Raw genomic sequence first — 117,514 nt, 5'->3', positions numbered from 1 at the left:
AAAGATGTTCCTACCCAGTTGCTGAACACTCTCCTTTAGACCCAGCTTAGTTCAAAATGCAGTGTAATTCAAGCCAAGCTAAGTGACTTAAGGCTGAGTTGAGTAGGAGCACTTATGCTGTCAGTTGTTAACACACAGCTAGGACAATATTCATCCCTTGGTGAAGAACAGCCTATCTCTTAAACCACTCCAGCTAGACCTAGAGGAGCTCAGCTGTTTACAGTATTCATTACCTCAAGTCAGCAACAAGAACTGGAACTGAACCCAGGTCTTGTAAGGCACCAGCAAATTAATTTCCCCCTGAATCTTTTTTTATAGTAAGGTTCCCCTTTAATGACAAAATGTAAATCATCCATTGACAGCATCAGGAGACAGATCCAATACTTCATTCCACTAACCCTCTTCCTCTCTCTGGTAGGAAAAGCAACAGGATGCATAGGAACAGGTATTATGAGGGTCTAATAATGATTCAGGTCATTGCTAAATAGCAGTGGATGTTTAACTATACTGAGGTTAGAGTGAACCAGCAAAAGAAACAATCCCAAGGCAAGGAAATTAGAAATCTCTTTTGTGTTCTTTTTGTCCTTTTTTTTTTTTTTTTTTTTTGGGGGGGGGTGGGGGGTGGGAATACCTACAGTGCTCAATAAAGTAAATGCAGGGTAGAGATGAAAATCATAAACCCAGTTCAATCTAAGTATTATCAGTTATTCAGTTATATGTGTGGTTTCATTTGAGATTCTGCTTTCTTCTTTGTTTGGAGTATGAACACAAGAAATGGGTACATTAGAGTTTAAAACATCTGGCACCATTTAATAAAGTAAACTTACATCCTAAATTGTCACTGGGAAACATACACTTCTTTTTGCTGTTGTTTTGATTTAGCTGTCAAAAGAACCATGTTCAAACACAGTCTTTTCTGCCTCATGGCCGAGTTTCTTTGTGTGCATTTCCCCAATGTTACTTATTTTACTTTGAAGGTGGGCTGAGCATAGAAATCTGACGAATGAGTGGGTTGTGCCCTTGATTGGAGGGAGTGCTTACATTCTTCTGAATGACTACATTTGCTAGTGCAGTACACAGCAGCAGCAACAGTGTGGTGCTCTGGGGCTCCATCTCTGCCTGGCAGACAAATCTCCAGCTCGTTGAACATCTGCAAGACAAATTTTTCATGTTCTGTAAATGAATGCTGCCTAACTGCACCAGGAAAATGGGCACAGGGGATTACCTCTGCATTGCTATGAGCGGAGGGGCACCTTGGGGCTTTAGATTGCAAGGTGGCAAGGAGCAACAGCAGCCTTTGCAAATCGCCAAGGTAGGATCATGAGAGAAAGATGTTATCGTGTTTTGAGAATGGTTTGTTTAAATATATACTGCTTTCAGTGAAATAGTTGGTGTGGGTCTTATTGTGATGCTTGTTTAATGTGCTAACATGTTTTCCAGAGATTCTACCAGTGCTGATTATGTTTGTGTCAATAAAAGACTACTTTTTTAGTAGTTTGCTAGTATTGCAAATATCTTAAATGTTAAAAGTTTGAAAGAGTGAAATGATGTGTATCTTTCAGCTTCAGTTTGATTCGCTGTATGGTTTTGAATGCACTCGGCAAGCACAAAACTGAATCTCATATTAGGAAATGCTGTTACAGTCATCTATGATACTTAGGCATAGAATAGATACACAGATACATTCTAGGCATAGAATAAATACAGTTTTATAATGAGAAAATGTTCTTACTATTTTGGGAATCCTGCAAAGCATTACACTGTGTTATCTCTGGTTTTGGAAAATTATTCAGTCTTGGAAGCAGCTTTTATTGATGCCAAACACCCCCTCTTCTATTTTGTGAGGAACACTAATTACTAATTATTGACCACTTCATAATTATTTTCATGTATAAAATGAGAGCAAAACAGACAGTAGAAATTCAGAATAAATAAAAAAATAGGAACTGGTAACCCCAAGTTGCAAAAATCATAGTTAAAAAATAGTTTTGATAAAAATCAATGCTCACTCCATTGCAACAGCTTCTCCACTGGTGCAACAATGAAGATTTGTCATGGTTATTAAGGTTTATGTAACTCTAAGGAGCTGTATTCTCTTCTAATATACAAGAAAGACAAATCTTGTCCAGAGCTCAGAGGTCAGCAAAATACCACTGGATGAAATGATACTGGGACTGCTCATCCTACAGTGCATTCTGCCTTGTTAAACTGAGCAATAGAGATTAAAATGTATCTTATCACCTTTTAGTGTTTTGGTAGTCCAGTACATTGAGTGTTAAGCTTTTTGTACTTTGATGTAGTATTTTAGAGCAGTAGGTTAGCTATTTTAAGTTCCAATTCTCTTAAGCTCTCAATGCATTTATTATTTAGTTAAATTTAATTTGCTGTGTCAGTTAACCTTTTCACAAATAGCAGTAAGTTACAGTAAGAAACAGTATATTACCTTCTTTTATAAAAGAAGAACATTTTAGTTCCTGTGTCAAGACAAGAACATCTTTCGTTATTATTTTCGATTATTGCCAGGCCATAATATTACTCATATTCAGTAATAGAGCTAGGATTTATTGAGTGCTCCTTTTTTCTCATTACTGTTAGGTTTTTCATTTGTTTTGATACTTTGCAAGACTTGGGACTTATTTTCCTACTATGGGCAACTGTTGCTTTGTAAGTAAAGCCACCCATAACGGTAACAGTTGAATCCTGCCATCTAGTGAAAAATTGTAGCTAGAACTTAAAACATTGTAATTAATGGTAAAAGGCAAGTGACCCTGATTACATAAAACCAAAAGTAAAAAGAACAGTAGCTTGAACACAGAATTCTGATTAAGCTTTAAAATGGAATATTAACATCCTAGACTGGCACTTAAGTCTGGGTTTTTGTTTTACCACTTATATTTGGGATTTGAGAACTCGATACATGGTAACAGTTGTGCCTTACTTCTAATGGGAAAATGCACCAGTGAAATCTATCTAAATGTAGAAAAAGAATAATACGTATTTTTAGAAAAAATATCTCAAAGAAGCATGAGTTCATTTTCTTGCAAATGATCCCAATCAAAAGGCCATGCAACACAGTACTTCAGAACACTCTTTGTAAGAGTACGTGCGCATCAGCATATACAAGTGTTACAAGCATGGTGAATTGGGTGCTTTATGAGATCCAGATCCCTCATTTCTCCATGCGTAAGAGTTGGTCACAACCAGTAGGATTTGAAAACTGACACCAGTATCTGGCTGAAAACCTGAAACTCAGACTTGACAGGCTACAGCTTTCTCTGGGACTCACTCCATCAGCAACCTTTGCCGTCCCTTCCAGGGCACTCAGAGGCACACAGACATGGGCCTCCAGGTCAGGCACCACTGTCAGGTTAAGGCATCACAAGTGCAGCTACACTGTGTGTGACATCTTCTGTGGAGACACAAGGTTTTCAGCTCTTACTCTATTACCCATAAAAACAGAACTTAGCAACTCACAAAAGAATAAGGAATTGCTCAACTAGTGTATAACAATTATCCTACTGGCTCAAAAATCCAAAGCTTGTGTCCTAAACACAGTAAAAAATTGGTTTGGTTTTCTGGGCCTTTGGAGGGGGTTTTTGCAGTTCAAGGTTCAGCTTCTCCACTGATGTATACTAATGTAACTCCATGGATTCAGGGGGTTGTTGCCAATTTATACCAACCAAGTTTTTGTCAGAAGGGTGCATTTCTGGTCTTGGTGTCTCAGCTTGCAGGAGCTGTGAAGGCTGCAGAGGCGTTGTTCTTCCTGTTGCTGTCACAGCCTGAGCAGGGTATATCCCTGGACTGCTGCAGAAGGAAGCACACTCAGGCCCCAGTCACAAGCAAAGCAGTCACAATACAGATCTAAAAGGGAGAGGGATGTAAAACAGGGGGAAATGAGATAATCCATGAAAACATGGCAAGATACAAAAATCCTAAAGTCACACTTGCCTATTCTTTTGTTACTGGAAATATACTGGTTTTTAAAGCTAATGAAATAAGTTACTGAAGTTTGGCTTATGCCTTTTAAAATACTGTTTTATTACATTTAGAGAAAAAAAAAAATTGTAAGCTGTCTCCCCACTGCTTTTTGCCCAGCTCTTGCAGCATATTGTCATGGTTTAACCCCAGCCAGACAGCTTGTTCACTCACCCCACCCCCCCTTCTTTGCCTCCCCTATTCTCGGAGGGACAGAGAGGAGAATCAAAAAGAATGCAACTCCCACGGGTTGAGATAAGAACAGTTTAGTAACTAAGGTATAATACAAATCACTACTGCTACCACCAATAATAGTAATGATAAAGGAAATAACAAGGGAAGAGAATTGTAGTCTATGGGGCCGAGTCTAGTTGGAGGCCTGTATCTAGTGGAGTGACTCAAGGGTCGGTACTGGGACCAGTATTATTTAATATATTCATCAACGATTTAGATGAGGGAATTGAGTGTACTATCAGCAAGTTTGCTGATGACACTAAGCTGGGAGGGGTGGCCGACACGCCAGAAGGCTGTGCTGCCATCCAGAGAGACCTGGACAGGCTGGAGGGTTGGGCGGGGAATAACTTGATGAAATATAACAAGGGAAAGTGTAGAGTCCTGCATCTGGGCAGGAACAACCCCAGGTTCCAGTATAGATTGGGGAACGACCTGTTAGAGAGCAGTGTAGGGGAGAGGGACCTGGGGGTCCTAGTGGACGACAGGATGACCATGAGCTGACACTGTGCCCTTGTGGCCAAGAAGGCCAATGGCATCCTGGGGTGTATTAGAAGGGGGGTGGTTAGTAGGTCGAGAGAGGTTCTCCTTCCCCTCTACTCAGCCCTGGTGAGACCTCATCTGGAATATTGTGTCCAGTTCTGGGCCCCTCAGTTTAAGAAGGACAGGGACCTGCTGGAGAGAGTCCAGCGCAGGGCAACTAAGATGATTAAGGGAGTGGAGCATCTCCCTTATGAGGAGAGGCTGAGGGAGCTGGGTCTCTATAGTTTGGAGAAGAGGAGATTGAGGGGTGACCTTATTAGTGTATATAAATATATAAAGGGGGAGTGTCACGAGGATGGAACCAGGCTCTTCTCAGTGGCAAACAATGAAAGGACAAGGGGAAATGGGTATAAATTGGAACACAAGAGGTTCCACTTAAACCTGAGAAGAAACTTCTTCTCAGTGAGGGTGACGGAACACTGGAACAGGCTGCCCAGGGAGGTTGTGGAATCTCCTTCTTTGGAGACATTCAAGGCCCACCTGGACACGTTCCTGTGTAACCTTATCTAGGTGTTCCTGCTCCAGCAGGGGGATTGGACTAGATGATCTTTTGAGGTCCCTTCCAACCTCTAACATACCGTGATACTGTGATACTGTGAAGAGAATACACCACCTCATCACCAGGTGACCGATAACTCGCCCCCCCCCTGCCCCAGCCTGACCAAGCAGCGACCGATACCTCCTCCAACCCTGCAGTCCCCTTAGCCCTTACGGGTAACTCCCAGTTACCTCCTGGGCATGACGTGCTGTGGTATGGAATACCTCTTTGGTCAGTTTGTGTCAGGTGTCCTGTCTCTGCTTCCTCCCGGCTTCCCCTCTTCCCTGGCAGAGCATGAGGCTCACAAAGTCCTTGGCCAAACCAAAACATCATTTTTATCAGCTCTATTCCCAGCCCAAAAGTCAAAACACAGCACTGCACCAGCTACCAAGGAGAAAAATGACTGCTACTGCTGAACCCAGGACACATTTCCACTAAAATAAATGAGAGTTTTGCCTGTAGTATGAAGTGTTGTCTTTCATTATCGTGGGAAGTGTTAACAGAGAGCTAGACAAACCTTTTGCCTTCACAAAAAACATCTCGGTATTTTTTTTCTCAACACCACAGAAACCAGGAAATTTTCATCAGCAAATAGTTTTGCATCCATTAAATTAGATTCAAGATATTTCAGTAATTCATTAGATGTGAGATTGCAACAAATGGAATTTCTTTAAAGTACTACAAAGAATCCTTCCCCCCCCTTTTTTTTAATTTTTAACTCTTATTCAGAAACATAAATTTTGCAAACATTTGACATATTTTCGATAGAGGCATACAAACTGTTTAACACACTTCCTCCTCCCAACCCTGGCTCCGTACATTAGCTTACTTTGGTATGTCCACTAATGTTTTACATACTTCATAAAAAACTTATTTTCAGTTAATAAGATTATAGATATTCTATATGCTGTCCACATATACCATAAAATCTATTTCAAATACTGACATATTGTGCTAAGAATAATATCCAATAAATGAATGTTATAAAAAAAAATATATAATCAGAAGTGTAAAGCTGAGGAAACTGCTTGTATCAGTTGTGCTGTGTATGCACCAAGGCACTAAACCATGTCAGTATTGCACTGTAGGACAACTTTCCTGAAGCAGGAAACAGCTGGGAAATCTCAGTACAACACTGACCCTAGATGGCTAAGAATTCAAGGTATATAACAGCCAAGTGACATGCTGTTCTTTCTGTTTCCACTGTGAGATATATGAAAGAAAGCTTTTTTCATGAATGTAATAGATTTTTTCTTGTAAATTTCTTTGCAGTTTTCAATTAAAAAAGATATAAAAACTGTAAGCACAAAATGTGGGTGATTTTCTGGACTAGCATTTGGAAGAAAGTCCTGTGAGGCTTTCTACTAATACTTAACAATACCAGCTATTTCATATAAAATGAAGCTGTATTCTTTTAGAAGCACCTCTTTTGCAGCAGGTAATTTAATGGAGTTGTCCTATAGATGATTTAGATTTACAATTCAGCTGTGATGTAACTCTATTAAGTTATCTGGTTGTATTATTCTCATTTTGGTGTAAGGTTACTTACACCAAACACCAATTTGATGAACTCATTGTAAAGTCAAAGTATTGCTAATTTAAGTTCCCAAAGTTACCCAAATAGTTCTAGTATTCAAGGGCTCTAAGTCCCATGACTCGAACCTCCAGACACTTCAAAGGAAATTCAGTTCTCTTTTCCAGTCAGTAGCCTAAAAGTAAAAATCAACAGATGTTTAAAAATCCGTATGATCAATCTTTAGAAAAATAAAATAGTAACATTTCCCTTCCTTTAATTTCTACCATGTCAGTTTGCTAGTGTAGAACTACAATTACAATGCCTATCCTCTAAAATATCAAGTTATTTGAAAGAAATTCATGAATGTTTTGAAACTTACAAATGTGATCTTGGCCATTGAAAATTTTAGCTCTACAATGGACATTTTCTTGTGACCAGTCATGCCAAATATAATGTAATTTTCAATTTTCTCCTAAATGTTAAAGGTAGTACTAATTAATCCTGTGAAATACTTTGGTAACTGAGAGTTAAGATCCAACGGCTTTAACTAGGCTGCATGCAAAATTTACACTTTGTGACTATTCTGCCAATTAACAGACTTCTGCTCCTGCTGTAGCAGTAGTAGCTTCAGCTTTGACTCAGTAATTACTCAGATGTGAGAACTGGCTGCCTGGTCATTTTAGACTTGTGCACTTGTCCATCAAAATGCTCAGATTTCAATTCAAGTCTCAGTTTCATCATTTTGGATTCATTGGAACCTGAAACAGAAAGACTTGGGAACAACCCAGACCAATGGTGTAAAAAGTTGATGTCTGAATAAGATTACTTAATGTTGGATGTACACAGAGGTGGGCTTTGTTGTGATAGTTTGACTTCCTCCCCGCACCTACCCAAAATAGTTGACACATGCAGAACAACCTCAAGTGACTTTCATCAAATTCACCTTTACATTTAGTCCAGTAGAAAAAAAAAAAGGAAGAATAAGACATGGTAGTGCAGTTATGCTTTTGATCCTGAAGTAAGGCAAAGCCTGACACTGTCATATATATGAGAGGTATGTTAGCACACAGTTGGTCCATTCACAAAGTACATCAAGGCTTCTGGGTTTTAGGAAACTTTTTCAAGCTCCTGTCATTCTCATACACTGTCACCATTAGCAAATGCTTACACTTCCAGGCAGAAAAAATAGGTTAATAAAAGCAGAGATTCTGATCACTACATTCGAGTTGAGACACAATAAATATAGCTGTGTTATTCCTGTGCTCCTACTTAATTTCAGTGCTAAATCACACAGATGAGTATAAACCATCAGTTGCTGAAGCAGGGGTTTTTAGCTCCCCTGCTTGCATCTGCAGTGATAGCCTAGGAGCACCATGCTCCTAGTAAGATGAAGGTAACAGATTGTTCTGTGTTTCAGATCACATCCATCTTGGACTTGAAGCTTTGGTGCCATCTGCTTCAGAAAATATATTCATTAATGCATAGTCAAGTAGGATCTTACTGTATGCTACTGTGTTTAAAATGAGGATGCTCAGCACGCTGTGTAAAGCGTGACCCTCCTGATAACTTCCTTATTTGTATCAATTGACATGTTAAACGGAATTTGAATCAACTTCATGCATTAGCAGTAGACAGAACAAGCCATGTTTAAAATATGCTACTTGAACTCTGGCAGAAAAGGGAGGAAGTTTAGAGTTAACCAACATGATTTTAAATACAACTTGCCTTACTTGGACTGTACTTAAAACTGGTTGTTTAAGTTTGCTAGCCAATACGTTTCCAAACATAGTTTGTTTTTGCAGCCTGGACAAACTCTTATTTTCAAATTCACTCTTCAGATGATCTGACACAGCTGGTATTTGCTGATATTCAGAAAATCCTGTATGGCATATTTACATGTTCTTTTACATAAAGAGTTAGTTGGAAAACTGTATTTCCATCTGACTTTTCTGGAGAGGATTTTGACTCCGCTTTGATAAGCCTTGACCCAATTTAATAGCCATTTTGCACATGTTTAGATGACATACTTCTACTTAAGTAAATGACAAAACTTTCATTGACAAACTGGGAAGAGGGTATATTCACTTATTCTGCAAAACAAAATAACAATTAAAGTTCCCAAAATCTAACTAAAATAGACCACTGCTAAATAACTGTTCCCGGAAATCTGCCATTGCTAGTTATAAAAATAATGAGCAAACAAAGATCGTACAGCTTTACCAGCAAAGGTTTATATATACTTCCAAAGCTTAAGGGTCTGTGTTTCAAACTCTTGCATTCCAGCTATTGCGCCAGTGGAAATGTTTGGTACTGAAGTCCCATCTAGTCGTTTAAAAACTGCAGGCTGAACTACCACATGATTGTATATCCTGCTTTGGATATACAGAACTACATACCAAGCTGGTTTTGGCATGCTTTCCACCGTATTTAGGAAATACACACATGCTTTGGATACATGGTAGTATTAATTTCTGCTCATTTCCAATAGATACTTTTCCAACTCTCATGCTAAGAAAGATTCCAATAGAATAGAATGAACAACATAATTCACACTGATTTATACTAAACAACTTAAGAAACCCCAAACCAACAGTGTATTCCTACTAAATTAGATTATCTGCATTGTATAGAGCTTTGCTTCATTTTTTAGTTTCTTTGTTGGAAACATTTAAAATACATCACATGGCATTATTATATTTCATTGTTCTATATTTTCTATTACATTTTTATTGTGAATGTCAATGTAATAGCAAGACTTTTGACCAAGCTCACATTAAAATATCACAACAGAAAATATTGTTGACTAAGCCCTTTGGGATTGTGTCAGAGTGAGAGGATACAGCCAGCAATTTATGCATATCATGGAAGGGTTTTCTCCCAGATACAGACCTTGCTGTTCTTTATATTTACAGCAGAAATATTTAGAGCAGAAATATTTCAAGGGACCATATTTCATGAGATAAATGCTTAGCACTCTGTAAAAAAGAGACTGATTTGTAGAGATACCTTCAGCTTCAGGAGGAACAATTTTGTGCATGAAATTAACTATGGACAAAAATGGTAACATTTAGATTGCAACCAGTACTTACAAGCACTATTCACTGGCTGGAACGAAAGTGGAAGTTAAGAACAAAAGCCTGGATATCAGCTTGAAGGTTTTAAATTTCAGATCTAATGTACAGAAGTTACACAGCAAATTTCTTCTTCCTTTTCTCTAATTTTTCCCATCTGTTCCATTTCATTAGAATCTGCAGTCCACAGTCAGTATGGATGTTACAATGAGAGTAATGCACATTTGGCCTGAAATGCTTCAGCATGCACCAAAACCAAAGTGCTCTTTTTCTGATTACATGCCAATATAACATGGTGTTAAACATGAAAACCAGAAATCTTCAAAATACCTCCGTGCCTTGCTCTCAGTGGGGTGCTAAGAACAATGAAGAACTGGCTGCTTTATTTGTTGCTTAAGTAGAAGATAAACTATAACAAAAACCTAGCTCTAAGCTCTCCAGAGCCAACGGGCTTACACTCTTAGCTCTCTATTGTGTGCTGCAGACATGGGCACAGCATGGAACCTTCTTTTCTTGTTTAGCAGGGAAACACTCTTCTTTCTAATTCCCCATAAATATAAGGTGGACTTGATCTTAAAGGTATTTTCCAACCTAATAGATTCTATGATTCTATTTTGAATCCTTCTTTGTTTGGTATCTGCTCCCTACCTCTAGGGTAGGGCATCAAACGTACAGATAACTTTTTGCTTCAAAAGACTTATGTCATCCTGGACTGTGTAGCTGTAGAATCATTGTTTTATAAACTCACATTTTGTAAGTGTATTTTAGAAATATGGTCCCATTTAGGAAGCTGGATGCTTTGGCTTTTGTAAGCTTGTTTTATATTACAATTCATTTGCAGAAGCACTCGTGATGGGTCAAAACTACGAAGGAAGTAGATAAGCTATGGTTTTCTATGCTGCTGGTTTCATTTGATATGTTCTCTAAAGCATAAACATGCCACGTATGGCATAAATTGCTACAATATTAAATGTCAAGAAAGTTTCTTAAATAAAGATAACTCTGTCACTTTACAGTAACAGAAAGAAAAACAAACAGAATCAAAGTGGAACATAATTTATAAGACCACATTTTCCCTTCCTAGTACTTTCTGACTAATAGAAGGAGTATTAGGATCACCTTGCGATGCACGGATTGACTCCACAACTCGTTAAAAGTTGTAAAGTAGGTATGCTTTTTATTCAGTGCTGAGATGCACGGGGATAATTCCTCAAAGTCATGTGTGCCCCAGTGTTGTTTCCCTCTACATTTATAAGGTTGCACCATACGCCTATACATATTCATGTCCTATCCCTGCTTCATATTACAATGAGCTAGAAGGTCCTTTGCACCTGCGCAGTGCCCCCTCTGGTCATGGGCAGGGGTCTCAAGATGAAGTAAATGAGTCTTCCTCCTGTGGGTAGGGGTCTTCAAGATGAAGTAAATGAGTCTTCCTCTTCTTGAACTTTTCACCTTTTAGTCTTCATGTATGGCCTTAGGGTTTGGTCCCAGCCATAAACCATCTACTTCTCCCCCTTAACAGTAGATTCAGGGGTCTGCTTTTCCCTACCAATAGGTGCTTATCGGTAGAATCAGGTGTTTGCTTCTCCTTGTCAATAGAACCAAGTGTCTGCTTTTCCTTATCAATAGTTAGTGCCTTTGTTCTGCTTAGTAGGCATGATAGGTACAGACAATACCTTTGCTTAAGCAAGCTAATTCCTCTAACCCCCCTGTACAACCCCCCTGTACATTGGTCAACCCTCTGCATCACTTGTCTGCAGGAAAAGGTGGCAAAGCTTAATCTTTGTTTTAAAAGCCTAACAGTTGAAATTGCTATAGTGGAAGCCTTAACAAAGGAGCTACATTTTTTCCTATGAACTCAATGGGAGCTTTGCCATTGACTTCAAAAAATAAAGGGTCAGGCCTTAGTATGTACAATATAGTGAAGTTATTTAATTAGCAGATATAATGAATAAAAATCCTCATTGGGAAGGGTGTAGCAGTTTTTATTAGGGATCTACTTGCTACTATTTTCTGTATCTGTCAGAAGTCATTCCCTTCAAAGGAACAAAATAACCTTAGACTTCAGGGTATTCCAGTAACACTGTTACATAATTCAAATGTTTTCAGGTTATTTGGTAATTGTACATTTCATTTCCAAGCTGTCTTGAAAGTCTTTGTAAGAACAAAGGTACTCATTTGTGATGAAGATATTTCAGTTTGTATATTTGTAATAGTGTGAAGTAACTGCTAATAACAGCCGTTAGACTGGTGTTAGTAGGAACTAGAGGCCATTTATTAGACAGTTAACATATCAGTGCAAGCTAAGGAGAAAATTTAGACTATGGACATACCTCTCAGTTGCAAATATTTATTGTTTGAAGGGGCTACCTGTAACAGTGCTCTTGCTTTTTTTAACTCTGCAAGCAGCCACACTTGTGTTGTCTGAAATAAGCAGGTATTTCTTAAATAATTTAGGTAACAGGACTTTGCTAACTCACCTTATTTTGCCTGAAAGCTCAGGGAACAACCATACAAACAGCTCATCTGTAAGATTTGAAGGCTAGAAACCTCCAGGTTAGTACAGGAAGGAAGAAAGAGAGGAGTTCCAGGCAGCTGTGGGTAGCAACCTTTTCAGTTGTGCCTGGACAAGTCAGACAATAACTCGTGTTGGCACACCCATCCTGCAGATACATCACTTTGGCAAGGTGATAAGGGTCTTGCAAAAAAACCTGCTTTTCTTCCAGAATAAAAGCACCTATGTGGAGAATTATGCAATGGTATTCATAATGTTTATCTATACCTGTATAATATTAAGCATTTCCAAGATGTACTGCAATCAACAGGAATCATACCATGAGTTTTATTAGCTTTACTTGTGCCCCACTGGTGCTCCCGCAGATATTATCTCTCTTTATCTCTCTAAATCCTTGTCTTTGCCAGACATTCTTTCTCTGCTCTCTTTTATTATTCTCCTGGTCATACTTTTATTTAAATAAACAAGTACTGCTACTTACTTAAGGATCACCTTCAGTGAATTCACTGAAAATCGTGGGCAAACAATGCCTCAGACTTCAAACTCTGTTACTTGGTTAGGATAGTGCCCATCACTTCCAGTGAGCTTTCTTCAGACTGACAGAAATACAGGAAAATTTCTGCTCTGCACAAACCCTCTTCACAGAATTCAGAACTATTACAGCTTAACAGATGTGGCTGGAATAGACTGACCAGCACTTTGTTGCACAAATCACTTTTTCCTGCTCTGCAGAGATCACTTCAAAGGCTAGCTTTCCTAAGTCACTGATTTAATTACAGAGGATGCATATGCAAATCATCTGAAAAGGATAAATAGCTTTGTATATTATCATATATTCATAATGATCTTACTGTACACTGAAATAATACTTGCAGAATGGATAGATTGGCTAATACGATTCTTCAAATTCAGAAAAAGCTGTCATTAAGCATGGCAATTTTAAGCTATTTCAAACATATAATACTATTTAATGCCTAAGATACTTAAAGAGGAGCAGCTGTTTGACATCCATCACTGAAAAAACCCCAAAGTTTCAGAATTGTTTGCATTTCAAAACGTGATACCTAGGAAATTAGAATGGCTTCACCCAAATTCTCAGCCAGTGGAACAAGTGTGTTATGCTGATGAACAGAAAATGAACCATTCTCAAACTTGGAAGGTTTATGCAATTTATGCAGTAATACATAATAAAATTACATCACTGGTTTATGAAACAAAATGCTAAAAATGGTATCTTACGGTATCCATACTATCAGGGAAAGTTAGTCTTCAGATATGTTGTGCATGTTTAGGAGAATTAGTAGTAGTAGTAGTAGTCATTAAACTGTACTGGAAATCAGAACTAGAACACCATTTTCTTTCAAGCCCCGGATCCTTTCAAAGTGAATTAGCAGTATGCCTTTATGTCCAGACTGAATAATCACCTTTTCATGATACTTCCATTATTGATTATCATTAGATGGTGCTCTTATTCACAATCAACAAAATCATAGGTAAGTTACTGTAAAGACCTTAGAGACCTTAGAGAAATTTTGCTTGCTAGCTTTCATCTTTTCTTACTAAAGTTGCTAAGTATTGTTCAGCTTAGTACCTCCTGGATCAAATAATTTCAAAGTGTAGAATTAATACCTTCAAGATAAATATTTATATAAAACAAGAATCACATAATATCAAGTTAATCTAAATCATTGTATCAGCTTCATAAATGCTTTCAGTTCTTATTATTCCCTGCATACAAATAGGATGCAACCTCCTTAAGGAAGGCTTCATAAACTCATACTAGGGTTTGATTTGTGGTTTCATGACACTATATTTAGGACACATTTTGGTCTTTAAAAAGCCAGCTAACTAAAAAGGAGTATTTCAGAAGGCCTTAAGAAAGAGGCAGTCATAATCCTTTAAAGAGAAAACAGAAACATATTTCTGCACCTGTTTCATGCTTATTATAAACATGCAGTAGTGATATTACACATGACTATTGAATATATGTAGTAAAATAATAACCAAAAAAATAGTTTATAACACAGGTTGTATCAAACCTCAGCTCCTTCCAGCCCAATTTGACAACAGCCAGAGTAGACAGGGCTGGGAGCCCTGGAGATGTAAGAAGTCTTCCAGGTCTTGTATTGCATTTAAACCAAATTTCAAGCTATATTAAAATGATGGGGTTTTTCCTAAATTCCTCATTATCCTACTTTTCCATTCTCTGCCCTCACTCTCAGCATTGATTTCAGTCTGTAACATTAGCTCTTCTAAAACCAGGTTATTTTACTAATCTAATGAAGAATAGACTCCCACAAAGTACATCAAATCCTTGAACAGTCAGGGTGCTGGAAATCTACCAGAGTTTTGCAGCTTACACCCATTTTTGCTTGAATACTTTCGAATTAACAGATCAGTACAGGAGTGATCCAACTCATTTTTCCATGACTGAGTCTTCATTTGAAAGGTCCCGATTCACCTCCTAAATATGCTACCTTTTAAAATTATTTTCCACATCACCAGGATGACATTACCTAAAGATTTCTGATTTCATTGCACAATTTGTGACTACAAAAAAAGGATTTGACTTCAAAATCTCTTGTCATTCTACAAAAGCAAAAATTGCTCATACTCTGAGTTACAGTTCTCTTCCTCTGTATGTATAGGAACAGTGAAAAACAATCCAGTGAATCAAAATTTAGCAAGAGGACCATGAATGCCTCTTTTTCTACACTGGCAAGAACAGTACAAAGGGTACAATAGTTAAGCCTGAAGAGATGGTTATCTTTGTGGGCCATCATTTGAAAAAAATTACTACATGAACAGAGCACTGAAATGCGTGGCCTGAGGACAATGGTGCTCAGGCCCCTATCACCCCTCTGGGTCATTCAGTTGTTGTTGCCTCAAGGCTTAATTTGCATAAGAGGTCTGGAAAAGTTGCAGAGATGGGGAATTAGCACAAACTGATATTGGGTGCTAACTGACTCAAGTGAAAACTGAAGATGCATTGGCCTGTTCAAATCAGGTTTGAATTCAGGTCTTCTGGCTTCTGGCCTCATCCAGCTCTAAAGAATTAAACCCTGGCATGGTTCATCAGGTACAGGGTACTGAGGTAGAAATAGAGAGGCAGAAATGGGATCACGTTTTAACACAATCTTCACTGAAACTGAAAAGAGCGGCTCTTTTCTAGGTTTTCTAGGCAATAGCATGGCAATCGAGCTTACCTAAAATGACAGCCAAACCAAATCTTTCCCCAAAACTTTTTACTACAGCTCTAGACCCAAACATTTCTTTTTTTTTTTAAAGGCTGGAAAATATTAATTGTTCCATGTTTATGTGCCAGTGTGTTCCATGAAGAACATGGAACAATTTGTTTCAGTGATGGGATCAATCATGCTGGATGCACACACAGTGACAGTCACAGCTATAAGAATTACCTACTGCCTCAGTTCTATGGAGTGCCTCTTTCTTGCTCATTATCGAACTAAAAAGCTTTTTCTAGTAAGTTTCCATCAGATCATTATGATTAAGCCTTCAAATGAGACTTACACTGTCTGGCATCAACAGCTTTCAACAAGCATAATATTTTTAGTAATCCACAGATTCTGGGACTGAGTGTAATACTTGGAGATCTTTGGTCTGCACATGGTCAAAATGCTTTATGAACATGTTTCTTTGTGATTGCCAATTCCTTCTATGCCAGACTCTTGAACAGCTTTCTCCTTACTGGGAGAGGAAACAAAATTCTACAAAGTCCTCTCTGGTTTTTATAGTTTCACAGTATTACAGAAAGCAGTGTTCTCCCTTAGGGATTCATATAATCTCATGTTATACCTGTATGTCAGTTAAAGCAAAATTTATACGTTGGCCCAAGTGAGTTTAGTTGCATTCAAAAGCTTCCTTGAACTTTTCTGATTTCTTTACATTTGCAAGACACTCTCAAGCCAGATGATATTTACATGTGCTTGGGTTTCATCCTGGCTATTTCATTTGCCTCCCTTAGGACTTGTGTACCTCTAGTTTTAACACGATTAGTCACAATCTAAACCAGCATCTTAAATATAGATCCTGCCACAACTGCACTTGATTGGTCAGAAATACACCTTTATGACTGCTTCACTTGGACTGAACACAAAGCTAAGGACTTTTTAAGGCAACACCATTTCAGCAGCAAGCCCCAACTCCATCTTCCAGCCTTTATCAAGGGTCTTTCTTCAGGCACAGAGGATGACATAGATTTTACTTCAATGTGCAGGGTGATGCTTTCTTCCAAGAAAAAAGAAAAAAACTGGAAAGCAATATCCTCTGATAAAGTGACATTAAAATGCTCTTACTGTGTGTTTTCTTTAAATTAATTATTAGGCTTAAGCAAATAAGAAGGAAAAAGGTAAGTTTCAGGGTAAAATAATAAAGTGAAAAGGAAACTGGACACTGATTCTGACACTGAATTTAATTTATGAAGGTGCTGACCTGTGATATCTGTTTTAAATCTACACACACAATCCTTAAAAAGCATGCTTGCCAGAGAAACTTGAGAAGATGCCAATAGTTCATATAACAGAAACTTTCCCTCAAAATTATATTAGTAAGAGATGTGTCTGCAAAGTTGTAAGTCTTCTGCAGCAATCTGAGTCAGATTATCTTCTTTTAGGTGAAAACAGAGCAATGTCAATTTCTACATTCCTATTCAGCTGCTTAAAATGCCACTCTTGATCTTCAGTTGATTTTTTTAAATGACTCCTTACATCACCAATATGCTGAAATTTGTGTCTGACTGTAATGGTTTCTTAGACAGCTATAAACAGTGCCATGAGAAAAGGTGCTACACCACCAATCAATTTCCAATGTACATAGTAATATGACTCACAGGGAAAGCACTTGCTCAGGAGACAAATACAAAATTACATGACATCCACTTAAATGTCTCTTCAGTTTCCAGCTATGCCTCCACAGATTCCCTTTCTAACCTCTACTCCTGTTCTTTGGTGCTTGGCATTTGGAAGACTGACTTTGCCATTACCACAGGTTCCCTAACACTTGTTTGAACAATTGCTCATGAATACCATGCTGTCATATTGTCAGATGTTCCTTCAGATTATTTTTTCTTTCACAAATAAGCTCTGAAATCAGCACAACGCATATGAAAGAAGAAGACATTTCAATGTGATTTCAATTTCTTCTTCTGTGTCTCTTGTCTTTGAGCTTGCATTTGACCTTTGTTAGAAGTTAAAGCACTTTCATAAATTTAAAGGGAAATACTAGATGGAGCCTTTTGGCTTTGTAGCTGCCAGAGCCTTATTTCAGAAGTACTAACAAAAAGTGCCTCTTCACTTTGTACAAGACACAGTTGTTTGTTGCTTTCTTATCTGATCTGGCACAGTTTTTGATTTATACATACTAAGGTTATTTGGAGGTTCCACATGGACATAACAATGCAACTAAGTTAAACCTATCATTTAGTAGGTGAAAGATTCAGGATATCTTGTAGCAAAGTTAGAGCATGGTAGCAACCCAAAATGAAATGGAATGCTGTTGTCCTAAACTAATATAACTAGGGCTGTCAAAAAATATTCTATAGCTATGCTGTGATGAAATAGTCTGATGGCAAATAGACACTTTATAGCTACATAATAACTTATCCCATTCAAGAAAATTAACAAATCCTTAAAAAGAGTAGCTCTTTTATGTGCACTTATATTTTCCAGATGTTTGATACAGCCAAGATTATCCTGTACATTTTGCATGAGCTTGCTGCTTTTGTTATTTTTAGAAAATTCTTTAAGGCTTATGATCATTTTAACATCTCAAAAAGATTTGAAAATGTTTTTTTAGTCCCATAGCATTTTTCAATTATCTTTCTTAACCCTTATTTCTATGATTTATAGTTTGGAAGAAGAGATAAAAAAACAGAAACTGTTAATGACTTCAGGTTCTAATATTTATTTCAACCACAGTGTATAGGTGAGGCCATACCTCTGTGGCAAAACTTCCCAGAAGCTGATGAAGCCATGCTAGAGAAACTGTAGTGCATTTTCAACACAACCCAGGGGAATATAAAAAGGTTACATGGCAGAATATGACTGTAATTTCAGATAACAGGTTTTTAGATCATTAAGTTTTCTAAATATGAATGTTAGATAGCAGCAAAATCCAGGACTTAATTTAACCTAAGTAAGCAAATAGGATTTTGTCCTAGGCTTTGTTTCCATTAATTGACTTTAACATTTACATGGAAGTTTAGTGAAATCATAATGCACAGGAACTATGATGTCTTTAAAAGATAAAACTTTTTATATGTGCTCCTCCATAACAAACACACCTCAGTTCCTTGTCTTCAGGAAAGGGAGATGCACCCATAAGTCTCTATGTGTGACTAGCTCACTACATTTCTGAGCAATGCACCACCTCATGGAATTAGCAACAGTGGTGATATTTGTCTGTCATATTTAGTAGTATGATTCTATAAATAAATTCTATCTATGCTAAACCTAAAAACTGACAACAGGTTTTTTTTGTGTGCAACAGACACAAATAACTCCATTTCAAACTGTGATTTTGTTTTTCAAGGCCCTTCCTTCTTGACAAAATGAGTCACTACTGAAGAGTAATTCCAGCAAGGATTAGGGTACCTGGGGGTTCTGCAGCAATTTCACTTTCTAAAAATCGATTTGCAGGAGAGAGACTGCTTTTAGAGTCCCAACCAAATTCCAACTCGTGCCTACACCCCAATTGCATTAGCTACCCTGTAACTAATATCCCTTTCCTTCTTGAAAGTTTTGTTGAGAAAATATTACTTTACCTCCTAGAAGGCACACACAGTATGCTCTGTCTCATGTATGTGTGGGCTGCAGCCTTCTGTGTATATAACTGCATCCTTGACTTAGCCAACATGTCTTAAAGCTGGCACAGATTTTGGCCAAAGATCATTAAAGTACTTGAGAATCTATCTAGGATGAGAGATGCCATACTATGCTTGGGTTAGTACATAATAATAATAATACTTCAGAGGAAGATAATTAAATAAAATTATAGAAGATGTATGCCAAAGACCTGCTTGAAACAATACTCTAGTGTCTTATACTAAGAATTGTTAAAAATGGCAGCATTAAAAAACAACTGGTTCTTTCCCAACTACATGCCTTTTGGATTTCCTTAAAAATTCAATCTTTACAGTTTCTGAATAATGCAGCCATTGTAACTCAAGGATGCACCCCTGCTGGTTTTGATTAATTTATTTTAACAACACAGAAGTCTGCTGTAGCTCCTCTGCTAATATAAATCCATGTTACAGAGAATTCTGTTGTCGCCACTTCTCTAATAAGCTACAGTGTCAGGGTTCAGAGCTAAATGGATGGCAATACAACTTAGTTCATCTCAGCTTGTGCATATAAATTTAATATCAGGGTTTTTTTCTCCCTTCAACCCTTAGCTAGTTTATAACTCTATTCTTATTTCCCATCTAAGTAACACATCCAGTGAAATAATTTAATTTGTATGCAATGATACCTGTTTTACATATTTAAAAGGAGTAACTTGAAAAAATTTTACCCATGGCTATCTTTAAGATTTATTGTGAGCCTATTTTCCTTGTACTATCAGATACTGAAATCTGGCTCTTAACTGGGCTACAGCTTTCATTAAGTTTTGAACACATTTCTGTATATTATGGATTGCAAAGTGATCCCACCCACAAGAGGAAAAGCCCAAGTAATCCCAAATTTTGGAAGTTCAATTTTTTTTACACGTGTTACTAGATAAACTGTTAATTACTAGTTGAGAGCTAATGGAAGAAGTTTGGAAGGACCACAGGCTGAGAACAAATTGCACAGTGAAGGCACAGTTTCTGTGGACAGAGATTGAGCAGATGTACAGCACAGCTGCTATTAAAGTAACAGTGGTTTTCAGAGGTTACAGAAATTGTTGCAGTGATTTGTGACGTGTAGATATTTTCCTAAATTCTAAGAACATGCAAACACTCCAGCATTCAAGTAGTATGATGAGTTTTGGGAACCATACTTTAATAGAAATTGCTGTGTTAGCTCTTCTCTTTACAATTACATACTTTCAAACTGTTTTCATTCCACATACATACTAAATACTTTTTTGTTTAAACTTGTTTATGTAAAATATTAACTAAAATTAAATTAAACAATTCTCAGGCTGTGTCTTACAGATTTCTGGTAAACTAGCTGCTTGTTTGACACGTTGTATGTGTAATTTCAACACTAACCCAATTTATTGAGCATATATACAGATGCTTTAGGCTAACCTTAAACAATGTTCTATAGCTATGAATGCTTTTGTAATCCAAACAAAGTAGGTAGGGGATTTTATAACTATCAATTCCTGTGTTATGGAGAATGCCTTCAAATAGAAATGGAAAGAGGTTTGTCGTTACAAACAGGTCTCATTCCCTTAAAAGGAAGTTGTTTCTTTTTTCTTCTGCTTCTTTGGAGAACTGGCTACAAACTGGGAATGGTTATTGTATGACTCATTTGAGAAGAATAACTGCAGTGTAAAAAGTTCAGAGAGGATTTTAATAAAACCAAACCAAATTATCTTCTGTTTTGGGCAAGATAAGGATAGTTTTAAAGAGAAAAATACTAAGTTTTTCAGTATGCTGTAAATCAGCATGATACTGTAGTGTTTTAAAGGGAAGGGGAAAAGGCCAGGAAAGAATAAAACATTTACTCCTAGTTTCAGTTCCATAGATAAGGAGAAATCTCCTTTCATAAGTGAGCTTTACATTTACTTTATTCTGGTCTGGCCTGGAAGCGAGCTCCTGCATTCACCACTGCAAATCATTGACTGCCAAAACCACAACACAAACCTGGGAAACACCACTCAGTTTAGGTATGCAGAGATAATGTGACTGCTACTGCACCCTACATACTTCAGCTACTTGGAAATTCCTCAAACCCACAACACTAAGGCAAACTGCTCACAATAAAAAAAATATTTCAAATAAAACAACATTAATGACAGAAGCAGCTATGCTGTGGTATTAGAAACTGTAAATTCTGTAAGGACATATCGTAGCATTATTCCCTGCATTGCTTTCCACCTAATGGCTTAAAGATAACATAGCCAAGCTGGGACAGAAAAAAGGCCCTTTTCATCTTAAAAGTTCTGTCACGATTCAGCATTTGAAACTTTCGGCACAAGAAGCTGAAAGAGGTAGTCTCACACCTTCTAGCTCTGGCTGACTGTGCCATTCAAACAAGAGGCTTATCAGGAAGTAGAGGGCAGTATTCGAGCACCCACTGTATCTTTTTGTTAAACCCCTTAGTTTTTACAATGTAACATATGAAATCAGGTCTCCAACATGCCAATTAAAGATCTGCTTTTCTGTGTTCTTCAACCCTCAAGTACCCTATCTTTCATTTACAAAAGTAAGAAAAAATGATGTTATGTCTCACAAACCTTTTTTAATAGGGCTTGTGATTGTTAATGGTAGGAATGTGCATTAAAAAAGTGCATGCTAGTGTATGTATTTTTAAGATGCAGTAGCTGGTTGAGGGATGCTGACTGTTTAGCAAGCATTCCATGCAAGACTGGAGAAAATGCGAAATTTTTAAGTTCAGTGCAAGCTGTTTATGTACGGCTACTCTATCAAGGGAACTTGTAAATATTATTTACTTTTTCCTCAGAGCATACATTATAAAAGAATTTGCTGCATTTCTCTCTTGCAGACAAGGCATATTCTGTGTTCCCTTAAACTTCAAAAAACTATGATGTGGTTTACAGAACCATAAAATCACAGAATGGTTTGGATTGGAAAGGACCTTAAGATCATCTTGTTCCAACCAACCTGCCATGGGCAGGGACACTTCTCACTAAATCATATCGCCCAAGGTTCTGTCCAACCTGGCCTTGAACACTGCTGGGGATGGAGCATTCACCACTTCTTTGGGCAACCTGTGCCAGTGCCTCACCACCTCACAATAAAGAATTTCTTCCTTGTATCTAACCTGAACTTCTCCCCCTGTTTCAGTTTGAACTCAGTTTTCAAAAGGCCCACTAATTTTTTGTTGTTGTTGTTTGTTTGGGGGGGTGTTCTTATGGGTTTTTTTTAATAATTTCTCATGCTTGTAGCATTATGGAACACTGAAGGCTGAAGGTAATAGAAAGTGACCAAGTGATTTCAATGTCAGTTTCACATTTGGAAAGCAAAACCAGGACAGTATTTTGGCAAGACTGTCCATGTAGCTGAATTCCCATTCTTAGGAAGCTTAAAGGAAAAGGCTGAACATTTCAAATTGCCATGAGACTCACTGCATTTGTATATTCTTCTGAGTATATGTAGAATATAGCCTTCAAAGCTAAGCTTTACAAGAACAAAATGTTTCAAAGCCCTCTCCACCCCCCTTCCGCCTTGCTAATGTTTGATCATTTGAGAATGTCCTGGCCAAACAAGGTTCATGGATGTATCACAGATGTATCACAAGTACTCAGTTTTTTGCAAACCCAAGAATGTTGCATAGCTTCAGATGACTCTATGCTTCTCATCACAGCTCCCACTATACTGTAAAGGAAGACATGCATTGCTGATGCTTTATGAGGTACTTTGTAAAGGAGAGATCTACAGTTGCAGCCATAATACACCATTGCAGTAGATTGTGGATTTTTAGAATTTGGATATTTTAATGGATTTTAAAAAGACATATATTTTGTAGATCTCCCATTTAAAAAAACGTATGGCTCAAACTGTTGTTGCTGCTACTACTGTCCCACAGCTGTGGGAACCTACAAGGTTAGTATCTGGGATGGGAGGGCAAGGGTTCTGCTGCTGGAAATGGGAGGCCAGGTGGAGCAGGAGACTTCTCTGTGCCTATCTAGTGCTCTGCCTGACAGAAAGGGGGGGTGATATTGCAAAAGACTGCAAAAGAGAGCCTGTGCTGCTTTTAAAGATCTATCCTGGACTGGTTGCCAGGCAGGGAGAAGTCTGGCAGCAGACAGCAAAATAATTCAGTTGAATTCAATTAGAGTGTATCAGTAGAGCTAAGTGAACTATTAAAATAAACAGGCCCCCTAAATCAGAAATGGGCATAATGACCATAGAAATCAGAATCTTTACAGATGTGCTTTATAATATATTAGGTTATTAGTGCTATCTAACACAAGCCACTGCACTGCACAGTTGCAAGCATGCTCAGGACATAATTACATTCGCCCACCTTGGCCCATCTGACATTGGTCATTTTTCAGGATCCATAACAAGCAGAGATGCACCAGTTTCCTACAGGGACTGAGGAGCTGCCGCCTGAGTTTGTGGATGAAAGAAAAACAGAAGCGACAGCATGAGAGAAAAGGAATGTGAGCAAACCTTTGCTTCCTTCTGCTGAGGACTCCTGCAGAACACCTGCAGGGAGGGCAGTGGTTGCTCTGGAAGAACAACTCCAGATTTTTAAAATATCCTAACCAAACCATTGACCAAGATATAACCCTCATTCAGTACAAAGAACCTAATAGTCTACTAACACCTTCAGATGCTCTGGATCATTTTTTCTTTTAAGTGTTTACTAATTGACTTAATGAGAGATATTTTCTTATCTAAAGATATTTAATGAGAGATATTTTCTTATCTAAAAGGAAGCATCCTGAGCATTTACTGAAGACTGTAGATTCAATTTGTCCAGCAGTGGCATAGGTATTCAGTAGCAAGCAAATACCTGATTTTAATTTGTAACATGCATTGCATTTGATCTAAAGCTCGAGATCTGGGAAGAAACTGGGCTTAAGTGGAAAAAGTACTCCTTGTAACTGAGGTAACTGGGATTCTTCTGAACAATGTAGGAGTATATTTTCTACTGCTTAGACTTCTTTTGTTTGACAGGAGATTTTGCAGATAGTTACGTCTGAGTGAAAAGTCACAGTGAAAAAATATATATTGATACATGAGAGTAGTAAAACAAGTGTGTCAAAAAAATGTATGCAAGAAGCAAAAATGTCAAAAATGTATGCAAGAAGCAGCATACATTTTGCATCTGGATAAAAATATTCCAAAGGAAGTGTAGTGATAGTCTATAAAAAAAAAATGTTACCTCAAACTGTTCTGGACTTTGCAGTTGAGTTCCCCTGTCCTTCAAAGGTTCAAAATAACCAGCTTTTGCAAAGCAGAGTTCCAAAAGCTTGTAATAGGGCAATGGTTTAGTTTATATTTTTCCAAGTGCTAGAAAAAGCAAAGCAAGTTACTGACATGTCAAACTTACAATTTGAAAGTTAAGGCCTATTCCCTAGTCCCTTTCCTGTTGCTGCCTTCTCTTAGTGCTCCATTTGACAGGTTTCTGAGTTCTCCTATGCATTATTTAGCAGCTGCAGCCCAGAGCAACATAAAATTTCACACAGCACAAGCAGAACTCCAACCTGGTACATTTTGGAGGTCTTCACGGTTCTTGGTTGCTCTTTTGCAATCATAATCAGAAACTGAAAATGTAAGATTATTACTCCTTCTCTCCCCCCCAGGTAATATCTTTTTTGGTTATGGGCCATTGGTACTGTCAAGTACCTAATTCTTGCGAGGAGCTGAAATTCTTCCTGACAATCTAGTCCATTTTTCACGTTACACATGCAAGATATAGCCACACCTGTAAAACACCATTTTTTTTGGCATGCTCCTAAAATTAAAATGGCAAGAGAAAGTTGTGAACTTTGTTGTTTAATTTCAATAATTACTTCTGAAAGAAACCTGCCTGGTGAACAGAACAATAATCAAAATTTATGACCAGTTGTGTACTCCCAAAGAGCTAAAGATGGAGTCCAAACCAAGAAATCAGAAATAATATTCAAGCTTCCTATCTCAACCCAATTCAGATTACTACAATATGGTTAAAATGACTGCAAAATTTTGCACTTTTTTTGAGGTGTTTGGATGCCAGGACCAAAATCTTAACTTGGGCCCAGGACTATTCCAGGAAACTCTCTTTAGAAACATGTTTAGCTTTTGTATTGATCAGTAGACCTGGTTAATGGCGATAGAATTATGCTGAAGAGCTCCTGTGAAGCACCTGGTTCCAGTGATTGCTGCTGATGAGGAGTAGGGATGAGTTAAGAGTCCACACAGAATAGTCCCGTTTAGTATTACAGACCAGGATCTAACCTTATGAGTCAGGTACAGCTTTTTCTAGAAATATCTAGAACTTGCATTTCCAACTACTGCTCTTTATCTGCAAACCTTCCTTTCATCACATCTGAGATACTAAGTGGATCAGATCTGAACACATTTTGCCATCAAAACCTTATCTAATCTCTCACCTTTCCTTCATCCCTCCCGAAGCTCTAACACCTGTAGTGTGCTGCTCTGATTTCCTTCTGGATACAGATATATGAGCATACATAATCTACTTCTAAATCATCTTTGTCTAAAACAACTGTATGTTGTTCCCCTATGTTCTACTCTCACCTTCCCTTTTTGGTCCTCTTCCTCTATCCTTCCACATACAGAATCATAGAATAATAAAATAGTTAGGGTTGGAAGGACCTTAAGATCATCTGCTATGAGGTCTTCACGCAGCCTTCTCTTCTTCAGGCTGAAACAGCCCCAACTTTCTCAGCCTGTCTTCATATGGGAGGTGCTCCAGTCCCCTGATCATCCTCGTGGCCTCCACTCGGCTTGCTCCAACAGTTCCATGTCCTTTTTATGTTGAGGACACCAGAACTGCACACAACACAATTGAGGTGTCAGGAGAGCAGAGTAGAGGGGGCAGGATCACCTCCTTTGACCTGCTGGTCACGCTCCTTTTGATGAAACCCAGGTTACAATTGGCAAATGTATCAAATATCTGTGGTGTTAGGGTTGTCTTTTGGGCAATTTCTACCATGTGAAAGGTCATTTGTGCTTCCTCCCTGTTTCCTTACTGGCGCATACACCTCTTTCCTGACATTTCTCATTCCTTCATCTGCCACATATTTTAAGGTGAAGAGTTGAACATGCATATTCAAAAGAAACTGTTCCAGGTAAAGGTACTGGAAAGCCATGTTATGCAATGCAGACTACACTTCTGTCTGGGATTGTGGGGATTATCAAACATGGAAGAACAGTAATTTCCACATATTAACTGCTTTGCTACAAATACTGTGTGCACAAGAAGATATAAATGATAACGACAGCGGATTAAACTTGGTTCACAAGCCTTCAAACATACTTGGTATGACATTCTTTTTCATTTATGCAGCTGAGCAAATTTACTTCAGCCAGTGGGTGGGGGGGTCTAAGAAAACTATCTGGATTGCATATCAGGAACACATCTGTATAACTCAGCTCTGAAGACAGGCCAAATTTGTTTGGGGATTTTTGTGGTGCTGGTTGGTTTCTTTAATATGCTTCAGGCTTTTGTAAAAGAACCCTAATATTACTTCTACCCCTCACACTGAAAATAAATCCCAAATGAAAACAGCATCAGGAACAGTCATATAAGCATTTTTGTGGCCCAATACATAAAGCATTTAACCATTTAAGTCACAAAACAGTACAGTCTACACATGAAAAATTGAATGGAATTAATTTACACTTTATGCATTCAAACAACCATCAGCCAAACAAATCTTTGAAAGCATTGATATGAAACACAGATGTAAAGTTGCCAATTCCCAGCAAAAATCACTTATAGATGTTTGCAAATAGCAATATCCAGTTATACTACACTAGACTTGGCAGGGAGAAATAAAAACAAAAATATACTCATATCCTGGCAATCTGCAGCACACTGAATTCTACAGCATTCACCAATATATCCATCTTGTCCTATTTAAGAAATTCTTGTCTCATTTCTTTCTTTGGGTTCAATAATGTGACTGCAAGCTGATCTAAAATGACAAGAAGTTTCATTCTAAATGTAGAATGGGAATACAGTCACAGATGCTACTTCACTGCTTGTCCATAAGGGGGATTGTAAAGGGTCTGTTAGATTTTCAAAGAAAACAGTATATTGGCAGCTACCTTGCAGGCACAATTAGCAAGTATTACCCATCTACTATGTTCGTACACAAAATAGTGATGTACACAAATGTCAAGATAGTGTATCAAATTCCCATGCAACATAAATGTTCTAAGCATGCAGCTTGGAAGGGCTGAGTTGCATTCAATGCTCTGGAAGCAAAAAGTTACTGTTCCTCCTGTGCAGCTAAATTTAGAAAGCAAGAGACCCCAGATGTGCTCTGCAGTGTTTTAAGTGCTTGTATCAAGAACACTATGCTACTCAGTACAAGTTAGGCCTTTGCTTACCCCTTGACATAGACCACTGGCTTTCATCTGTGGTGCACACTGAAGTGAAGTTTGGACAAGCTGCCAAATTGGCAGCATCATTCCCAGCAAAGAGCAAACACGCAGAAATGTTTGACTTTAAATTAGAGATTCAGATTCAAATGAACCTAAATGTGCAACTATCTTTTGGTCACACACATATTTGCTTTCCTTCCTCCCTTTTTTTGATCTGCCTTCATCGTGAAATCTTTCACATCAAAGGAGCTAACTTCAGGCTTCCAGTTGGCTACTAAAACTTGCATTTGAATCTCACAAGGATGCAATGGGTAAAGCACAGAGATTTCCTTATGAAGACCGGCTGGCAGCTCTGCTGTTACAAAGACCTACTGGTCACTGGCAGTGACCTGTGGTCATTATGACAGACATTGCTCCTGTCGCTGCAGGATAACCCAACAATCCTCTTTCACAAGCAACAGGACACTTTAGAGCTTGGTGGAAGCATTACACAGAGGGCTGTCACATGTTATTGCAGTCTTATCTTTGAGCTTTTTCTTCCTTGGGCAAGTTTATTTTTTCAATCCTAACACAATTGTGATAGGAGTTCTGGCCAAAAAACAAGGCTAATTTTGTGTCAGAATACCCCAGTGTAATGTGTCAGAACCTATTTTCATCTGCTTATTCAAGTCTTCCAGAACAAGATTTTAGCCCTTTCCACCACACAGAACTTTGCTTACGTTGAATGGTTTGTTTATTTGCACCCAGGATAGCTAAGCAACAAGTGGGCAACAACTGCTTATGACCTCATAAAACTGCATTGTATTAAGCTGTCTGTGATCAACTTGGCTTTACTTCAGAAGATGAAAATTAATATAAACCCAAACCACAAATTTTGCAGTTCTGATATTATATTCACATTCCCCCCTCCAAAAAAAAAGTTAATCCTACTATCACCCAGTATCACTGACAGAAACAATGGCTGCTTTAACTTCTGATCCAAAACTTGCAGACCCTTGGCACACCTAACTCATATATGCCTCTTTTGCCACCAACTGAAGACTCAGTTTTGATTAATCTTTATCTACTCCTCATGAAAATACATTGAGAGCAATGCACCATGATATATCAGACATGTAAAATGAGCTCTTGCCAGAGGAGGTCTGTGGTACTTGACAAGTTGTAGCTCTGCATAGGGGATCTAGCATATTACAAAGCCAAGCATACCATGGAGCCCCATGGTGTGGTCTGTCAGGCCATGCAGTTCAGTGTAAGGTAGGTTCATCTGCCCCTGTATTACAGTCCTAGAACTCTCAGGCATGTTCAGTCAGGTGGAACCATATTTATTAGCCCAAGCCTACTGCCACTGCTGCAGCCAGAAGATGCCATGAGGACGATGCAGCCAACTTCAGTGGCTGGGTCAAGTGGATATAATAGAGAACAAAACTTGGCAATTTCTTTCAAGTATGGCTTGGCTACAAAACTGCTGGAAATCATTACTGTATATTAGATGCACTTGAACAAGTTTTATTTCTTGTTGTCTTGGGCTATAAATTGCTGTAAAATACGAATTGAGATATTCTGTTGATATGTCGGTTGTCTTTCTGGCTTTGTTTGGATTGGTTGTTATGCCTGGTTTCTAACAAAGCATAACTTTCAGTCCACATTCATGTCAGCAACAGTCTTATTTGAAACAGCAGTTCTTCTCAAGGTGCCTCAGAGGGTGATGACCCTTAATTCTAGACATCCCAGATTTGATTAAAGCCACATGAAACAAGTTCATCTTTGTAACCCTGCACTAGTACATTGCCTCCTTTCCTCAAACACACAAAAAGCCTTTACTAAGATACACTAACTCATCTTTATGGTGGTCACATTTTCTTAAACTTTGTCTCCCTATCACAGTTCAAGCCCCAAACTGGGTACAGAACTATGAAGTCCATTAGCAGCTAGACCACAAACAAGATCAAGAATGAAGTACAGAGTGCCACATTCCTTTAAGAAAGCCATTTTGTGAGATGTGTTTTATCTGTGTATTACATGTATTCTATAAATATATTTTTAAGTAAAACAAACAAATTCTAACTTATAAATAGAGGATCTCAGTATCTCAGGAGTAATGAAATTTTATTTCGCTTCAGACACAACACCATCATACAGAGCTGACAGTATGGAGCCTGTGTAAAGCTTTGACTAGTGACTTGCAAGTTAGGCAAGAAAGACCCTTTCAATATTGTTTCTGTAAAAGCAGACATCTTCATCTGTGCCCTCCCACAAAAAATATATGTGCTGCCAACAAGGACAATTACTACAATCACAAGCATTCCTCCTGAATGAGGAGCAGAGCCATTTTTGATGTAAATTCAGGAACAAAACCATCCTCTCCTATGAGATCTCTTGCTCCCTTCTTCTTCAGAAGTAAACTGCCTTTTATCTTCCCTGGGGTTATAAGGAGATGAAATCATACACTTCAAGGCAACAGCTATTCCTGTCCCTGCCAAAAGTAGCAGGCTAGAAGGGAGAAGAAGGGGAAAAAAATCGAACAGAGAAGACAACAGCAAAACCACAAAGCTCTTTGAGGAATTGGATAAGTCATATGAAAGAAAAAAAACCAAACAAAACCGGCAACACATGACTGCTACCACTAGTAAGTGTACATTCATTAGACAGGAACTGTGATGAACTATTCTGGATTTATTACCCATTTTAAGACAAAATCAGTAAATACGATATAGGGCTGTTCAACCTAAGACAGACTATGGCCCTAGCCACATTATTATAGGGATACAGAGCACCTAAAGCTAATCAAAAAGCCTCGTTTTGTGAATTCTCTTTCCCTGTGGTTGATCATTACCTTCATTCCTACTGTTTCCTTTTTGTTTGGAGGTCAAAAGAAATCTTGCTGGTTTGGTGTCTGTCTTGCTCTCTCAGATTCTGAGATACAGTTTATTAAAAGTGGGCAAGATCTTTAATGATCATAGTTTTCCAAATCCATTTAAATTACCAACCTCCTTTTCCTTCCTTTGAAAACAGCTGCTGTGATCAAATACAGGCCATGTATTGATTCAAGTTTTTGGAGTCCCGCTGGAGATTGCTCAGTCCACTGGTATACTCATGGGAATGGATTAATAATGATAGCTTCACTTTTCATATCCACATTAACCTCCTTTTATCCATCTCTCCTCACCCTAGGATTACAAAAAAAAAAAAAAAAAAAAAGGAAAACGAAAAGTCCTACCTAGCTCTTATCTTTTTAACAGATAAAGAAATCAAGCATTTCTAAAGTTTAGAGTATTAGCAGATCCCAAAATCCATCATTTGTGAATAAAAGACAGATGAGGGACAATGTGAGCCCTCTCTGGAAGCTATCAGAACTGGCTACCCTGGATTTGGAGAAGGCTGAGGTTCTTAATGACATCTTTGCCTCGGTCTTCACTAGCAAATGCTCTGACCGCACCACCCAAGTCTTGGAAGGCAGACGCAGTGACTGTGAGAATGAAGTCCTTATGTCCACTGTAGGAGGGGATTTGGTTCGAGACCATCTTAAGAACCTGAACGTGCACAAGTTCATGGAACCTGCTGAAATCCATTCATGGGTCCTGAAGGAGCTGGCAAACAAAGTTGCTAAGCCGCTGGCCATCATATTTGAAAAATAATGGCAGTCAGGTGAAGTTCCCAATGACTGGAAAAAGGGAAATATAACCCTTATTTTCAAGAAGGGGAAAAGGGATGATCCAGGGAACTACAGACCAGTCAGTGTCACCTCTGTGCCTGGCAAAATCATGGAGCAGATTCTCCTGGAAGGCACGCTAAGGCACATGAAAATCAACAAGGTGCTTGGTGACAGCCAGCATGGCTTCACTAAGGGGAGATCATAGAATCATAGAAACATAGAATAGTTAGGGTTGGAAAGGACCTTAAGATCATGAAGCTCCAAACCCCCTGCCATGGGCAGGGACACCTTGCACTAAACTGTATCACCCAAGGCCTGGTCCAACCTGCCAGGGATGGAGCATTCACAACCTCCCTGGACAAAAATTCTGCCTGACTAATTTGGTGGCCTTCTATGATGGGGCTACAGAACTGATGGACAGGGGTAGAGCAGTTGACATCATCTACCTGGACTTGTGCAAGGTGTTTGACACTGTACCACACGACATCCTTGTCTCTAAATAGGAGAGACATCAATTTGATAGGTGGACCACTCAGTGGATAAAGAACTGGCTGGACGGCCGCACACAAAGAGTTGTGGTCAATGGCTCCATGTCCAGCTGGAGACCAGTAACGAGTGGTGTCCCTCAGGGATGGATGTTGGGACCGGTTTTGTTCAACATTGTCAGTGACATGGACAGTGGGATTGAGTGCACCCTCAGCAAGTTTGCTGATGACACCAAGCTGTGTGGTTCTGTTGATACACTGGAGTGAAGGAATGCCATTCAGAGGGACCTTGACACGCTTGTGAGGTGGGCTGATGCCAACCTTATGAAGTTTAACCATGCCAAGGGCAAGGTCCTACACCTGGGTCAGAGCAATCTCAGGCACAACTACAGGTTGGGCAGAGAAGAGATTCAGAGCAGCCCTGCAGAGAAGGACTTGGGCATGCTGGTCGATGAGAAAATGAACATGAGCCGGCAGTGTGCACTTGCAGCCCAGAAAGCCAACTGTATCCTGGGTTGCATCAAATGGAGTGTGACCAGCAGGTTGAAGGAGGTGATCCTGCCCCTTTATTCTGCTCTCATGAGACCACTTGGAGTATTGTGTGCAGTTCTGGTGTCCTCAACATAAAAAGGACATGGAACTGTTGGAACAAGTCCAGAGGAGGCCACGAGGATGATCAGGGGACTGGAGCTCGTCCTGTATGAAGATAGGCTGAGAAATCTGTGGCTGTTCAGCCTGAAGAAGAGAAGGCTGAGTGGAGACCTCATAGCAGCCTTCCAGTATCTGAAGGGGGCATATAGGGATGCTGGGGGCAGACTCTACATTAGGGACTGTAGTGGTAGGACAAGGGGTAATGGGTTAAAACTTAAACAGGGAAAATTCAGACTGGATATAAGGAAGAAGTTCTTTACTGTGAGGGTAGTGAGGCACTGGACTAGGTTGCCCAGGGAGGTTGTGAATGCTCCATCCCTGGCAGTGTTCAAGGTCAAGCAGGACAGAGCCTTGGATGACTTGGTTTAGTGGGAGGTGTCCCTGCTGATTCGGAGAAAACTCCAGGAACTAACTTGCCAACAAAGTTTTCAAGCTGACAAGCAGGTATTCTTTATTGAGGCGCCGGGAGACACAGGGGATAAATCCTCCTAACGTGTGTCCCCGTATTGCTATACAAGCCACCCTTATATAGTCCCTGGGCATACACACATATTCATGAGGCTACGTATGGATTACATCATTTTCCAGAGAGTTCCCCGCATGCGTACAGAATTGTGGTGGTGGTGGTCTCTGAGGGTCGTTTACTTCTTCCAACAATCTTCATCACTTCTGACAGCCTTTGAAGCACGCGCAGTAGATGCTCATACCAGTTTAAATGGTTCGTTAGCACCAGAGACATAATAATCCTCCTACTTATCAGTTAGTTTAAATGCAGCCCATCCTGGACACCTGCAGTTCCCAGATACTCCTTATCCCTGTGTCCTGTTCTTCTAGACTGTTTTTTTTCTTAAAACTAGGCCAACTATAACGATTTATCTTGTGAGAATTCTCAGTATGTTCTCTAGTTGTACTCTATTTTTTTTTCTCTATGTATCATGCACCTCAGTAATTTTCCATTGCTACTGTTACAAAGCCATCAAACTTAACATTACTTAAAAGTATTTATAAAGGTTTCTATATCCCATTTTGTGATTTTGTGCCCCTTTGTCTCAGTTTATTACAGGAGATCTTGAGAAAACATTTTAATAACAAATATCCAGCTGGACTAAAAGCAAATATTAAAAACTGGTGTGGTGCCTTATAAGAATGTATCTTTTATGTAGTAAAATCTCCCCCTCTCTTGCTGTTACATGCTATGATTCTTCTAAATACAGACTCCAGTTACCTTTCCCAAACAGGAACTTAAGTATAACCTGGAGAACAGTGGTGGATGAAGCATAAATCTCTACATTAATCATAATTAAGTGTAGGGAAAACATTTAGCATTCCATGGTCCACAAGTATCTGCATATTCTTGAGAAGCAGCACATAACGTTCCTCAACTTCTCAGAACTGAAGCAATGGTTTCCACACATGCAGTGACTACCCAGCTGAAACCAGGACAACCTACAATTATTAGTTTCTCAGACAATCTCATGCCATTTTGGTACTAGGCAGTCTAGAGAGGAAGACAGTGCTGCTGTTGCAACACAGTGCTTCTCAGAGCAAGTCTGGGTACAATAATTGATCAAATGAATAGACAGCAGTGCTAAATTAAATAGTTAATGACCTTGCATTGCTCATACCAGACAGCCTTTTGGTTTCCTCTTATACCTCACTGCATAAATACAGTAAGAAGAAAAGACTTACCAAAAGTTTTGTGTGCATTTTCTCCTCAATATATCAGTCTTGATATACTTGATATCAGTCTTGATATCATGCTTTTAGCATGTAGGGCCTCCTCAATAGAGATGATGCACAACACCGAAGAAGTATTCTCCAATGCTAGGTGAACAAGCATCTGCAGGCGATTAGGCTGATGTCAAAATCACCCCAGATTCGCTATATTACATATGAACTTGGGTCAGGAAAGAAATGGAGCACTTGTTTATTCAATCATTCTGCTACTTAATTAATTTTAGGCTTACTTTAGAAGGTAATTACATTCCCAATGGCAGGAGTGACCTGAAATCAATTTTGCCAGATGAGTCTAAATGAACAGTACTGATAAAGGCACTGGGAGCTACAGGAGTCTAATTTTTCATAACAAGACTCTGTTATAGTCACCAACAAGCTTGCTAATGCAAGTGGAGTTATCTTTTCAAGATGATTGCATAATCCTCTCTAGCACAGAATATAGCTCCCTGCATTGACCCAGAAAGAATAGGAGACATCATATCAGACATCATCAGTCTTCTGTAGCTGCTTCCCTCTTCTGTAAAATCAGTCTGGACCTTATAGAGTCTAAGGAGCTCTGCACTAATCTTCTATTATGCTCCTTTCTCGGACACAGCTGTTAAGTATTCCTATTTTTTCAAGGATTCATGTTATAGGCACTCATTCTCTTGAAAATACATCTAAGATGAAACAAGACTGTGTTTAGGGTACAATTCATTCTCTTACATGTTTATAAGGGCCTTTCCAGTTACTGTGGCAACTACAAATTCGGTAAGGTCCTGTAGACTCCCCTCCTTTCTGTGATTTCCCCTTCCCCATGATTTTATTCAGATGGCTGCTAGCATTAATCATAGATGCATGGGACTGCTTGCACCTTGAGAGATTACACACCCCACTGACTGGAGCCAAAACCACACCATATCTATGAAATATACTTACAATTTCTTGAAAATCAACTTTGTCAAAACTTCAGTCATCATGAATTAGGACATGAGTGAATTTAGCCACAGTAAAAATTCACTCAAGAAACACTGAAAACCAGCTTCTAGCCTTGAGGATTAAATAAACCTAGGCAACTCCTGACAGTAATCTGCTTAAAAACTCTTCTAAAATCTTCCAGTGAAGGAGTTCCTAGGACTCCTAATTTAGCAAAATCTTACATATTCAGTATTTCTGAGGGTGATGAAAGCTTAAAATTTCTTTGCATTAAAGTTGATTTCTTGCTGTTTCTAGCCTTCAAACAAGAACAAGCAGTTGTACTCCTTTCTTTGTATTAGTTTCCTGCTCTGAAGAGGTTAAGTCCTCCCATCTTTATAGATATTTTCTCTCAAAAAATGAGAAAGACTGAATACACTGAACTGCTCCAGTTTCCTCACCGGTCATGCTTTCTAACTCTTTTAGCATACTTACTGATCTTCTTTGGACCATTTCTAATTTGCTCACATCTTTCTGAACTTGGCAGAGTACTCACAGCACCAAATAAAGATGACTACCACCCATGTTTTACAGATTTAGTTATCCTACAAATACAGCCCAGGATCATGTTTCCCTCTTTCTTTTAAGGAAAAAAACCCAACAAGCAACAAAAACTCTTGCCACCTACCTCCTGCCTCAGTCTTCCCTTATTTAGCTTCTAAACACGCCAAACGTCCTCCAAGACCTCTGCAGCTGAACTGGTGCCAGCAAGACACTTCTTGCTTTTATAAATTTCATTTATCTTTCCCAAGTGGAACAATTTGCATTACTGTAATAGATTATATAATTTCACATATTGTCTTCTGTTTTCCAGACTATTTTAAATGTGGCTCTTCAACAATGACAACAATCACACCCAGAGGGCTCTCATTAGCCAATTTTACATGTGTGCTCTTGCTTCACTGAGCAATTAAACAAAAAAGCCATAGAAGTGGATCCATGATATAAGCCTATAACACTGTTTGAATGCACAGTGTTACTTTAAAAAAACCAAAACCATATCATTTTCTAAATGATCTATTCTTGCAAAGCACAGCCAGACAGTAACGATAAATGCCTTGAAAGACTTCTGAGAAAAATCCTTTCCTCGTGTCTATGAGCACACCATTAATAATTTCCTAATCAAAGATGGAAACTCATTGCAATAAAGTGTGGAATGCTGTATGTGAGGAAACACAGAAACTCACTGGAGGTCTGTTATTAATGATAATAGCCAATTTTCAATCCCATGGGGATTGTTTTCCTGCCGAGAGAGATTTAGTGAAAATCCTTATGCCCCCACATTAAGTAACATATGAGTAAAAGAGAAGCACAAAAAATGCTGTATCAGAATGAACAAAAGTAAAAACAAAGATAAAATGTCCCTATCTCAGCTGGATCGAACTTCTGCTTATTACTGTTAGTCTAAAAGGGCTGTAAAAATCATATTTAAAGATGTGAAAAGGGTACTAACTAGCAACACTTTTAACGTGCAATATCTTAGGATGCTGTTTAATATAGCTGCTTTAGTATTTCATATCAAAATACTTACCTTCGGAAAACTGAGTTTTAAACTCAGACTGGTTTCTGGTTGGCTTTGGGTTTGTTTGATTTATTTTAATATCCCCCTACTCTAACTGAACAGTTTTTAGCATTCATATTTCACTTCTGTGAAAAAACACTCAGATACAGAAAATTATAAAAAAAGACACTCAGAAATGTAGCTGCATATAATACATTTTCTATGTCCTCAGTACTACTTTCTCTGAGTTTCAATTTTGGCCTTATCTCCTTTTCTTTTTCCTTCTGCCTTTTTATTTTGTTCCCAACAACTACAAATTCACAGGATAGTTTTAAACTACGTATGCAGGGTACCAAACAGTACTCTGGTCTGCAAGTAACAGTTACTTAAAAAATAATCAGTTTATCTAATTGTGCATGTATTTGATCTATTAAGCAAAAAAGGACAAAACAAAAGAAACAACAACAAAAAAAGAAAAAATCATACCTACACAGATTTGTAATTTACTTTGTGTGTGCCCTACAGTGGCCACTTCTGATAGGGGATGACTAGGAAGTGTGACTGTAAGGAAAGATAATGATTTTCGTATGTTCAGATATTTTTATTCATCTGTGAGATGGTTTCACTGCCCCCTGCTGCTTCAGATGAGAGCAAAGCCGTTAGGGAACAGCTTAACTTCTCTCAACAAGCCAACTGTAACATCACCCGACTTGGAAAACCTATAATAAGAAATAGTAGCCTCCCTTGCTAAGGGGAGTTAAACCTGGTACAGCAGTAAAGCTTTCTGCTAAAATAACATGCAGTTGGACCGAAGGCCTTTTTTGTTATCTCATTAAAGAAAAATGTTTGAACAATACTATGCTGCTTTGTACAAAGTATTGTACTCAAGCAATAGGCTTCAAAAAAAATCAGTAATTACCAAGAAACTGAGACACAGAGTGTCTTGGATTTTCAGTAATGTTCAGTGTTTAAAACCTCACCCTGACTTCAGACATAATAATAATGAAGATTTAGTCAACACATTCATTTGGGTCTTCTGGTAGTTATCAGTATATGTGAACCCAGATTTTTAAAGTACAAGCAGTTTTTTAACTGTGTTTAGTATACAAGGGGATTTTCAGCACAGCACAGAATGGTCTGGAAAAAAGTTTGTGACTTGTATTTAAATATTTGATGTAATGGCATAATGGAACGGTACTTAGCTCAGGACAAGTATAATGACAATAACAAGGGCAGCAACACCGTAAAAACAGCAAGTGATGATACTCATCAGACATACTCCAACAGTATAATTTCATATTGCAAATACGAAAACCTCAATTTAACAGCTTGTTCAGCACTTCTCACTCTATTCAAAATATACACAGTGTCACACTGCAGTTGAAGATGTTCTGGGGATCACAGTAACTTGCCACAAGAAACGGACGAGGAAGAGACGCAGCTAACACCAGCCAATTAATAAACCTCAGGAAGTATTCTGAGGGTTGGTTTTGTGCACTTTTTTTGTAAAAACAGATTAAATTTTAAGCAACTACAATAAGCTATATTCTATAAAAGCCCTCACTGACGATGCTTCTTAAGCAGTCACATTCAGACTGCATTTGGAAAAGTCTTCACTCACCCATATTAGACTTGCCCATTCTCTCCTAGGTAGCTATCAGTCTTTCCTCCTTCTCCAGATACTGTTTTTACTGTCCTAGCAAAAAGCATAGCCTCTTCCCTAGACATTACTCTGTGCCTTAGCTGTACATTTAGCTGATGAATGAAAATTTCAGCTGTTTTCATCATCACTATCAGCTATTTCAAGTACTTTCTGTTCTCACAGAAGATCTCCTAAAGAGCCCAGTCACAATCAGTTATTGTTCTCCCATCAGTTACAGCATGTATGTTTGCATCCAGACCTCTCTAACATGGAAATCCATATACTGACACTTCTTATACTATCATCTACTCTCATACAGTGACCCTACTGTGGCCAAAGCCAGCCAGGCCAGGATCACCTGCCTACACATGATCATTAATACCATTATCTTGGTGCTCTCAAAGGTATACAGAGGAAACTCTCCCCCCTGAGCACTGTGCCACACAAACAGTAGCCTATTATTTCTGCTGATAAGCTACCGAATGCTTTCCAACACAACTCTCCTAATAAATATCTTCCTCCATATGAGGAAATTTTGATGCCCAGTCCAAACATTCAGTATTTACATGGCTGAACATGAAAGTGAACTCTTCAGTAGAATTTCAGAGCAATATAACCTCCGTATATATGGTTCTAATGTATAGTTCTTCCTGAAAGGAATATGACCACCATATTAAAAAGAACAGAATGTTTACCAGATTTAAATAAACACACCAACCTTATAAAGCCTAAAATAGAATTTAAGCTAGTTAAAGTACAATTTTAACAGTGTCATCTAGGGGTTTCTATGTGTGGTTTACTATAATCCCATATAGTTTTCACCATAACTTTTTCCATCTGACAGGAAAACAAGAAAGGGTGAAAAGCAAACAGATTCCCACATTTACTTGGTGTTCATTATATAAAATGTATATATATATATATATATATAGTTCTAATGACAAACACATATGCTCACATACAAACACACATTACCAAAAGGAAGTAATTAAAGATCATATGGAAGTCAGACATTGGAGGGAGAAGGGTGAGGAAGAAAATTATCCAGGATATGGAAAACTCTTCTGCTCTCCTCAAAAGAAATTTTCATATCATTAAAGAAGTTATCAGAAGTCTTTATTTTCTGTGAGACAAGAATTTTGAACGGGCAAATACTTGAGAGGTGGAAGGGAGCTGTTATAGTCTGGTTGTAGTGAGACTGCAAATACTTGGGAGGTGGAATTGAGCTGTTATAGTCTGGTTGTAGTGAGACTGCTGATGACAAGATGCTCAACTTATAAGGTTGGCCTCATAAAATGAGTACTCTTCTTTGATAATAGAACTAAGTACCATGTGTGATACAGACTATGTTAAGTCTTGAGCTTCACCTTTCCAGGCAACAGAATATACATAGCTCCTCCTGGGGACTGTATATTGACCACCACCCTCATGGTTTTTTGCTCATTTTTAGTTTTGGTGGACTTTTTTAAATGCCAGCCTGCCCACCATTCCAGTATCTTAAATACTGTAATAATGAATAAATAATAAAAGAAGTACAAGCATTGCCTAGACAGTTGCTATTTCCAAACATAGAACTTAATAGAAAAACAATTATTTAGCAGTTTTCCTCAGTGTCATTTCTTTTACTCAGTTTATTTCATTTCTTGTTTATGTCTCTCAGAACAAGTACTATGGGAAATGTATTCTAAAACAGCTACACAAAAGGACTCCAGGATTACTTATAATTTTATAAATATTTTGGAAGTTAGTGGCTTTTCAAACAAATCTTTATCCTTAACTAAATCCAGGCTTACACAAACACACAAAATACAGCTGTTTTCTGTAACATATTGTGTTTTGTGCTGCTGAATTGATGTTCAGCTATTTAAAAGAGACCTGATGAAATCACTGTACAATAATGACCTAGAGATGGATGGTGTTTGTTTACAGTATAATGGTGTTGTGTAATCTTCATCTCCTACAGCAACATTTCAACCAAAAAATGCTGCTTTTTTTCAGAGATTCTTAAAGAACAGCCTGAGCTTTCCACCTCACCTACTATATCCATTAAAGAACCTTCTTTCCTTTTAATTTGCAGAATATGTTATTGTCTGACATGACTGAAGAATACTATGCACTGAAAACAGAAGTATGCTTATGTAAAGATGCATAAGAGAAATACATTAGAATATAAAGGAAAAAGGTGCAGAGTTAATTTCTAAGGGTATTCAATCAAAACCTGAAGTTAATATAAATTAAGAGCTTCCAAGTAAAATAGAAAGATAATCCAATTTGAATGATCAAATAAGTATCCTAGTACTCACCCATTTTAGATGATCAGTTGACAATGACTACAAGTTCAGGTATGAAGTCATGGCTTTTTCAACTTTTTTTTTCAACATATTCATCTGATGTAGGGGAAGAATCTCAAGTGATGCAAGTTCATATACCTTGATGTAAGCAAAAAAAAAGAGAGCATATCTCAGTTAAGACTTCTCTTTCTCTGGTCCAAAAGTTAACCTTAGAGCTTACAGACCTCTGCTATTGCTTTTCACTAGCATCTGTATATTAATGTATTTGTATTTATATTGTACAAAAGGAAACACTATATATAATGGATTTATGTCACTATTAAACAGTTAGCATTGTTCAAATGGAAGTTTTGATTTATTTAGCAGTTAACCAGTTCTAATCTCCCCCTGTACAACAGCTAATGAAATGGAAACAAATGCAAGTGTGTAACAGGTAGAGGAGGCAGCTTTCAGTGGAAATCACACTGAGAGAGTTAATTGAGAATACATTAAGACAAATGACCAGGTATACAGCATTTTGACAAAGTCTTTTCAATGTCATAAAATTCCTAGGTTTATTAAGAAAAATGACAAGGATGAAGTTCATTGCCATCTGAATGTGTAGCCAACAAAAGTCAGAATTAAACCCTAAAACCTCAACCAGTTAAATGTTTGGGAAACAGGTTGGAGATTTGTTTTATCCCAGAAGGAAACTGTTCAGAAATTGGGGAGAGGCAGCCTGGGATTCCTGCCTGAGACAGCTGCGAGGAAGATCAAATTAGGAACATGTCTTTGCTGCAGAGTAAGCCAAGCAGTACTGATGACATTTAGGAGGGAAGAAGGGACTGTCATGGGAAGATTTCTTGGGTGCTTTCTCAGTGAGGCAAGGGAAGGTACAGAGCCACTTCATAAAGAGAGACGCAGAAGAAAGTTTTGGCTCAAAGCAGTTAGTTTCTTCAACACAGACTGGGAATGATGAGGAGCTCGGTTTTGTGGCACTACTCCAGGAAGGGCTACGACGTTGCAAAAGGCTTTTCACACAATCATACTGATCAAGTTCCTTAAGTTTACCATGATTAATCCCTTACAATTCCTGCAATTATCTTAATTTTTCTATATCATAAATAGCTTCTGAATGTTCTAATGACAAAGGAATGGTAAAAGAGCCCTCGAGCACCTGCCCATTTGCCGCTACGGGGCACTGTTGCTTTGTGTGAGAGTCTGGGGAGCCCGTGCTGTTCACCTCCCCTTTACAGCTAACATACCTCTTTCTAGTACATTTCCTTTTGGTGTAGTCCCTGTACTTAACAACATAACAAATACCTACAATGCCAGTAATGCCATCCAGTTGTTCTGCTCCTGCACTGTATTCAAAAGCAATATAGCTAGTATATAAAGGTGGTTTCACCAATAAATCTGCAAAGATACTTGCAGGCACAATAGTCTGGCTAGAGCAGTAGTTCCCCAAAGTACTTGAACTGCTTCTCATACTTTCAATACTAAGCAAGACTAGAACATCAGTGTATTCAAAAGCATTCTAAGTGCACTTTTCAATGTCAGTAATATTATTTCTTCTGAATAACAAAGCAGAGAATGTTATTTCTTTCTCCTGCTATGCCTGGCTCAGTGCATTGGAAAGATGAAGGAATTTCCTCATCCAAACAATTCAGCAATTGCTGCCTCTGCTTCTGCTTTGTCACCAACTAGTCTGTCCTGTCTTATCTTCTGCATGATACAAGACTGCTGTCTTTCCTTATATTACTGGAATGCAGATATCACTTCCAGTTGTTGTAATTTTTCACCCCTAATTCAGATAGTCTCACTGTTCATAATTTTATTTACCTGAAGCCAAACAGGCTATGCCACAGCTAGCTAGACAATAAAAAAACATACGTAGAAACTCAAGACATATTAAGACCAGCATTAATTCAGTCCTGCCTCCAATTTAGAATTCATTGAAGGTGCTGCGTCTGACTAGAGCAGAAATGGACCCAGTGCCCTTAATTTAGCTGTTACCTCATCTAGTCCTTACTCAAGCAAAACTATATTGGCCTCAACTGCTGTCCTAACATTGGCAACAGCTGCTAAAACCAATGTTACCTGGGCTGGCTCTGAAAGTTAAACCATATCGGAAACTCCCCTGTGTTTTTCATAGACAAATTATTCCCTGGAAGCCAAACAGTTCTTAAAACTGCAGCAGAAATGACATTGAGAAAGTTAACTGAGAACGCAGGTTTAACCAATTCCTGGGGATTAAGGCTAATGGAGTTATATGTTTCCTTACATAATTCTATGTAAGGAAATAATAGGCTTCAGAAGAAGGCTCCCCAGCAAGCCAGCACTTCAGACATTATTCCATTCTTCTGCCATTAACTGTGACAACCATACTTGGCCCACCTAATCACTCTCTCTCATTGTTTTTCTGCAGCACTCTATCAGTTTAGGTGCACTTTGTACTCAGGACTACTAAGAAAACTGTAGTTGAAAAGAGTGAGTCTCTAACATCAAGTTCTACCTGGTTTCCCATGAAGGATATGACAGTAGTTTGTTGGGGTTTCTCAGTGGTGTCACCTGTTGGCATAGTAAGTTGCCTTTTTTTTTGGCACCAAACTTCTAAACTTGGAACCACTTCCCTCTTGCATCATCAGTTGTGATAGAGCCTTCTCTCTGATATTTTTAAGGCCTAAAACAATTAGTTCCAGAACTTGAGAGAAATTATAATATTAAAAAACAAATATTGGGTCTTCAGTTATGAACTCCTCCCAAAAGACATCCAAGTCAGCATATCTTTGTGATTTCCAGTTTTATACAGAATTTTCTCCCCACTGAGTAACAAGTATTCTCATACATTATAAAATAGTAATGGTCTCCCCAGCGCAACCATATATAGCTCTTTGAGTAGAATCTCTCTCTAAAAATAGAAATATATTTGACATTGAAGCTCCAGGCAGCATGGAAACTATTGCATTTCAAGATGAAGTTTTTAGAAAGCATGATTTGTTTTTCCTTTGCAAGTGTTCTACAAATGTGCAAAATGCGCTACCTGCCCTGTCATGAACTTTAAGTAAATGAGATTTTGTTAGCAGCCAGTGCTGTTGCAGCAATAGCTTCTTAGAAACAAGCAATAAAAAAAGAATGCAGCACTGGCAAAAGGCACTCGATTTACAGCTGTGCAAAAATAACACCCTTTCTTCTACCCTCCCTGCCCTCAGAAACAACTGCCAGCCTTTCCCAGACTGCCTGACTGGGCAAGATACCCTGAGTTAAGCCCAACACTTGCACAGAGGACAGATTGAAAACAAGCAAAGAGAAATCTCACGTCAATGTAGCAGTTTGCCAGTTCTCAGGCACACATTCCTCTTAGGAATACATGGGAAGGAAAGGGCAGGGAGAACGCAGATCCTCTTGGCTCAGCTTCTGAAGATACAAACAACTTGCTCGTACTAAAGGCAGGGACATAAAAATCCAACTCTGACAGCATGCCTGAATTGGAGACTGTAAGAATAGGAGGTCTAATTCTTCAGAGTGCTAAGTCGAGTATTAAAGAGAGCTCAGCACCTCTGTGTCAGACTTACTCAGACACAACTGCAAGGGCAAGAGCCATAGATGGACTATTGACACAGGAGCCAAAAACCTGGCTCAGCTTCCACAGTTACAGTCTGAGTAAAACAGCACTTCCTCAGTGTTGTGACTGCAACTATTTGACATGCCAAAAAAAAAAAAAAAATTATTTTCCCATCACTTTAATATCCTCCTGGCAGCATATTTAATATGAAACTAAAAGTGCTGTTATTTCCAAATTAACAAATACAAGTCAGTACTGATCTTCAAATTCAAATGAGATGGGTATATGATTGTAGCCTACCATGAGAGAGGATCTTTCAGCCTTCAGTTCCTGGGCAAGTCTACTTGCAGATACTTCATTTTTATTGTGGCGGGCCACACACTGGAATTCCGATATACAGCTTCATGCACTATTTTATTTAAGACATGAAAGGCAGCTCAGGAACACTGATCTCCATATCAATTTCATGGAACATGCACAAATTGACAAACGGATTCAAGGACTGCCTACACAAGAAAGGATTGAGGGGCTGACCGAGTAAATCTTTGCAACAGTCACACTTATTCCTGTTAACTTTATAGTTATATTTGGTTAAAGTAATTTCAGACCAAGCCACTGAAAAAAAAAGAAGGAAGAATTTCAAGTGACCATTTGCATCTATGACCATTTTAAAGATTGATAAAACTAAAGTAAATTCTGAATATATTCTAAGCCTAAAAAAAAAATAAATACCTGAGGCTCAGATAAGGAAACATTCATGGCAGAATATGGTCTTTGATTAAAAGTGCAGGTCTAAGTAACTTGCTCAGCATTGTTTTCAGGTGAGTGGTAAAACCCGCTTTTGTCTCCTAGTTCCCTGCATGCTTCAGAAACATCTCTTGAGAGTGCAGCCACCATTTACCCACTTATTAGGGCCTCCAGCACAAGCACAGAAACATTGTCTTCCCTGTTGGGAGAGCAAACCAAAAGCACATCACTGACCTCCCCTGGTAAGCATGGGTATCCTTGGCATGCACCCACACTCAAAGCTATCATTGCTGCTTTCTGGACAGCTTTATCTGAGCCACCAGAGAGAGGTGAGGCTGTAGAACATCCAAATTTCCTGATGAGTCACAAAAAAAATGGAGCTGTCTAGGACAGCAGCAAGGCAAAACTGAGAGGCCTCTATCTGAACGTATGTATTGGCATTCACAAAACATTCATCTGGTTTGGCAGAACTTTCCTTTCTAAACACCAAGATGGGTTGGCCTGATACTGCCCTCAATTTTAAATGTGGTTTCAAAACAAAACACCTGAAGCGTGAGGGATGCTGAGCTTGCATGCTTGCTTTATTTGTCTGTTTAAATAGCGCGCCCTGGGAAATTTGTCTGAAGCTCTATTTCATGACTAAAGCCATTAGCCAATATAAATTTGTCCATAAACTAAGATATGAGGAATCAGGCAAGTAGAGAAATGACAGAGAATAGTGAAATTTGGGTGAAACAGTGAAATAGGCAATTCTGAAATTTGGCCAGTACTGAACCTTCCAGGGAAGTAAAGAAGCTTGAGTCTAGCTGACTTATTTTAAGAAGTGAAAGAAATAGTTGGAGAGAGAACAACATAATAGAATTTCACATGAAATCCTTATAAGTCAAGCTACCAGCTTTCACTGAGGACCATTTTCTCTAGTCTATTTGTAAGGTTTTTTTAGTTGAACAGTCCAGTTAAATATGATTACAGGCAATAGGAGCTAAACTCAGTCCCTGTATTGAGCTCTAAGCCGGGTTTGCGCCATTGTTTGATTCATACTTCTCCAATGGCTTGGAACTTTGCACTTTCCTCTGGCCACTTTATCTGTGCATAACACAGTAACAGTTTAACTCATTTACCAGATACTTGTGTTATTTGGTTTCTTTGAGCAATCTGACTCATTTACGCTAATGTAGCCCCAGAAACTCCACACCCTGCAATCTGGGATCTGGCCCAATTGTGCTGAGCACTGTACACACAGAAAGCTCTCATAATAAAACACAGTGTCACTACTTTCTCCACTGGAAGCAAGGCAAAGCTTTTAGTTACCTATTCATGATCTTTCTGGTGTTGACCGAACTGCTGCCTCAGCAGTGAAGCAAGCAGCAAGAAATACACCATTGGGCACACATTTCAATCTAACCTTGACATCATTGACAGTGACAGCTACAGCAGCCTTCACTGAAACAGAAACCTGCAAGATGGCACTTGTTTCTTCTCACTGCCTTTGCTATTCCTTTTGGAAGGAAGATCATATGCCATGCTTGTGTATTTGCAAACTCATGACATAATGTTAAGGGATTGTCATAAACAATACCATTTCAGGGAATGGACTGAGGAGACTGAATAACTATTTAATTTTAACTGTCACTGGAGTAGTTCTGCTCTAAGGATTAAATGTGTCGCCTCAAATCTAGCTTTGTAATGAGAGCCCTCCCTCCTTTCCCTCTCTGCCTGCTCCCCACCCCCTCCCCTTCAAGACAATTTGGGCAGATGACCAATGGAGTGAAAATGAGACTGGGGAGCCACACAGAACAGAGTAATTGATGCAGGATATGAAGATGGTAATGACTGAGTTCGACAAAGTGCATACTAGTAGTTCAGTGGCTCATTTGCCTGCTGGTAGGATGGAATTTATGGCCTGTATGTCACTAAATAAGAATACAGTCATTCCCCCACCACCCCAAAAAATCCGCACACCTCTCATGTCCATCCGTGTTTCTCCAAACATTGCCTAGTTTGAAAGGCAGGTCACAGGCTAAACCATCAAATTACACAAACATGCTTTGGACTAAACAGAGGGAAGTACAAAGACCTCCAGCAAACTTTTTGTCTCCAAACTTACCATTCTTCCACCAAGACATAAAAACTTTCACATCTTGACACTCTTCTTATTGCAGTGCTGGATAACTTACCAACTGGCAGTAGAGTCTATAATCTTATTCAAATAGACTCTCTTCTCTTCCTTGCTACCTTTGATCTACAGCAAGGAAGATGCCAGAAGTGGTCTGAAGCTCCCAGTGATGTTCCTGGGATGATGCACCTGCTACTATTGCTCAGGTTGGTGCCAAAGGGCAGCCAAAACTGCAAATTATCAGATTCAGCCCGATGGCTCTGCATGCTCTGTAATCAGTCATACTGGACACTTGCAAATCTGCCTCAAACCTCATTCACAACTTCTCAGAAGTTAGTTAATTCTAGATTATGTAGCTTATTTTACAGATAATAAAATAGTACAGATAGTAAAGGAAAACCAGTTGCAGCTGAAACTCACAAGCCTGCCTCAGTTCTCCTGAGTCAAATCTCAGGACAACTTCAAATTTCACAAAATCCTAGATCAGTCCAGGGAAAGCAAAGAACCACCTATGAAATACAGGAACCATTTAATGACAACTGAATGCAGCCTTGCTCAGTGTGAACACTGGTCTGCTCTCCTCTGCTTTTCAGCAGCACTGAAATGCCCAAACTGCCCTAAAATTAAAGGAACTCAACCCAAATGAGTCCATAACTTGGCAACAATTCTGCCTTGACCAAAGATCGTAAGTTGACCTATCTCTGCTACTACCAGTTGCAACCTTGGCTCTGGAGCCCATAGCCCCAACTCCAGTCAACACTGAGGGATGGCTTATACAACCTCCAGCACAGATGAATAAGCCAGAGCAAATTTTATCCTAACTGATTTCACAGATTAACATGACAAATTATTAGCCAAAATAGCACAGCCTGGATCCACAGACTCCTTCTGCCATTATTGTAATTTCCACTACTGAAGTGCAGCAAACAGTAAGCATGTTTACCAACCCAACATTAGGCCCTATGGCTCTGCTAGCATAACCCACTCCAAGAATGACGCTTATTTGCCACCTGATGTCCTTATTCATCACAGCAAAAATGCCTGTGTTTAGGCTGTTCCTCCAATCCTAATTTGAGCCTGGAATCTCAGTTCCACACTGCCATCAGTACCTGAAAACAGTGTCTACCTTGGCACATTTCACACACGACAATGCTGCAAAAGCAGTAAGGGCTTTTGCTCTTTAAGTTACATCCAGAAGTTTGGAAAGCAGTCTCTACAAGCTTCTGGATAGCTAATGTTGATCTTCATTAAGTCAGAACATGACTCGCTATGTCAGAGGCCTTAGAAAAATCAAGCATTGTGTCAGTGTTTTAAAAGGATAAACACAAATAATTTGATGTTCTAGTATCAGCTCTGATTGTATTAATGGAACAGTCAGTATGGTGACGCAAAGAATCAGGAATATGCAATTCATGATTACAGAAGGTTGCATATTTGAGTTCTCTCCCAACAAGATTAACTCTTTCAGGGAAACTTGTAATGACACTTTTTCTAAAGGATTTACCATAGCACCACAGATTTTGTCTGCAAAATTTAAAACAGCTCATTCCTAAACCACTCAATATACAGTATTAATTTCTTTGTAGTTTAAAGCCATATGAATACAGTTCAGAGCTGAGGACAGCCTACTGACTCCAGCACCCGACCTTCTGTTTCTGCCTCCTCTCTTTTTGGCTTCATTTGCCTCCAAGGACCTGCAGCTCCTCTTCTTAGGGAGTGGCAGCTGCTGGCGTGGCTCAGGCATGTTCAGCATCTTCCTCATACAGTTATTCTATTTTCTAGCTCTGCACCTAGACCATACAGCACTACATGATGTGATACAAACTCAACAGAATGGACTAAAATGTACCTTGTATTGTGTATTTCACAGTTAAACAAAGAGGAAGCATATGACCACTTTTCCCTGTGATTTATAGGGAAGAACAGAAAAAAAGAATCTAATCTTTTCTTATCTCCCCCTCTTCCCCCCCCTTTTTTTTCTTTTTTTTTTCTTTTCTAAGCTTTTCTTTTTTTTTTTTTTTTTAAGAAACTGAATTGCAGGTCTGAAAGTGCTTAAGTTTTTAGTTACTTCTCACACACCTTCGCTGCTTTCTACCAGCAGCCACAAGTCTAGGCTTTAAATGCTGTTCTCTGTAAGAGTGTGCATCGACCCTATTACTATTTTAGCACCACGTGAAGGTTAAGTACTTTCAGGTGTCAGGTTTTGCTTTTTAACTTTCATTTACCTGTCCTTTGATTGCAATATTATAAATGTGCTACTTTTTCTACTGGAAACACCCAGTGCATGGTGTTAGGACCATACTAACAGTGCAGTTATATAGCAGTTTCACTGCTGTATCAGTGTTAGCAGAGCTCAGCTCAAGATCAGGCAGTGGATAGGCTTACCACAAGGACTGTCTACAGTACTACTTCCAATGTCGCCTCAGACAGTTCAGTACCAGATAATACTGACATTTTAATTCTCTGTTTATTCTCTCTTAACCTTAAGAAAGAAATTCTTTTCTCCAGGCAATAAGCTGTATTGTAGTTAAAAGACTTCTGATGATATCTATATACTGAAGCACTCAGTAAAGATGCATTATTTTCTCAGTCCCAAAGAAGCACGGGTAATTCAGTTATCTCTCTGCACAGGGGGCAGTGAGAAAGAACTGAAAACATAGCTACAATGTTCATAGAGAGATCTAAGTTGGTTAGGATTTAAAAATAAGCCAGGAAGTATATAGCCAGTCACTATTTAAAGCAAGGCAAGAAGAAAAGGGGAAAGAAAAATATAGCAGACAATGCACAGCTATGCTACTGAAAGGCAACAGCATCATTTCTGTCCTTGTCACATGTTCACCAATTCACCAGCCACACTAGTAAATCAGCACAACATTTTAATTTTGACACATCAACTACAAGTATGCAGCAGTACATCCTGGAAAAGGTTAATTCATAGCCAGGCTATACGTTAACATGCTGTACCCAAACTCACTATTGGGAAGTTTGCTGCATTGCCAGCATACCAGATCAATATTTCAGAGGTCATTATCTCATCCCTTTTTCAGCTGCTAACTTTGGATTGCTGCCAAAGAAAGGCAATCCCTAGCAAGTTGATACCTAGTACATTAGGCAAGGCTATTGGGAATTCGAACAGGCTTTTCTTTTCACTGAGATCAGTATGTTCTCTGGTTCCAAGCAGCACAACAACTTCATCAATATATAAATGGTCAAATATATGGGTCAACCCTCCCACAACAGTATGTATAAGAAGTTGTACCAAACTGCATTTGTCAAATATACTCTGAAGAGAAATGAACCAGACCTTCTGGTTCAGGACTGGAAGTTCTCACGTTATAGGAAAAAGGAGACAACAGTTGCCAAACTGAACCAGTGCGCACAAGAAGTGAGATTTTACACGTACACTGCGACAGGACTAACTGGAGACAGAGTTAGACAATAAGCAAACCAATAACTACACCCCTCTGCAAGAATATCCCATGCACTTTTACATGGGTAAAACATGACTGAAGTTTGCTTTAGCTGTGTATGGGTAGGTAAAGCCAGAATTTGTAGGGCAACTAGATAAATGGGTTTTAAAGTTAAAATCACCTTCACTTTATGTAGCTTAGCACCCTGTATCACATACTTGCCATAAACTACCATAATATTATATAACACTGATACTTGGGCTTACAAAATGTGAAACAATGTAGTGACAGCAAGTGAGATTTTTAACTCTGCTTACCATCTATTTTAATATTCCAGCTTCAAACCAGTGTAATACAATTTGAAAAAAAAAAAAAAAAAGCCCTTTAGAACCTTCTTCATACTAAAAAAATCGCTAATAGTTACTAAGTTACCTGCCAGACAATCCCTGAAAAGAGATACTAAAATCTTAAGATTACATGCAGAAAGTTATGTCAGGTGGACAGATCTTTGTCAAGCACCCTTAACCCTTTGTTACTGAAGTTTGTCAGTCTAAAAGAAAACACAAAGCCACTGCTGGTAAAACTTGCAGTTGACATAACTGAAGTAATAAAAAATAATGAACAACTGATCCACTGAAGTTCCATTTGTCTGGTAAGCCAAGCTATCTTGGGCAACATATTTCATCATAACAAAACTCAGTGCCAGTCATCAAAGACCCGAGACTAACACCGAGGACTTACATGTGTAAATAAGGTTCACTGAAACTGGCTTCAAGCCTTGAGGGCTGTACACTTCAAAAGAGACTTCAAAAATCAGATAGGACATTCAAGTGAATAGGCTCTTGTAGAAGCAACCCCTCAATAAATTAAACTACTCTGTCTGTATGGGCAAGGGACACAAATAGAGAAGTGGATTTCCACTGCACCCAGTGGCAATATTTTCTGTATTTTCTGTTCTCTTGTCTAGAAGCTGCTAGAAAAATGAAAGATCAATATAGAGTTCTGAGAATAACTCATAGTTTAGAAAGTTTGCTTTGAATTGAGAATATCTCTGAGCAAATATACATATATTTTAAAGCCACAAAAGTCTTACTTTAATAGAGAGAGGTTTAGGCTAAATGGATTGTGCTCATGCCCAGACTGTTCCTTTTCTTCAGATCCTCATTCAGGATGAACCATCACCAAACCTGATTGTTTAGTCAGACTACATCTGAAGCACACCATTTAGACACGCATCCTAGCAGCACACCAGAACTAGATATAAATCACCTTTCCCAAAAGTCACTGGTAAAAATACAAGACCATGAAATACCCTAATGATTTCCTAGTTACACAATTGGCAAACCAGGACTGCAGTGTCCTCAAGTCTTTGCTTTAAACTACAACTCATTGACTTGTTACAGGTTCAACATACCTCAACTCTGTGATCTGCTTATTTTAGGGCTCAGACACACAAACAAGATAATCTGGTAAACTGAGTCCCAGCTGCGGTTTGTGCATCTACTTGTAGCCACAACAAACAGCAGATGCATCTACTTTAGCTTTTTAGCTTCATCAGGGTTACATTTTTTAAGCAAGTTTCCCTATTATCCTGATTTATCATACATTGTTTAAGAACATGGAAACAAAAGTGCTTTCAGATTAAATCATAGGAGCAGATTTAGTACCTGCTACCTGGCAAGGAGTCTCCAGGTGACAGAATGAAACTAGAGCTAGTTTAAAGTAAAAATGCTACAGCATACACAGCATGAAGGCTGAGCACTAAGCATTAGCATTATCTACAAACCCCCTTCTTTGCCCCACACTACTGTAAGCACAGCCACTGTATATGCCTCAATTTATTCATCTTCCCCTGGTTAAGAAACTGACTGAAGTTGCCATGTGCTGCAAACATGCATGATTACTTCAGCCCCAGCAGCACCGCACAGATACCACCAACCAAGTTACTATCCTACGCTTTTTGCTCCCACATACCCGTGCCTTTGGGATGTGATCTCTCAATAATGTATGCTAGCACCCAGGCCTTACTCATCTGCAGTTTCCAGACCTTCCCGAAGAGTCTTTGAACAGACTCCAGTCCCTTACTAAAGCAGCTTCTTGTAAATAGGTTCCTGATGAGAGACTGAGGAGTCCTGTACCAGCCCCCTGGCCTTTTGTCCAGAGAGCATCACTGCTGCTGCTTGTGTGGGCTTGTGCTGCACAGGTAGTTCCTGGCTGCTCTGTGGTGCTCAGATAACAGCACACATCTAGGCTAAATTCTTCACAAAGGAACTTTCCTCTAAGATCTACATCTCTGCAGGTATGAGGAATTGCTCAGCACTTGATATTTTAAGCAGCAGGAGGCACTCCTGATAGTGGAGGATTATGGATATAGGAGTAATCTGGGAACAGAAAGAAATTACATACTTCAGGTAACTTGTCCAAGTAATCCAGCACTATCTGCACCCTCTAGCAACAGCAATCTAAACAGCTGAATTGAGAGAATATTATAACAAATGGATCAGAATAACCTGAAGTCTTTATGTACAACTACTTATATACAACACATTAATACTGTTAAAAATTCAGGAGTCTAAAACTCCTTATGGGCAGAGCATGCACAGCGTTGACTAGGTTCAGTATACACAGACAACGTTCAAATTTGGGAGGCATAGATTGCCTTTGAGGGAGGCTGGGAGGAAGGCTGACATACAGTCACGAGAACCATTAATACATACAGCAAGTGCAGTTTGATCCTGCAATGGCAAAATCATGTTAAAGGTTTGATTTATGTAGATAAACCTATCAGTATAATACTGAGAGGAATTTTGCTCTAATGTGAGTATAAACTGAAATGCTACCAGAGAGAGGAATGGCCACTTACAGCAAAATCTATCCTGCATGACCAATCAAAGAAGGGGCTGAGTTTTTGTATGAAGGTTCAAATACATCAAAACTGTGACCTTTCAATAATCCACAAGGCAGCAAAATGGACTGAGAGGTTCTTTCAAGAACTTGAAAAGGAAATTCCATGCCCTTGTCTATTTAATTCGAATCATACCAAGTAGTCTGTTTAAAAAATTGTGAAACCAGTTGAACTGTCTAGCAGCTCATGTACACCAGTTAACGATACATTTGTACTTCTGCTTTTTGACATAAATCCCTGAAGTTATGGAATGAGTAACAGTTCCTCTCCTGAGAGAGCTGTAATGGTAAACTATGACAGAACTGACTCTGAATTCTCAGACACTTAAGAAACAGAAACAAGTTTTCTTCTCACAATCTATGTATCACATTATGCTATTTCAGAGTTCACGTGTTCGAATTTCTGTTTACATGTTTTTTGAAAAAGGGTCACTGGAAATTCTTCCTAACATCCACATCATTAAATATTTACATTCAGGCCTAAGATGTCTTGTAAAATTTTGATAGCATATCCTCCTATTTGAAAAAATAATAACAAAACCTCAACCCAAAACCTAGTTCATATATGAAGCAAAACATTCTTAATACTGTCTAAACTGTCGTTTCTTCCTAAAGCACAAGGATGTTTATGCTCTTGCCTTACAGGAGATAAACAGAGCAGCATACCTCTCCATATTTGTAAATGTTAACTCTACAAGGCAGAAACTGGCTTCTGTATGCACCAGGCTTCTGTTTCTTCACTGCTCAAAAAGCCATAATATGACATATAGGTATGTGTAAATTGAAACAACAAAGATATATGGCTGTGCCACAGAAAAACATGCAGTCTCAATATTTACTCCACATATCACCTTGACTCCAAGAAACTTCTCAAAATTGCCTCCAGAAATTCATCTTAGGTACTAATCCAGCTGTGTAATAGTATATCGTGTAATAGTATATCTGGGATAATTCCATGAGTCTGTGGGTCAGTTGCATCCTCAGATCTGGTGTAGATCAGAAGCAACTTTCCTAGATTCAGTGGGGATAACTCTGCTGCTGTAAGTGTGGCAGAATTATATTACTACTTTAAAAATTTTCAAGAAAATGCTCTGAGAATTAATAAGTATAACATATCGACCCAACTGAGTATCATGTAAGGTAAAAGTACTCACACCAATATGTACAAGACTGAGAGCAAATAACTCTAGAAAGGACCTTTTATTTGCATGTGTCATTCTAGAATACACTCCTAAAGGCATCCTGGTTAACAGAACATAACTGTTTGCCAAATATGTACTTTTAAAAAAGCAGTCAACTGTATGGAATACTTTGAGTAGTGTTAGAGCTGTCTAGGTTTTGTAATACAAAGACTGCATTAAGCTACAACATGCTGCCAACGGAAAAAGAAGTGAAACTGCAAAAATCAGAGCCGTGTAAGATTCTTGAACGAGTACTTAGTAGGGAAGGTTAAACCTTAACAGGAGTGTCTTAAGTTTAACATATCAGGGCACCTACTCAGATGGCTAAACATGGATTTAGGATCCCCTGTGATTCAGATGTTTATAATCTGGCAACTAAACCTACAGTTGGGCATCTAAGGAAAAGTGTCCAGCATACCAGAAGTCCTTACACCTACAGCTCTAACAGCATGCAGATATTGTCATTCTGCCTAGAAGAGCCTTAGATTCACTCATCTTCTAAAATCTTGGTAGATTTCAACTCTAGTAGTCCTTCATTTTTGGAGAAAATAATGAGACTTTTTTGTGTTTCTGCTAACTCTGATCAATAGACTGTTGTCCCAGACTTTTATGTCTCCCCATTATAAAAAAAAAACCCAAAACAACAAAACCGAAACCAAACATTCCAACCTGTTTGATATCTAGCTTGCAAGCTCAGTAAAGCAGAAAAGCAGTTTAATATTTGTTATTACTGGACAAAACAGTATTAACCTCAACTGGGACAGGACAAGTTATTAATTTGTGGCATTAGAAATTTGTTCATGATCAATATTACTGATCCTTTTTCTTTTGTAAGGACAAAAGTACGTTGAGGAAATAACTGCTGTTGTTTTCAAATGAACGCTAATTGTGAAATTTGGAATTTGTTTTTGACTCACTGTAGGTTCGCAGCAAGAGCAAAGCAGCTAAGGCTGGACTGTGTGAGGGAGATGAGGTGGTGTCTATCAATGGCAAGCCTTGTGGAGACTTAACCTATGCTGAAGTTACCGTCCTGATGGAAAGCCTGACTGACGTCCTGCAGATGCTTATCAAGAGGTATAGGAATGCTCAGAATGCTTTGGTGCAATTCTGTTCAGTGAACCACACGAAAACGATGGTTTTGAATGCACTCATTTTTCAGACTTACACTGCAAGCTTCTGATGGTCCTCTTATTAATGCCTGTAACTCTGCTTGTCTGTATGGAAGAGAGAAGAAAGACAATTTGATCTGAAGGAACTACTGTATATAATTTGAACAGCACAGTTCAGGCACAGAATTTAGCATACAGTCTCTAAATGTAAGAATTTTATTTTAGTATTAATATTTACAAGGTGACCACTACCATATCTGCATACTACAGTCTTAAGTTCAATTATTCTTTCCATCCCTTTGAAGCAGTGAAGTGTTGTTATTGTCCATAGATAGGGAAGTGAGGCTTACTAAAAGCAAAATCTGTATAGATGGAGAAAGTGTGTTACACAGATATGCCTTGATGATGACATGGCAAATGGTCTTCTTGGGTGGCAAAATGTGTTAGTAGACAGGAAGGGGAGAGGGTCTGGAAAGCATGAATACTATTTCTGTAGTTGTTATCACTTCGCTAGATGAGGTGGGTAAGTCACAGCTCTCTGGGTCTCAACTTCTCCATTTACAAACATTGACATGTGAATTTCAGTTTTCTTTGAAAATGTTTCAAGCTTCTTAGAGAACCTTCCCATAAGCTTGCAAGCAAGCCAGCATTACTGGTCACGGCACATCAGTCTATTCCAATGACTGGTTTGTAATTTGTCATCAGTGTAATATATGCAATCTTGGGTTCAGAATCACTTACAGTAAGCACATTCTTCCCAGACTTTGTGAATTCAGACAAGATGAACTCTGAATTACCTTCTGTGTTCAGGAAGAGGAAGAAGAGTAAGAAAATACCTGAGACTTCCACACTCCTTTTAAGGAATTATGGCTCTACCCTGAGCTACTGCAATTCCCTGTGTCTGCTCTCCCACGGGCAGGACCAGGAGGACAGAAGGGGTCACAATTTATCACAACAGCTAGGAGAGAAGTGTCACTGTAAAGGCTGAAAGCATTCTGGTGCAAAAAAACCCACTTGTCTCTGGTTACCAGGGGTGTCTAAACAGCACGTGAAATTCCTCTGTGGTTTCTGCAGCCTGTGCACAGGAACTTTCCTCAAGTGTCTAGTAGCTCAAAGTTACAATTCCACCTCCAAACAAAGATGCTCTCAAAGAGTATTCATTTTATTTATAACAGACATTTTGCATGGCCTGTCTGAGCACATTGACTTGGGCTGGGTAATGTGATGAGATGAGGGGAACTGTGATAGCTGAGAATTACAGCTTACCTTCTCCATAGTGCATAGTGCTTGATTCTGGTTCAGCAGTGTATCATTTTAATGCTCCTCATGTGATATTTGCATTCTTATGTTTTTAATTCCTGACTACTTGAACTGCACTTGTAAAAATGGTATTTGTGGCTGACTAGCTGCCTTCTTTGCAGCCATAGAAATAGCTCCATATGCTTTGACTCCTGCTTGTTGCTGCTCTGTAACTGATACCTGAGTTGGTTTGAAGGCCACAGCTCTAGCTGAAAGTGACAGCACATCTTCCATTCATTCCATTGTCTCTGTCTGAATGTATGGTGAACAAGACACATCCTGAAAATCAGAACCAAAACAGACCACATAATTCACTGTTTCATGGAATAAAATTGTCTGTTAGAAATCTAAAGAAAACTACCGTTGATCAGCATTCTGAAAGTAACTAAAATGTTCTAAAGGAATTCACTGTGAAAATCTTTTAATTTTTTCTCACTAGCTCATCTCCCCCAAATCCCAGCCCCTACTGGAAGTATCCTGCAGGGTATAAGAGAATAAACAGAAACATTTCTCTTTCCTTGCCACCTCCTTTGTGGATAGTAGCCCTCATAGCACTACCACTAGAAGGATTTTCCAGGAAGTGTCCTAGCATCCTTCAAAAGCAATGAGAAGCAGATCCTTCCTTTCCAGAGTAGCCACCTGTTAGCAGCCATCTCAAGAAGATGCTGGAAATCATGAGGCAAGAATAATGCCTAATTAAAGTGGTGCTCCAGTGGCAATCTTTACATCCAAGCATCTTTTGCTGGCAGGGGAGAGTATTTCTCCTTGGGAATCTTCCAACTGTTCCTGAACTATTTGCATGCATAAGATTTTCATAAGCATTCATTGTCAGCCTAATTCTCCTCTGACGAAGCTTAGTGGGAAGAAAATTAGGCTTTTAAAGTATTTTTTACAATGATACTTGGCCTTTGATGTCTACAAAAAAATTTCCCAATCCCCTGCAAACCACAGTCAGTTAGTAACCAGCAGTGCCCACAAAATCTTGGGTTCACAGGATAAGAGGAAAGAGACATCCTGCAGGGCAGGCACTCTCCAGATGCCACATGGAGCATCTTACCAACCTTCCCAACAAATGTTGAACAGATGTCCTGAGAAACATCAAGAGTGAGGACAGAAACAGAAATGCTGGACTGTCCTTTTCACATCAGTGGTAGCAACTCTTGGGCTACTGCTGAATCTAGAAAGTAAATGTCTAGGAGGAAGTAGGGAGTGTGCGCAGTTTATACCAAAATGAAATACACCACACAGGGAGGAAAAAATGACTCTAAGACAAACCCTGCAGTGCTGACACCATTTATTCTTTTCTGAAACTACACCAGGGGTGTTCCTGCAGTGAGCTGGAGAGACCTGAAAGAAGAAGAGTAATTTGATAAACCAGAATCATGACAAAAAAGAGATCAGACCCAGTATTCTGTCTCTTGACACATGGATACACATTGATATATAGAGTAGGAGTATATCCATAAGTAGCAAAGGCCTTTTAATGTGGAAATCTTTGTGTCTCACACATATACATAATCACTCAGCTACCAATAAAGGCTAGATGTAGCTGGCCTAGTCCCAGGTCTCATATCTTATCTCATATCTCATTTCCTTACAAACAAGGAAATGTTTACAGATTTCTGTAATTTATCTGTACTCAGGAGCAGTACAGTTGATCATCCGAATAGCATAATACGATGGAATCCAGCAACACTCACAAGGAGCTCTCTAAATTAAAATCTGTCTGACCTTTATGTTTCATGGACTTTACACATTTTGTGCTATTTGAGGCAGACTGTTACAAACAGTATGTTGCATAGCTAGAAAAGTAAGTGACATTGAAGTTTCTTCAGTGCACTGACAGATTCATTTATCCTATTGCTTCTTCCGGTCTTTCTTTGTAGGGGGGTCCAAAGTTTCAGAATACCTGAGAACTGGCTTTTGATTTCAGAAACCTCCACAATACTTGATATTAATAATTTTCTACATGCCTACCACTTCCGTCATTTGAATAAGCGCTTTGCCACCTTCCAGTCAACAGAAAACCTTAATAACATGCTGCAGTCTTGCTGTATAGAACATGTTTTTTCTCAGATTAATAGCAGTCAGTACAGAAAGAAGGTAGAATATACTCCAGGAGTCCTAATACCGGTAAAACAGCCTAACTGGGACAAGAGAATTAATAGTTTAAAAAAGGGAGCTACACTGAGGCACGCAGTAGGCTTCGGTAAGTCAAAGTAACTTTTGCCAGTTAGAAATAGATATTTTTAATAACTAGGAAATACTGTGTGGGTTCACTACCCTTTTACACTGGATTACTGGAATAGGCCCAGGATGTTTTAATTATTCCATGATATATAAGGATGATATATAAGGATGATTCACAGGAATTCTTCGAATGTGTATTTTCAGTATTCATTCCCCTCCCTCTGATCCTCACCCAGTACATTTCTATTCCTTAGAGAGTAAACTGCTTGGGACGAGGATGGTGCCTAAACCAGCTGTAATAGTAGCCACAGACCCAAAAATTAACCACTCTTCTGGTGCCATGCAAAGTTAATTTTCTCATGCACATGGGAAATATGAAAAGGTACTGTCCCAGAAGTCTCAGCAGCATTGTCTGGAAACACTGTAAAAGAAATGTGCTTGTGAAAGCATACCGATGTTAGGAATTATATAATTCAACAGTGCAGAAGGATAGTAACTGGATCATAGTTCTACCACAGCAGTGCAATATCTCTCTTACTGAACTGTTAAGTTGAGGAATTTTGAAAGATACAAAGATGCTCCAAATTAAGACTTCTATATTCTGGGAAAATTTCTATACTTCGATGGACTTGCCAGCAGGCACCACAATTAATATAGGGGAAAAATCACAATACAGAAATAGCTTTTGTAACTCTGCTTACAATTGCTGTGCTTACAGCAGCTTAATTTCTTGAATTACTTGTTTATATATGGCAGATCCTTCAGTGGAATAAATGAAGCATTAAGTGCTGGAAGAGAAAATGGAAAAGATGAAAACATAAACAAAGAGGACTATAGGGAGAGTACTACAATGCACATTAACACAGCAAAAGAGATACCTCACGGAGATTTATGCATCACAGAGATATGTAGTGAGTCTCACCAGGAAGCAGAAGAAAGGAACATGCACTTTTCTGAAACAAAACAAGAGACCACACAAAGCCCAAGAATTATTCCTAAAGTGACAGGCACCTCCAAAGTGCTCATGACAGATGAGACTGCTCTCAGAGGGAAGACAGAAGAAAGAAGGCCAGGTACTATGGTTGAGCTGCAGTTGTCCCTCTCAAATGAGAAGCACAAAAGCACCTATGCTCCTGCTGTGACTCTCTTAGGGGCAGAAAAATGCACCCTTTCAGGAAGAGAACCCAGTGTACAACAAGATGGGATTAGCCCTGTAATCACGATTCCCCTGGGCATGAAGGAGGGCAACATCCAGTGGTCAAGCAAAGTTGTCCAGTTTTCTAATGGCAAAAAGATCAAGAGGATCCAGGGTACAGAGCCATCTCTCCCCAGGGTGGAGGTGATCCTGGACTGTTCAAATAGGGAGAAGGAAGCACCCAAGTCTCGGGTTGAAAGGGGGTGTGTTAATTCTCAAGTGGAGGAAGGGCAGTCAGAAGTACCTCCTTCCCTCCTCTCCTTTGCAGTCTCATCAGAAGGCACAGAGCAGAGAGAAGACAACCAGCACTCAGAAAGGGATCACAGACCACTCAAGCACAGGGCAAGGCACGCAAGTAAGTATGTCTCATCTAATCATTTGCACTGCCTGAGGCTATCCTTTGTAATTTTAAACATAACTTCAGAATTTAGAATGTATTAGGAAAAATATGTTAAGAGGCTTTTTTCTGCAGTTTTCTAACTTTTCCTCTCTATTTTTCTTCTAAATTATGTTTCTGTTCTTGCTTTACATATTTTTTTCAGGGTAATACTTTGCTCCTGGTGATGACCCAAGAGTACACCCATGCCTTAACTGTGCTGAATAACTTTGCTTAGATGACTTTGTCCAATTAAAAATACTTGCATCCCCCAAAAGACTGAATTCTGATGGTCTTCTAATGCATATTCAGAGGCAATCTGTAGAATACTAACAAAAAAGCAGTTTGCTTGAACATGTCTAAGTGAATCCTGTGGATTTCTCCTTTTATAGAAAAAACTTTGTGTTGTCATTTGCATCTTCTGAAATCAAAGCCATGCCACTGCTCTTAAAAGTTAACAAAAAAGCTAGTAGAAAAGCCCGATGTTGCCTGCAGAAGAGATTTTGACAGACATTAGCATGTGTGTGTTACATGATCCTTTCAGTTTTGTCAGTCTTCTCTAGACTGTAAAGTGAACATGCTATTTCTTCTGACTCCCATACCCAGAGGTGAGCTTCAAAATGTGTCCAAGAAGTTTACATGTAACTAAATTTGCAACTGGATACAATATTCATTCACTGTCTGTAAATATGCATCATTTATTTATCTATTAATTTATTTACTATTTTATTCATTTGGGATCTTGCTATTGGCTGCTTACTCTTTCCCAACAATGTTAAGAATCCTGTCTGGGTATTTAGCAGCAGTATGTCAAAGGTGCTTGAATGTGTGCCGTGATATACTGTAGCAACAAGCTATTTCATGTGTAGTGTTGGAACTAGTCTGCTAACCCCCTGTTAATTCCTCTGTAAGCATATTTTTAGCATGATAACCATTTGTATCTTATTGGCAAGTGGATTAAACAGTTAGTTTTGCCTAAGTGTCTGTATGCAATCCACATATCTTTGGCGTATTGAATGAAGCATAAAAGAAATGTGCACATGCTTTACATTTTGGCTGTGAAGTTAGAACCAGCTGTGGGACTATGCCTGTCTTCTTTAGAGAATTACTTGCCTGCCTTCTGCAGGCAGAAGTATAAGGAATGAATTACATATTACACTATAGACTCTTCTTTCAAGTAGGATATAGATTCTGTCCTCACCTCATCTATGACAATCTCCACTCCTTCTAATCTAGTGGCAGGACATTATCTTTAGGAACCACTGATGTAATCTATGAAAGTGTTTGCTTTTAGTATTATTATTACTTGCAAAAGACTGTCTACACATTAGAGCAAACAAATTGCCAAGCATAGGGGAATAACCTGTGTGCAGCAAACAGTATGTGTGGATTTTCTTAAATTAAAAATTACAATGCAGCAGTTAAGTCTAAACTAGAGAACATTTATTATAGGTGCTTGATCTCTTCAAAATAATTTTTTGCTGTAACTACTTGTCAGATTATATTTATCTGAATAGGTAACATTTCTTCTGCCACCTTTTGAAACTACTGATTAAGTAACTATCCAGATGAAGTAAGGAAAAATACGCTAACAAAATGGAAAGTTTTGCCTTTTGCCAGACTGTATGGGTACCTGATTAATCCCCTCCCCAGAATAACCCTCAGTGCTGATGCAAGTACATTATTTGAAAGCACAGAACTTACATGCTTTCTGTTTGCAGAAGCACTCTTAACACTAAAACCTATACTTTTGGAAAATGTCCTCAGTGACTACTGTAAGCATTTGGATAACCCAAGGACTGAGCCAAGGATTTTGTGATTTGTCTCTCTCACTATAAAGTACTATAAACTCCTGGTTTGGGTGCCATGCTGTTTTCTCTTTTATAGGTTCTTGTGAGAACCACTGGTCCAGCCATGCTGTCATCTGGCATAATGGTGAAACTTCAGTTGTCTTTAATAGAAGTATCAGTCTCCATCTATTGCCATGGCTAAAATGAGCATTGATAGAAAATCCATCACATGGCTTTCTTTACTGAGTTTGCTTTATTTATGCCTGCAAAAGATATTAAATAATTTACTGTTCTATTTTCATATATCAGAGGCATGCTTTTTTTTTTTTTTTTTTGTAAATTAGGTGGAAGGTGATCATTTATTTAGACAGCTTCAACTTCTAGTTCTTTTAAAGGGAGAAGCTATTGAGGCTGTCATTCATGAGATGTGGTGGTAGAAGATAAGGAAGGGAAGGCAACAGGGACACCACCTGACTAGCATTGTCCCATGAGGAACATGCTCCATGTCACATAATGAGGAAGGAGTCATGCTGATATACAGTGCATCTATCAGCTTTACAGCTGCACCTATTCCCATGCCACATGACTTGATGAAAACAGTTTATGCTTTAAGAAATACATATTACTGATATATGCTAGTGAATAATCTTGAGAAGTTAGTTGAGCCCCCTTCATTCAGACCTTAGATGTGTATTCATTCCTGCCACATTTTCAGAATAAATATTCTGAAGTTATATCCTATACAATTCTGTATTATGTTTCCGGTAAGTAATGCTTGTTAAAACACTGAAACCTATTTTCATTGAGTACCATGGCCAAACTCCCATGTCTTCCAAGAGGCTGAAAGTTAATGCTAATAGTTTCTATGTATGCCTTTGTGGATGTTTACTTGCTTTTAAATAGCTATTACAGAGAATCATACCAACTTTTAGCAACTATGCACATTCTGTAATTCATACGAGTAAACACATAAATGGCAGAAGCTGCTACCACTGTCAGACAGAATACAGTTAGTCTCATTTGGTCTCAGACGTTGAGCAGTCATGAGGCTGGCTGGCTGGGAATGCCCACTGTAAGCCTACGAAGTGTGGTCAAACATTTGGTAAATGCCAGACCACAGAAACTGAATAAATGAAAAAATACTGTCTGCCTGTTGCTGCAGAGATTACTTAGGGGAATAAAAATCAAGGATGCCAGAAACAAAGACACAGGTAATGTTCCTTTTGAACTAAGAAAGTCTTAAAGAAAGTGATGTGGCCTTTGAACTTGCATGGCTGTGACTAACAAATGCTAGATACAGAATTTACAACACAGTGGATGTTGTGGGAAAGGCTTAAGTATAATCACCTTGCTATATAAAAGAAAATAAATGTTTTAATATAGCAAAAGCAGCAGTGGGTAAATTTTGGTATAGATAATTGCAGAACTATTTGTTGCTAGTCTCCTTGTATTTTTGTGGGCTCCATGCAATTAATGTTCACTTTGACTCCTTCCACAGGGCTCCGGCGAAGTGAGAGTCTTTCAGAGAAACAGGTCAAAGAAGCCAAATCCAAATGTAAAAGTATTGCACTGCTGCTGACAGCAGCATCCAATCCCAATTCTAAGGGGGTGCTGATGTTCAAGAAGCGTCGTCAAAGGGCGAGGAAATATACTTTAGTCAGCTACGGTACTGGGAAGTTAGAACGTGACGAAGACGAGGGTGAAGAAGGGGAAGGTGAAGAGGGGGACAAAGAAAACACTTTTGAAGTGAGTCTGCTTGCAACAAGTGAGTCAGAAATAGATGAAGATTTCTTCTCTGACATTGACAACGACAGTAAGATTGTGACATTTGACTGGGACAGTGGTCTACTTGAGGTTGAGAAGAAGATAAAAAGCGGGCACGAGATGCAGACACTTCCAGAGAGCACAGGTAAAGGGGCCCTCATGTTTGCCAAGAGGCGTCAGAGGATGGATCAGATTACAGCTGAGCAGGAGGAGATGAAAGCACACACAGTGCATACAGAGGAACGAAGAGAAGCGATGTCAGAGAACTTCCAGAAACTAAGTTCTACAGTCTATCAAACAAAAGAGGAAGAAATGTCAAGACAGCAGACCTGCGTGAGCAAAAGCCACACAGACGTGAGCCAGAATCATAGCAAAATGCCACAACAAAATGGCTTTGGCTTAGCACCAGACACAAACCTCTCTTTTCAGTCCTCTGACACTCAAAGAGCAGCTTCTTTGAATAAAACAGTGAAACCCTTCCCTTCTGGGGTTCAAAATCGAGCAGCTGCACCATTTTCACCCATAAGAAACATTACTAGTCCTCTTTCAGATACACCAGCACCACCTCCTTACTGCTCTGTTAGCCCACCACCTGAGGCTTTATACAGATCTGTTTCAGCTCCTGTAGCCAGCAGAGCTGCCCCATCTGTGTGGCCACCCAGCGAGCCAACAGAACACATAGCATCCCGAGATGAAAGGATTGCAGTACCAGCCAAAAGAACTGGGATACTGCAAGAGGCAAAGAGAAGAAGCACTTCAAAACCTATGTTCACTTTCAAAGCAGCACCCAAAGTAAGTCCTAATCCTGCCCTGTTATCCCTTGTACACAATGCAGAGGGCAAAAAAACTACTGGGGCTGGTTTTGAGTCAGGACCTGAAGAAGACTACCTGAGTCTGGGAGCAGAAGCTTGCAATTTCATGCAGACTCAAGCATCTAAACAAAAGTCCCCTCCTCCTGTTGCTCCAAAGCCTTCAGTCAAGATCTCTCCTGGTACTCCAGTTTGGTCATCTCCAGGTGTGGCTTCTAGTAAGGCTCCTTCTTTCCCAGCACCAGCCTCCCCTCAGGCAGCATATCCTGCACCACTCAAATCTCCACAGTATCCTCATTCTCCTGCCCATCCTCCAGGTACTCTCAACCTAGCTGGTCCTTTCAAAGGGCCTCAGGCAACCCTAGTGAGTCCAAACCATACACCCAAGACAACCACACCAGTCACATCAAGTGTTGGAGAAAGAAAGCCACCCTTTGAGATGCCACCAGCTATGAGTGGAAAAGGAGCACAGTTATTTGCCAGAAGGCACTCTCGAATGGAGAAGTATGTGGTAGATTCAGAGACTGTCCAGGCAAACATGGCACGAGCCTCATCTCCAACTCCATCTTTACCAGCTTCTTGGAAATATTCATCTAATGTCCGAGCACCTCCACCTGTTGCTTATAATCCTATCCACAGCCCATATTATCCTCCTGGTGCTACCAAGCCTTCCTCTAAGTCCACTGCTGCTACCAAAACCACAAAAAGAAAACCTAAGAAAGGTCTCAATGCTTTGGATATTATGAAACATCAACCTTATCAACTTGATGCATCTTTGTTTACTTTTCAACCTCCTAGTACTAAGGAAAGCCTTGCTACTAAGCAGACATCAAAGTTGTCTACTTCAAAGCAAGCTCTACCTTTAGGACCACCTGGTGCTGGCTCTCCTACTAATGCCTGGGCATCTTCAGTGTACTCCATGCCAGCCTACGTTTCACAGCCTTTGTTCCAGTCAGATGCCCCTACCCCAGTAAATGAATCATATGTACCTACGAGCTACTCTGCATTTTCTAAGCCAGAAAGCACCACATCCTCTTTGTTTACTGCTCCAAGGCCAAAATTTTCAGCAAAGAAAGCTGGTGTCACTGCACAGGTGTGGAAGCCATCCATTATTGAAAAGTAGCCCTTATAGCTGAAACTTAGTGTCCATTCTGCTTACAATCGTTTGCAGTGTTAACCTGGCACACAAACAATGCCAATAGTATTCCTTAGCTTCCTTAATAATGTCAGATGTATCACCTTAAATCTGGGTCCAAAATATTTGAACTTTTTTAAGGAATTAAAAAACATATAAACTTTAGCACTTTCATGCATATTATCAGATGCTTTATATACAGAACATCCTGAAATGAACAGATACCACTGTACTAAGTGTGCAGGACACTAGGTTTTTGCTTTAGGACTCCTACATCAGAAATAACAGTAAACAATATTCCTGGTATGTCAAATTAATACAGAAGAGGTTTCTTTCTGTCTTTCTGCCTCCCCTCCTCAACTATATTCTAATGACCTAGGGATTTGAGGACTTTTTTATTTTTACAGAAGTGCCTTATTAAATAATATTATTAGTAACACATATTACTTACATAGCATAAAATAGATACAGTGTTAGACTCTGACTGATCACTAGTGGAATACAACCGGATAGACCTTTGACCTGCACAGAGCACCACAGAATTAAGTCAGAATCTGTCTTGGCTCAAAGGTCCTTCCACAGGAATCTGATGGTCCACCAGGGGCTTAGTTTGCAAGCTATGTGGATCAGCTGTGACCTAAAATCATGAATTTCACAGAGAATGTGCTATATGAGATGGTGGAGTGTTCTGAAGGCTTTAAAAGAGGTGGAATGACTGTTGGAAAAATTGTTAAAGATTTCCCATTTTGGGGAAATCTGACACCCCAAGTGCAGACATGTTTTTAGCCAAAATTTGCCTTCAATCCAGCAAGTAAGATAAAAGCAAGTAAGTAAAAATTACTGAACAGTCAGAGAGATGAGCTGGAATTTCCAGCTGCAATGTAATGCAATAGCTTCTTGTGAAAGCAAAGTGACTGACAACTGAAGGGATACATATAGTCAAGGGTACTGATTCTTGCAACCAGAGTAGTATATGCCATAGAAATCAGCACTTAACTGTAAATCATAACTATGATCATGTGTCCTCTTGTACACATTTTATTATTTTCACTTGAAGTTTTACAGTGCTTCTTCACACTTTAAATCTTTTTACTCTGGTCTTATACTTTCACCTATTACTTGTCATATTGGAGACTGGGGATCGAAACACTGCTACTGTAGAAAATTATTCAGTCTGTGGTCTTAAAACCTACTGTGTAATACTCCAGTGAGTAAACAGTCTTGCTGAAATCAAGGAGTTATGTTTGAGTAGCATGTTTTTCCAGTAAGTAGTCCTGTTACCATCAGCGGTGCTAGGCCTGAAACAAGATTCTGTTTCACACAACTAAGGGTATCAAAATTCATCCCAAGTGTGAAGCTAAAGATTTTAAAGCACCACTGTGTGAATAAAAGTGGCAGAACCTGTTGATATATTTGTTTAATCTACCATTTGTTTAATCTACCACTACAGACCAGATTGTGGATAAGGTTTTAGTAGAACTGTCTTGATGGAGAAAACATTCCCCAGTATGAACAGTATCTCTTTATTTTGGTCCATGATGGTAACTCAAACTGCAGTCAAAGTTGAGAAGCATTTGGTTGTACATGCAGAAAGCAGATTGGAATCAAAGTCTAATCATGCCAATAAAAATCACTCCTTTCAATTTTGGACCTCCAAAATCCTACTCTCCCCTTTATATTTTGGACTGGGATACTGATTGCTTTAGGAAATGACCAACTGATCTGTCTCCCTCTTAAAATTCAAAAGAATTACAGGAAATTGTTTGGGGAAAAAATACTTTGAAAACCCCAAGAAAGGATTACACTGCATTTACCTGGAAACAGAAAGCAAAATTTTAATCCTTTGGAGATCTCCCTTCTATCTCTTTTCCACTGTCAGTATCTGTATTTTTCTTCTATCATTAAACTTGTCCGTTTCCTCTCTGCCTGTTTGGCTTTATTTTCTTTGGTTTGGTTGCTATTTTTTCTTTCATGTACAGGCTGACAGTACAGGAAATCTATTTTCTATGCTATCCTCTTAATATGAAATCTCTTCCTCCCTTTCTCTTTACCATTACATTTCCCTTTCTCCTTCCCTTTCCTCACTCCTTTCTTCTCCTCAGTAAAAGATATCTGAACTTTCATACACTATATTAGGTAGAAGTTTAAGATACTAGTATCTACTTGGAATAAAGGTACCCTACCGAAGATAGGTCATGTTGCTAGAGAGATAGACAGTCATCCAATCAGCCTCATACTGCCTTATATGGTTTTACTCACAGTCTCCTCCGTAAAATACATCTGTAAATTATAATCACATTTCTGTACTTGTTCACCCTACCACCACAAGAATATTTCCTCAATGAGGAAATCTTTAGAAGTTTTGTACATCTACCACAAGTGTGATAGATGCATGTGGCTATTAAGACACAGCAGCTCACATAGCATGGCCACTAGTTCCTATTAGGCTCAGGTCAGTAATTTCTGGAATTCATCAGCAGCGACCAAGTATCCTGTGTGAAAGGTGGGGATTAGGGAAATCTAACTTCTAGCATATATATGCATATATGGCATACCAGTTTGCAAGTAAGAAATAATAAGTGTTATTATTCTAATTACCAGCAGAAGAAACAAGAGGTAAAGCTGAGACATAGTCTCATGCAAAGGAAATCAGCTGTCCAGAAAGACAGAAGTCAATTAATAGGAGTTAGATGACAGCTGTGGACTGAAACAGAAACTTTCTGTTTCCTGAGTCATCTGTCTAGAACTAAATTCACCTGAAAGACAGAAATGCATAGTTGCCATCTTTAAAATCATTTTGCTATTTCATTAATTTTCAGCACAGCCCAAAAGTTCACTTAGAAAGTCTACTAATTCACATGCATGTTTACAGCAATACGAAAGAAGTCAGCTTCTGTAACACCAGTATAAAATATAGCTACTAGCCTATCTTCTTTTTACTTTGTCCAAAAGAAAAGGAAGTGCATCTATGCTGAAAATTTGTATTTTGATCACATTTGGCGTTTTTGCTGCTATTTAAATACAATTATTTCATATGAACTATAGCAATGACAGAAGGATGTTTTTAAGCACCAGTAAGAGTTAAAAGCAAAAGCCAAAGTGACATTAGTAATCTTAACTCAGCTAAGATCTTTTGAAAATCCCATTCAAAGTCCAACTCTGAATTCAATTTCATATATACACATCCTTCTACACACATGCTGCTTGGGTCCAAGTTGGCTTCAAGACTCCTTTTACTAATCAGGTAAGTGTGTAATTCTCAAGAATACTTCAGAAAACTAGCCTACTTAGAGTAACAGTTTTATCCAAAATGCAGTCTCTTGTGAAGCGCTTAGAGGAAAGTTCAGCTGTTTGTTGTCACAGATTCAAATTAAAACCTAACCATGGTGTCAAACGTAGTTGAAATGTCAAGAAAATAAATGGTTTGTGTAGAGAGGAGCCACCTGAAATTTCACTTTGAAAAGGCAGTGAGCTTTAGTAAACAGTTTTCTGAAAAAGCTATTTGAATTATTTTACATAATACAAGGTTACCAAGATCCAGTTGTTATGTTCACTATGTAAGCATACGTAACAGTGATTTTAGGCCACCCGTTATAACAATACTTATAATATGTTCATATTAAAAGAGGCATTTAAACGGTTTGTGTTGGTTATAGCACATTTGGCTATAGCACATTTAGTTATAGCACATGCCAGAGGTATTATACTGCAGCAGTTTGGGTCTCACAATCCAGATAGAGTTTTCATGAAAACAGCTACCTCAGTCGAGAGTTTATATACTTTCAATTTCTGACTCAGTTATAAACCTCTTGTTATAAAACTCAATTGAAAAATTTTGTTTTGGAGATGACTACTTATTAGGCAAAAAGCTAAAATTCCCATTGCAAAAACAAAAAACAAAAATTAGTTCTTGAACAGAGAACTGCTTAAATTCTCCCCCAATTTTCTAGGGTAACCACTCTTACCATGTTCCTGCTTAGCAAAAGATTACATATTAGAAACAATTAGAAAGATATTTCAATTACTATTATTTTCTGTAGGAACATTTATTGAATAAATATTACCATCTCATACAAGTAAACCTCATTCTCTTGCTCTTTGTTCTCTTATGGAAGAAAGAATTTTGCCTGTGTCCTAAGATAGTGACCATACCCAGTGACAATAAGCTGCTTGGTTCCAAAAGTACCTGGCCAATGGCATGGGACTTCATAATACACTCATATCGAGACTTGCAGCAGGGAATGCCCACTTCTCTGGCAGACACACAGACAATTCATTCTGAGATCAATGCCATTTTGAGATCAGCCACTAAGAGGAGGTTTCAGTTCAGTTTTGTCTGAAGTATTCTTGCACTGATTCTAATTTTATATACCTACTTCTATTTTATTTATTTTTGTACGTCTAATTTTACTTTATATGAGATATTCAGGAGTCAAGACACAAAATCAGCCCTAAAACTGTAGTGACCCATTTTGCTGTCACCACAGCAATCATGTGGCAATTAATTTATTTTCTTTTTGTCAGAGTGCTGTCATTATTCACAGTAAAATGTATGTTCAGAATTCAAACAAACCTGTATGTATTTGTAGTAAAGAAATACTAAGATATCTGAGGTATCAGCAGGCTATAAAACTTAGGAAGTGAGGAGCTGGTGTGTGGTTCAGGTAGGAAAATTAGGACTAAGGGGCAGAGCAGCAATTATGAGAGAAAAAAACTACTAGGATTAGAGGGAGCCAAGCACTGGGGAGGAAAATCCAGAAAAGCAGCAGAGACTGTACAGGATAATCATATTCCTCATTAACAGAGGATCATGAAATACTCAAGGTGAAAGAAAAGAAAGGGTTTAATTATTCTGCACAGAGAAGGCTATTTCCAGCCTTTTGTTGAAGGTTTATAGATTATTCTTGGATGACAGAGTGCTCACATCACTGGGCATAATTTTTTTTTTCTACTACTATTTACAAAGAGATACTGTGAAAGAACCAAAATGCTAATACCCAGCAAAAATTAAAAAGTGAGCTTTAAAAAGAAGCAGGTCCTATCAACAGACCGTTGCTCTGAGAGGTAACAGATCTACAAACATATTGTCCTAGATAATCCTATACATAAGAGTTTTAGAAAGTGCTAAGGTAAACTCTGATAAAAGATTATAAACAATTATGAAGAGAATTTGACAGTAGCTGATGTGATCTGGGAGGAGCACTGTTTATCAAGCATCCAGGACAACACCTCAACAAAGGACCAGCCTTTCTGTCATGCTCTGTTGCTCCAGCCTCCCTGTGGGGAATTCCCTATGAGGTAGCAAAATACCAGTGAAACGACAGCACTCTTTGCAACTGATAAAAGTCTTTCTCCTCTTTTTTACCACGATCCTTTTCCACATTTTATAGCTTTAGGAAAAAAAAAAATCAGTTCTGAAAAGATCCACTCTTCCAGTCTTGCCTTTTTAAGAAAACTTCATACATCTTTCTTTGCCTGAAGTCATACACCCACTGATCGTTTTGACAGAGCAGCATGGCAAGTGCAGATCTAAGTTAAACAGCTTGGCATAATGTTATTTTGTAATGACTGAACTCAGCTTGAAATAGAAATGTTATACAAAGAAGAAACTTGACAAGATCCTCAAAAACCTGTAGATTCAGAAGCTCTGAATTATTTGTTTGCTGGTAGGTTTCCTGAGAAAATATGAGAGCCTGGTAATTTCATATAGCACACGTGGAGCCACCATCACAAGTTCACAGTACCATGGCAACAGCTGTTCTTGCTTTATAGTAAATATTACCTCTGCATGTAATTACCTAAGGGAGGAGCTGGACTCACTGGGGAGCTATGGCTGGCAAGTGCTTTTCAGGTTGGTTGTTTACTACAGGAAGCACTTTTGGTTTTTCATCAAATTATTTAAAAAGTGGAAGAAATCCTGAAGCTCAGTGAAACATAGTGTCTGAAGGATCTCTACAGAAGAACTCTTTCTTTGCAAGCTAAGGCAAACCACATGATACTATTCCCATGGTTTTAACACCTGCTTCCTCAAGTAAGGCAGGCAAAGACTTTATTAAGCATGCTAATCCAGTCTCCTGTTATTATCTGCAGTTTTCAAAGGAAAAATTGTATTTCTGTTTTTAATTTCAGTCCACCTGAAAAATTCACAAACTTATGTGTTAGCATAAGCACAAGGAGAGCCTCTTTGTTCTACTGTGCGGTGTCAAAGGACCAAGTTCTAAGAGTATTATCGCCACTAACGGAGTTCTCAGGAGCTAGGTGTAAAACACAAGGTGTTCCCACTGAGCCTATATAAGGCTCTTAAGCTTGAATGTACAAAGGAAAGTCTGCATGGAAATATGAGACACGTAAGACAGAAAGATCAGTCTAAAATTAGTTCTAAAGAACATTGTGGTACCACTTTTCACAGAAAAAGATGCTAGATTTTTTTGTCACTGACATGTATTTTTCCCTACTCTCACTCTTTGAAATGGCTGAACTATATAAGCTCATCGGGTTGAAATGCATCTGAAATGGTTGAATTATTTCGGATGGCACAAATAAGAAAAAAAAACCCCAAGTAACTGCACCAGAAAATTTCAATTTGAAAGACCTTATAAGAAAATCATAAAGAACTAGGTAATTTATCTTTTAGTATGGATATGTTAAGCAACAGCAGTGCCACCATCTTCAAGTATTACAATATCATATATATTTCTTTTCTTTGATTTTAGAAAAAATTACCATTAGACTTTATAACAATTTTAAAGGCTTTCATTGTTCATACAAAATAGCAAGGTCACAAACTAAGAACAACTTTGCCCTTGTTTTTCAAGTGTTCATTCACAAGGCTTCAACTCCTAAAGCCTTCCTCTAAGCTGTGTAATATACAAGTCCAGAAGGTGGCAGCAGATATTCTTCTTACAAGAAATATATACTGCCTGTTCCAAGGAAAGCTAATATGCCTTGAGGCTACTCAAGGAAAGCTAAGGTGAAAAAAGTTTCATCTATTCGCTTTTTATAGACATAACTGTATTGTATTTTGATGATCATATATGGATAAAGATAAATGATAATAAAAAGCACTAATTTTCTCTCATTTACACAGTTGCAAACTGAGCTCAGTGAATAGTACAGGTTAGCAGCACTATTAGGTATTCTGCAGTAGTGAAAGCCTAATTCTACTTACTTATCTACTTAGGTCACTTTTCCATCATTACTTGACAATCAAAAAGAACTTTACTGTGAGAAGCAGAATTTGTCACAAAGCTTGTATGTTTGACAGTGGCCATTTCATTAGTTTGTATACCAAAAATGATATCACAATTATTCTTACCTGAAATAATACCACAGTTATAAATAATCTAAGCTTAGAATAATCTAGGTTCCAGTTCTGAAATTCCCCATAAATTTTTGAAAGCAAGCACTGAAAAGACAGCTTTGAGGAAGTTAGGATCAGACCTGAACTATGTGATTTTGATTTATTTCTAGGCTCAGTACAGCCCCTGACATGGCTTTAGTTGTTAGATAGGTAAAATTCCCTGCCTCCCCAGCCATTACCAACAAAAATACTGAATTCCAATTTTAGCCTGTAATAAATTATTTCCAGAGCTTCAAATAAATATGATTTTTCCGTTTTATTTCTTCTTTCCTTTTTTTTTTTTAATTCATATTGTATAATAGCATAGCATTTACTCCAGAGCTGGCAGCATTTCAGAGAGAAACTATTTTTCATTACATAAAGTTTAAACTGTAAATGGTTTCAGATAAAAATGCTGTAATAAAATAAACAATATGTGTCCCTTCTATAAGCAGTTCAGTTTAAAAATCTGAAATGCTTGGATTTTGTTTAAAAAAATTGAAAGAATGATAGAATTAAAAGGCATAAAAATCAAGTATTTCATATTTTGTAATACCGTTTTCTCAGTGGTTTGGTCTCTAACCGCAGTAGCTATCATAAGCCCATAGAAAGGAAAATAAGAAATGCATCACTCTGGGCTTTTTAAAAACGCAGTCATTTTTTGAGACATTACAATTGTTTTGTCTACTTCCTCCTTCTTTGTCCTCTTTTTGGTAAACATTAGTCAGGTGCTAATGTTAACTCAGATTTGAACATGTTTTGATATGGGATTAAGAGACAGGGCTGTAATGAAAGGATAAAAGTAAAACTGCCTTAATGACTTAGACACCTAGGTCATTTTTTTCCAAGCAACTTAATCAGCTGGGAGTGTACATTTGCAGAGTTTCACTGGGCTATTAAGAGTCCAACCTACTTTTGAAAATAGAACTCCTGATTGCTTTCGAAAATGTAATACGTGCTTCTCTAACCGCTGAAAAGGCAGTTTCAGCCTGTAAACATATGAGCAGTTTTCACTTACTATGGAGATTTGTCACCTGAGACAGAAAAAGTTATTGTGAAATCATTTCACTAAGTAGTATTTTGCACTCCCATTTGGTCTCTAAGGTGAAAAATATCTTTCCAACTCATGCCTTTAAAATTTGCACCATTTATTGAAATTCAGTATTGCTCTTTTTGTCTTTCAGCTTTTCAAAGCTTTTCAAGTTGTATCACAAAATTTGGAATAGCAGTAAGTTAAAAAAAAAAACAATTTTTCTGGGCTATTGAATAGATACGATTGAAACAAAGGTATACGTTTACACTCTTACACTAAATAGATCTACATTTGCATAAACCTTTTATAAGTACTGTGTTTATATTCATTTACATATATATCAAAATAGTTTCTTTTGGAAGTAATATTACATTTGCTTTAGCTTTTATTAATATACAGCTTATAAATATCAAAAATGCCAGTGGTACAATAAATGTTTTCTTTACAAACCAGTTTATAAATAGTTCACATTTTTAAAATCAATGTTAATCAATGTTAGCCTAAACAAGACAGCTCTTAACTGCCTTTCCTCTTCTTGACGTCTGAGAATCGCTTTCTCTTCAATAACTATTGTAGAAAAGATCCTTCTCTCTGAAAACATTCACAAGAGGCAACAGAAGAGAATAAATCACTCTATGTGGTGCTGGTTTGTTTTGCAGCATAAAACTTTGAGTGCTGGTACAGTATTATAATCAATGCTTTACAACAAGATTACCATAACACAATCTGTGGTAATGCCGTAACTCTGGTTGTGGTAATGTCGTAACTCTGGTAGCATAACACTCTTCTTTTCCTTCTCTCTCCATTTCTGTGAAGAAATGGAAGAAATCTACCCCTCTTTTTCTGATCTTCTTGTAAAGTAATTATTAATCATTTGCACTTCTTATTTCCCATATAATATGGGGTTTGTACCTTCTTTTTAGTACATGCTTGTCAAAAGATGCATCTCCAAGAATTAAATATGAAGGGAAAATAATGGAAAGCACCACTATGTCGGGCTGCTGCTGTCCAGTAAGTGAATGATGAACTGTAGTGATTAGATGTTTCCTTAATTCTATTTGTGTTTGTTAGTTTGAAGGGGGGGAACACCAAAGTAGTGACAGAAATCGGTATAGGAATATCAAATATGGACCTGACTTGCATTTAGAAATATACAGACTTAGACTTCCAGTCTAGGAACGCCACTACCAAAAATAAATTAACTGCAATGAAAAAAAGGCAATATTGATCTTCTCTCAGTTTCTGCATTATTATACATTTGTATTTTAGCAAAATCATGCTTCCAGATGTAAGGAATTGCAGATTATCTTCAGCAATACAGGTCTTACTGAATGTGTTTGGTGTACCCAGTGTATCTAGTCTCCAAACATGATACCACCCAACGAAGCAGTCCACTGGGGGCATTCTCTGGATGACCTGGCCTGTTTTTTCTGTCAGAAAGAAGTCGTACAGATGATGGCTATTAAGATAAAATCTAGAAACATCCATGAAAATGCAAGTTAAAAAAATATAAGAAAAGGTGACTGTTTATCAGCTTTTAAGGGAGTTTCTTCTTTTTTTTTTCCAGATAAATTGGCACAACCTCTTACTGGCCAGTTAAATTGCTACTGTGGCTGCAGGGTACCTGGCAGACTATAAATCAAATTCCATTGGAAAAAACTATCAGTCATATATGTCTTCATCCTAATAGAGCCATCACCGGGTAATCCTATTCAGAAACAAGGAAAGCCATCCTTACAATAAGGAAACATTCTTCACCTCACAAGACACTATGAACTATTTGGATTCTTACCTAGTCATTTTATCCCTAAGACCCTGACTAAAGTTAAAAATAAAAAAAATGAGTAGAAGGAAAATGAGTATACCCAAAATCATTCCCAAGGCACCACTGATGCCAGTTTGCTGCCTGTGTATCTTCTTGCAAGGCCTAACATTCTAGCCAAATACAGACCCATACTGCATGAAAGCTAATAAACTGAGCAGAATTCCACACCAAAATGGATAAAATATTTTTATTTACCTATGAAACTAAACTCGTTCATATCCAAGGCATCTCACAGGATTTGGCTGTTTGATTTTTTTGGTAAGGACCAATTCAATAGACATAATTCTCCAGATTACCAGTATTTGACATTCTGCTTTTTCTACAACAGCCCTTACATGCTGAATTTATGATTTGCATGACATTACATGTGCCATGGATAGGTATGATTTGAATTACAATAACTTGTTCATTGTGTCTTTGAAATTAAGGACATAGGGGATTCTCAAGCCAGTAAAAAACTCATCCCCGAATCAGTTTGTCAAAACCCTGAGCTAGTAACCGTATACTGTATTGCTTTATCCATACAGAGTTGTTTTGTTTTTTTTTAATGAGGTGATTTTAGCTCTCTTCTGTCAAATTCCTTTCTTTGCCTTGTATGATAACAAAGCTATATATAGAATAGTTTTCATCGTCATAGAATATAATCTTATTTTCCACTAACAATCTTGATTTTGTTGAATCTGATCTACCAACTGTTTTTAAAAAAATGTAGAACTCACCATAGTTACACATTTAATTTTGTCTACACTATTTCTGCTTTTACAAGTTAAACTTTTATCTTCATAACACAGTAGAACGGCCCATTTTGTTAGACAAATAGTGAAATACACTTGATAACTTATCATTCCCTGATTAAACTCAGTGAAAGAAAATTAACTCCTGCTTTACTAGTTATGCTTAGGCCCAAAAAATACTGTGGCTTTATGAACTCTGGAGTTCTTCTCTAAATTTGACAGTCTAAATGGTATCTTCATCTAATTGTTTTGAAAAGTCAGATATTCCTCCCTTCAACAGCATAACTTCCCTCTGTATCTCTGGAATTCTAATTAGTACTTTCTGGGCTTGGAAATGGAATTTCTATTAAATAAAGGGGAAATTTTCTGTCTGCTCAGCATAGACAATGCTCTAGAACCCTCCTAAGAACACTTAACACATGTAGACTAGTAGGTGGATCTGATCAACTTTTTCATCCCTCTGTACAATCATATCTTCTTAGTTTCATGCTTGAGGTTATCAGATTAATTTCTAATAGAAACTGTATCTAATTTTCCACCCTTCTTTTGTTTTTGCACCTTATATATTGTTTTCTTGCCAATAGTTTAAACAAAATGCACTAAGCAGGCTTACTGAATAAGCTCTTTTCTGTGGATTCAGTGAAGAAAGAAATCATAATACATTAGAGGAGAATTATTCTGACTGGCCTGTCTGGGTGTGCCACTTATTGGCTCTAAGCATGATCTATTATCTGGACTCTTATTTTGCAGGTAAGAAAAAGAGATCACTCTCATTAGGTGAACTGAATTAGGTACAGGAAAACTTTAATCCATTCTTCACAATATATATATATATATTTTAATTCACTTACCTTCCAAATGGATAATTATTTTTATATGCTTATTTTTTCATATATTTTGTATTATATAGTTATATATTATTCACATGCTTGCTTTTATATTATTTTAGAGTACTCATTTGAGATCTGCCTATATGTGATGATCTGATCAGCCACATTTTAAATTTTATCATCTCAAGGTTTAAGTGAGGATTCATAAAAAATAACTGAGCAAAGTTGCCCAAAATGAAGGGTTGTTTTATTTTGTTTTCTGCATAGAAGCAGAATCTTATGAAAACTTCCCGTAAGTATGCGAGGGGAGGATTAATAACACTGAGGATTTTCCTCTCCAGAACTGCAAACTGGGAATAGCGGTTCATAGCTCGGTTGTACAGCACTAGTTGTGAAATTTGTCTCATTACATAACCTCTGTGTGTCACACCTTTTTTCAGAGATTCAGACTGAGCACCAAAAAACTGATTGCAAATAATGAAATCAGTAGCCTCTTTCTCAGTTTCTATCTCTCATATACAAGGCTGATACGAAAATATGACTTAAAAGCCTGTGCGAAGCAATAGCCTTTTAAGATCCTTAGAAGTGTCAAGATCCTGTGACAGAAAAGCCTATAAAACATGCCATTTCTACGTGAATCTTTGCTTGGTAAGCTATAGCTTTTATTATCAGATACCTATCAACTTTTATGTAGATAATGTCCACAGTATTTTAAGTTTGGAAACTCAGTAGGAAAAGTAACCCAGACCAATGCTGTTTGATGAAATTCTATCAAAGCCTCTGGCAAAGGAGCCTGGAACTTCACACTGGCTTTCAGAATTAAAGGCATTTAAATCTCAGGATATGAATCAATGGGTGTAAATCAATGAGTTTAGGAGCCACATGTATAGAAACTACTGAGGAAGAACAATGTGATTTGCCTGGGTCACACAAAGAACATCTGGCTTGGGGAAAACATTGCACCTGTTTCATATGCTGCCAAATGACTGTGGCAGCAGAACCTTCTCATGACCACAGTTTCTGTTTCAAAGTGCTGTATTACTAAGAAGATTAGGATTTGTCAAATATGAATGGATTGCTCCTATAAATGGGTCAGAATGTACTGAAATTCTGAGGTCACTCCCTTTTAAAGAAGCCAGGTTAAATATCATGATGTAAGGGTATTAAGTGAATGATTGCATTAATGTCTTTAATTTGTTGTGTTCTTTTTGTGCTGTGAAAAGTAAAAACTACATTAAGTCTAATAATTTTAGAGCAAGAAATGCCTCTCTTAAAAGAAGACTGACATAGATATCCTCTCAGACAGATATCCTAGACAGAGCCTGTTATCAAATAAACTAGGCTGTGCCTGCATATTAGAAAGAATCTTGTAAACACACACAGAATTGTCACAACATGACTTTTTCATTATTAAGAATGGCCTTTTCAGAACAAGGCACACTAGTTAATGCACACCTGCTAATATAATTGTACCTTTTCAGTAAAAGCCTGTCTTTGTTCTATCTACTTTCCTCCAAAATTCAATTTGCTCTTTGTTCCTGTTGCTTTCTCTGCCTCCTTTTTAAAACTCCTCTTTTTCCACTAAAAAAAAAAAAAAGTATTAAAAAGTGTCCATAGACATACAAAGGTATTGCCAAGATGACATGTGCTTTCATAGAATCATAGAATAGTTAGGGTTGTAAAGGACCTTAAGATCATCTAGTTCCAACCCCCCTGCCATGGGCAGGGACAACACACACTAAACCATGGCACCCAAGGCTCTGTCCAACCTGGCCTTGAACACCACCAGGGATGGATCATTCACAACGTCCTTCGGCAACCCATTCCAGTGCCTCATCACTCTCACAGTAAAGAGCTTCTTCCTTGTATCTAACTTGAACTTCCACTGTTTAAGTTTGAACCCGTTACCCCTTGTCCTATCACTACAGTCCCTAATGAAGAGTCCCTCCTCAGCATCCTTGTAGGCTCCCCTTCAGATACTGGAAGGCTGCTATGAAGTCTCCATGCAGCCTTTTCTTCTCCAGGCTAAACAGCTCCAACTTCTCTCAGCCTCATACGGGAGGTGCTCCAGTGCCCTGATCATTCTCATGGCCTCCTCTGGACTTGTTCCAACAATTCCATGTCCTTTTTATGTTGAGGACACCAGAACTGCACACAGTACTCCAGGTGAGGTCTCACAAGAGCAGAGTAGGGGGGCAGGATCACCTCCTTCAACCTGCTGGTCACACTCCTTTTGATGCAGCCCAGGATATGGTTGGCTTTCTGGGCCGCAAGCACACTGTCAGCTCATGTTCATTTTCTCATTGACCAACACCCCCAAGTTCTTCTTCACAGGGCTGCTTCTTTTCTGCTCAACCTGTAGCTGTTCCTGAGTCTGCTGTTCCAGTTTGGAAGTGAAGGAGCTTCCTTTTTTCCTTTTTTAATAACCGTAACTATATTTAGTATTTTGTTTTCCTAGGAAAGAAGCAGTGGACGCTCATTATCACTTCCTGGGAGACCTTCATTCATTTCTCGAGCAATGTCTCCTACTTCTCCTCTTACATTTCAACCAGCCCCTGATGACTTCAGCAAGACAGACACAGCAGTTGACAGGACTGGCAAAAGATTGACTCCCTGGGAAGCAGCATCAAGATCCCCTCTTGGCCTAGTGGATGAAGCTTTTGGGCCTCAAAATATGCATGAATCCATTGTTGCTAATGTAGTATCAGCTGCTCACAGGAAAACACTTCCTAAGCAACCAGATGAATGGGAACAAAAGGTTTCTTATGAGCCTCCAGTCCCAAGTGGTAGTGTAGCCTTGCTGAGAGGGAAGCAATCGAGTATTGTATCACCCCCAGAAGCTCCCTATCCACCCCAAGTGTGACCACGCAGGCTGGCTCTCATCTGCAGTATGCCTACTGCAGTCAACAGTCAAGAACAGATCCTGATATAATGTCCATGGATTTCAGGTCTGATTATTGCTTGTCAACAGCTGATTCACACTACAATCCACAGCCAAGGGGATGGAGGCGTCCAACATGAGCAGCTGAAGTGCCTGACATACTTTCCTTTCTTTCAGCTTTACAAGCCTTAGATTTTAGTTGGAGGAGTTTCTTGCTGGCCTGACAATCTGTGAACTTTAGAAATGAGAAGGTAAACCTGAATGGACCAGAGGGCTCTACAATAGACTCAGTTTTACACCTAATCTAAGATTGTTCTGTTCCTCAAAAGGCAAAAATACACATTTCTTGGGGTGAGCAGTAGGATGAAAGCAGGGCAACCAATGTGCTTGATGCACAGACCTAGAAAGGATGTAGATGGAGACAGTAGAAGTGCTTGCAGTAAAGTTAGTGTGTGTGTGTGTATGGTGGGGGGAAGTAAAATTAGGGCATTTTTAAGGCAAGAAGTATTTTACAGGATCTCACAGGTTTTCTGGGTATGTTTGACATTAGAGTTCCAAGGTACTAGATATAAGCAGACTTGGGAAAATTCCAGTGGAAGTGGAGTACTTGGAAGCACTGGCTTATTTGCCGTATGTTTTCTTTACTGCATTATTTTAATGAGCTAAGAAAGTAAACCACTGAGTATTTTTACTGTGGCCGCAGTTAAAATACATCTGTGGTCATGGTGCCTGAATTCTTAAACATGTAGATACATGCACTGTTGAGCAGTCACCCATTTCAGATGGATTTCAAGACAGTTTTGAGGAAGCTTTGCATATTTTAATTAATCAAATAATCCAAACCAAACAGGAAGCAAGGTGTTATTAACAAAGATCAGTACCATGATACTTGAATAACAAAAAGGATGAGGACAGTATTTAGAGTGTACTTAAACGGGATTGCAAGTTAACTTTGTAATAAACTAACAAAAAAGTCAGAGGCTGAACAGCCTTTCTCTGTGAAATGCATTATTTGCTCAACAGTTACTGCTACAGAGTCTGGTAACCCAACTGGCTGAGCTGTTATTCTTAGTATTTAGGTAGCTCAATGTTTAGAAAGCTTTCGATTTGTATTCTCAGTTTGGAAAACAGATCAGGTATTGCTTATCAAGAACAATACCTGTCCTAGATAGAAATTAGTATGTGAAGAGAGTTAATGACACGTTTTAAATGGTATGAGTCTAGTATGAGTAGCAAATATTTGGACAGTTGGTTACAGTGTCTTGATGCGTCTGAAGAGACAGTAAATAATTTTTGCTGGTGATACATATCTTGCACTTGAGCTTATTTAAACAGTAGAAATAAGCAGCTGAACATACATGTAGGCCAAGCTTATTGGGTAGTTTAGATCTTTTTAGAGTATTAAATGAAAGCCCCAAGTTTTACAAAATGCTCTGCATCCTCCTCATTTTTGGGGGCATTCTTCAAGGATCTGTCAAGCAGTTATCTAAAATTACTGCAAAAGCACTGTTAAGCTACCCTTAGTTTCAGTAAGGTTGCCACTTATGAGTGATTAGATTAGAATGAACTAAAACACATATGCAGTAAGAAAGAACATAGTACAAAAACTTCCCATCTGCAGAAATTTTTTCATTAGAACAAATATAAAATATAATTGGTATAGTGGAAAAAGGAAAATTAAACCCAAATTTAGTTGACCTGGAACTTCCCATAAAACCAAATAATCACATGAAAAATCTTCACTTAGTGAGTTTATATTGGCAGAAATCCTCTGTTCAAACAGAATTCTCCCTGAAATCAACTGATCCTTTTGACTAAGCAAGAAATGAAGGCATGGGAGCTGTAAATTTTGAAATAGGATCATATTGCTATAGCACCTTACAAATTTATTTCATGAAATATGAATTTGCATAGAAAAGGTTTTGTAGAAAAATTACATTAACAAGGCTGCCATGATAGGCCTGAAAATGAGTTTCTCACATATGCATATAATCAGAATAAATTTTCCTGTCACACAAACAAAAATACATTTTCCTTTGCCAAGTCCCATAATGTCCCCTTTTATCATGACTGGGAATACTCCCATGGAAACCAATGGGACTATGGTAGTCCCATTAGTCTTAATGGCTTCTCTTCAGATCCAGGCCAATCTCCATGTTTCAGTGAAATTATAATTCCAAGTGAAATTTAGTGAATGTTATAATTTAAAGTCATTGAAGCCTTAGCTATTCAATAAATTATAGTTTGTATTTATTTCACAGAAGGCCTACATTCTGAAAATTATATAATGGTTACCTATTTTGCTGAACTGTGGTACACATTACCATAACAAAATGATAACCTGTATGCAGCTCAAGTTCAGGTTTCTGTTTTGAACTGTGTCTTTTACATTGCTAAACAGGAAACCAGATTAATGAATTTGAAGTAAGGCATATTTTCACCCAATATATTTTAATTCTCAGAATCAGATACCTAACTTTTGAATTCTTACTGAAACATATGTCGTAAATTCTAAGGTCATATATGTACCAGAAGGAAATGTGTGCTTAATTTTAAGCTACATGCATTTCAAAATTGCCAAAGGTATTTTTTAATTTTGATGTTACAAAAAAATGATTATACAAAGTGATATTAGAAAACATTTAATGCTGTGATCACATAGCAATACAGAAAAATATACACATGATCAAGCCCTAATACACAACAAACACAAGAATGGCAGAATCAGAAAGTTTCCCATGGAATCACTGACTTTCTGCCAATGTCCCAAGAAATACAAAGTATAGCCTTAGAATTTTCTTCTATTTACAAGAAGGCATTCATCATCAAGTATTTCTGTGAACATGAAAATTACAGACATTGAATTCCATGGGTTTTGATCTTATCATAGATAATTGTGGGTGTTTAACATGTTCTACTACAGATTTTTTTCCTCCTGATGAGGATTTTCTAGTTCTCTTTTCCATATGGATTCTCTCTTATCTAATAATGAGTAAGTTCACACTGCAGCACACCCCTCAATAGCAATGCTGGTAAGTTTATCCATCCTCCACCCAGCTGTTTTTACGAAGCCTGTGGGTAAAGACCTCAAAGTCTTTGAGATCTATTCCACTGCCACATAGAAATGAGATATAAACATCTTCAAAGTTATTAATGGGAGGACAGACATACACATACACAGGCATGTGGACAGATATAGCCTTGTTTACAAAGGAAATCAGGCTAAAACCAGATTGAGGCAATGTACCGATTTCAGTGAAAGCAGCAGGCCCAGACTACTAAATGACATATTAACGCATACAGAGCTTTATGACAAACCACATGGCATTTTTCACTTTCTGTTTATCACCCCATTCCTCCACTAGCAAAGCATCTTTCTATCAAATACTTGTGACTGTTATGAGTGATTTCTGAATATATTAACACAAATATTTCTTACATTTGTGTTTGAACGCACAGTTCTGCTCAGTAAATGTGAGGAAAAAATTCTCTTGGTATTTAAAATGTTGTTTCTGTGTTCACTCTCAGAGATGTCTCTGTTAAAATCCACAGTATCTGAATACACAATGTAACTGAAAATTTAGCTTCTTTAGGTATGTTAGATGATGATGTTTACAGCTCTTGTTCATTATTTGTTTTCAATTTGTTTTACTTTAACACAATCATATATCTATTCACATTGCATTTCTGCTAGTAGCAAAAGACTGTATTATCATTACAAAAGGCTGTTCACTTCTGAAGGCTTTTTGCTCACTGAAAGGATACTTTGAGAGTGCACGCCAGAGATGTAAATTGTATTATTTAATAAAGTGATCTAACCTATCAGATGAGAAAGACAATTTCACTTTCCCTAAATTCTTGTCTGCTTGTTTAAATAATGTGAACCCAAGTAAAGCCTAATCCCTTTTTCTGCACCATTTTTAGATTCCCTGACTGCCTGTCGGTGACCTTGTGCTTATACAAGCATCTGGAAGCTTAAATCAACACTAGGTCAAATGGCAACTTTTTAAATTCAGTACTTTCTTTTTCATACTGACTAAGCGAGGAAGTAAACACAGTGAAGCACAACCTACCCAAGTAAAATAACATGGTGTCGTGGTTTAACCCCAGCCAGACAGCTTGTGCACTCACTCCCAGTGAGTGGTGCCAGGCTGGAAGCCATCGAGGCCCAGGTCCCGCCCTCCCTCCCCCCTCCCCAGGGGCTCCCCCCCTTCCCCGCTCCCAGAGGGATGGAGGAGAATCTAAAGAATGCAACTCCCACGGGCTGAGATAAGAACAGTCCAGCAGCCAATGTACAACAGAAATCACCACTGCTACCACCACTAACAACAATGATAAGAGATAATAGCAAGGGAAAAGAGTACAATACCGCCCACCGAACAATGAGTCCAACCCAGCAGACCCCCTGTCCTTACGGGTAACTCCCAGTTCCCTCCCGGGTATGACGTGCTGTGGTATGGAATACCTCTTTGGTCAGTTTGTATCAGGTGTCCTGTCTCTGCTTCCTCCCGGCTTCCCCTCCTCCCTGGCAGAGCATGAGGCTCACAAAGTCCTTGACCAAACCAAAACATCATTTTTATCAGCTTTGCTCCCAGCCCGAAAGTCAAAACACAGGACTGCACCAGCTACCAAGAAAGAGAAAAAATGACTGCTAGTGCTAAACCCAGGACACATGGCCAGAGCCATATGTTTGACCATTTTCATCTCTACCGTAAAAATCTGCAACATCTACTTACTATAATTACTTGTCTACATTACATGCATCTACACCTCTATTTAGTTCCTGTAGGTTTGTCCATAAGGGCTGCATCACTGTATTCTCTTGATGTTTATTCTCAATTGAAACATTAAATTGAATTTAAAGAATAAATAAATATTGAGAATAAACTGTGAACCCACTCTTTACATTACTGAGGCAATTTGGGCGAATAGCTCTCAAGGAAATAAGGATGGCATGTACAATCTACCTGTAAAAAGTCAGATGAAATTTTCACTATTTATGTGAAATGAATCACAAAGCATGTTTTGCATTTGTAAAGCAAGCAGTATTTTGTCCCCTGTATAAGAAAAATTCATGCATGTAAAACTTGGGGAAATGATAAAGCTTGACAACAGCACTTTAATTGCTTTGTTCTACAAAGGGTTTACAAGGTTGGAAGAGACTCAGTACTACTCCTTTTCATGGTTACATTTTCATTCTTTGGTACATTCTTAAATACATTGTAAATAAAGAAAGCATAAGCCAGATTCACAGTTTAAAACAACTCCTTTGACTTCAGTAATTTGCAACAGATTAAAAAATTTCACAACACAGTTATTCGTTTTGTATGATGACTCATGCTCCAGAGATTGTACTTTGGGTTTCTTGAAATGTCCTAGATTTTCTGGTGAATTCATCAACATTTAAGAGCATTTAAAATTGCTACAGTGGGGCAGACTGCTCAATTACCGAGCATGAGTCTGGAGGAATGAATATTTGGTGTAAAGCGTAATTTTAAATCCAGAAAGGAAGGCAGATGTTTCCAGGCTAGTATCCACTTCTCCTCAAATCAAATATTAGTACTTTTAAATTGTCCATTCTATATAATAATTGCATTTTATAATAATAAATATTTCATTTTAAAAAGAAATCTTGTGTTGCTGGTGAGTCAGAAACAGCACTCAAACCAGCATTTTGTGTCCATTCACACATTTTCAATCCTCAAAAAAGGACTCAAGTGTTTAATACCCAAAATTACCTCAGGAGTGTTTATGTATATGCACATCTAAGTTGTGGGGGTCTTTTTTTTTTTTGAGAAAGAAAAGTCAATTAATAGATGTTAATGGACAATTAGACCATATTGTGCTGTGGTATGGTCCAAATACAGCTGGAAGGTTACAAAGTGACACACATAGAAAAGGTGTTGATAAACCCTATTAATGACACCTAGTTATATTTTCATCTTTAAAATAAATCAAAACCTGAGGATAATTTTGTCTAAATAGTGCAGAGGTTCACAGTATCACAGTATCACAGTATGTTAGAGATTGGAAGGGACCTCAAAAGATCATCTAGTCCAATCCCCCTGCTGGAGCAGGAACACCTACATAAGGTTACACAGGAACGTGTCCAGGTGGGCCTTGAATGTCTCCAGAGGAGGAGACTCCACAACCTCCCTGGGCAGCCTGTTCCAGTGTTCCGTCACCCTCCCTGAGAAGAAGTTTCTTCTCAAGTTTAAGTGGAAACTCTTGTGTTCCAGTTTGTACCCATTTCCCCTTGTCCTATCATTGTTTGCCACTGAGAAGAGCCTGGCTCCATCCTCGTGACACTCCCCCTTTATATATTTATATACACTAATAAGGTCACCCCTCAATCTCCTCTTCTCCAAACTATAGAGACCCAGCTCCCTCGGTCTTTCCTCATAAGGGAGATGCTCCACTCCCTTAATCATCTTAGTTGCCCTGCGCTGAACTCTCTCCAGCAGGTCCCTGTCCTTTTTAAGCTGAGGGGTCCAGAACTGGACACAATATTCCAGATGAGGTCTCACCAGGGCAGAGTAAAGGGGAAGGAGGACCTCTCTCGACCTACTAACCACCCCCCTTCTAATACACCCCAGGATGCTATTGACCTTCTTGGCCACAAGGGCATAGTGTCGGCTCATAGTCATCCTGTCGTCCACCAGGACCCCCAGGTCCCTCTCCCCTACACTGCTCTCTAACAGGTCGTTCCCCAACCTATACTGGAACCTGGGGTTGTTCCTGCCCAGATGCAGGACTCTACACTTTCCCTTGTTATATTTCATCAAGTTACTCCCTGCCCAACTCTCCAGCCTGTCCAGGTCTCGCTGAATGGCAGCACAGCCTTCTGGCGTGTCGGCCACTCCTCCCAGCTTAGTGTCATCAGCAAACTTGCTGATAGTACACTCAATTCCCTCATCTAAATCATTGATGAATATATTAAATAATACTGGTCCCAGTACCGACCCTTGAGGCACTCCACTAGATACAGGCCTCCAACTAGACTCCGCCCCATAGACTACAACTCTGGCTTCTCTCCTTCAGCCAGTTCACAGTCCATCTCACTACCCGATCATCCAGACTACACTTCCTCAATTTAGCTGTGAGTATGGTGTGGGAGACTGTGTCAAACGCTTTGCTGAAGTCAAGGTAGACCACATCCACCGCTCTGCCATTATCCATCCACCGTGTTATTTCCTCATAAAAGGCTACGAGATTGGTCAAGCATGACTTCCCCTTGGTGAAGGCATGTTGACTGCCCCTCATAACCCTCTTATCCTTGATATGCCTTAAGATGGCCCCAAGGATAAGGTGTTCCATCACTTTCCCAGGAATGGAGGTGAGGCTTACTGTTCTATAGTTACCCGGGTCCTCCTTCTTGCCCTTTTTGAAGACGGGAGTGACATTTGCTTTCCTCCAGTCCTCAGGCACCTCTCCCGTTTCCCAAGACTTGGTAAAGATGATGGAGAGTGGTCTAGCAATGACCTCTGCCAGTTCCCTCAGCACCCGCGGGTGCATCCCATCTGGACCCATGGATTTATGGATGTCCAGGTTGCTCAACTGGTCTTTAACCCATTCCTCATCGACTAAGGCAAACCGCTCCATTGACCTGTCTTCATCTGAGGTCTCAGTGGTACAGGGCTCTTCAGGACTGCCTCCAGCAGAGTAGACAGAGACAAAGAAGGCATTAAGTAACTCTGCCATCTCTGTATCTTCTGTCACCAGGGCACCCGTACCGTTCATCAGCGGGCCTACATTGCCTCTGGTGTTAGTTTTATCTGCTATGTATTTGAAAAAGCTCTTTCTGCTGTCCTTGACCCCTCTCGCCAGCTTTAATTCCAAGGAGGCCTTAGTCATCCTAGCTGCTTTCCTACATCCTCTAGCAGCAGCCTTACATTCTTCCTAAGTGGCCAGCCCTTCCTTCCATGACCTGTAAACTCTTCTCTTCCACTTCAGCACACCCAGCAATTCCCTATTTAGCCACGCAGGTCTCCTGACCCTCTTCCTTGACTTCCTACGTGTCGGGATGCTCTGATCTTGAGCTCGGAAAAAGCAGTCCTTGAACGTCAACCAACTATCTTGGGCCCCTTTACCTTCAAGCAGCCTAGCCCATGGGATTTCCCCTAGCAATTGCTTGAAGAGGCCAAAGTTTGCCCTGCTAAAGTCCAGGGTTGCAATTCTACTTGCTATTCTACTGACCCTACCACACAAGATCCTGAATTCCACCATCTCGTGGTCGCTGCAACCAAGGCAGCCCTCAACCTTCACTGCTTCGATCAGACCCTCCTTGTTAGTGAGGATGAGATCCAGCAGCACACCTCTCCTGGTTGGCTCATCCACCATTTGCATGAGGAAGTTATCATCTATACACTGGAGGAACCTCCTGGACTGCGGCTGGGTTGCCGAGTAGTCCTTCCAGCAAACATCAGGGAAGTTAAAATCCCCCACAACGACCACGGCCTGTGACTGTGAGGCCGCTCTCAGCTGCCTGTAGAAGGCCTCGTCAACTTCCTCACCCTGATCCGGTGGCCTGTAACAGACCCCCACAACAGTATCGCCCCTGCCAGCCTGCCCCTTAATTCTCACCCACAGACTCTCAACTCACTCATCATCTGTCCCCGGACAGAACTCAACGCATTGTAGCTGCTCTCGCACATAAAGAGCAACCCCACCACCCCGCCTGGCTGGCCTGTCTTTCCTGAAAAGGACATAGCCCTCCATGACTATATTCCAGTCATGTGAGCTGTCCCACCACGTCTCTGTAATTGCCACCAGGTCATAATCTCCTGACTTAACACAGGTTTCTAGCTCCTCCTGCTTATTTCCCATGCTGCGCGCATTGGTGTACAGACATTTCAGGGAGCAAGCTGAGCACACCGATTTCACCCTAGGATTACAGGAGGCCTCCCAGTCTTCATCAATTCCGGAGCGCTGTCCCACTGAGGCAAGCCCAGCTACAACCCCATCCCCCTTCGAATCTAGTTTAAAGCTCTCCAAATGAGCCCTGCTAATTCTTGCCCCAGCATCCTTTTGCCTCTGTGCGATAAACCTTTCCCACATGCCAATGTCCAGACTGGTGCCCTATAAAACCAGCTGTTATCAAAGAATCCAAAGCCCTGCCTGCAGCACCAGCCTCGAAGCCAATTGTTTATGGACTGAATTTTCCCATTCAGTCCCACATCGTCAATAGAAGATGGAAGGAGTGAGGAGAAGATCACTTGAGCCCCAGAGTCTCTCACCATCTGGCCCAAGGCCCTGTAGTCTTTCTTCATCCCCCTCAGACTGCGGGAAGCAGCTTCCCCCTCACCTGTCTAGAAGACCAGCAGCAGGTAGTAGTCTGTCAGGTGCACCAGGTTGGGGAGCGCCCTGGTGAGATCCCTGATCCGGGCTCCAGGCAGACTACACACTTCCCTATGATGAGGGTCAACTCTGCATATCAGGCCCTCTGTTCCTTTCAGAATGGAATCACCTACTACAATGACCCTTCTTTCTTTCTTACCAGAGGCAGTCTTGAAGTGTGAAGTTGACCGTTTTTTCCTATGTGGCCTTGTAGGCGGGCCTTGCACCACATCCTCACCTACCTCTCCTTCAAGATCCAGGGCCTCAAACCTATTACGGAGGGACACCCGGGGAAGCAGGGCAGGAAGGGAGGAGGGCTGCCCACGATGCCGAACTGGAACTCGCTTCCAACCCTCATCATCTTTTTGGTCCCCTGCCTCTGGGCGATAGCTACAGAGCAGGGGCTGTCTCAGGCCATCCCCCTCTGTCTGAGAGGGCAGGGGGTCCATCCCCTTTTGGGGGGTATCTCCCTGGAGCCGTTCCAACTGGCCAGCCAGGGAGTTACTCCACCAGTCGATCTCCCTTTCACACTCCCTGATGCTCCTCTGTGTCTCAATCTCCTCTTTAAGTTTAGCCACCAAGCTAAGCAGATCTTCTACCTGCTCACACCTCACACAGGTGGAATGCTGTCCTCCCTCCTCCGGCAGTAGCAGGCTCTGGCACTCCCTGCATCCAGAGACCTGAACAGCCATGGTTAGGGCCGGGGTCTCTGTCTGAGTTGCTACAGCTCTCTTACTGCTAGCTCTCTTTCTGGGGACGACCATATTGGTAAGCAAAACGACCTCTCTGTTCTTCCCTGGGCGTGGTGGGCAGCGACACGTTGCTGCCCTCTCAAAGGCTCTTTCAAGTCAAGGGGCAGGAGGGTGGTTGCCGTCACCGTGGGAACGCCCCCCGCCACGTCAGCCGCTCTCTTGCAAGGGCTGCTGGGACTTCAGGAATCAGGAAATGTCGAGAAATGTTGGGAATCGCGATGCCTCTGCGCTATCCCCTTTGATTTTCCTAATCTCGGTAGAACCTCGATATCGCTGTAGCGTACCGGCTGCGGCTCTAGCTGGGCTAGCTCCAATCAGCTGACTGGTTCATGGCATATTTTTTCTCTATAAATAAAGAAACCTAAGGAGAGATGTGGTAATCGCTGGAAAAGTAATTATGTTGTAAACAGTAATTTTAAGCAGGTTGTAGACAAGCAGAATTTGCCCAAGGCAAAAATGGAAAATAAGAAGCTTTAAGGCATTCAGAATCAGAATAATAGATGTATTGGTAATTCTCCCCTGCATGGACATCCTCACAGGACTATGGCAGTTATAAAAGAAATGCCGCTTTTCACTAATATTAACAATTTGCTAAGCCATTTTAGTGTTAATCACTCACTTGATGTTATTGATGGATGCACTTGTGTTTAATCTCAGAAAAAGAGTAATTTTTGGAAGACAAGAATCAACTTAAAGTCAGCATACGCTCAGCTCTACAGTATTTCTAATTTTTTTTCTAACAGAAAAGCTTCTAAGCATAAACGGCACATAGCATTTTTGATCAGCTGCTCATCAGCTACTCCGATTTTCAGGTCTCTTCAAGACAGTTAATATGTACAGTTAAATGCATCTTGCCTATTAAATAGTTTGTATATTGGAACACAGAGCTTAAATTGAAGCTTTCTGGTGAACTGGTGGATTACTTGCATACACTTTTGTGTGTACAAACATCTGAACAGTCTCAGATGCCATTTTTTTTAAAGCCAAGAAACAAATTGATAACTTCTCTAGTTCCCAAGAAATTTCTCACTATGGATCCACACAGTTTCACATCTGAAATGAAAGTTCAAAATTATTTTCTCCACTATTTCTGAGGAGTTGTCCACTATTCTTTACTTCCTCTGGCAGTTTAAAACTCCAAGAGAACTTCTATGTGGTAGTAAAATAAAATAAAAAGATCAGTGTTGAAATGAATGGATCTACCTACTGAATTAGATGCCCTGAGAAAAAATGCAGTTCAAAGAAACATCAGGAACAGTCCAACAAGGCAACATAAATCCTTTGACCGCAAGGAGCAAAATCCCGATCCTGGCTAAGTCAATGGCAGCTTTACTAATTTTACACTTATGTCAGTAGGGCAAGGATTTCATCTCACATAGAAATGTGCAGTATCACAAAATACAACTGGTTTTGAATTCACAATTTGGTGTCAGCCGTTCTGTAGTATTTTGAAGTCTGTAGTTTTAGAAAACGTGATTGACAAAATAAGGATTAACCAGATTTTCCAACATAATTTTCTGTTAAGAACTTGCTCTTTCCATTGTGCAGAAGTATGGATAGCCATCTCAGTTAGCACTCTGTTGAGATTCAACTTACCGTGTTGGTCCCCTGCGTAACCAATGTGGAGAGGCATTCTTAAAAAGAAGTTAGCTCCATCCCCAAATAAATGTCTAAAATAGATGCTATGTCTACAGGACATTTGGACAGATGAGAATCAAAGAGTTTTTGACAGTGTGGAGAGTGCTGAAGACAAGTGATTAGGCATCTCCCTCTACATATACAGATATCTCTTCAGTACAAGTAATGCAAAATCTTTGGCATGGAAAATATTTTTAAAAAGGCTGAAGCTATTATGCTAAATGAAATTTTATTTTTGTTTTATTTTAACATTAGGGTAAGTACACAGTTAAGTTACAATCAACTCTTCATTAAAATAGGTAGTAAACAACTTGACAAACAAACAGCATACATGCCTCTGTCTGTATATATTATATCCTGGTACAATAAATTCTGAGAGGGCTTAGTAGCTCTGAAAACATAGTGCCTTGGTATGCAATGCTAGCTCAGTCTCAGAAGCTATGTAATCATTTTAATGCAATGCTGCAACTGAATTTCATCCTCATCTATCCTGACTTGATCTGGTATGAAAAATGAAGTCGCAGGACACCAGATATATACTTACGCCACTTCAAACTCATGTAGGTTTGCAGACATCAGATGGGACAGTTCTGTATTTGTGACATGGATTATCAACAAACCAGCTAATCTATCCAAGGACAGTGAGGAGATGAATGTTGTTATTTTGGTAGCCATAAAGATCTTGAACTTTAGGTAGATACTTTTTCAAAATGAATATGGAGGTTTCTCAAAGGAACAGATCAATAGTCATCTCTTCCTGTGTTTTAATAAGGTGCTATTTACCCTGACAGAATTAGATGCAGATTAGATTAGATCACAGTGCTTTGGATGTGTACTACTAGAGTTAGATGTGGTCCCTCTGTATTTATCCTCAAATGAATAGTAGTATAAACATGTTTGGATGGCAGCTGGTAGATGTTCGGATGGATAACATTCAGATAGTAGCAACAGTAGCTTTATTTTTCCTTGTGACCTTTATAATAGTTTCTAATCTTTTGAATGCTTTGCCATAAACTGTGTACCAGAGAGCAAAGAACATAAAAGGGCTTCAGGACTAAGTTCACAACTACAGTGAGGATTAAGGGCATTTCCAAGGCTTACTGTAACTTTTTTCCCCAGATATTAATTTTGCTGTGTCTTTCTTTGATATTTATTACTTTCCGGTTTTCAATTTTTGCCATTGTTCATGATCTTCCCTTCAGAAAATATAGTGTGTATGATATGCATTATATTTTTTTTGTCAAAGCATATATGCCTCCTGAAAAAGCACAGTTAAGCCAAAGAGGCAGTGCACTATAATGGATAGCCATCTACATACACACAGATTGTTCACAGATCACAGAAGATGTGAGATAGGCAGAGAGTGAGAGGAAAAACAAGAAACAAAAAAAAATCATGTGTTAGAAGTAAAGCACAAAGATATGACTATATTAGACTGTAGGATGTGGTCTAGCACAAACTGAAAGACAGATGGGGACACAGGGCTAAGGGCTAAGCAAGTTAGAAGGCAATACTATTAAGCAATACTCTAAACAGACTTGGTAATTCATTATGTCTTTCTGCCACTGCAGACTTCATGCCCTGACCAAGTCATGTTATAGAATCATAGAATACTTAGGGTTGGAAAGGACCTTAAGATCATCTGTTTCCAACCCCCCCTGCCATGGGCAGGGAAACCTCCCATTAAACCATGCCACCCAAGGCTCCATCCCAACACCGCCAGGAATGGAGCATTCACAACTTTCCTGGGCAACCTATTCCAGTACCTCACCCCCCTCACAGTAAAGAGCTTCTTCCTTATATCCAAGCTAAACTTCCACTGTTTAAGCCTGAACCCATTACCTCTTGTCCTGTCACTACAGTCCCCAATGAAGAGTCCCTCCCCAGCATCCTTACAGGCCCCCTTCAGATACTGGAAGACTGCTCTGATGTCTCCATGCAGCCTTCTCTTCCCCAGGCTGAACAGCCCCAAGTTCCTCAGCCTACCTTCATACAGGAGGTGCTTCAGGCTCCTGATCATCCTGAGACAAGGGGGGGGGAATGACAAAATTACAAAATGGGATATAGAAATCTTTAGAAGTAGCTTTAAGTAGTGTTAAGTTTGATGGCTTTGCAACAGTAGCAATGGAAAATTACTGAGGTGCAGGGTACATAGAGAAAAATATATAAAGAGAGTGCAGCTAGAGAACCTACTGAGAATTCTCACAAGATAAATTGTTATAGTTGACATAGATTTAAGAAAAAAACAGCCTAGAAAAACAGGACACAGGGATAAGGGGTATCTGGGAACTGCAGGTGTCCAGGATGGGCTACAGTTAATCTAACTGATAAGTAGGAGGATGGGAGGATTATTATGTCTCTGGTGCCAACGAACCAATTAAACTGGTATAAGCATCTACTGCACGTGCTTCAAAGGCTGCCAGAAGTGATGAAGATTGTTGGAAGAAGTAAACGACCCTCAGAGACCACCACCACAATTCTGTACGCATGCGGGGAACTCTCTGGAAAGTGATGTAATCCATATGTAACCTCATGAATATGTGTGTATGCCCAGGGGCTATAAAAGGACGGCTTGTATGGCAATTAGAGAGACATACGTTAGGAGGAGTTATTACCCGTGTCTAGTGGCGTGGCAATAAAGAATACCTGCTTGTCAGCTTGAAAACTTTGTTGGCAAGTTTGTTCCTGGAGTTTTCGCCGAATCAATCCTCATGGCCTCCTCTGGATTTGTTCCAACAGTTCCATGTCCTTTTTATGTTGAGGACACCAGAACTGCACACAATACTCCAGGTAAGGTCTCATGAGAGCACAGTAGAGGGGCAGATCACCTCCTTTGACCTGCTGGTCACGCTCCTTTTGATGCAGCCCAAGACGCAGTTGGCTTTCTGGGCTGCAAGCGCACACTGTCAGCTGATGTTCATTTTCTCATGGACCAACACTCCCAAGTCCTTCTCTGCAGAACTGCTCTGAATCTCTCCTCTGCCCAACCTGTACCTGTGCCTGGCATATCACACCACAAAAAAGTAAAATCAAAGAGGCTATATTTATTTTTATCCTCTTTATGAAAGAGCTAAGCAGACTATCATGTTTTGGACACTCAGCAATGTGAAGACCCTACACAGTCCTGTAGTTAGGTGTAGTAACTACACTGACTGGTGAATTTGTTTTCTGTTAAAGTCTGTCTATTTGTCACTAAGCATTTCAAACTTACTAATAGAATATTATGGGTTTTTCTCTTTTTTTTTTTTTCCCAAAACTTGAGCTGTGTTGTTGGGATGGGCTAGGCTGTAGATGTTAGATGCTTCTGTTGCCTTAGTGGAAAAAAATGACAAAATTCAGGCTGGCTGAATTGCTAAGTCAGTACCCATGAACAATGGTATCTAAGCTTATTTGCAAATCATTACCAATAAAATCTAATATTTGTTAATGACTGAAGACAGAAAAGATCCTGAAATGCAGATCTACTGTCAAAGCAATTACCTTTTTCATAACTCAAATTCCTGAAGAAATGTTAGTGTATTCTTTCTGGATCCAACTTTGAAGCCCAAATCAAGAGAAGCATTTTAACTTATTCTAGCGCTGTCCACTAGAAGGCAATGGTAGGCAATTCCAATAAGCTAATATACTGCATGCTGTCCCTGAAAGGACCTCTGTTTCAATATAGAAGATATAATACAGTTAAAGGAGATCAGTCTGGACACCAAAACCAAACAACATAATTATCAGGTAGCCCATCAGGTAGCAGAAGCAGAATTTAAATGTCATAAAACTTTACTTTTGAGCTAAATAAGATGATACATGAGGTATTCATACAGCACTACTTACTGACTACCATAGAGATACTAGCTAATTATTCCTGACTTTAACAACATAAGGTGGATAGATGTCATCTCCTTGTACACACGGAAGAAAATATGACAATGAAAGAACACGTGAATTGCCCAAGGCTGTTGAAACAATGGTAACAATGGACTTCAACGCAGGCATTCCCGGCTCTAACCTTCACCTATAATCCACTTACTATTTATAGTAGTAGGGCATACTTAACAACCAGCATGATTTCATTCTTACAGTTCAGAAAAGGAATGGCAAGGAAGCTCAAAATCTTTTGAAGGAACAATCTAGTAATTCAAGAAACTGAGTTATGGCCCTGTCTGCCAGACAAAACTCACCAAATTCTATGACAGAGAATTTAAGGTTTTGGAGCTGTTTATTATTAGGCACCATAGCAGGGTGAATAGCAACTAACCTTAAAAGGCAGCTGAAGGATCAGTTAAAAAAAAATCAGAAGAAATAAAAGGGGAGTCTGCATTGGGGGCTATAGGGATGCTAGGGAGGGACTCTTCATTAGGGACTGTAGTGACAGGACAAGAGGGAGTGGCCTCAAACTTAAACTGGGGGAGTTTAAATTGGATATAAGGAAGAAATTCTTTCCTGTTAGGGTGGTGAGGCACTGGAATGGGTTGCCCAGGGAGGTTGTGAATGCTCCATCCCTGGCAGTGTTCAAGGCCAGGTTGGACAAAACCTTGGGTGGCATGGTTTTGTGGAGGTGTCCCTGACCATGGCAGAGGGGTTGGAACTTGATGACCTTAAGGTCCTGTCCAACCCTAACTATTCTATGATTCTATGATTCTATGATTTGTTCTATCATAACGGAAGCACCTGCCCACTCGTATGTCACCACACTAGTCTCACTTAAAGTCCATAATAAAGCAAACAAATCACATCCAAATTAAATCTTTGAGCTTCCCCATGAGCCAGTGCCAGATTATCACTGGCAATGTCTTCAATCTTAACTAACTAAGATTCAGATGGCCTTGATGTCCGTTATGAAGGAGCACATGTTTGTTTATATCTATCCTAACAGTCAGCTGCTACCAAGGTGCTCAACTGTGCCACTAAAGGGAAAAGGATAGCACAGACATATTCAAAGGCACCAAATGAAGGCATGGCTATGTCAGGAGTTTCTTCCATTAACCTGGGGAGAAGGTGACATATGTTAAAAACTATGTCACTGCAGATGGCGTAAGAGTTTCTTTTGTGACTCCTTGAAAAATGCTTTAATAACAAGTTGCATGATTAATTTAAAAATGAGTAAAATTTTACAAACTTGCCACTTTCTCAACAAAGCAGAGTTAACTTCTGCTTCTAAACACATCATCATCATCATGGCTTGACTTCGCAAACAAAGATTTGGGAAGGGCTTTTACCCACGCTTACTAAAAGCGCGCTGATGACTAAGAAGGCCAATGTGGGATAGGCAAATCCGGCTACAAAAAGCACAGCAGAAGGTCTCCTTGGGTGGAACAGGTGGGGCGCGATTCTTCCTGCATTGTCTTTTCTCCTCGAGACTAGTCCTTCGTGAACTCTCAAAGGAGTCAGCGGCATTATGTATGGTGTGCCTCCAAGTCTCCAGATTGGAGGCCAAGGTGGACCACTGATGGTAGTCAATATGGCCAAGGCTAAGGTATTGTTTCAGGGAGTCCTTATATCTCTTCTTTGGGGCACCTCTCTTGCGGCTACCGGTGGCAAGTTCACCATAAAACACGATCTTGGGGAGGCGGTGATCCTTCATTCTAGAGACATGCCCTGCCCAGCGCAGCAGCAATTTCAGCAATATGGCCTCGATGCTGGTGACCCCTGCCTGTTCAAGGACAGTGACATTAGACACATAGTCAGTCCAATGGATGTTTAGAATTGTACGGAGGCAGCGCTGATGAAAGCGTTCCAGGAGTCGCAGGTGATGACGGTAGATGACCCATGATTCAGACCCATATAAAAGAGTAGACAATACAATGGCTCTGTAGACACTGATCTTTGTACTTTTCTTCAGGTGTTTATTACACCAGACTCTTTTATGGAGTTTTCCAAAGGCTCCATATGCCTTTGCTATTCTGTTGTCTATCTCTTTGTCGATCGTGGCATCCGAGGAAATGATGCTTCCCAGATAGCTGAACTGCTGAACTGTCTTAAGCTCTGACTCACCAACAGTAATGTGGGTATGGCGATAATCTTCTTACGGTGCAGGCTGGTAGAGGACTACTGTCTTCTTCAAGCTGACTTCCAGCCCAAAAACCTCAGCCGCCTCCGCAAAGCAGGATGTTAAACGCTGCAGAGCTGCTTCTGTGTGGGCAACAAGGGCGGCATCATCAGCAAAGAGCAGCTCATGGACAAGATGGTTTAGGGTCTTAGTGTGGGCCTTCAGTCGCCTTAGACTGAATAGGCTACCATTGGTATGATATCGAATATAAATGCCGTCTTGTTCGTCGAGGTCTGCTGTAGCCCTTTGGAGCATCATGCTGAAGAAGATTGTGAATAAGGTTGGTGCGAGAACGCAACCTTGTTTCACACCATTGGTTATTGGGAAAGGCTCAGAGAGCGCATCACCATACCTGACTTGGCGTTGCTGATCCTCATGTAACAGAATAATCATTTTCAGGAACTTGGGGGGACAACCTAATCGTTCTAAGATCAGCCACAAGCCTTTCCTGCTCACAGTGTCAAAAGCTTTGGTGAGGTCAACGAAAGTTACGTATAACCCCTTATTCTGTTCTCTACACTTTTCTTGCAATTGTCTGAGAACAAATATCATGTCTGTGGTACTTCTATTAGCCCTGAAACCACACTGGCTTTCAGGTAGAAGTTCTTCTGCGATGGCAGGTACTAGTCTGTTCAATAGTATTCTTGCAAGAATTTTACCAGCAATGGAGAGCAGAGTTATACCACGGTAGCTTGAGCAGTCTGACTTGACACCTTTGTTCTTATACACAGTGACGATGATTGCGTCACGAAAGTCTGACGGTATTTTGCCTTGTTCCCAACAGCACACAACTAGCTCATGAAATTTAGCGTGAAGTGCTTGGCCTCCATGCTTCCATATTTCAGGTGGGACTCCGTCAACCCCAGCTGCCTTGCCAGTTTTCACCTGCTGTATGGCCTTAAGAGTCTCTCCCATGGTAGGGGCTAAATCCAATTCGTTTTTCACCGGATGTTGCAGAATGTGCTGGATTCCTTCGCCTTGGACTACACGATTAGCACTAAAGAGGGTGCACTAAAGAGTGCACATAGATTGATAATAAATGTAGATAAGATCAGCTTGCTGGCAGGGTATTTTTATGAACAAAAAGTTTAAAGAAAAAAAAAACATTTGAATGAGTTACCAATGCTAATTTCTGGAAACAAAAATCTTCTGGAAAAAAAAGAGACATGAATGGAAAACAACATATCCATTGCTAACGAATCTTTTGTAAAAGCAGAGGAGCAAGGAACAGCCTGTCAGAATAAGTGACAAATGTACAGTAAGTTTATGTGAATACATGTCCACAAACTCCAGCCACTGCACACAAAGCATCAGAGTAACACACTAAGGCATAACACAGACTGGAGAAAGAGAAAGCAGTTGGAGTAATTAAAATGCACTATGTGGACTAGCAAAAATCACACAGACATTGGTGCTTCCAGCTTCCTTGCCACACATAGCCAAGTTATCTTCTACTTCCCAATAGGATAACATATTATACAGCTGTTAATTTTAATTAAATTTCTAATAGTAAATACAATACAGGAAAAAAAGCAAAACCACTGCATCTGTCCTCCCTAAGATACTGCTCATGTATGCCTCTTCTTTCCTATAGCTACACATCCTGGGTTTAGCAGTAGCAGTCAGTTTTTCTCCTTCTTGGTAGCTGGTTGTCCTGGATTCAGCAGTAGCAGTCATATTTCTCATTCTTGGTAGCTGGTGCAGTGCTGTGTTTTGACTTTCGGGCTGGGAACAGAGCTGATAACAATGATGTTTTGGTTTGGCCAAGGACTTTGTGAGCCTCATGCTCTGCCAGGGAGGAGGGGAAGCCGGGAGGAAGCAAAGACAGGACACCTGACCCAAACTGACCAAAGAGGTATTCCGTACCACAGCACGTCATGCCCAGGAAGTAACTGGGAGTTAGCCGGAAGGACACGGGGTCTTCTGGGTCAGGCTCGTTTTTCGGCAGGTGGTATTGTATTCTTTTCCCTTATAATTTTCTCTTATCATTGTTGTGATTGGTGGTGATTTCTGTTGTACAGTGGTTGCTGGACTGTTCTTATCTCAACCCGTGGGAGTTGCATTCATTCGATTCTCCTCCCCATCCCTCTGGGAGTGGGGAAGGGGGGAGCCCCTTCTGGGGCTGGGGGGGATGGGGGACTCGACTGCTTCCAGCCCGGCACCACTCACTGGAAGTGAGTGCACAAGCTGTCTGGCTGGGTTTAAACCACTACAGTTCTTTTTTGGCGCCCAACATGGGGCACGAAGGGCTGAGATAAATGACAGATCTGTCCGGATTAACAGTCACTTGTCACAATGCTGATTTATTGGCTCTCAAAGTTGTTCCTCTTGATCTCACAGTTTCAGTACATTGTACCTTACTTCAAGCTGGTATTTGCTGTATTAGTGTTTTTCAAGTGTGGGGCTTGGGCTAAAGTTCTTTTCTCATTGTACTTTATGGTAATGACTTGTAATACAATAGAATCATTGATCATGAAACGGATCTGGCTTATGTTTGCAGGGTGGTCACCACCTTTAGACTTTGGGAGGTATATAATAGAAGTGCTTAGCAATTACACATCTTTTTTCTCCTTCTCAGGTGGTCAACCTGTGAAGGAGAAATTCTGTTACCCTCCCAGTCCCCTGTCCCAGACCGTTTACAGCATGATTTACAGTTTTGAATTTTTTGAATGTCCTTTTAATGCTGTTGAGACTTGTTTGCTGATTGTGATGGGGATCACCATGTTGGCACGCAATACAGAGTGTATTTTGCCCACGACCATTTTGTCTGATTTCAAAAGTTAAGCAGAATCAGGTTTGGGTATTGTCTGAGGTTAAATGACGATATAGGAGGACCAAGAGATTTTCCCCGTGGCTGGACAGTCATGAGTGGCAGGGTGTGTGGGATAGTACGGGCAAGTATCTAGGTCAGTAGTCCCCTCCAGTGCTTTGGAACTTCATCACTGAACGACTGCAAAATCCAGAAGAATTAGTAAAACACTTAAAATGAGGTGTGTGGTCATTCTGGCCATACCAGAGATGGACAAATCATGGCAATGTGCTGGGGCTTGGCCTATGCTTACCCGGCCTTGTTCAACACCATCCAGCACCTTCAAAAGGAAAAAAATGTCCCTGGATCTGAGGGCAAAGCAACAGTCAGCGCAGCTACTCCAGCTCCAAGCACAGCAGCCACACCATCCCCAGGAAGTACAGTCGTTACTCAAACCACAGTGATAATCACTGCAGCTAAACCAAAGGACCAATTCGTACCAATATTGGTTGCCCCTGTACGCAAGAGAAAAAGCAAAAAAGAGGCAAGAAGGGTGAAGCAAGATGAAGAAACAATGTATTTACCACCCGGTCTAGCATCTGATCAGGAGTCATCATCACATGATGAAGAAGAAGAAGAGGTGACTTCTCGACCTCAGACATCAACCGAGCTATGGAATATGAGAAAAGATTTTACCCGTCAACCAGGGAAGCACATCATCCCATGAGAACACTGTCTCCACAAGAAGCCAAGCAGCTGGGATCACTTGCTAGAGAAGGGGGAATTGACAAAGCAATTGCAAGAGAGAAAAAGTCTTTGGAGGCGGTTCTTGGCAGCTGTGAAAGAAAGGTTTCCATACAAGGACTATGTTATGAGTCGTTCAGCCAAGTGGACTACTTTAGACAAAGGCATCCAGTCTCTGGGGGAATCAGCCATCGTATGTACGGAACATGGCTATTTATTCTAAATCTAAGTATCACAGCATCAAGATAAATACATCCTTAAGAAAAAAAAAAAAACCCAAACCACACCAAAACTTTAAGCCTTTGTATTTATGTATATACTCTCTATATTATATCTATCTCTTTTTCCCACTGAAATGATGTTGAAGAATAGCATCTGTCAGTTAAGATGAAAGGAAGTCCACACTTCTAGAGAAATGAGCTTTACACTCCTAGCTCTCCATTCAAAAAAGCCCCAAGTTCTGCAACACTGACATTTATTTTTGCAATATATTTTTCAAGGGGGATGGAACTATTAAGACAACTTGAAGTTCCAGACCTTTGCATTCAACGCTTTCCTGTTCCTTTCAGTTCTGTTCATGACTGTAAGCAAAAGAGGAATTTGAAAATGCTGGCAGTTTCTATTTGATTTGACAGATAAGCTTTACCTGAATTAAGGCATAGAAAGCTGTTGGTACTGCAAGTGTTACTCCACTGGACTCAATGCCCACATTCAGTGTAGCTAAAGTAATAAAGAAATTTACTCCGTAAAATAAAAGACACATGCACAATTCCACAATGCATTCCCACATAGTGTAATTCCACATCTGTATAATATAAGACCAAGAATGGAAAATATCTATGGCATGGCTGGACTCTTGTAAAGTAAAAAAATATGAGATGGTAGAAGTTTTGCTTTCTGTTAATCATCTAACAAGCTCACAAGTCATGGAAAGTTTCTAAAGAAAGTGAATCTGTGAAGAAAGAAATAAGAGCAGCAACATTAAGAAGGAATAAAGCATAACTCAAGAGTGACATATTCCTTCTATTTTGAAATATTTCTTCTTGCAGCCATCTATGCAAAGATATAACTATGGATCAAAATTCGGTCTTTGATTCCCAGTGCTTAAAACTTATGTACTTCAATTCACGATTATTTGAATGTAGTAAATTACTTTTTATAAAAAATATTAAAGGGGCAGACGGATCATAGTGCAATCTGGATATAGGAATCTAGCAAGGATTATCTCCAATGTTTTTGCTCATACTGGTAAAGAATAGTATCCAACCTATCATACACCTTCCAAAAATACTGTAAAATATGTACTTGCTATAGCAATCTGCTTCCTGGGGAATCTTGTGTGCATGAGTCTAATAACAGCTAAAGGAAAGAACGGAAGAAATGCAAAAAATTAATCACAAATTTAGAAATTATCCCCAAAACAACTGCACAGTAGTATACTACATGTGTTCTACACAATGAAAACTAATGCAGTACTTTGCACTTCACAGGGGTCAAACTGAAAGGTATAGTTGGGGGGTATAATATAATAACATTTTTCAGTTATGATGTGTTACAGTTTTAAATTTTATACTTGCTTAAGCTAATGATATAGTATTCAACTTCATGTAATAAGATTAGGTACTGACTTGATGATCTTAAGGTCCTTTCCAACCCTAACTATTATATGATTCTATGACTAGCAGAGCCTTTTAAAGTTGTTTTGGAACAATGTTAGAACTTTTAAAAGATAAGGTCATGATACACCTTGGTGAAACAGCAGTGCAGAAATGGTACTTCTATGCCACCTTTACAAAAGGAAAATCTGCTTAACTACAGGCTTTTTACATTTCAGTCACGAAGTATTGCAATTAACTTAGAAGTTAATGGGATCATCAGGAAATACCCAAACACTGGAAATGTCACAAAGCAGTACAGCAACATTATCAGTGCCATTTAAAAAAAATTAACGAAAAATGGTTGCTAATTATTTGAATCACTGACTGCAGAAATCAGTTCCCTACATATGAGATAGAAGGGGGGGGGAGGGAAAGCTCAAATATGATTGTTTTTTTTTGTTTGGTTGGGTTTTGGTTGGCTTTTTTTTTTAATGGTGATAAAAATAGTCTTGAATCTTTTTCAAGTTGAGCTTTAATTTCTGAAAGAAGAATCTCCAATTTCACATGGAAACCAGTTTGCTAGTGAGCAAAGGCATATCTTTTTCCTCAGCAAACAATAAACTGTAACAAGACAGAAACACTTAAGTTCCTTCGATAATGAAAACACCAAACGAAAAACAAGTACAGCTGACTATAACATCAAAAATTAGATCTACATCTCATTTCTGATTCTGGATAAACCACAAAACCAACAGACCCTACTACTTCTCTGCTAATATTGCGTCTGCCTAAGCAAAAATACATTGAGAAGAACTTTCACAAATGACAGAGGTAGACTTGGAGCTTTAGAAGTGTCACTTTACTAATAAACAGTAATTCTGATACTTTATTAAACAAATAATCACTGAAAGTTTTTAAAACACATCCAGGTGTCCCTGCCCCACAAGCCCGGATGCTAACTGACACTCAATACCTATAAAGCCAGCAAATATTGCACGGTTGCAAAGTAACATCAGTTGTTTTGGTCACGTGATGGTCAGCTGAAGATGACCAGAAAGTTTATTTAGACGACTTCTTAATCTCTGCTGCCTCCAGTACATAAGGATTTCATTTCTCACCACAAAACTGAAGAAGTTAGCACAAAAGCTTAATTCTTAAGTACTGGTCTGAATGAAATTAACGTTTTTGTACTGAAAGTTCTGTTCTTTCTTAGCATTGTATATTTATTTTCCAAGCCCATAACATGGGCTCTTCTACAAGAGCAGGTTATGAATGTTAATTCGTCTCTGTTCAGGGTCCAAATAAGAAATTGATTTTCCATGTACAAGTAATCCTGAATTCAAACTATATAGAGTACTAATTTCTTACAAGTACTTTAAAAGTCAATTCAATCTATCCTGAGGACAACTTTTCCTCAGATCTCTTCACTGAAGAAAACTGAAGAATACCTCTAGATGTAGGATCTGTTCCCATCAGATCATCTGCAGTCAGCCTTTAACTTGCTATCTCAGTCTTCCCAGTTAATATCCTGAATAAAAACAAATCAACAGTTATTGAAAAATGTTGGTCCAAGTTTGTGGCTTTGTAACTAATAATCCCTGTTCAAAAGTCCTTTTACTCAGTATCGCACTGTGAAGTCTAAAAATAACCTAGCCTCTATATTTATAGCGTTGGATAAGTTAAGTCACTAAATTAATGTCCAAAACATGTAAATAAAAATTACTTACTTTTCAGAAGTGCCGAGACCCATAAACTGTAAAACACACAAATGCCCATAATGTCTTAAAATCAGCTCACTGTTTTGTAGCCTGAATATGGTGCTACACATGTAATTTTAGGCACCTAGATTTTAAATGTTTTCTAAAAACAGTCTTAAACAGGAATTTAGAGGCCTGCTGGCTTTTCCCAATTGTACAGGTGCTTTCTAGCAAGTATGGCTTTTCCAGCCAAAATGTTTTCATATGCAGACAAGATACAGTATGTTGTAGGATTCAGCATTACATTTAATACTCAACTGAAGGTCTCCCTGCAGCGAATGCACACAGTTTCCATTGACATTCTAAGAAGCTATGCATGGGCTGAATGGAAAATCTTATTTGGCAAGTGACACTACCACACAGCATTGCAATCCACTGAGTAGAGAGACAATCCTGGTTTCATACTTTTGCAGAAGCAAAGCCTCCATTAGCTGATACTCCCTTCCCTGAACTAATCACGTATATATACTTGTTTGGATTCAAATATGTTCCTGTGCAGGAAGGGCAGCAGAGGGTAATTTCTTTTCACAGAATAAGATGAGAAGCTATAATGATTAATGAGAACATAATTTTCCTAACACTGGGATACTAAAAGAGAAAGAAATGTGGGACAAGTTATGTAATGTGTACTTGCTGAAATATGCTGTGTGTCTCTGAAAGGAGACAGGAGCCTGCTCTCTCTGAAGTGAACATGAGCTTTGCCACTGAGGGAGAGCTCAACTGCTTTAAATCACAAATTTCCCCTAATTTATTCTCATTTAAAGCAAAATATTCTTGTGAGCATAGAATCAGGGGTATGTTAAGGAAGAATTAAAAAATACTACACCCAATAATAGAATATCCACTGCATGACATATTCCTACCTCATAAGTATGAGATACTATTCTTTGACGTCTGTGACACTAAGGCCTAAAACTTAGTGATATCCAGCAGTACAAGAGCTTCCTTGCCCCAAAGAACCAAGAATAAAGCAAGTTTAACACAGTTGCCCTGTGTCAGGACTAGACGGTTCCTCCAGACTTTGAGACATTAGTCCGAAACACTTCCAAATAGCAACTGTACCCAGACGAACAAGTGTCTTGGAAACAAACCACTGTCACGCAGGATGACACTTGTCTTGGGACTGTGCTGAAGTTTCCAGGATCACCTCACCTCAACTCAAGGGATTCTAACACATGTTCACAACTTTTTTCTCAGGGCAGCAAGAGTATCATTTATCCATTTTCTGGTAAAACAAGATAAGGTGCCTGGTCATAGGCATTCATATGTAATGTCTGCATCAAGAAAGAGGATTTTTAGCTCAGGTCTGCCAGTCTCTGGGATCACCTTTCAAACCTGTACCCACAGAATGGGTACACAAACCAAAGCCCACAGAGTGACTTGAGAAAGGGATACAAATTTATGCAGGTCCTTTCTACTCCAGGCAGCAACTCACCAAGGAAAATGGCTTCTAGAGGGGTGATGTTCTTCATCCTTCCTCTGTCATGGCAGTGTCTCAAGAGAGACTTCAGCGCTATTACTCCAATGAGGGACTGTGGGAGCGCAGGCAGGCAGACACAGAGAAAGTCCATCTCTCAGTGACATAGCAGTTGCAGATTGTTTCACTGCTGCATTAAGGAGGGAACTAGAGACACAGTATTTGGGGTATCATGGCTATTCTTTGTCCATGAAGCCTGTAGCAAAGCTACAGTCTAAATTCCATTTAGGAGATGCAGACAGTGTTATGTGCTTGGAGAAAAGCTGTTTATCTCCAACGAAACTGGACTGCAGTAGAGGTACTGGATGTCTAATTTCCTCATCACACAAAAGTTACCTCCCAGGCCAGAGGTAGCAGAACTTGGACCTACAGCTTAACATGCATCTCACAAGTTTAACCCCTACCTCACTGGCAAAAGGTATCAACAGAACAAAAATGTTTGGTTTACTCACCAAGAAGGAAATTTCAGATATGTGGCACAGCCTGAAATTTGTTTATGTCAGACACTTTCATTAAAGAAAACATACAGGCAACTCCTATAAATCAAAAAGCCCATAAACTCTACAGATCTACTATGCTTACAACATAGTATATCCTCCTGGTAGGATATCTAGCTGACCCTTAACCAGGACCACAGTGGAAAACATTTAGAAAATATTCTTAGAAAATACATTTGGAAAATATGTCAACTCTGAAATGAATTTGTTTGCTAAATTTATAAAATTGACTTCATCCACTTTGTCCTATTACGCTTGGACATGTTTTAAGGGAAAATAAGGAATATCTAATGAAAAAATAACTAGAACTTCGAGTAGCTGCTACATTTGTTATCATAAATTTTTCTGGTAGAATGGTTGCCAGTATAAATCACATTTATATTTAAGCTCTGTGATATGGCATATCAGGCGGTTGTGAAGCTGCAAGACTGTACTATGATCTGGTTTCTGTATTTCTAGTGCTATGAAGAATTCAGTCAAGGATTAATCATAAACCAGATAGAAAAGACATTTTTTATTATCAAGAAAAGAAGAATTTCTTATTTTCATCAAGGGAAAATAGCAAAATATTTTTCAGTTAATTGTTATAACAAAGTGGATGCTGATACACTCTAGGGCCTTGTGAAAGCAGCAACTAGAAGTTATGCTAGATTATATTCTTCATGTAGACAAAAGAATCTGCCTGGAATATGAATAAACTAAAAGAAGAAAATTCTAGATTATGACCTCTGGATAGAGTTTATGATTACAGAAGAGGACATGATCTTCTTTCTGGAAGGAGTCAGTTGGCTTAAAAACCCTATATGAGTAAAAATTATACCCAAATAAGTTTATACCCTAGTAAGTATAAGCTGGGGGAAAAGAATTAGAGGAAGTGACAAATGAAACCTGAGATTCTAAAGGAACATTGACATTGAAGTACTATACAGAGGTCCTAGGCAAGATGACACGCTATACAGAGTACCACTGGAGGAAAAAAAATAACTATAGAACACCTAATTTTAGCAAAATGTAAAAAAAAAAAAAAAAAGGAGATATTTAGTTGTAAGACTTCTGACAATACTTTTCTTAAAATAAACTGTTCCTGCAACAGGTTTATACTATTTGTTTTTCTTTATTGATAAGCTGAGATAGTTGTGCAATATGGCTTGCTTCTTTTATTTGTATCATGTGTATTCAACTCTTTATTTTGTATCTTAAAAGAAAATGTGCTTGCTGTATATATTTGTTTCAAGAAAAACAGTTTAAAATTAATTGAAACACGTCAGCAGTAGAACAGTTACAGTGTTAAATTTTCTCTAGAGTGCTTCTTGCTGGATGGTCAAGGTTACCATGAAGTTATTAGTATTAGCCACAGAAATGTTTTCACAGTAGGGCCACCTATGGCTGCCAGTCAGACCTCCTGTTTTTGAAGCAAGTCAGTTGCTGGTAACTGTTGTCTTTCTCAAGGGTGGAAAAAGAAGGAAGCACTAAAGGAAGCTTTCCCACCTTATTGTACTGGATTTTTAAATAAAAGGGTGTTTTCCTGCCAACTTTTTCCTAAGAAAACACTTGGCCACCTGATTCCTTGTCCTGGGTTTAGCAGTGGCAGTCATTTTTCTCCTTCTTGGTAGCTGGTGCAGTGCTGTGTTTTGACTTTCAGCTGGGAACAGAGCTGAAAAACAATGATGTTTTGGTTTGGCCAAGGACTTTGTGGGCCTCATGCTCTTTCAGGGAGGAGGGAAGTTGGGAGGAAGCAGAGACAGGACACCTGACCCAAACTGACCAAAGGGGTATTCCATACCACAGCACGTCATGCCCGGGATGTAACTGGGAGAGTGACCCGGAAGGGGGAGGGAGAGTGGACTGCAGGGTTGGAGGAGGTATCGGTCGGTGCTTGGTCGGGCTGGGGGGGGCAAGTTATCGGTCACCTGGTGATGGGGTGTTGTATTCTCTTCCCTTGTTATTTCCTATATCATTACTATTATTGGTGGTAGCAGCAGTGATTTGTGTTATACCTTAGTTACTAAACTGTTCTTATCTCAACCCGTGGGAGTTGCATTTCTTTTTGATTCTCCTCTCCGTTCCCCCAGGAGTAGGGGGAAGGCAAGAAGGGGGGGAGGGGGTAACAAGCTGTCTGGCTGTGGGTTAAACCACGACATTCCTCTTTTTTTTTGTTTTTCCTCTTTTTTTTTTTTTTCTTTCCTTATTGACTGTGCCCTGCTAGCACAGTTCCTGTGAGATCAGTGTTCCTACTGAGCTGCAACTCCACCTCAATTTCTTTGCCTTTAGACTCAGGTGATATTCTCAGGGTGGCAGTTTTTATGCCCAGCTTAAAATTACTTCAGCATAAAAAGATACATAAGCCATACTTACTAAACACAGGCTAGATACAGCCCATGCCTGGATGTAAGAAAAATAGTTCAAATACTCTTCTTTCCGTTCAAATTTGTTTCTAGCTCTAGAAGCTCTTATTTGTAGACCACCCTTCTGCTGAAGGATACTTGAACTTGTGCTTCAATTAGTCCAGTCTTGCTTTGGAACTGTAAGCCCCTTTCAATCAGTAGACCAAGCATGCATAAAATTGGAGCTGTTTACAGGCAGGATCTGGAGGTTATTTTTCTTTAAACCAAAAATTACTTTCCCTACTGATTATTCTCAGCTTTGTTTACCAGTGTTTACCATTTTAAGGCTGATCTTTAATTGGTGGAATTTTGCTCTCTTTATTTTTGAGAGTTCACACTGTCCTGACCTAAAAACGTATGAACTGTACACCACATATAAAGACACCTGCGCTGCTCGTAACAAGTTCTGTTGTCTTCTCTGAGTTAGTTTCAAACCACCAAATTTATAGAAGTTAGAGTGACATTTTAAGCCTGATGACTGAGTTTAGAATTGGTTGTTGAGAGATTTTAAAACACTTTCAGACAAACTTCATAAGACAGAGGTTGAGGAGCTCTTGGGAGCTGCAGAACAGCTTAATCACTGGATCTGCTGCAAAATTAGATTGAAACTGAAGGCAACGTTTGGCCTGAACACCTCGGTGGCTGAGTCTGCACCAGTGTTGCTGATCATAATGTCATGGCTGTAAGACACATGCCTGCCATGCCCAACTTTGGCCCTGCTTCTACTCTCACAAACAGGAGCTGTACTCAGCTAACTTTTCTGGAGACTCCTCTGATTCTCAGTAGTTTAAGGGAAAAAGAAGAAACATGCAAAGTTTTATAATCTGATGGTACTTCAGTGACTGTCTCCTAACTCCTGCTGAAAAGGTACTTGCATAATGAGAACCATCAGCATCACCAGGGGAAATTGCCAAGCTTGTAGCTGCCTTAACAGACAGAAAACAATTATAAATGGATACAAAGAAGACAAATACCTTTTTCCCTGAGAAACTGACAAAAAGCAGCAAATCAGAGACAGGACAGCAGTGCTGTTAAGAGTTCAGGATTTAATCTCAAATTTCAAAGGTTTTTGTTTGGTTGTGTTGGTGGGTTTTTTGTTTGTTTGTTTTTTGGCTTTTTTTTCAACTTCTAGCTCTCACATTCCCAAGAATCTCAGTTTTCCATTAGTTTCTTTTCAGAAAACTGAAAGGATGCCTGACGTGCATGTCACATAAAAATTATTATGTACCTTCCCTGCAATGCAGTTAAAAACATACATTATTTATAAACTGTTGTCCAGATTATGGATCTTAATCCTGATTGGTTGGAATTGTCAATACAAAGCTAAGAAAATCAGTATGAAATTAATCAGCACATCTAATAGCATCGATGGAGTTCATAAAAATCAGATGTGTTGGATCTGCATCTTGAAATACTTTAAAAACATACTACATATTTTACCGTTACGAAACATATTTTGTACTAAAATTTCCCCCTACACCTTCAGAAAGAAAAGCCCCAGGATACTCTGCCAATTTGATGTTTGGCACTCTTTAGTAAACAGAAGCAGCACAGCACCTTGGCAGAACGGAAAGCCTTTTCTTTGAAATAATTTTTCTTTTTTAATGCTTCCCCTTAAAAGCACAGTTCCAGGAACAAAAGTTAACAAAATATAATTGTCAGGTATCCAGATCCCTTAATGAAGGCATCTACAGTAAATCTATTATATTTACTGGATAAGGAAAAAGAAGAATAAAATGCAGTATAAAAAGGACTTATTTCCAACTGTTAAGTGATGAATCTTGAAGCCATCCTTAATCTGCTGTTCCTGTAGCTCTAATGACAACCATCCCTGCAGTACTACAGCATTCCTGAAGCTGCTGAAGCAATTGTACCATTCTTAGTGCAGAATGGGGGTGATACTGTGCCTCCATGAAAAAAGGAAGTTCTCTCATAATCTCTCTCCCATCACCACCTCTGTACAGAAAATGTATTTCTAATATGACTGTCCTAAATGCAGAAGGGTCCCACAGTATGGAAAAAATGCCACTCCTTGCTTCTTGTACCTATTATTATGGAATATTTAACTTCAGCCAAATACACACCCAGTCTCCAACGAGTTATATCTATCAAATAATGTATTTCAATGAGGGGAAGTACTATTATGTACACATGGCAACCTAAGAAGATTAAACCAGCCTGTTAAGACTGTGAACAAGGGCAACATTTATCTGTCATCCTCCTTTAAAAAAAGAATGAGGTTTTTGTTGTTGTTTTTTTTTGTAGGTTCTTTTTGCAAACTTTCTATGTAAACTGCTACTACGTGTGATGTGGCAAATGTAAATTCTACAAAACAAACCTTCCCATTTTCTTTTTTAAAAAATGATAATGAGAATAACCAATCTTAGAGGATCTTCCCAAAAATTATGATAGTCTTTGGATCTTGAACAGAAAAACAAGAGTAACAATATTTTGAAAAGTCTATCAAATGTTATACATCATTGATTACATGATTATCAACACCTCAATTGTATCACTCTTGCCAGTCTGTTCAATGTAGCTAGAGAAAAACTACCAATCCAGCATGTAACTGAAATGAAAATACTTAATTTCTTATCTGCAAAAATAAAGACTTTTTTTTTCCCCCAAACAAAACTTAAAACTGAAAATATTCAAAAAATGTTCCACACTTGTTCACAAGCAGGGAAGCATATTCTAGACAACTCTACAATTTTTTTTTTTTCTTCAATCAAACGAACCCAAATTTAGAAGTGAAAATAGGGAACTCTGTACTGCCTATGTCAGAATGCAAGGCATATGTCATGGAAATTTATAACAATAACAGGACTTAACTTCATTCACAACACATGTGAGAGGTTTTGGCTAGCTCAACTTCAGAATTTAAGTAAAAGTATGATTATAGGTCTATATTTTTCAGGTTTTAACTTTTACAAAGACATAACAAACCTCCCTAATATTGTCAAGAAAAACATTCATTCAGCTAGATCATGCTAAATTTGTGAGAAACATGTCTGCAGATTTTCCTGAAGGTGGGAGAACTGCCAAAGAAAATTATTCAATGTGTGAGAAGCAAAAAATACAGACTGGAAAGACCTGTGACAGAAAATGTGTCAGGCCTCTTTAAGATTTTGTTTTAGCAAATACAATCTAATACAGGCTTTCTTTATCAGCTTCTTGCTTGTCACATGGAGCAAGCTTTCTCCTAATGCCAGCCTTTACTTCCATTCATTTCTTTGTTATGCATCAACTGACTTGAGCGTAAACTAAACATGTCCTTTACACACATGAAAATCTACTGTGAGGCAAATTGGGGCACAACATTTTCCACCTGTCTGAGTTTAAAAAATGTAAGACTTTTATTGTGACTACTACTGAAATTAAGCACTGCAAAAGAAGAAAGTGGAACTCTCTTCAGAAAGAAAACTCCACATCTCTGATTTTTGCAATGCTTTTTTGACCTCCACATCTATAAGACCAGTTTAATGTAAAAGAAAAACAAAAACTAACTGTTTGTAGTTCATCTCTGTGTATTTATTCTTTGGCTCCAGTCAAGTATTTCACAGCAACAGCTATACCTGCAAATAGCTGTCTGAAGTTAAGATAGATACAGAATACAGAAACATCAGTTAAGTCATTAATTGAGCAGTGACTTTGTGTAGCATTTTTTTTTTTTTACAAACAGACATATCTAATCCCTGAACCTCTTGATTTCACTCATATTGTGCATAAGACTCCGCATATATATTAACGTTAGTACCCTGAATAGTTCATGGGTTTAAATACAAGGCATAAAAATAAGCATATATGGCAGTCACAGTCTCAGGATAAATTAAGCAACCACTAAGAATTAAGGCATTGTTCAGCATTTAAACTGTCTATAAATTAAGTCTTGTTTGAGAGACAACTCATTAACTCATTGTCTTCCATGCTGAGGAGAAAAAGAAAGCAAGGAAAAGTGAGAAAATGAGGGAGAAATTACTTACAGAAGTGGATGACTGTACGTAGTTCAGGCTTTTTCCACCTGCAGCCTGGGACTCCTTTCTGGTCAGTTACACAATTCAGGGGAAGCAGTGTGGAGGGAAAGATCTCACAAGGTGCTGGAAAAGACAATACTGGAAAGAAAAGTCTTGCTTGGTTAAATAAAAACAACCTAAAGGAAGAAGACAGGTAAATGTGGTCTTTGCTCACAGGCTGACTTAATCCTTCTAAGTTTTCCACTTGCTAAATAATGCTTCTCACTGAAATGCAAGATTTAATTTTTATTATGATGTCACATGGTACTGTAATTCTCTCAACTTCCTTAACCTTTAAAAGCATTTGGACCCATACACAAGTAAGTTGAATTCACAGAACTTCCAAACATCACAGTGTCTGTGTTCACATTTTGCCCTTGGGGCCACCAAATGCAACATCTGATACTCTTACATTATTTCATCATTCAGATATCCCAAACAAAATCAGAAGTGGGTCCTGAATACCTAAATGAAAGCTTGAGGAAATCTTAAACAAAACCAAAACGTCTGTGGAAATGAAATCTGAAGTACTGTCACTTTGTGAAGGCCGAACAGGAACCTCTTGGATTTGCGAAGTGCTAGAAGTAAAACTGCAAAAATAAAAGTTCATTTCAGTATCAACTCCAACAAAAAGCAAACCACCAATGCAACAGGTTATCTGGTGAGACTGTTAAATAATTATTACTCCTATCTAGAGCGTACCTGTGAATTTTACAAAAATTAAGGCTGAAAGTGAAATGCAAAGTCATCAAGTTCATACCAATGCTCTAAAGCAGGACCAGTATGCTTAACCTACCTGCTTATAAAAATTGCTAAGGATGCACTTTCCACATTGCTAAATGTTCTGGGCCTCCACGAAAGAAAGTTCCTAATATGTTGTCTATACTGCTGATATAAAATAAGCTGGTTATTTCTTATTCCAAACTTTGTGAACAAGATTGGAGACTAGACTACAGACTCATTTCCCATGTGAAGAGACTGCTATGATGACTCATCTCCTTCTTAGCTTTGCTAAACCAAACTCTTTCCTCACGGGTAATATTCTTTAGGATGTGCTGCCTGGATATTATTCAGTTCTTCACAGCATTACATCTTTCTTAATCAAAATATTCCAGCTCCTCAATGTCAGTAAAATTAGATAATCTTCTGATAGTCTGTTCAAAAAGCTCAAAATATTTGCATTTTTTTATACTGCACTAGTGACTAATGCTTATTTTATGATTTATTCTGCCAAATTGTTTTTGGCAGTTATTCCTCAGTTTCTTTCCCTGAAATTGATTTTTCCTTCTTAAGAGCAATTACTTTGCATTTTATCTCTTAATTTTATTGACTTTGAATTATTTCAAGAATTTTCCAGTGTAATTTCGAAGGCTGATTCTACCATTCTCAAAAGCTTGCAGTCATCCAGAAGTAACAGTTGACTGAATTGTACATGTTCCAATAGTGTAAAAGCACAATTTAGCTTACTAGTGTAATTTTATTCTATTAGTTAACAGAAATTGGAATAGACTAAACACATCCCCATTTGGGATGCCTCTTGATAATTTCTCCTGGATCAAAATTTCAAGTTTTAGGAAAAGTTCAGTGTCAATCAGTTGAATGCCCACTTTATGCTTTCATTTGGATGTGGTTTTACTGAATTGCATTTTACTTTTTTCCAGTTCATCAAGTTAACATTTACACTCTTTCCTACAGATCGCTTGTAATTTTCCTAGGTTGGCGTTCTCTGACATTCTCTACTTCATTGAAGCTATTAATGAAAACAGGAGTATCATGAACACTTGACAGACTCTCCTGCAATGCCACTTGACAGCTTGGTGGCGAAACACTGAGAATAATCTTGGCCTTCCATTGAAGAGATAACATTCAACCAAGACTTTGACCATGCTTGCTGGTACCGTCAAAGCTGGCTGATCCAATCACAAAAAAACTAAAAAAGGGATTACCAATGAGTAACAGCAGCAGGTAAATTCTGATAGTGAGGATTAAAATTAACACCTCTTTGGGGCAGAGATATCTAGGATCTCAGAAAAAAAAGTTTTGAAAAGCTAAGCCTAGGAATAGAAAGCTTTAGTTAAAAATAATGCAATTTTATGGTTGGACAAGCAGGCTTTTAGGACATCGCATCAGACTCATACATTTTATCTGTATCAGAGTGCTTCTTGCTCAAAAAGTTACATGCACTGTGGGTACTTTTTATTACTATCCAGATTCCATTTGCAATCAGAATTTCTTTCTCCTGTTATGTCAGGATGCAAGTAATTTTCTGATGAATCCTCCAAGTGAAACAAAACCGTAATTTTCCATGAGAAAAAGAAACTTCCTAGAACAAAACCAAACCCGAAACCCAAAAACTTTATCTTGCTTTTACTGTCCCATGATTCAGCTAGCTGTCTTCTGACAGGAGGCTACGGGGCAATGTTTCCTTCTACCACTTTTTATTTCTGTCCAAAGTTGGTTGCTGTTATGAAATATCTGCACTCTAAATATCATGTTTGTTTGATAAAATGATACAACAGTATCCCAGAATGCTGAGTATTACTAAGCTTCAAATTACTGCAGATTTCTGTTCCTAATGCACAAACAAAATTAAGAGATTTGAAGTAACTGGTTTTGAGGAGTGAGTGCTTTTTAACAATTACCCCCTATCACAGGCAATACTGAAAAATTCACATTTTGTTTTCAGAACAGACTTTGTGTATCAGCCATCTGTGACTCTAGCCATCAGCTACTATTGAAGCATGGTTTCATCTTTCACTAAAGGATTAGTCCATGCCATTCTCATCTGTCATGCCCATCCATATATTTAACACTGTATTTTTAAATGTTCCTTCCCTGGTTATAGCATGGAGGTTATTATTCTCAGAGGTGATGAGGAGATGATCTGTGCAAGTATGAGGGAGCTATTCCATTAAATCTTCCAATAAGCTCTGAAAAAGATATAAACTCCCTTTGTTGTGGGTGCAATTCAATCTTTTATGTCCTCTTCTTTTGCCAGGAAGATATGAGTGGCTAGAGTGTTTGATTCTATATATAACTAGTTGATGTCAGCTGGATGCCAGTCCCTTTGAAGAGTATCAGCCCCCAGTTTGCCTTGGTACTAGGTACCATGCAGATCCAAGCACAAGGGTAGAAACCATCCTGGACCAGGCAGGTCATCCCTGTAACGTAACTAACTCCAGAAGCTTCAACTAAAGGGTTGAGATCGCTTTTTTTCTACACAACAAAACACTACGGTAAGTGTATTGTTTCCTGAAATATTTTGACATTGTTTGTCCTACAAACTATCATATAGAAAACATTTACAAAACCTCTTGACTCTGCAATTAAAAATGTGTTTATTTTTCTTACTTAGTCAGAAATGCACTTTCTTTAAGGATGCCAGGGTGTCTCTATTATTTCCTCAAGTTCTTTTATTAGATTAAGAAATGTCAAAATGTAACATTTCTGAAGTCATAAAACAAGATGTAATTAAAATACTAGTGATGAATTTACATCTTTTAATAGTGTGTAGATGTGAGAAGGCCTAGACCACTGACACTGCTTTTGGTACAGAATTTATGTAGACAACTCAAAGACCATTCCTTTGAATTTTCTATTCACCAGCATCATGTCCTTGCATCTGTCTGCAAGCAAGAACTGCCAGTGCATTTCACACAATTAAAAGTGCAGTATTTCTAAATCAGAAGTAACTAACTTCATTATTCAACCATTCTAAACAGTTTATTAGAAATTAAAGCTGGCCAAATTGTGCAAGCTGGCTCAACAATGTAAAAATGTGTTGGTTTTTTTTCAGCAAGGAAAAATCCTATCAGAA

General features: G+C 39.0%; 2 protein-coding genes and 1 long non-coding RNA gene across 3 annotated transcripts in view; 2 read left to right on the top strand and 1 right to left on the bottom strand.

Moving 5' to 3' along the window:
* Positions 1-1,064: 1,064 nt before the first annotated feature.
* SYNPO2 (synaptopodin 2) lies at positions 1,065-80,978 on the top strand. Its single transcript, XM_061372121.1, is given in 6 exon segments — positions 1,065-1,312; positions 55,326-55,477; positions 59,758-60,551; positions 63,861-66,028; positions 80,290-80,665; positions 80,668-80,978. Coding segments are annotated over 6 exon segments (3,804 nt in total). The 5' UTR covers positions 1,065-1,183; the 3' UTR covers positions 80,853-80,978.
* LOC133222441 (uncharacterized) lies at positions 56,654-59,788 on the bottom strand. Its single transcript, XR_009728291.1, has 3 exons — positions 59,703-59,788; positions 58,087-58,158; positions 56,654-57,090 (listed from the first exon to the last, which is right to left on the bottom strand). It is a non-coding gene; the product is annotated as an uncharacterized LOC133222441 (long non-coding RNA).
* Positions 80,979-116,778: 35,800 nt separating the features above from the next.
* Positions 116,779-117,514, top strand: part of MYOZ2 (myozenin 2) — an 18,179-nt gene continuing 17,443 nt past the window's right edge. The window contains exons 1-2 of the mRNA XM_061372120.1: positions 116,779-116,933; positions 117,494-117,514. The exon at positions 117,494-117,514 is cut by the window's right edge and continues 83 nt beyond it. The gene's annotated coding sequence lies outside the window, so the exon portion shown is untranslated. The remainder of the gene's footprint in view (positions 116,934-117,493) is intronic.

The sequence above is a fragment of the Neopsephotus bourkii genome, unplaced genomic scaffold (genome assembly GCF_033783945.1).
Source record: "Neopsephotus bourkii isolate Nb327-2 ecotype Australia unplaced genomic scaffold, CSIRO-AGI_Nbou_v1 NB_1598, whole genome shotgun sequence".
Classification (NCBI taxonomy): Eukaryota; Metazoa; Chordata; class Aves; order Psittaciformes; family Psittacidae; genus Neopsephotus; species Neopsephotus bourkii.
The sequence above is the reverse complement of the archived record's forward strand: the minus strand, read 5'-3'. Positions and strand labels throughout refer to the sequence as shown.